At 38.3% G+C, this 144179-nt stretch overlaps 2 protein-coding genes across 3 annotated transcripts; both read right to left on the reverse strand.

Moving 5' to 3' along the window:
* Nucleotides 1–4984: 4984 nt before the first annotated feature.
* Nucleotides 4985–30299, reverse strand: TMEM168 (transmembrane protein 168). 2 transcript variants are annotated; one of them, XM_059847116.1, is made up of 6 exons: nt 30179–30299; nt 25679–26944; nt 24416–24556; nt 17015–17157; nt 13936–14210; nt 4985–9057 (listed from the first exon to the last, which is right to left on the reverse strand). In XM_059847116.1, the coding sequence occupies exons 2-6, from the start codon at nt 26870–26872 to the stop codon at nt 8510–8512; spliced, it is 2301 nt and encodes a 766-aa protein (XP_059703099.1). In that variant the 5' UTR covers nt 26873–26944; nt 30179–30299; the 3' UTR covers nt 4985–8509. The 2 variants fall into 2 exon arrangements, with proteins under 2 accessions (XP_059703099.1, XP_059703100.1); XM_059847117.1 differs by lacking the exon at nt 24416–24556.
* Nucleotides 30300–31961: 1662 nt separating this feature from the next.
* Nucleotides 31962–62669, reverse strand: BMT2 (base methyltransferase of 25S rRNA 2 homolog). Its single transcript, XM_059847119.1, has 5 exons — nt 62499–62669; nt 50139–50280; nt 41983–42156; nt 38464–38578; nt 31962–35188 (listed from the first exon to the last, which is right to left on the reverse strand). The coding sequence occupies exons 1-5, from the start codon at nt 62647–62649 to the stop codon at nt 34559–34561; spliced, it is 1212 nt and encodes a 403-aa protein (XP_059703102.1). The 5' UTR covers nt 62650–62669; the 3' UTR covers nt 31962–34558.
* Between the last annotated feature and the right edge of the window lie 81510 nt (nt 62670–144179).

Consider the following 144179-nt stretch of genomic DNA (forward strand, 5'->3'; position numbering starts at 1 on the left):
TGTCTGAGTGGGGTTTGGGGTAAATCTGTGATAGCTTGAATAGGAGCTGTATCTAAGCCATGCACTCAGACTGGGGGTTTCTGCTGTGGGAAATACTACCACATAAATAAATGAGAAGTGAAAGATGGATGAGCTGGAATGAGCTGTGAACTGACAGCTTTGTGACTAGTTTTGACTTTTTTTTTTTTTTTTGTGGCCTAAAGCTGAGTGCCTCATAAATTCTGAAGACATCAAAACTCTAACTAACCCAACTAAAACCATCCTAGCTTTGCTGGAAACACAAAGAGCAGTAACTAACCAGAAGACAAGAGACAGTGAGAAGGGAATGAGTTCTCTCCTAAAAGTGCTGGTTTTGGGTATTTATTTCAGTTTTGACATTGCAGATCAAAGCAGCACACAGAAAAATTTTGGGTATTTAGGGTCACACAGTGACTGTCCTACAATCTCACATGGGCCTAGAGATGAAAATATTTTACTGATGGATCCTAAAGATCCTGGGATCCCTAAACAGAGATTTGCTAGTGCACCTCAGCTGTGAGGTGACACATCGCAGGCGCCATTTGGCAACCACTAAGCAGTGTGCTGCTCTTGGGGGCTGTTTCATACTTTGCTCACTGTGGAGATGGGAGGGCAGCAGGCTTTCTGATGATGTAAAGTGAGAGCAGCTGCGTTGGAACTGGTCAGAGCCCCATCCAGCCCGGCACCATGTTCTCAGAGTGACCAAAATGGGATGAGCTTTAGGAATGGTTCAAATGGACCTGATCTTACGTTACTAGCTTTGTGTCTCAGAGCCCAGGGTACAGCTTTTCCCCATGAATCTGTCCCACATCTCTCAAATCAATACAAGCATCTGCACCATTCTCTGTCAGGACTCATAGTTTAACTCTATTAAGGTTATTTAGTGAACAGCTTGGTAAAAAAGTTGAAAAATGAACAATGGTAACAATACTCCAGCTGCAACTTGATATCCAGCATCATGCAATGACCAACAAAACTTCTCCCCAGGGTGTGCATAAGTGAGAGCTGTTTACTTTTCCCTGGCAACAGTTCATTGTACAATTGTGAGTAGCAACATCCCAGCTACCATCAATTTCTTTTGTTTCCTCAAAAGAGCCATAGGGCACCTGATGCACAGCAATGAATTGCAGAAAAGTACTAGTGTTTCTGATGGTTGGGTTCTGGTATTTTTTGCCCCCTTCAGAGAAATTGTCTCTAAATAACAATTTTGTAATATCCAAGTGACATTTTGGAGCAGATGTTCAGGAGCTCCACATTTACTAAGCTCAAGTCTAGCATCCTCAAATTGCTTGCCCCAAAGTGAAGATGCCTGAAAGACTCTCCACCTATTACAAGTCTCCAGCAGCTAATCCTGATGTTTATGTACACATTTTTGTGCATCAAGAGCAGGCTGGTCCAAAAACTTTCTTCCTCTTGTCTTTGGGTGGTACCAGTCTGTTCTGGCTTGTTCAGATAAGGGCAAGCTCCTGAGTAGCCCTGGCCCACTGTGCCCTTTAATATTTGTAGCTGTAGGTCCAAAATCTGAATCCTTCCTGGTACTCAGTTTTATACAGCATTATTCTTTTCACACACCTATGACAAACAAGCAGGAATAACAAAATACTTAACTTCCTAATCCAAGCAGTCTTGTGGTATGTCTGGATGCAAGACAAGCAGGATGCTGCTCCTTTACATGGCTCTCTTCCCAGCCCTGCCTTCTGTCCTTCTCCAGTTCACATACCTTGTCCATGTATGCCAGTATTGTATTCTGTCTCATTCATCAAATCTATTACCACAACATGCTCAGTCTTTAAACAATTTAGTTTAGTGAGCAATTTTTCTTATTAGAAACCTGGTTCTAACTCAGGCTGGAAGGTACCACGTTTCCTCATCCAGAGACGCACCTTGAGACCCACCTGAGAGTAAATATGAAACAGAGGCAGAGACCTGGCTAAAGTGGTTTGAGCTACCTTCCTCACAAGCCATGGCAGAAGATGGAACCTTCTTCAGTGCTGCAGCAGATCTTTCATGCACAAACATCTCTGGGGGAATGTGCCCAAGAGTAGGTAACATCCACTACATTGCCTTGGACTATAAAAGCCCCACTGCTCAGCCAGCTGCAGCTGTGCAGCCTAACCTGTTTGCAGGCACAGATAATAATTTTTAGAAGCCATCTTCAGAATGTTAAATGGTGCCAGGACATGAACCTAGAATGGAAATTTGCCTGCCCATCCTGTCAGTTTGTTAGGATGGGCCACAGCCTACTTCTGGTGTGAGGTTACACACGTTGCCTCACAGGAAACTACACTGACCAGTCCTGAAGCCTTTGTCTAGTTCTAGGTCCATAATTCCCATTCTTCTGGCCACACACTGAACATGACCCATCTGATAATACTACTTTTTCTCTTGGCTTTTTGTTTTCTTCATTCTCAACTTCCTTTTCTTTGGCCCCTTCCTTTCTTCCTAAGAAAATAAATAAGCTTTGTCTAAGAATAAAATTCTTTCTACTCTTTTGCAAGGCAGAAGAAATCTTTAGGGCTTTCAGCTATAAAAACCTAATTTGTCAGTTCCCCCCCCGCCCCCATCTTTCTTAATGGATCTCTTATGCATTTATAATGTAGTCAGTACCACAGTATCTAGGGACCTTATAAAGAATTTATAGAGCAAACATTTTTTTTTGCAAAGAGTTTGTGCTTCTCTTCTGGCTATTGCCAATCTCTGAATCTGTTCTCTTTGATTTGCATAGGAAGCCAAGTTGCCTGTTTTATACTCTTGACACAGACTGTCTAACAGTATCCTGGCTTTGCATTTGGGATAGTGAAACCAGGTTCACTGGGATTTGTTTTAGCAGTAATTAACTACAGAACTGTCTGTAATAAGCAGAGCTGGCTGCTTTTGTCCATCAAAATGGACACGTCTTTAGCTCTGTGCATAGTGGTATCTGAGGTAAGAGCCCAGAATGTTTCACTACACTTGAAGTGACTATATAATTACTTCATAGAGAAAATAATTCAGTGCTGGCAAGGAGTGAAATTTTAAATTTCCATGTCACCAGCTGAAGCTAGTAAGGAGCTGGATGCTGCAGGCACCTCTAGGGAATATCTTCCTCCTCAGTAAACTAAAGATTTCGACTGCTCCTTGTAGGATGACCAACCCTTCACAAACACCTACGCTGTGTGCCTGTGATTGTGTAAGGAAGTTAAACTCCTTCAATGCCTGAGTCTGTAAAGGTGAGCTCTGTAATACTGAGGGCCTTTACTGATCCAGCTTTCTGGTCTCCATTATAATCCAGCAGTTTGATTTTGACTTTGCAAAGCCAACAGACACCAGCTGAGGGCAGTGCTGGTGCAGCAGGTAAAGATGATCAACACCCTGGCGCCTTTCTTGCTCCAAATCAAAGGGTTGAAATTTTTGCTACACTTGTTGTCCAACAATAATGTATCTTTGTAACAACACCTAAAGAGAAACATTCTTCCAACACTTGCAGAGCTATCTGCTTTTATTGCCTAGGTAACAAAAAACAATTAGCAAAACTCCCAAACTCAGTGCCATGGATGGAGACATATCTTGGGTTGTCTGATTCCATTCAAAGAGCCTTAGAATTATCTGCAGGCAGCACTGAGGGTGAGCTGTGCTGTTCTCTAGAGCTACCCTCTGGATTTGTGACTGAACAGAAAGGATCTACACAAGTTTAGTAAGAAAAGAACACTGATTAGTAAATTGCAAAATTAATGAATTAAATCACAAAGTACAACAGCCAAAATTAAACTCCTCCTGTTAAAAAAAACTTCAACCAACCAAAAGGTACCACTAAATCATCCTTGTACTCAGCCAGTCAACGTGCCAGAAGAACTGGCCGTGCCTTCTCGGCAGCTCTGGACACTGGATTAGCACTGAGATACCCATCACCCCTTATCACAGTATCACTCTGCTTCTCCATTGCCCAACAAAGTCTTCACTTAACAAGTACAGGCTTCTTAAGAGCAATGCTGGGACTGTTGCCTGAGGACCAAGTGTAGGAACCTCCCCAGCAATTTCTGTGAGAAGCAGATGTGTGGATTTGTCCTCCTCACCATTCTGCAGCAACAGTTTCCTTCTACTTCCTCTGCCAGGCTTGATCTCACACAGGAACCCTCCATCAACTTGATCTTACTGGAGATAAGACATTTGACTAATTACAAGCACTCATGTAAAGGAAGTCTTCAATTATATCTCTGTAAAATTATGTCTTGAACTATAAACAGCATTTTTACTAGCTTGCTGAATAAGTGATAAAAAAGACAAGGTGAAAGGCATTAATAATTTAAGCTAGTATTTCTCATTTCTATTAAATTATTAAACTAAAAATATTCCTTAGAGTATTTTCAAAATACTCTATTTTCCATAAACTCTGTTGCAATTTCTAGTTATAAAAAACCTCCTGTGAAGCAAGCTGTATAGCAAACTCTCATGTAATTCAAGAGGGAGCACAGAAATCTGGAAAGCGATCAAGACACAAACAAGAAGATGAAATGGAAATGAGCATCCAAACCAGCAAAATATATTTAAGTAGTATCACAAATACACTCAAAAATCTATTTACATATCTAAAAACCGTATATTCAGTAAAAATCCTCCCACAAAAGGTATTTATAAACAAGAAAATTAATCTGATTTTGTTGTCTACTGCTGAGGTGCTTTACTGCTAGCAAAGCATTAACTATGCTTTTACAAAATATACAAAATTATTTTGGGAAAAACTTGAACTGAAGACTGGACAACAACTACAAGGCATACAAAGCATAAGGAACTGCAAATACATCACTCTAGTAGTGCAAAAATGAAGAATAATGGCTTTTTCCCCCCACCAATACTTGTTTGGAGAAAAATACTACAGTGAATATGCAATTTGAACCTTTTTAAAAGACTTACATTTGTAGGACTCAGTGCATTTGCATGTTTCAGCAAGGCTGGTACTACACAGGAGGTAAATGAAAAGAAGTCAATATAAAATCATGCTGTGACACAAGTTTATAACAAATTTTATAGCAAAATGTCTGAATATACAGTACAGAGACAAACCTTGCAAAAATGTTTCTCTCCATCCAGAAATCTGTACACATTACCACTAAAGAACGTGTACGTAACTGAGAGCATATGGAACATTCTTTGGAATTAGATTTAAATTTCCTTCAGGCCCTGTCTTTCATACAGGAATAGCAGAAGGATAACTCCTCACTTAGATCACAGGAGCTTCCAGTGTTTGTCCCTCAGGCACATGCCCGAGGCTGGGCAGAGACCTGTGGAGAGGCATAAGCACCGGGGGCTGGAGAAAAATTCCACCTGGGAATGTGGGTCTCTGCAGGATGACTTGATAGAAGTCAGTGCAGAAGTGAAGAACTGATGAAGTTGAATTCCTCATCATCCATAGCCCTGGTTTGATAGTGTTTTGAAACACATGACAGTCTCTTTGTCCAAAAAGGCCTCATAATTGGAACAGCTGTAAACATTTCTTTTAAAGTTAGCATTTTCACCATGCCTTTGCACTAACAAAATCAGAATTAGGAACACCTTAGCTCATGTTACAACTACTTCGAATTCAGAAAACCAGAGGTCTATAATTGAGAAAATAGAAACAAATCTGCAAACACATGATTAATTTTGCAAATAGTATTTTTGCTCTCTTTTTCAGCTCTTTATGCTCCCTTCAGCAAACAGCTAAATGACACCCAGTCTATCCTAGGAGAAAATCTAACTTTGGTAAGTAAGCTGGAAACCATTTAATATCCAGAGGCAAAACAGCAGGACAAACTGTTGCATTTATTCTGCCCAGAGCTAAGTCCGTCACTGCACTACATAGCAGATTCCTGTTCACAGATTCAGGAGAGGTCAGGAATCCCACACTTTTCTTGCTCCCTTTCATGTACAAAAAGAAAGATACAGATGATGTCCATAAAAATATAACAGTAGCAGTAGAAATTTACCCATTAAGATCTGTCAATTATAATTAGTGGCAAGTGTTAAGGTTGATATTTAAAGCTTTTCCAGAATAGAAAGGACTAACTTCTTGACTTCAAATGTTCAAAATGTTCACAGGGTTACTATGAGGTATTTATCAGGACTTTACTAAAAATTTCTAAGGCTCAAGCTCTAACAGTTTATGATGCAATCAGGTGAACTTCTACTGAAAGAGAAGTCAAAACCATGGTGATTTTACAAACCAAATGTAAAGGAGTCTTTATGCATCTATACTCAAGAGCTGATGACCAGGAATGGAAGACAGTGACTTCTGCAGAAGGCAGCATTGCTTTTCTGCAACCTGACGGATCCTTGTTCAACCCAACTTGAAGTATCCACTCACTTCATGTGCTTGAACAAGGAGCTTAGGTACCCATCTCAGGCTCCAGAGGATAGCTTAGAGGTGCTCTAAGGTTATTCAAGAGACAGAAGAGATTTGTCTACTTGACCTTTGGCACAGGAAAGCAAAACAAAACAAAAAAAATGTAACACCCTCAAAAGTCATTCTAGAATAGAGACCAAACCGGTTTTCCTCTGGAAATATTTACATCTCCTCGCTAATGAGCAGTGGAGCACTAGCATGGATTCAGGAATCTGGTTTTTGAACATCTGAATTTAAATGAGATGACTCTTACCTCTGTTTCCCACATTAGGACCTTAAGTTGAATACCTGAAGTCATGTGGTGTGAGAACCCTCTGTCCTTAGTGACAACTGCCACCTCTTGATTCCCTGACAGAGCTGCAATCACAGCATTTACTCATAGAAGACCCAAAGGCATTTAGTCTTCATAGGATATAATTTATCTCTTATTTCTTTATCCCCTTCTCACACTATGGAAGGGGAGAGAGCAAGGGAAAGCGATGTGGGAGGTGGTGCCTTGCTAAACAACACCGTGTAATACATACCAATGAAAAAACTTAGTAGCTGCCACTTGAAGATCTGAGAAAATCACCATTTTGAAGTTGGTGGGTAAAATTTGCTTTGGCTGTTGTAGCTCTCATTATTTATTTTGGGAGCTATTGATGGGTATCAGTGTTAGCAGATTCTCTAACTCGGATGGCTAAAAAGCTCAAATGGTATTAGAAAAAGCTATGATGGCGAAGACTTATAGAGCTACATACCATTTGCATGTATTTAAATTTAAAGAAAAATCAATAAGTTATATTTTAGACAAATATCAGCTACTCTCTAACACTTTCATTAAAATACTGATGGAAACAGAAAAAAGTAAACTGTATGTCTGCTGAATTGCACACACATATGCAAATAAACCACCACAAATTGTATTGTCTTAGCCACTTACTTGTTTCACCCCTAATTTTCTGTACTTGAGAAAATGACATAAAAAAGCGATGTAGCTTTTATGACTGAAGGATTTCTAGAGTCCCATCCAGCTCTGGAAGCATTAAAATCAGGATCTTGTAAGTGGGAGAAAAGACTTAAGGAACACCGAGGATTCCCTTTTCTCCTAAAAGAATAAGCCATTCAAACAAACTTTGCTTGTGGTTTTAATAGATAATGAACTCACTGGTCCAACTCTATATTCACAAATTCCCAGAATCAAGATCTTAGGCACACCAAGGACTTCAGATAAATGTGGAAGCAAGGCAACACTTGTATTCCCATTTTTTATCTAAGGATTATTTTCTCTGTTAAATTCCCTGGGTTTTGTTTTGCTTTGTTTTCTTCAGAGTAGCTTTTCAAAATACAAACTAGTAAGAGCCTGGAAAATTCAGAATCACCTAAAAGGTGAGGGAAAAATGTTCACTGCAGTTTTTATTCCATATATAAATTAATTTCTGGGAATGTATGCTCAAAGATCACCAGCAAGATATTTAATGTTGAAAGTAACACTGAATATTTTTAAAACTTACTTCAAAACACACTGTCTGAGAAGTATCAGAGCATTAGAGGGTTGTCTGATTTCCTTGTTTTCCATGGCAAATTTCCACTGATGGGAGTAGAGAACTAAGGCAGGGCACAAGATGTAAAAGCAAATAAAACTAAAGCTTTTTGGTAGCTACTTATATAGAGCAGCTATATATTCTGGGTTTTTTTTTGGCTCAGTGATTCCACCACATAATTTCAAGCACACATATATTGACTGCAGTATTAGCTTAGTTCCTTCCCTGTATTTGAACTGTATAGTGAACATAAATGACAGATCAGCATCGTGTAACATTCACAGGAGCTCCTGTCCATCATACTGGTGTCTCTAAACAAAGGCTGCCTTAATAAGACATATGAACAGGGGGCTTGTCTCCAAAATGCATGGTCATATTAAATAAGTCTCTTACATATGTACATGTAACAAAATTGAAAATATCATAGTTCTACCCTCTTCTGTTTAAGATTGCAATTTCTAACTGTTGCATATACTGTAGCTGCTCAAAAAGCTGAATAAAGTGAGTAGAGCAGACTTTTTCAGAGAAAAATAGTCATAGAAAAAGTTTTAAGTATGGTACAGTGAGAAAGTTCACAAAGCTCTCATTTCATTTTCTCTTTGGTTGCTGATCAGGATTTGACGAGTTTGAAGCCCTGTCCTGTATCCAGCACTGTGGGAAGAAACCAACTCATTTTCAATCTTTTTAAGCACCTAAAGCACGCTTTACAGACCCAGAACAGATTGAGACCACAAAACCAGTTTGCCAAATGTACTAATGGATAGGTGATGCGTGGGAAGTACATCATCCAGTGTTTGGCAACATCACTTCCCGTTGGCAAATGCAAAGTGTAGTCACTCCAGTGCTTTGACACACCATACACTGCTTTCACAGTGCGGCCCTTTTCAGACCAGCTGATGTTGCTGTCAGGGTTACAGTTGTACTCCACCCATTGCCTGGTGAAGTCACCAAGCTGAGGAGGGTCTGCTTCCTCGATGTCTACAACTTTGGCCATTTCTGCTCCTTGCACAGCAACATACTGGTCATTTACTTTTCTTACTTCTTTAACCCAAGGCTGAGAGTTCTCACAGTCTAAAACAATGATGAGTCGAGAACAAAAAGTGCCGTTCTTTTCTCTCCACCACTCCAACAGCGTGTCAAGTCGTAAAGCATCACCCCCTGCCACAAGGACAAAAAGATTTAGTACCAGGATGAAGAAACAGAAACTTCTGCAGAACTTTAAATGTTTTGACTGGTTCTAAGAATCCCTTACTTGAACAATTTGGACAGATACAACAGATGTTTTCAATTCATCCTTTCCATCTGTAAATGCTGCATGTCTCCACAGAGGTATTAACTGACTTGCTGTGGCAGACGAAGCCATGAACTTACCCTTGATTACAGCAATAACAAAACAGAGTGAAAGAAATTATTGTCAATTGATGAAATTTGGAAAATACAGATAAAGAGGGAAAAAATCTGAAATAAAGTTTATTTTGTATTAAATCTTAATAATTTTAGGAACAGGAATAGGACTCTCTTTTAGTATGCTTTTATGAATATTAAAAAAAGGCTTGTCTAGGAGATGAATTTAGAAGAAAATACACTTTCAAATGGTGGGAATCAAAGCAAGCACAAAAATTCACATGACCAGGAATGAAGAGATTCTCTCTATAGAGACAGCTGTTTTAAAACTTCAAGAAAACTGGTATTGATTTACATCTCAATGAAACAAAAACGTCATTGGAATTTTTCCACAATATTTTTTTCCTGTCAGGTCAAAAGACCATTGCAACTAGTCTTCGACTTCTCATGTCCTGTCCCAACTCCTGTTCCAACAGCACATTGAAAGAGGAGATTTTAATTAAACCTGAAATGTTACCTATAAGGAGAAGTCAGAAGTCTTTCTGCCTCTGTGTACTGGATGCTGCAGGATCTATGTAGCTTTGAAAGGCAGACTACTTACTCAGGTACCTAAGGACAACATCTTGCAAACAACTCTCCACTGTCTCCCCAGTGATACTAAAGTAAACAACTGGTATGCCTCAGTTCTGGCTAGTTGAAGCTATGATACAGGTTTACAACAAAATCACTGAAGTTTCAAACTATCAACTTTAAAAAATGAAGAAAAAGAAGAAAGGTATTTTATATAACTCAATTTTAATTCCAGAGTGATTTTTTCACAAGTGAATATAATTAAGTGGTGTTTAAAATGTTGTTAGCTGCATATTTCAGCATTTACAGTTATACCTGTAAGGGGTGACAAAAAAATGCTTCAAATTAATATCTCAGAATTAAAGTGTTGTGCATGCTATTGTAGTTAAAGCAAAATTACAGGGCTGCATGCTTCTCCAAGAAAATGAAAAACTTAAAAAAATTTAGTAATTTTAGTAAGAAAGAAAATCTCTAGGATACAAACCTAAAGTAATGACTTGTCTTCGTACATGAGCCTCAAATTGCTGTAGTTATTTACAGCAGAGACTTATATAGATAGAAATAGTTTTCCTTTTCTAGGTATATATTCCATGTGAATTATCTATAAAAATTTCTTTATTTGTTCACATTTAAAAGGCTTATAAATAAACTTTATTGAAGTGTAGCTATGTAGGAGTGCAGGTGATTTCAAAAGAGCATTGGATAGAATCACCCAAAGAAAACCATCTCATCCTCCACAAATACAAGCAAACACATGCTTGGCTTACAACCCTATGGACCTCAAACTCATGGGCTTATTACCCAGCACAAGGTTTAGGCACCAAGCTGTGTAAGAAATGCAGGTGTCTGGCCACCTCTGGCTCTCTGGCAGGTTTAGCTGGACTACAGGTACGCCAACAGTTTCAGAAACAGAGACAAAGCTTTATTAGCCCAGCTCATGCCTTTGCCTTCACTCAGACAACATGACCCCCCCAGGTCATTTGACTGCTCATACTTCATGCATGACTAGTTAACAGTTTCTTTTATATACCACTGTGCTTTATCTCAGCTTCCAACAACAGAGAAACATCATTACTGAACTAATGAATTCAGTAAGCCTCTTTTGCAATATGTCATTACAAAGCAAAGACTACACTGCTACTACTGTGACTGTACCAGGTCATAAGCCAGCACTGAGAAACTACTTTTTTAATCAGATGAAAGGGTTTTTTTCATTGTTGTTATCTCTTTTCATCCTCTTTACAGGTCAGAGGACAGTACACATTACTGGAACTGATGGCCAAGGTTCCATCTGTCACAAAATGCCAGTGTCCAATATATGGGGCACAATTACAGCCTTAATATTTTCAGTTTATACTTTCAAGTTACATGCGGGAGCAGTGATATCTGGAATGAGAATCACATTACATTCCACCATTTAACTAAAATTAATCACAAAAAAAGCATGCAAGACCTGTGACAGCTGCCTGTTCTCCTTTATGTGACTATACACGTATGCATGTAGAAGCTGAAGATGTGTTTGGACAGAAAACTGAAAAGCAGCTTTGTCAGGAAGTTGAACACCACTGTATTTACACACTGTATCTTTCAGCACTCAAAGTTTTAACAGTTTCCTTGGCCTTTCTCTTAAAGGCTAGATATTAATTTAGGTTTACAGCTACCTACAGGCTACAGAGAGACCTGAGGCCCCAGTCACACTCCAGGGAGGCTAGATGTAGTAAGCCAGGACTGGGGTGAAAGCTGTCCAGTTTTTGCAGCAACATTTGGCTCTACACTTGCAAGAAAGCTGCTGGCTGGAACACAGGTGGGAGGTGGAGTTTTTCTGATAGTTCGCTCCACGCAAGGTGTGGACACACTCAGCAATTGCACAGGGTGGCAGCTGCTCTTATGGACAAACCACCCCTTCTCAGAGAAGTAATTTGGCCACCCTACATACACTGTAGCTCCCCACTTGCACTAAGGTCACAGTAAAAGCTGTGGCTTTTAAAAATCTCTGATACATATAAACTCCTTGAGAGAAAATACACACTGCTCTTCAGCAGGTCTAAAGGTTCAAGGATGGAGCTGCACCAAAACAGGTCTCCAGATGGAAACTGATCTGTGCCTGAACATCTACCTCAGCCTGAGCACCCAATGAAGGGCATGCCCTACTGAAGGGCACATGCACCTGGAGAGACACTGCTGATAAAGAGCCTGGAGCTCACAGGCAAAGTGCTACCCAAGAGAATTAATTCTATTCTAGGAAGAAAAAAGTTACAAATTTTCAATGTATTTACTAAGAGATTCCTGTTCTGCACACAGTGGCCTCAGTTCCCTACAGCAGCAGAGCAAGGCCAAACCTTGCAATGATTTGACAACTTCATTAAGTTTACCAAACAAACAGGCCAAGAAAGGGGGAAACAGTGAAGTCTATGCCAAGCATATGACAAGGCATTAAACTGGCCCTTTTAATAGAGGTTTACAATCTTGAGGCTAAACTATGCCCACAATCACTCCCCAAGTCCAGTGTCAGCAAATCATACCTGTTTTTATGACACAAGGTCTGTTATATGTTTGAAGAACTGTTTTTGTAGTGTGAATTGTGTATTTGCCTCCTGTTTCTTTTACTGAGTCTTTTACAAAAAAAAAGCAAAACACATCTTAAAGACATAAATGCAGCCCTTTGTGACAGTTTAACTGTCACAGTGTCACAGAACACTGTAATTTCCTGTCATGTCCAAGGAATGAGAAAAGATTATGCTTGTTCATTACAGTGAACAAATATTCCTCAAACTACAGGGAAAAACCTGTCTTTAGAGTAGGAGTGTGTAATTTCCACTTTTAATTCCATGCAGGGAAAAAAAGCAATCTTTAAAGTTAACTTGTTGAATATAAAAAATCATGTGCGAGGAAAATCAGGCGAATGTAGGAATTCAGCACATCACTCCGGATATCCAGAGTTACTGAGAGAACTCCTGGCGGGCTCGGAGGACCCGGAATGTTGCCAAAAGCGCCTGGTGGCTTGACTTTGACCCTTCTAGGGATGTTCCACCTGTGTATGAGGACACAAGAGTCACTCGGGTTTGAATGGTGCAGGAATGATATATTTACAGTGAAATATAGGTTTTAGGATTTTGGTACAGAGGGGTTATGGAGACAAGATGGAGGGATCAGGGCGTGTCTCAAGGTTCTTCTTTCTTCTTCTTGTCATCCATCTTCTGTGTGATGTTGGCACTTGTGGATTGGTCTATGGTGAAGGTGCACTTGCTAACATGGGTGAAAGGTATTGGGAATGAAAGGTAAATATGTTATACATAGTTTTTACTACAAAAAGACATGGCCGCCCCATGGGCGGTCAGAGTGCCTTTGGCTGCCTTGCTGGTCAGATCCCAGCTGGGCAGAGAGAAAACTTTGCAGATAAGAAATAATAAACAATTTGTAGATTGAAAAGCTAAAGAGTCCAGACTCATCCTTTGAAGCTTGGCCTGCAACAGAACCATCCTACGCATGTCGGGGCAGAGACAGGCAGCCGACCTCACACTTGGCGTTCCCTGGCTGGGCTGCAAGAGCTGGGCTGCAGAAGACCCCACAGGGGAATATGAAACTGTGTTTAAACTTGAAAGAATACATTTGGAGTCAACACTATTAGACAATTTTGAGAATAAGTGGAAGAAGATTAGTTGGCTGTAAAAGGACTTTTATCAAAGTCAGTAAATACTAAAATGACATAAAGTTCATGAAGTAACATACCTGACTGCCATACAATGCAAGGGAAGGAAAGAGCTACCTCTTAACATTCCAAAGGGGCTTCTGCATTTCTCCATCCTCTCCACTAGCAGAGGCAGTCAGCCTGCAACCTGGCTTGTTTTCTCAATTTCGTGTAGCCTCTGAATCTCTTAACAGTCATGCTCTGCAATACTACTACCTCTTCCTTTCTTCCCTCCCTGCCAGGAAGTTGTATAAAACTGTTCTCCAAAGACTGATGGCTCTTTGCCATTCTGAACAATCCGGTAGTAAGAACATTCAAAACTTCAAAGTTTTGCAACACAGTATGATTTTCTACAGAATCAATGAATTGACGCGGAAAGGTTATCAATAACCAAAACAATTAACAAAAAAAAAAAAAATCCCCAGATCACTTACCTGCCAGGGCCCATTCACCAGTGCCATGTGAGTGACCACTGTAATACAGAATGTAGGTATCATGTCTGGGTCCATCTGCAGTCCGAAGTTCAAGAAACGACTTGATCTTGGAGTGAAGGGTATCAAAGGTCAGCCCGCTTGTAGAGTAGTCACAACCATACGTCTCAATCATGTGATAAGCAAAAAATCTTTGGATGGCATTAAGCATGCCAGTAGACCTCAGATTTAACTCTTGGACATGGTCAGGTGGAAGAAGAGTCGGTTGGCCATCAGGACTAAAGAGAAGCAGAACAGCTAATGATTATGGCTGATAATTTTTTCATGCTTAGTGGACTTCTAGTAGCTGCTGATTTTTTGCCCTGTTCATATTTTATCTGCTATGAGGTAGCACTGTTCTAAATTCAAATTTACTTTAAATTTACAGTTTATAAACAACTCAAATTACTGCATTTGAGTGAGGGACCACAATCTTCCTTCAGTCACACTTCAGTTCCAAGCATAGTCCTTACTCAGCCCTATGCTATTCCTGCAACTGAGAGACAGAGGGAGAGAAGGAAGCTGCAATAGGAAGAAGGGAGGCTCCAACAATTTAATGAAGTCCCACTGAGGAGCACTGCCTTCACACAGGCACTTTTTCATGAACAGCTGGAAAGAAGCACAGAGAAAATGAGTGCTAATCTACACAAATCATAATGCAAACTACTTTCCATGGACGAAAGAGAAATACACGCACACACTTTGCTCAGATACTCTGAAATATGGAACTCACACAAATACAGATACAAATACAAATAAGATTAGCATAATTCTTCCTTGTTTGTGCTGTTCAGATGCTGTTCTTTCAGCATAAGAAATGTGTTTCAGATAACAGTATTCATAGCTCAGAAAATCAAAGTTTTAAGAAAGTTACAAACAAGACCTGGAACAAACCATATTTGTGTATTTATGTCTACACATAGGTAAGAATATGCACATATGAGAAAAATAAAAGATTCCCTGGGTTTCAAAACGAATTTTATTTGTACTGTTATGTGGCATTGTTCGCAGGGGTCCCAGGATGAGGAAAGAGACGAGAAACTTGACTCCATGTATCAGAAGGCTTGATTTATTATTTTATGATATATAGTATATTAAAACTACACTAAAAGAACAGAAGAAAGGATTTCATCAGAAGGCTAAGCTAAGAATAGAAAAGGAATAAATAACAAAGGCTTGTCTCTGACCGAGACAGTCTGGACAGGTGAACTGTGACTGGCCATTAATTGGAAACAACCAGATGAGACCAACCACAGATTCCCCCTGTTGCATTCCACAGCAGCAGATAAGAATTGTTTACAGTTTGTTCCTGAGGCCTCTCAGCTTCTCAGGAGGAAAAAATCCTAAGGAAAGGATTTTTCATAAAACATGTTGGTGACATCTTTATATAAAATATAGATAAATATATAATAAATAAAACCAAATATATACAGTATCTAAAATATCTAATAAAAATACACTTTTTATTTTAGGTCTACACAGCTATTCATTATTCATAATAATAGGAAATTTGGTCTTGCAAGACACCCAGTTAGGGGAGTGCTCTTCAGATTATATTTTCAGAAAGAGAAAAGCATTCATCACTCTTCAGCTGATATAATAAGGGTAATGATAAGGAACATGACTGACAGCTGGGCCAAACTGGCCTCATTTATGCTCAGTTACAGACATGGAGAGGTTTTTTGAGTGAAAATATGGAGATAAGTCTTACTCTACTAATACAAAACATCACATTATGGTTTTTTTCCCTATATAGGTATATATGTGTGTATTCTTCACATACTTTGTTTGCAAGCCACTGTGTAAAGCTACTTAGTCTCCTTATTGGTCTAGCTAATTAAATTTTGGACCTCCTCACCTGTCTAGGGCTTTTATGAAAATTATAATTCCACTGGTATAGCTGCATTGAATAACTCATCATTACTGTTCGTCTCAGCAAGTGAAGACTGGGTCCATCACTAAAACAGTCAAGCTTTGTTGATAAGAAGTTTAGTTCTATCAGGTCCTAAACAGTTGCTCAAGAGTATCTCATTTGCTCAAAATTAGAGGGAACTGCCTGCGCCAGAATAATATAATACAATGAAAGAATTAAACTGTTACCATGGAAACAAAACTAATTTATTTTTATTGTAATGTAAATTTTGAAAATCTGTTTTTCAAATCTGTAACAGTACTTGACAAGGATTTTTTTCAGGGTGCACAGCTGAAAGACTGTAAATCAGCAGCTCAGAAAATGTGGTGTTTTACAATATTTAAGATACAGTTATTTAAGATTAGCATACTTTGGTTTCTTTGATGTTAAGTTCTTCCTTATCCACTAAATCCATTACACATGCTGAAGCTGTGAAGTTTTCATAAATTGGGCAGTTCTATTTTGAAATCTCTCGTATCAACTTACTACTCCATTTCTCTTGTGACTTGAAGAGATAATTTATATAGCTCTTGTTTATCACTTACAAAAAAATGTGCACACACTGATTTTGATTTTATGGCAAAAGCAGCATTTGCAAGTTTAAAGCTTCTAAGAAAACACACAGATGGGCAAATAATAATAGTACAATCCCTTTACAATAATTCATTTCTCATATGGTAACATTTATTTTGGAAAAAAAACCAGCTTCAAATTCTCAACACCAATACATGACACGCAGTCTATTTGCAAATCTAATTTTAATGAAATTTAAATGTAGATACTACTTCATTTAATTGAATTCAAAATTATTTTGAACTGGTCTTTTTGGTTTATTAAATCTCCTCATGTAAGATACCTGGTCTCAGTCAAATGCCCCAGTCCTCCTTTGTGTGAGGTATGGGCTGTGAAATCTGCCTATGCACAGCTGGTCTGTATTCATCAGCTTTCTAAAAGAAAATTACCTGGATAGAAAGGTGGAGTTTCTCATTCCAGCGCGAGAAAGAGGAGAAATAGAAAACCTGCCCATTATTTGTATTTAATTGTTGAAAATCCAAGCAACAGCACTGCACTGCCGCCATGAGCAAACAATACTTTCACACACTGTGAAGCTGAAATGGACAGCAACCATACCTGCAAAAGTTGGTGGGAATCACAACAGCATACCCGACACATGTTCCTCCCAAGCAGTTTCCCAGTTCATGGAAAAGCCCATGAGCCATGGACTCCAAAGGTAGGACGATCAGAAATGCACTCATGAAGATCCCATTGGTTGGCTAAAAAGAAAATGAAGAGATTTAGGCATTGTATGAAAATCCCTTTCTTTGATCCCACATAGTTGGGCCCTTAAACATGCAAAGCATTACTTGTAATGTGTATTTATTTTTCCATGTATTACATGGTGAATTACTGTAAAGACAAATGAAAAACTTGAGGAGAAGGTGACTGGTAAGCAAAGATCACTCTTTTGAAAGGAATGCATTTGAAAACACACAGCACAGTATTAGCTGTAAAAACTGTGATCATGTCTTAGTTCACCAACTGAGGCAAGAAAATCAAACGCCACAAAACTAATTGTGTGCACAAAATAAGAAGATCTGTAAGCATCTGCAGGGACAGGCCTTAATCAGTGAGGAACAGCACAGATATTATGTATCTAGCATCAGATGACAGCACAGTATCCCATCCATCTCTGGAGGTACTTAAAAGACCTGTACGTGTGACACTTTGGGAGGTGGTTTAGTGGTGGACTTAACAGTGCTGGGTTAATGGTGAGATGTGATGATCACAGAGGACTTTTCCAACCTAAATCATTCCATGACCATTAAAAATATACATTTAACTTATGGGATACTACATATCATACAAGTGATGAATTCTGAGGTCATTTGTGAACATTATTTCAATTAAAAAGACAATTCTTTGTCAGTTACATTAATACCACATGAGTAAAGGAACATCCTCTACAGGACTACATAGCATTCACCAAGCTAATACCCCATATTAAACTTTCCTGCTTCAAAGGAAAAAAGCAGTTTTGGAAAATATTACACTTACTAATACATAGCTGATTTCTGTAAAAAAAAACCCAAGAAGTTTCAACAGTTACATCTCAATCAATAGTACTAGTAAAATAAAAATGGACTTCTGAAATGCCAGATATTTCTGAGAGGCAGAACAGATAAGGATTCATTTCAGTTAATTAAGCATGATGTGAATGGGTTTAATCAGGTATTAAATTTTTTAGGAAAGACAGAAACAGTATATGTATTATAATACAAAATTAAACAAGAACTTTAATACCCATGGTGCATTTGTTAATTATTGATGTTTGCTATGTAGCAAAGGAGGTAAATTCATAGCTAGAGATTTCTGTCTTGAGAAGAATTCTGTGGTCTCTGACCCCCTCTATGTTTTATTTGTGCTCTTTGTACTAATCTACAATATTAGTGTTGGTTTTTTCTTTAAATCTGGATATTACCTTACTGTGTAAGACTCTGTGACTTGATGGGCACTGGTAGTTCAACTTAACACCAAGTCAACACTATTAATAATTTGGAAAGTATATTATACTGAAAAAAATGACACCTAAACCAACACAGATCTTGTTGACACATGGCACAAGCTCAACTACATTCAGTTTTTAAACACAATTACCTAGCCTGAAAGAAGAGCTTCACCCATCTAATGCACTAAGAAAGAATTGTCTGCTACCTGTCCTGGTTTTAAAAAGTGTCCTATTACACTTCTGATGGAAGGATCTCACCTATGTGTCCTTGAAATGTGACAGCAATACTTCTAATCACAAATAAACACCAGAATCTGATATTAAATAATAACTAACTGACAGCATTATTAACTGATAGCATAAAAAATCTGAAATCACCAGAAGACAGGAAAGCTTAAAACACTGTAACTATTATGGTACCACCTCAATTTGTTTTGTTGTTAATACAGAAAAAATCCTTTAACTAAGGAAATATAATTTCTGTTTCAAATGTATCAGCAGCAAGTGTTCCTTTTAGTTGCTCTGTTTCCCCAGCACACTCCGAAGAGTAGCAGCAACAAAAACTTACAAAGCTCTGGTAAGATTTTTTCTGTAGAAACCTTATGAAGTATAAGACTTTGTTGAAAGAGTGGAGTTTTCTAGCTAAATTAATTTCAAGTCTTGGAGACTTAGTTTTGCAACTGTAAATTCCAGAAGGGTAATGCAAAAAAAAAAAAGGGAAGTATTTTTCTGACAAGTTCAGCTTTTATACCACATACAAATATATTTTCTTGGACTTTGCTAAAGCAAACTAGTCCTATATTGCATTAGTGTTCTGATAACAGTGAACATATTACAAAATAAAAAGTACATTTGCCCGTAAAAACAAGAGCAATCATAGTATCCTAAATAATTATTAAACTATTATTTAATAATTATTATACTGTTATTAACTATATTAATAATAACAACTATTAAATAATTAATAAGCTATTATACTATTACTTCACACGAATTTTATTGTAGTCCTATTACAACAATGCCCTCTCGTTCAAAATACTCCCTGCACTTCTCCACTCCCCTAAACACATGCAACCCACAGCATTCTGCAACAACACAAATTGAAATTATCACAAAGACCCACTCTGACTGAGTTTAACTCCTAAAAAATATTTACATTTAATTATTGAAAATGCTCCTACTAATATGAAGATACTGGCAAAGAAAATTCCCAAGTACTTGTGAAATAAGGGTCTCACACAGAAACACTAAGGATCATCTCGGTGATCCATCTTGCCTTGTATCCTGCTTTGAGTTTGTACCAAATATTACAAAAGGAATGGGAAATAAGCCCTATAGTGTTATGAATCAACTCAGCTCCATCTGAGGTTTCAACTGTGTTGTCTTTTAGTGGCCATCTTATGCTGTGGAATAGGAAAATGTTGGATATTTTACATTTGTTGACATCCATGTAAGGTGAAGATGCTGGCACTTGCTGTCAGCACTTTTTCAACAGTTTTGATTTAGAAGAAATATGTCACAAATGTAAAAATGCCTAATGATGATTAGAACAAATCTATAGTAGGATAGATCTTAATCCAGCATTGCAAAAAATGACTGGTAGCATTTTAAAATACCTAAACAATAAGAACTTCAAATATCAAAAAATATCTGATTTAGTTATTGCAGTAAAACTGAAGACAGGTTCCTTCCTTAAGATAAACAGCTAAAATTCCAGATGGAAACTGTCAGGATTCACGTTTGTGCTTTATGGAAGCTGTCAGGATTCACATTTGTGCTTTATTAAATACCAAAGATTTGATGACTGGTCCTTAATGGAGCAGATGGCCGTGGATACACAGGCAAAGCCAGAAAGGGATTTTTTTCTTTCATGTGTTCAGCCCATTTTCATTGTTTTCGATTGCACTAGCAATGTGAACCTGCAGAATGTCCCTGAACTCCAAGTGCCCATTGATTCCAGACAGACTGCTCAAAAAGCAAACAGAAGACAGGGACCATCTAGGCAATCCTACTGAAAAAACCCATGAGAAATCATTTTATCTCTTAATCTTCAGAGGAGTTTTTTGCCTTTGCCTATCTTGTTCTAAAGGAATTAACAATTAAGTCCCATTTCAAATAACAAAGAAAAGGTAAAAGAAAAAAAAAATCTTCTTCTTGCCTCTGATGACTGAAATGACAGACAATTAGAGTGGCAAGATTTCACTAGTAGTAGTATCTTTCTCTTTTTCTGAGCAATTTTTCTTGTTAAGTGTAACTGTTAGAACACCAGAAGAATTTAGAGGTATTTTACAGCCAAAATGTCATTTTATACTCATGGATAAGACAACTTCCATCCCAAAGAATAACCACTGCTTGAAGCAGAATAACTCTGGAACTGTATTTAATTATGAATGTGTGACTGAAGAAATAAGCCCAAAATGCATAAATGTTAGTTTAAATTGGTAGCCAATTACAAAGGCCTATAGAAGAGCCCTTCTGTTTAAGACAGAAATGAAACACTAAACATATGTCAACTAAGATGGTCACAGGATCAGTGAATGGTTGGGGTTAGAAGGAGACTCAGGAAATTGTCTGGTCCAACCCACTGCTCACACAGCAGGGTGCCTGGGATTATATCTAACAGACCAATAACTGAGAAAGCTTATTACATCCCAAAGATTTTTTTGTGCATTTCCAAGCAAAAATATTGTCCTGCTTTCCACTACCCAAGCTGAATATTTACCTGTTTTTATACACAGACACACCGTGATACACAAAACCCCCCAAACAAAAGAAGTATAATAGAAGAACACCCTCTATGACAGAGAAGGCTCAGGAGAAAAAGGGTAACATGCTACCATTCAATGAATAGCTTATTTCAGAGGACAAGATCTATATTACAGGTAGAAAATAATCCATATTACAGGTAGAAAAAAGCTTAAAGACAAAATTTGTAAAGCTACAAAGTACATCAGCTACCAGAGGAAACAGTCTTATAACAAGTTACCCAACAGACAATCTATGGTGATCAATAAATAATCCTTTACTTCTGACTATGAGAACAGCAGTGGGAAAATCTAGGAAAGAGTTTGCAGAAAACAGTTGTCACAATCACTGGCAGATAGATTTAATGTGCTGTGTTTCCCATCCCTGACTCCTGCTCTAGCCATGGGAAAGTCTGTGCTTTTATCTACATGCATTTGCTCCAGCAAAACCACAAGCAGTTATCAGTTTAAAAGCAAGCTAAAAACTCTGAAGTTTTTAAATACAAAAACGTGAATCCTGAAACTAATGATATTTCGACAGCAAGCTAAATACATAATAGAGTCTTCAGACTAATAATAAATTCTCTTGTCACCAGAGAGCCCCTTCAGGACTGAGGAGCACTGGAAGTGGCGGTGACAGCAGCAAGGTGTGCTGCCACTGTGGATTTCAGCAGGCAACCTGAGGTAGCCCTTGGGATGGGACTGGAGAGGGAGAGAGCCAAGGAAGGCTGAGCATACACCGAAGAGAGGGAAGAGAGGAAGACAGGCAGCAAAAGTACACACGATAGAGGGTGAGTTTGAGAAGAAACGGTGAGCAGCGAGCAATGGGGACTTAGTATGCAGCTTAAGAGCTGAGGGAACAGTAGAAAAAGAGGGAATAAAGGTATTAGAAAAGAAACTCAACAGAAAAGTATAATATCAGCAAAGCATAGGTATTGAAGGCAAATCAGCAAGAAGAGGAAAAACTGTCAGTGATGAAAGGAAAGGAGGGAACTAAACATGACCATACAGATAGATGAAAAAAGGCAGGCGTGGCACGCACATTTGACAAAATATGGAAAGAGGCCAGAGGATGCAGCAAGGACTCTGAGGGAAAAAAAAGAAACAACAAACAATAGCTCCAAACAAGCAAAGCCTGAGGAGGATTGGATTAAAAATCCAAGCCAGGAAGAAAAGCAGGGGTAAAGAGAAGGAGAAAGACTGGATTTGATTTGCACCCAAGTTATTTAACCTGTGATGCTAATAAAAGTATGTCTAAGTAAATATAGATGTTCCTATATATACGGGCAACCACACCAGAATAAAAACTACAAAATCATTAGCTCTCCCCCAAACAGTAAAGTACTCATACATACAGTAAACTTATTTTGTCTCCTATAAATGATTCAAGTTAAATGGTATTGTCCATTTAAGTATGAGTACTCAAGCATGTAACGAATACTATTATTTTACTAACCCATAAAATTCACGAAAACCAAGAATAATGTACTGAATAATGTACTTCATTCCATTACTTTACTGGCTCTAACATAGTTTATTTTCCTCTTGGTAATGCTAAATAAGCCTTCCAGGGATAATAATTCTCTTTGGCCAGTAAGTCAGAAAACCTGTAGTTACCTTGGCATAGAGCACTTAGCAAAATTTGATTTTAAGTTTTTGACAAAAAGAGTGCCCCAAACCTTTCTAAGATTTTCGTCTGAAAATTACAAGCTCTTCTCTGCAAATTTTTCATCTTTTTCTTGGATTCTTGAAGAGGTAATATCTGAGTCATCTGCATAGCTTCTTCTGGATCTTGACCAATCCAAGGGCCTAATTATGACCAGGCACATGATTAATTGCTGAAATAAGCTGGTGCTAAAGAGCCTATTGATCTGACTGAAATTACTCACACAAACATAAGGCAGGTGCTGACCATTTCCTGCAGATTCTGCAAAGAAAAAGCCCATACATTTTTACCAACAAGACATCTTTCCTCTGCAGCTATAACAAGGATTATTCTCAGAAGCAGACCATGTCCCAGCTGAAACATGCCCTACTGAAAGAAGAGCTGTTATTCCATTTTTTAATGCACCCAACTTTGACACATTACTTTTACAATTCTGCCCAAGCACATACCCAAGTACCATGAACAAAGACTTTAAACCCTTGTCTTATTACAAAGGCTATGTTTCCCTTAGAGAAAGGTCCTTGAGTGACCGGACTTTTAGCCTCAACAGCTCTGCGTCAATAAGAAAACCACTGTCCCTACTACAACAAGTTAATTCATCTCACTTTAAAAACCCTTCCACAAAAGAAGATTTGATATTTTTCTGGCAATTTTAATAAAATAGGATACTTCTAGACATCAATTAACAGACTACTGGTGCTTTAGGTCATGACTTTTCATACACATGAGATTCATTTGAAGCACAGATATTACAGTTACTAGAAATGTTAAGAGGGCATATATAATGTGCCTGCAAAACATTTTCCAAGAAAAGGAACCCCCCTGCTTCCCACCACTCAATTTCTGGCTATAACTGAGATTTTTTAATAAGCTATTGCTAATTATTTATAGCTGACTGTTAGGAAGCTCCTTTCCAAGGCTCAGATTTACAGCAATTCTATTCATAGGAGGTCAAATGGCAGACCACAAAGTGATTTTAAACCACCTCTCTTATCAAATGCACTATCATTAAACAAGCTTTCAGTAGTGAGGAAAGGTATAAACAAAAAATGCTTCACATTCCAGGTCACTTTCATCAGATTTCAAATATAATTTACACATACTGAAATAACTACAGAAATCCCAAGCTAATGTTGCAAAGACTGAAAATTCTTACATCTTACATATGCAAAAAATGTTATAAATAATCTTTAGAAGAACAAAGACATTTTCAGGAACTGGAGACCAAGGAATACTTGGCATTCCTGAGAAACTCTAAGGAAAAATATGTTAAAAATGTAAATGTAAAGTGTAAAAAAATTTCCTTAATATAAGAATGTATGAATGGTTATATTAATCCACACCAAAGGCCCATCCAGAAGAATGTCTGGCTTCAAAGAGGCCAAATGCATGCCTAGGAAAGATGTAAGGACAGAAAAAACATGTTTCTCGAGTACTTTAACCCCTAGTGGCTTAAGAACTCCCCGAACCAGATGTGTTTTCCAGATAGTACACAGACCCCAGTGAATTTTGTCCAGCTTCCTCCTGAGCCTCTTCAATCATGGGGCACCACACATGGCATGCCATGATACTCAACCCCAGAGCTCAGCACAGTATGAGGAATTATTCCTACTTACCTGGCTCCAACTTGCTTCTTGACAACTTGATTCCCCACAACTTTTGCACTGAACAGATTGCTTATTATCTCTACTTTTTTGGTTCTGTTTCCTTCTGTCCTTTCTGCAAGTCCAAACACCACAGCTATGATTGCTGATAACCTTCCAAAAAAAAGGCAAAACTACCCAGTGTTCCTTGGAGGCTTGTCTGTTAACCTCTCATGCTCTTCATACAAAAAAAAAAACAAAAAACAAAAACCAGAAACAAAAAAACAAACAAACAAAAAAAACCAAGCCCAACATAGTTACAAAGTAACTGTAAATTTAATCTTCCACTAATTTCTTTAATACCATTCATCCACAAGGTTACTTAATCTGAGAAAATCTGCAGGATTAGAATTCCTAAGGAGTGGGCAGGAAATTATTCTGTAAACAGTACAAAGACATAAAACCTGATCGACTGTAAAAGGATATTTTATATACATTAATATATGTTTGTAATTTATATAAGAGGAGAATGGACACAAAATTAATTGTTATTGTGGTTTATATCAACTTGAAAAAGAAAAGAGACTCTGAATCCCCTGCTGCAACTACGACAACACACCACGTATCTTAACTTGGGTGCTGAATAAACTTTTTGAAAGAAATGTATGCTTTCTGCTAAAGAAAAGACAACAGCCTAACTCATAAATGGAAAGAAAAGTCAAAGGACACTGTGGGATTTAAATGACTGGTCTTTCAGATACCATATCCTGGGGTGTACAATCAGATCTGAAAGGGAGACACTTGAAGCTCAAGGATTTATCAGTTTATCAGCTGAACTCTGATTCCATGTAACTGATCAAAAGCAAAGCTAAATTACTGAAAATGACATTATTTAATACATTTCAATCTAATTAAAACAGTCCACAACAAAATCCCTAGATTTAGTGAGCATTACACAGTGATTTATTCAGAAAACAATTTTTATGGCACAATAAATTCAATAGCAAAACAATTTCCCACTTAGGTAAATGCAAAATACTTTCCTCACCTCTTTTGCCCTGGAAGCACTTACCTTTTCCCATGCTGCCACATAAGGAAGCTGGTAAGTTGCACTTGCTTTAACAGGTCACCAGGCAGCTCAAAGTGTTAAGTGTAAAGCTCACGACAGTGAAACCACGCATTCCAACTTCGACTTGCTAACCCACAGCACACCATCCAATTTTAGGAATTTTAGCGATCCAGCAATTCTCAGGATTATTGTCAAGAGGAGATCAAGATAAAGAGATTATTATTTACCTGCCAAGAGACTGCTCCCAAAACAGCAGTCGCAACAAGGCTGAAAAATACCAGCTGCTCTGAGATCAAACAGAAGTGACGCATTCCTTTAGATGCCATGACCCTGTCCAGGCTGTTGTTTTCTGCTCGGTGAGTATAGTACACCCTGTGGCAGTCATTGAGTTTTGTGTGAAAGCCCCAAAGAGTTATAAAAAAAATCACATGACAGATCATCCAGAAAATTCCAAAAATAGAAAAACCAGGTATCACAAAATACCAGAGTTCCAAATCACGTAGTTTAAAGGCGGCAAGAATGAAAAAGATTAGTTCAATGACTCCAACTGAGATGACAGAAAGCCGCCTGCAAATTTTACCACGGTACAGGTATGGCTTCCATCGCTCAGTAACCGAAAGTCCACTGAAGTAAACGTCGAGAAGGGGATCTGAAATGAGGCAGCTGAAGAAACACGCCAAGGCAAAAGGGTTTGTGGGGATTTGCAGTGATGGAAAAAAGAGTAGGGATGCAATAGCTCCAAAAATTGCCAAATTTGGAATTGCCAAAAAAGACTTCATACGTAAGTCAATAATCAACATGGCCAAAGCCAAGACCAACAGAATAATACTTACAGATTTTTCTACCAGCATAGTTGTGCTGGCAATTGCAAATCCAACTAGCTCCAAAAACTCAACTGTTGTCAGCAGAGTTGGTCGATGATGGACACAACCACAAATCCTTTCAACTAAAGCACATAATATCCTTAAAACAATGGCAGAGAGAAGCAAATATTTTGTAGCTTCTTCTTTCACATCCATTTTAAAGGCAGAATTATTGAGAAAACAGAGAAGGCCAAGCAAAAAACCAAACCAAAGATTGGAGAGACTCAAACTTGCTGATTCCATTGAAAAATAGTAGTACAGTATGCTGGCAATTCCAAGAACAAAGAGCCCCAGAATAAATATTACCAAAATCAGTGCATCTGCAGTTTTTTCCCACCTGACATAAAGGCCCATGCAAATGGCAACCAGTAGATTGATTCGGGCAAGATAGCCAAGGTATCTGACTGATGAGTGCATGTTCACTTCTCTGTTTGCTTCTTCTAGCCTTGTCATTGCTGCATAGAGACAGTGACTAACACAGTACCGCAGTGACCTACACATGTAAACTGCAGGTAGGGGTTTCACCCACTTCACTGACAGTAAATATCTGGGTTTCATCCAACAAACACAATGCAATTGCTGCCTTCTGTAATATCATTTCAGTAACAGTGGTCCAGAATCCTTGAAGTCCTGGAAGAGAATTAAGAAAACTTTTAGTGGCAAATAATTCCTTATAAACATACAGAACATAAATATGACCCATCCCATCTCACAAAGAGGCTTAATATCTAAAGTAAGAAAACACATTAAAAAGACCAATTAAGTGTGAAAACCAATATAAAATGGGTTCTGCATAAACCTTATTTCATAACTTGAATGAGAGGAAAACAATCCTCTCATTGTTCTGGGCAGTTTTCCATAAAACTCATTGATTAGGTATCTATATTAGATATTTATGGATATCCAAAAGCCTTCTATGTTAGCCACTTGCTTCTAGAACATTTCATAATTTCATAATTATTTTAAAACACTATTTTATTTCACCATTACATTTGATAAGTTCTCACTTTCTATTAAATCTTTTCAGCATGCTTTGCAAGACTTCCTTTTAGCAGTCAAGTAAGTATATGAATTACAAAAAGAACTTCCCACTCAGTTAACGAGCTTAACCCAGAGTAAAAGAGATATTATTATCTCCATTTCACAAAAGGAGAGTGGACACACCGCTATAACAACTGATTTGGTCTGATTTTCAGAGATTTCTCCTAATGTAAAATTAAAGCCTTCATTTCATCCCTTCAAGCCAGTTTCACCCCTCCTCCAAAAACAAGAAAACAAACAAGCTGATTAGGATAAATAATACATTTAGAACACAAGCACCTCCTACTCAGATCCATTTAACTGATGTGATTTTCCTTTTAATATAGTTACAAACAGTCAGAAGTATTTTTAAGGGGCATTTTGTAATGTTATGGGCAGAGTTTCCAACACATAAAAAGACTTATAAATAGCCTCTATAATTTTTTAAGTAATTAACTAATCGCCCATCTTACAGATATTTCTGAAGAGTTACTGGTCTGATAGAGAGACCAGTGTGCCAAAACCAGTAACTTATATCTTACTGCTTTTATTTATATTGGTGGGGGAAGTGTTAAAAGACACCTTGACTCAAATGCAAAATTTAGACTTTATTCTCTCTTGATTTTTAAATTCTCATTTTTTAAACCAGTGAACAACAAATGATAAAGTGAATTGACTGATTTGCCCCTAAGTTTTGGCAGATTCGAAGACTGACACAGAGTAAAACCAGCTTCAGTAATTGCTGCAGAGAAAAACTAGGCTTAAGAAATCCTATTGTTTAAATTACTTATTTGGTAACACATATTTTCAAATTATGCTATACACCCAACAACAATGCAGATATTACTTGGAAGAACTATGCATTAAAAATCTGTTTGCCTGAAGCAGAATAGACACCATATATTTAAAGCAAATTGCTATTACATGAAGTTATTATAAGTTAAAAGTTCTTTGGATTTCAACTGTGCATTTTCACAGTATTCATTATTAGTAGTGTTTTACAGATATTGACTTAATTCTGAGTTGCCTGGATGCTTAACATCTCACACTATCTCTTCCCTTACTTTCTGCTCCTCTCACCCTTTCGTTCCTCCTAACACAAATGTGAGTTAACTTTCATACTTCAGGGTTAGGTTTCATAACTGACTCCATCTCACTACTTCTTGTACTACAATCAACATTCATTTTATGGAAAACTTGAACCATTTATTTCAGCTGCTACACATGGCCTCCCCGTGCCTCCTGCTCTCTCTAGTTCAAACCATGAATACAGAGAAACTATTTCCCATCTCCTTTCAACCCACAGCACAGTCGCGACACGCGACTACTGCTACTCTGAAGAACATATGCCATCCCATCCTTTTAACGTGGATTCCTTTCTGGAACCCCTCCAAGTCGAGGCGCTAACCCTATAAACGTTCAGTGGGACAGCAGCCCCAGAAGCCGGCAGGAATGACCCCTTGGCATATGAGCAAACAGCAAAGCTCTCGCCTCACACCCGGCTTAAAATTTTGCTGCAATCGCGGAATTTTTTTCTGTGGGATCATTAACAGCAGCTATTTCCCCTCTAGGCCAGCAACTCTGACAGAACACAACTCTCACAGCGTCAGCTCGTGTGAAGCGGAGCTGTGCTGCCAGCACAGCGCGAGAAACACGAAAGAGGAACTCCTCTGCCCTCCCCCTGCCAGGTGCTGGGGTGGGGGAACAAATGGGGCAACATGTCTGTTCTACTGCAGACACAAAATCTACTTGGGCACAAGTCGTGAAAAACGATTTGCAAAATGACAGCTCAGGCTGTGAATGCAATCTCTTCTTCCTGACCCCACCTTCTAGCCAATTAGCAAAAATGGGCACTCCTAAACCACACTATTAAACATTAATATTTTTTAACCAAAATACAAGGTCAACTTTTTGTGAAGAGGACAAGGTGTATTTTCATGATTAATGTATCCCATCACACAGCTATTACCAAATAAAAAGAAAACAGCAATTCAGTTTTAAAGAGAAATATCCATAACCGATTTGTTCTCTAAAACACAGCTACGTGCTAGTAATTTCTGTCAATACTTCGTTTACACAAGGACTGTTCAAAATCCTGGGAGGGACTAGTGCTCCTGTGTTTGTTTTAAGCTTTTAGGCTTTAAGGTTTCAGGTTGGACACCACTTACAGAACTCAGCAAATCACATTTAGCTTCAAAACATGCGGACACTCACTTTTAAGTGTTTGTCAACTTTTGCAAATATAATTTCAAGGAAAACCTGGAGCCTCATAAACATTTAGAGACGAAACTATCTAATGGCTTTCCTATATGTAAAGAAACACTGCTCTCAATGTAGTTTTAACCCTAACTCGTCTAAGAAAGTTGCAAAAACAACCAAACCCCAAAGCTGGTTCAGTAGTTAAGCCCAGGTGAGATCTATCTAAAATAGTGAATCCACTTTTCTTCCCCTTTATTCTTCCAGTTTAGCACTTCTCTTCTTTTTAAAGCAATTCTGTAAGAGTTCTTTTTTTTAAGAAAAAGTCCTATTTAGTTAATAACTAAACACATCAGACTTAGCCCCCCGGAGAAGAGCAGCGTTATTTTTCAGATGTTAACATCGCGCCCACAGCGGGGATGGCCGCTCTGGGCAAAAGGCGCGTTCCCGGCTGCAGCTCCAGCTGCGGGGCCGGCCCGGCCAGGGAAGGTCAGTGCCGGCACCGGGCGCGGCGGCGCGAGGGGTCCCTCAGCAGCCTCCCCGCGACGCCGATCGGTGCTGGCGGCCCCCACGTCCCGCGGCGGAGCCCGCCCGGCCGCGCTCGGTGAGGAGCCCGCGGCGCCCCCGCCCCGCCCGGCCCGCTCTCACCTCAACAGGCGGCCCGGAGCCTGCCCGCCCCCCGCGCCGGCCGCCGCCATGTCAAAGCCGAGCGCGGCGCTACCCGCTACGGGCCGCGCCGAGGCTCAAACACCGCCGCGCAATCACGGCGCGGCCAGATAGAATAATGAATAAGCCCAACCAACCAACCGAGAGCCCCAACCATAGACACTGGTGCTTAGGCATGGAAGCGGAAAAACTGTGCTTAAATCAGGACTGCAAGGCAGAGTGAGTCCTCCCCATGCTGTGGTCCGGCATGCCTTGTGCTCTTCCTCGGGCCCGGAGTGCGTTCCTCCGCACACGTTTTGAACTGGCCCTCGCAGGCAGGTGAGCAGATAGCGGGAGGGCTTTGGATCATAGTAACCCCACGCCCTGGCCGAGAGAGGCAAAACAAGAGGAGTTTGGATGACAGTGCTGCTCAGGCACTCTTTGAACTGCAGGTGGGCTGGACTGCTGCAGAGAAAGCCTCTGTTCCTGTAATCCTCCATCACAACCTTCTGCCCTCGGTCAAGAAGCACCAGAGTAGCCTAAACATCTAAGCTTGCCCGTCCGTCATTCCTGACTTAATTATTCAGATTCACAAGAACCTCAGACACCCCCCCAAATTATAACACCTCTTGAAATACTAGATAAAACTGGCCCAAAGGCCTAAAAGTTACACGGGTTAAAAACAACAACAAACAAAACCAATGAACCCCCAAAGAAACAAACAAAAGCTCAACAAAACAAAAAAAAATTCCACAAGCTAAGAGGTTTTCCTTTAATAGGTAAATCTTTCTAGATCTGAAATCTCAGTTGCCTAGTGAGGGTCACATGCTTCAGACGCTTTACCAGCATTATGGACAACACTTAACTGGTACTGTATTGATCCAACCATGACCTTGTTATACTCCTCCAGCAACTATGGAAACTTCTTGAATGTTTTACTTGGAGGGTAAAATAACCCCACAAAGTTTCTGTGCAAGTTTGGAAAATGAACCCTTTCTAAAAAGACAACTTGTTCATCTACAGGTTGAAAACAATTGAGGGAAACAGAAAGAGGAAGAAAAATGAGCAGAAAACCTGCTGCTGACGCATGGAGATATGATGAAAAAGCCTTAGAATGATCACACTTGTAAAGCCAGTCAAGCAGTCTTCCTGAAACAGAGTGAGGCAGAAAGGATGTGCAGGAAACAACACTGAGCACAGCTGTGAAATGGTATTTAGTCATCTTCCCTCTCACTTATGAGATCAGAATGTACCAGGTAGGCTTAGCAGTGCTAGGGACACACTTCAGTTCTGCTGAAATGCAGTTTTCCTAGAACTTTGTACTGAGGAGGAGCCTTGAATTTTCATTCTTTGGATTTCTTTTCCTACTGCCATCCTTTTCCCAACACCTCTAGTACTCAGAATTACAATGTAGAAAAACACCATAATGATATTAAAGGGGCAACATACAATGGGAGCTGTAAAGGTATTTCAGTGAGATAGAAAAGAAATTAGGAACGTGGACAGATACATCACATCTCAGTGGGCAGGCAAAGCAACATGGTAACAGAATCAACGAGAAACTTAAAAAACCCTTCCAAAAAGCAAAGACCACAACTGAGGTGTAGAAGCTGAAACTGAAGTAGCAAATTTAACATCCTTATGGGTTATAAATTAAACCCAAGACAACTATCTCCTTGAAAATAAAGAAAATGATTTTGCATTGATTTCACTGGATTTCAGCATAAACAGATAGTACAGAAAGAAAAAAAGACAATAGCTCCATTCCAAAGAATTTTAAAAAATGTTTTTTGTTTTTCAGATTTTTTTTAATAAATGTGCTTTGTTCACAAAAGTAGTGACATAAAAGACAACAGAGATGCCAACACGTTTTCTTCCTTTTCTTCTCCAGCACCTTGCACAGTCATAATTTTCAAATATGTCAAAACCTAGAAATAATATTCTTGCACCAAAGCCAAATATACAACAGCTTCTGACATCACCACTTTATTATTAAGGGAGATGTAAGTATTTATGTAAATCACACTTTCCTCCTTCACCACAATCTACAGTCCCTTGTGAAAAAAACAATACAAACCAAACCAAAAAAGAAAAAACCCCACAAAACCAAATAACCAATAAACCCACTTTGGGCATTCAGAATGATCAGCAAGAAAACCAAGCTGTTATGAATCTCAGGTCCCTAAACCACAGTGTTGTCCCCAACCTCGCAAAAAGGATTAAACTTTAAATCTTAGTATTTAAGCTATTTTGGGGGACAAATCTTGATCTGAATTGCATTTCTTTGTGTATGATTTATAGTATTCAATGCCAACACATGTTTGATGTTGTACTAGTTTCTAAATCGAGTATCAGTTAAAATATTATGCATACTTTGAAGAATGCACTTATTAACCTCCCATAAACAGCTGAATTTCCAGTAGCAATATTTTAACATGAACACTGCTGGAACCAGTGGTTAATTGGGAAAAAAGCTTTTCAATGACAAACATTTTAATGAAAACACTGACTAAAAGCCAATTTTGAAGCCATTGTGACTTTCACTAGAGAAGTATTCTCTGTAACAAAAATTAGCAAGTGAACCATGACTCTTGTATGCCTAACCTTAATTCTTTTTTTCTTTTTACACACCACAATATAATTGTTTGGTTTGTATAACTATCATTCAGATTGAATAAAAAATTTGAATTAAGAATTTGGGAATGCTTTAAAGTTAAGAAGAGACACAAAAAGCTTATGTTAAAGAATACAGCACCACAGTCCAGATCACATCTGAGTGTAAGCTGGACCAATGCAATTACTCTATGTAGGAAATACTATAAAAGAAAAACAGGTAGGACAAACTGTGACACATTCAGTGCAAAACTTCAATGGAAAGAGTAAGTTTCATTTCTGTAGCAAGCACTGTAAAATCCACACTACAACTTCAATTTATCTAGCAACTTTCATATTATAAATACAATGTGGCAATTTAATGTAAGATATTTCATCACAATAGCATGTGAAACTGTATTAGTATTTTTTTACCAATTTTCAGAAGTTTGAAATAAATCCTAATCTGGCACCTAGATCCAATAATTTACTACTAGGCACTTACATATAGATTTAAGAGCCTAATATCCAAATCTGAAAATTCTGGCCATTATTTATAAATGGAGGAAAATCTAAGGTAAACTAATAATGAATCCTCTTTTTTTAACCACTGAACAGAATTGTTTTTTCCTGCAAAAACTCAGATTCATTACACAAATTAAAAACAGATGTAAAAATAGATGCTTAATCTCTTTACAGTGCAGACCAATTTTCAGTCAGCTATGGAGTTTTTATTTAACTGAAGTCAGTTGGGTCCTAATAAGTAAACAAAAAGCATGTGTTAAATTCACATGTGTGGTCTGAATTACACAGCTTTATGCAAATATGTGTATCCTTGAAAAACCTGTACAGTTATGTTCCTTCTTACAAAATCAGTTTGTAGTCACTGGCTAAATTAGGTGTACAAATAAGGAGGAGTCATGAAAAAGTTGTTTCTTTTTAAAATGCATAAATAATTTACTTTAAAACATGACCAAACCCACTCTGTCCCCCAAAAAACACAGTTGGAAAAGAATACAGAACAGCAAAGTTGGGAAAATACATTAGTGCTTGTATACTCATAAAACTGCAAAACATTCCAGCTTTGAGGTGAAACATAATTGTCTAGACGTACCATACTCCTCTAGGGGAAAAACCTCTTCAGAAATTGCTATTTATGCAATGAAATTACACAGTATGTAGAACTATGGATGAATATATTCCAGTGTTTTGGTGTCTCGTCACAAGGGCTGCAATAAACATAAAATCAAATGTGCAAGCATTATTGTTTCTCCAGCCCAGGCTTAACCAGAGTGAAACAAATTTTGGAAGAAAAAAAGTTTTGTTCCATAATTAAGAAAGGACATTTGTAACCAAGTGTCTAAACCTATCTGCACATTTAATTAAAGTGCAAATTATTTCTTCCTACATATACTTCTCAGAAGCCCACCAACTCCAGTGCCTTAAGCTCAACCACACTGAGTTAAAATACTGAAACAACATTTAACAAATTAAATAGAATTCACACTTCACAGCACTAAAGAAGGGTACCTTTCTGGAAAAAAAATAGTGATACAAATCTAAAGAAAGTAACAGCAATTTATGCTATGACATGAGTCATTTGCATAAAACTTGTATTTCTTCACTTTCATACAAGAATAAATTTTAAAATTCAAAAGTAGAAAAAAATAGCAAACTCTGTAAACCTTTGCATTTTCTTTATGCAAACCATTTTTCTGTGTTGAGCCCACGTTAGTATAGCAAAATTAGTTAAGCAAGAGGTTTGACTGAAAGGGCATTTCAATGACTACATTAACTTAGAAGCAATATAGGATCTTCTAGCTCATAGAAAGGAATAGAACTAGACTGGCTTTCTCCAGAGTCTGAGTCATAGGGAGCATCAGGGAGCTCCATAAAACCGTAAGCTAGCTGTTCATCTTCTGTGTCTGACCGCACATAGCAGGCAGTGCTGGAATACTCCTCATCCTCTATACTGTTGAAATCCTGTGGGATATACAACATCCCTGGGTAGTTCCTGCTAACCAAGTCACTTGTTGTTTGCAGGGAAGTTTTCCTAAATGCCATCAGGTGCATATGAGAAAACTTGGAATACTTGAAGCGTTTAAAACCCAAGGACTCTATGGCAATTTTCCAGCTTTTCATCATCATAGCCCGGCGATTCTGATGAGATGAATCAGGAGTTATTACCAGCAATAAGCCATTTAACACGAGAAGTTCATGGGCCTTCTTGCAGCATATCCATCGTTGATAGGGTGATGGAAAGTAAGAAAGAAGGAGCGAGAAAACAACAACATGGAACAGTTCTCCAGGTAGAGAATCAATGGGATTTTTCAGTTGCTTAAGAAAGGCATCTATAGCATCTTGTGCCAGTTGAAGAGGTTGCTGAATTTGAAGATTTAGGAAGTCACATTTGTATACGCTCTGGTGGAGTAACAAAACAGAAAACCAAACATCAAGGTTAGTTTAAAGAGCAAATACAACCAAAATCCACAGAAAAATAAATTATTCCCTTAAAATTGATCAGAGTGACATGCTAACTTTACTTAAGAGTAAACTTTACTAACTTTACTTCAAGAGTTAAAAAGTTAATGGTCACATATACAGTTGAAAAAAAGCAATTAAGGCTGCAAGTATTTCTGAGTAGAGGAGAAACACAAATTAGTAATGCAGATATAATGTTAAAGACAATTTTAGGATTAAGGTATATTTCAAGTGTAACTGTAATCAGCTTTAGGACAAAAATGTTGCTAAACTGGAATCTGCTACTGAACTTTTTATATAAGTCTTTTAATGTTTAAGTCCTCACGGACACTAAAACAGCAGTTATCAGTGCATGCACTGACATTTAAGAACACAAACCTAATTATGTGGATAATTTGCACAGATATTTCACACAATATTCTGAGTAGGAAGGGACACTCAAGTATTGATATATATATTCTCATTTTTCACTCCAGGACCCTTCCACCTCTTTTTTTTTTTTTTTTTTTTTTGGTCTCAGACTATATTTACTCCAAGACAGCATCTGCTGCCAACCCCAGTCTCAGTTTTCATACTCCTAGCTTCTAATAATGCAAGTTTCCCCTCAGTGTACTCTACCCCAGGACTCCAGGAAGTGAGTGCATGCTGCTTAACTAAAGAAAATATTCATCTTTTCTGGGTAAGCAGTTTCCCTCTCTCTCAAAACCAAAAACCTATCAATGGAAATAGATTTCCATATTCAAAAGTTTGCATTCTCTGTATGTGAAACAGAGATTCTAAAAATGTTGAAGACATTTATCCTTTAGTTACATAACTAACATTTCTGTTCCTTTCCTTGTATTTCCACAATTACATCCTTCTTAATCCTCCATATTAACTGAATTATTACTCAACTACTTGGTCTATATCCAAAGCATTTCTGTATTAAGGTGGATGATATTTTTTTATTAAGGAAAGAACTGTTTAACCCTCTGATCAACATTATTTAAGAAACTGGCTTTGTAAGAAGCCTCTGTGCTTCAATTTGTTTTAAAAGGTATTTTAGGGTCTTACCTAAGAAATCTGCTAAATCAGAAGTTTTTACCAGCTTATTTTCTTTTCAGCTTTTACCACAACCTCTCAAAATAATTTTTTCAAGTCAGGAGATAACATTAATTACCATAATAACCCTCTGGTTGTTATTCCGAAAATCTTAAATCAGTCCAGGCAACTTCTGGCCTTAAAAGATAAATTTATTCAGAAGGTTATGGTGCTGATGCAGCTCAAAGAAGAGTCATCTTCAGTAGATCAGGGCTCATTAATTCTGTTTTGGAGGTAGGACAAAGCTTATTCCAGCAGACGCATTTGACTGCTCAAACTGTACTCCCTGTCCCTCCAAGAACACTTGTTAGCCAGGCTTCAAGGTGCCCCAAAGAAGAAAAAGCATCCAAGACAATCAGAGATGTTGGTGAGCTTGAGACAGGCCCCAGAGTGAGCAGGTGTGTCACCACTTGTACATTAGCACTCTGGGAGCGCCTACCATGAAGCTATGGTATTAACCATGTCAGATGACCAGAAATCAATTATCTTATTGTTCCCTTCTACTGGGAGAGAATCTAAAGAACTGGTTAGTACACAGAAATTGTATATATTCCTCCATTAAATCAACAGAAGTTACTTTTTCAGTACTTTCCCAATAAAGGTTTTGGTCACTGTACATTTAAATTGATTTTCATGAGAAGAAATACAGCTTTCTTAGAAAAGCAGAAAAACAGATTAGCAGACAGAAAAATATTACCTAGGCATACTCAAAAATTAATGTTTACGTTCAACTCATATAATGTTAGGTGCCTAGGCTGCCATTATAGTCACTGGAGAGTTAGTCAATACACAACCCAATTCATGTCACCATCGAAGACCAGCAGATATTTAGGTTTAACTATTTTTAATAGATCTTCACGGACTGTAATAAGAACTTAGAACCTGAGATGTAGACACTGAGGATATATGTATCATAGCTAGAAATTCACTTGCCATGTATTACCATTTTAAATGCCACAGGCTGTAATTTCAGTGACCTGTGTCGTTTTTACCTCCTGTGTCATGCCCAACAGCCCTACACAGTCCTACAGCCTCTGAAGTCATAGAAAGTAATCACGATGCTCATGTTTCAAATTAGGCAAGACAAAATCTACTCAAAGTTTGTGTTTTAGACAGAACTAACATTGAATTGCTTTTGAAAGCAAGTTATCAGGCCCAAATTTTTAAAGAATATCTTTCAGTATCTCTCATTATATATGCAAAAATATAAATAAGGTAGACATGGTAACAACAACAAACTACCACACATTTAGCATGTAAATCACACTGCCACAAATAAGAGAATATTACTTTCCAGTTAACTGTATTATTTCACCTGTTCTTTTTGCCTCTCCACTTCTAAAGAGGGTTACCTTAGGCCACAGATTTTAATAGAGCCTGATTTTTAACTGTAAGTAGTCAAGGTATGTATAGTCAAATGCTTTTCTGTTTTTTCTCAGAAATGTATTTCTGTGTCTTTTTTAAACATTTTTATTCCACTTTATCCTTTTGTGTGGTTGATACATGCAATTAGTGCTGACAGAAGTTGGGTCAAAAGCAAAGGACAGTAAGAAGATATGATTACAGCAAAATTAAGGTATTTGAGAACCTTACTGCCTAGAGAAAATGAAGCAATTTACCCCAAATATGCTGATAAATTTGCCCTCTGGATTTTGGAAGCTCAAAAATATTTTTACCAATAAATAGAAATGTTCCCTTATAGTGTACTTCTGATTACTAAATCTCCTCAGAAAAACTCACCAAATACAGTCACTGATCGTTTCCTTCTGTCAGTGAATGCAGCTTATGAGAGGCTCTTGCCTAAGCAGAAGCCTACTTAATCATTATTTATACCTTTTAGGATGCAAGGACTCGCCTAAAATACTGTTAAAAGACGGCTACTAAAATGTTCAAGATTTTCAAGATCAATAATGCCATTATAAAGGCATGGCTCTGGGGAAAAAAATTGCATTTTTAAAAGAAAACACAACTAGGACTTCAGATCCTGTCCATGGAAAAGTACGTAGTGTTTAGTTCCTACTAAAACAGCTATTTTAAAAGCATGTAAGTATTAAACATGTTCTTTTAAAGTTATTTTGAGGCATTCCACAAATCTGAGGATCAAGTTTATATTAAATACAGCAAACATTACCTACCTCAACAGCTGGAACAATATCTATGCCAACTGTCAGAAATTCTTCAAACTTCAGAAATGGATTAAAGCAGCTACCAACATCAAGTAATCTGATCTTTCCCAAGGAGTGAAGGAACCTAAGAAGTAGCAAGAATTAAGTTTTATCAAATGAAACTTTTAAAGCTGTATTCTGAGTCACAATTTCAGGTAACATGCAGAAGATTCTCACAAAACACCACAGTAGTGACTAACAGAGGTAAATGCCTTACTTCAATTGTTGAGTTACCTAAAGAACCAAGCTCCATCAATAAAAGCAGATGGTCCTCAAGCAGAAGTTTTGTTCAGAGCAGCTGTAATACTATAAACTTGTACACTTGTAGTAAGTAAATAAAATGGCAAACTGTGTGTGCATCTACTAGACAGGCTTTCTCATATTGTTTTGTGTTACTCACTTAACTTTTTGTAGTATTTACTGATTTTGAAGTCACACTAGACGCCAGAGTTAAAATTTCATGAGCTAGCTGAAATGGGAAACAGAGAACAACTACATAAATTGCATCATTTACATGGCTGCAATCTAAAAAAATTCCATGATTTGTAACGTCTTAGAATATTCAAAATGGATTAAGAGAGGCAAACAAAGTCACAGCTGTCACAGGGACTTTACGGAGAGGAGAATGCTAATAACATTCCATAAAGAAAATATTTTTTGCTTCATGTTTCTGTAGCCAAAACCAATTGGCATCTCCAAAATATAACTTATCATGTTTCTGAGAAAGGCTCAGCCCTGGAAAGACAGATAATTGCAAAAAACTTTCAGAAACAGAGGTGCAGAGCCAATGGAATAAAACCAAGCCGTGGCTGTACTCACAGCAAAAACGAAACAGAAAGAAAAGCAAAGCCTCAAAACAGCAGTAAGAGATCTGGGCTCTCTGGGCTCCTTCTAGACTCCCAGAAACCTACCAGAGAGAGGATGTTGGAAAAGCAAGAGAAAATGTCTTGTTGCATTTGGCAAAACAATGGTAAATTTGAACATTTTGCTTCTACATAGAACAGAAGATATCCAGGGCACACTTCTCTCAAAATACCACTATGACCAAGGCAAACAGTGCAACAATTTTTTTAAAGTTAAAGCTGCAAACATTACCAAGCTACCTTATAAGTCAATCAGTACTGAGTGAGTTTTCAGAATGAAGATGAAAGCAACAATTTTTCCTGACTTGGAACAGGAATTTGGATACTGTGTAGGCAGATCCTAGTAGCCATAAATCAGAAACATAGATGGAAGTCAAATCAGAGATCTTTTCCCATATAAGGATAGTGGTTTCTCAGATCAGTTTATCTCCTTGTCTAGCAAATGGAGACACTAACGGCAGATCCTTCCTCACTCAAACACAAAAATGTATGCCCGTATGAATGCTTACATTCTATATGAGAGTCTAATACGGTAACAACAAATCAATGGACACATGGGACCACATGAAGCATAACAAGAAGAAACGGGATAAAAAAGTGCAGAGAGGACTTCCCATAAAAAAGAGAGAGCCTCTAGATGTCTAAGCATGTTCCCTTTAAAGTGCTCAATGAAATACTTGTACAGATTAAAATTAAGCAGCAAATCCCAGAAGCCTCTAATTTCCAGGACATCCACTTCAGCTATGGTACACAGAAAAAAAATCACTATGATGTATTCTGTCTTCCTATTTACAAAAGCTACCTTATTAATATATATTTATATATTACTTGAGAGAGGATTATGTGTGGGATGAACAGAATTATTGTCTTCACACCTACCAGAGTAAAACAAAGAGTCACTGGCTTAGTCATACCGATAGACAAACCCACACTCTTGTAGTGTTACATGACCAGAATGGAGTGACAGTCTTTAAACACTGCGCGTAGGTTCCCCATAACCCTTGTACCATCTTTGAGACTTCACTACTAGAGCAGTGTAGACATGATAAAGCATTTCAGGAAAGATCTCTGCTGTGTGTAATACACAATCCATTTTCTTTCTGATAAACTCTGTAATTTCTTCTGTAAGGCATCAAGGAAAAAAAAAAAAGGAATTTTGATTTCTCTGGGCAGTAACTTAGACCAGTTATGCCTTTTTGTTCAAGGTCTAAATGGCTACTAAGAACTTACTATCGTTTGTAGCTTACTAAGGTAAATACTATAAAACTTGCCTTTGCCAGGTATATCTTATGAGGTGTGTGTATTTTTAAACTTTTGAGAATGAAAAAAAAAATCATCAGCACTCACTATACTAACAAATACTTAAAAAAATAATTTATAAAACTTCTCTATTAACTCCTTTCTGTACACATTAGAACAAAAGGGAAGGCTACAAACAACTGGTAGCAAGAAAGCAGGTGAAGTTAGCTCTGCAACAGACAGTATTAACTGCAGAAAGTATGAAGACAGAGATCAAAGAGAGACTAAAAAGATGCAAAGAGAGAACCAATGCTTTACCCTGACAATGCCTCCCAATGGTAGAAAGCTTTAAAGTAAATATGACCATCAAACCTATTGATTTAAACAAACATGAGAGACACAAAAGACACCAGCTCCTAAGGACAGACATACCTACTAAAAACATTAGTAACACATCATTCTTTCCCTAACTCATCCTACACCTAGCTTCAAGTAAGTGCTGATCACAGCAGACATGCTACAATAAAGGAAAAAAACCTCTTTACACAATAGAAAAAATACTATTGCAGGAAGTACTAAGAACTAATCTATAAAGAGTATGAAACAAGTCATAAGTATAACTTTATAGATTCTATGCTTATGCATTCATCATCTCAGTGCACTTGCAAAATATGATTTTTTTTCCATCACACATGGAATAGTCACAAACATGGCGCATTATTTAGGAAAAAATTGGAGGGTGGGACTTCAGAAATAATAAAGTTAGTCTTGAATGCCAAAAATAAAATTCTTGCTTGAGTGAAGGTCACAAACAAAATTAAAACTGTTGTTTGGAAAATACCTCAAGGATACTACAAGTTCTGCAGAGCCAGTCATTAGAAAGCTAGCACATTAAAAGTTAAGGGCTGTAATTCCAAATTGCTTTTGAAGTATGTAATTGGAATCAAGAGTTTCTCTGCAATTATTTATGAAGAGAAAGTTTTAAGTACTCTGATATTTACATTTGGCACTTAGTACTTACATAAGCAATTGACTTTTCAACAGTGCTGAACAGCCATTAGATTCTAACTTAATTAACATCTTCCTTATTTCACCTCAAGGTTTAATATAAATTGCATTGCACACCAATGACATACTAAAGTGAAATTGCTTTAGCACTACAATGAAGATGACTAAGTTGTCATTCTCGAGCAATTTTTTATGGCATTCACCAAAATATACTACAACATAAACAGCTCTTGAAATGTGTATATTCACATGAAAATTGCCTTTCTTAACGATTAAAAATACATCAGACTGATCTAACATATTCTGGGGGAAAAAAACATCAGGGTAAGTTTTAACACTTAAAAAAGAGGAAAAAAAAGTCAAAACAAGTAAAACTTACTCTTCTGTCACAGCTTCATGATTTGTCAAGCCAAAGTTTGGCAAAGGATCTTCAATCTTGGGAGTCTGAGGAACATTTAAAGCTGGAGTGGTTTTAGAAGCAAGAAGTGCTCTTTTTTCATCTTTCTCAAGTGCTTTTCTTTTTCCACCATTCTGAAAATATTCTCGGCATACACTGAAAAGACAAAAAGAAAAATTCCCCAGGAAAACTGAATGTTCTTGTTAGTCACTACTAGAGCTACGATACATACCAGAGGGTTAAGTGATACAAGTGCTGTCAGCTTTTAAACCAATCTGGGGTTTATTTCAACTTTGGTAAATCAGCTTTAAAAAAGATGTGATACATCCAACAGCATGAGTGGTAGGTTGGTGGGTCCTGTCCCGCCCCCCCGCAATTATGCCATAAGTCACAGCTAAGTAAATACATTTAAATTTTTTTTACTGTCTAACTAATTTTTTTTCTGCTGTCTTACATTTGGAGTAAGACAGCAGAAGTCTCGTCAGAACATCACCAGAAGGTAAACTTCAGCTCAGTTCTCCACTATAGTGCAGAGTTATCAACTAGCTCCCTGTCAACACAAGGTTTTGAAATGTGTGTCTTGCTGGCACATAAACTAGGGGAAAAGAAACCTAATCCAGATTTATGCACAAACTTACATTTTCATTTTAATTGAGTTTGACTGGGCATTTTCTGTTTTAAGTAACAGACAGTAGCTGTATTACTGTCAAAAACTTATTTTAGCTTTCAATTTTCCCCCATACTTACTTGTTTTTCTCATACGTACTAGAACAAAATACTTAATCATACTTGAACAGAAATATAAGTCAGTTTAAAGAAATTAATGTCACAAAAGAAGTTAAATAGCACTTGTGTTCTTCAATCAGTAGTCAGCATTAGTGTATGAGAAGCAAGCATTGTGTTTGAGAATAACTGAATTTCATCCACAAAATATAACTAGAACTGGAAAAAAATTGTTGCTGTGAAATTAAAATGCCAGATTTACTCTGCACAGTTCAGTTTAATTAAATTTACCATCCAAGTATTTGCAGAGAAATTTCAAGAGAAATAATACTTGTCTGAATAATGTTTTCTGAACAACTCATTTTTATGATGCTTTCTTGAAATTCACTCCATTTTCTTCTAACAAAACTGCAGAGGTTTGAAGGAACATTCCACAAAAAATAAATTCAAGTGTAGCTTAATAATATCTTATACAAAGCAGGAACAAGATAATGACACTTCACATCACAGATTTAAGGATGGACACACTGGTATAATGGTGGATTTAAATCACAAATTTAGTGACAAAGACTTGGAATACACAGGGCTAATCTAAGGTTTGGTGATATTTTACACATCAAATATACCCAGTCTCTTCATCACATAAGATGTGATGGACAACAAAAAGATGTGATGGATGTGAAGGACAACAAAAAAAATGTCATTGAACTGGCACTGAGTTTCTTAGATGGAAACATACACAAACAGGTACAGATAGAAGTAACTTTACCCCAAGATAGGTAGGAAAGAAGCTCCTTGAGTCAGAAATATGCGTAATCACAGAATGGGTCAGGTCAGAAGGGACCCCAGAGGGTCATCTGATCCAAGCTCCCTGCTCAAGTAGCGTCATCCCAGAGCACAAGGCACAGGATTGCACCCAGAGAATTCTGGAATATTTTCAGTGAGGAAGACTCCACTTCTCTGGACAATCTGTTCCAGTGCTCAGACACCTGCACAGTAAAGAACTTCTTCATCTGTTTCATTTAGAACTTCCTGTGTATCAGTTTCTGCCTGTTGCCTTTTGTCTCACTGGCTGGCATGACCAAGCAGAGCCTGGATCCATCCTCCTGACATCCTCCCTTCAGATACTGATAGACATTGATGAGGTCCCCTCTCAGTTGTCTCTTCTTGAGATTGAACGGGCCAAAATCCCTCAGCCTTTCCTCATAAGACAGATGCTCCAGTCTAGGCTGCAATACCACCAGACATACCAGACTGCAAAATTATAGCAACTCCACCCATTAGAGACTGCATGTATGGAAAGATAACAATCCTAAAACTAAGTATAACAAGCCAGTCACTTAATTTAGGAAGAAAAAGATTTTAAGAAGATCAACAAACAATGAGAACCCCAGAAAAAAACACTTGCATTATTGCTGGTATACTAATTAAAGTGTATTTTACACGTTGTATTATTTATTTATAGGCATATGATCAATTTAGAACTATTTAGTTCTGTGTATCAATTAGTCAAAGAAATGAAACTTGGAAAGAAAAATCTTTTTTGCCCATTTATCAGCTACTGCACCATTTTGTTAGCATCCTGAAGTCTCTATTTTCATTCTGAGTCTTTTTTTTCTCATTATGTATTTTAAAACATCCAGAATCAAGAGCAGTTTAAGTAGTGCTGCACTGACATGTAAGACATGAGAGAATTCTCTGCCTTGGAAGAATGTTTTCTTTTTCTTCTCAACTATTCATGTTATCAACCTTTTAATTCCCTAGAAGCTGGTATGCTACCCAGCTTAACACTTAACGAGCACAGGAGAACCAGCTACTTGTAAAGTGGGAATTCCTCTTGTCACTGAGAAGCCACTTCTTCCTCATTCTTGGTACTGATGCAAATGAATGTTTCTTCCATCTTTCTACCCCTAACCATGTCAACTGAGTTCTCATAATTCTATATTCTTCATACCAGACCTTCTTCATTTGCACATAAGACACTACCAAGTCAACCACCAAGGGAAGTATCTCCGACTTCTTCATTTTCCCTGGTGGACAACTGGCCAATGCCACAGGAAGGCCCAAGAATGGACACAGTTCTTCACATTCAGATCCCAGGCAGCTCTGCATACTGGTGCAGTACCACAGGGTACCAAAAAACCCCAGTCAAACCCACCCAGTCCAAACAAAAAAACCTCAGATTACCCTGCACTTCATAGCCACTGAGGGTTATCTTCACTTTACGCTCTTCTGGCATGATTATTACACGATGCCCTTTTGGCTCCCGAGCTCTCAGAGGAGTTGCCTATGTACTCCCCCTGCAGAAGTGACCTTCACACTTCCTGTGGGGTAACAGCAAGCACATGAGCACTCACTGCACTGGTAGCTGGCAAAAATAATGCACTCTGTAGTTTACCCCAAGGTAACATGCTGATGTAGCCAGATGTTTAACTTCAAAGCCATTAAAGCCATCATTGATCACCCTGGTTTTGAGTCTGCATTTAACTTAAGACTCTACATTTAACAACTGTCTCAAGTAAGAAAAAGAGCATCTCAATTATCTACAAAGCAAAAATTAAGGGATCTATTTTATAATTCTAAAAACTGACATGGCTTCATTTTTAACTGACAAGCATTCTGTCTCTGATGATACAATATTAGCTATACAATTAACATACCTGCTTGTGAAGAATTGTGCAATGTAAATGCTATCTGAGCTGATACTTGCTACAGTTCACAGAAACTGGGAAAAAAACATTTCAGGTCTAAACTGTTTCAGTTTCCTAGATGAGAGACAGGTTAGGTTTCTGGATGAAGTGTGAAGTTAATGTCTTTGCTTTAAAAAAGAAATAAAAAAATCTTTGTATTTCCTCAGTGAAACTTATTTTCCATATTCCAAATCTTAGATGATAAATAACCTATTCCAGTTGACTCCCCTGCTCTGTCTGCCAAATCTGGCACTTGTCTTTGTTAAAATTCATATGTTGGTGATTGCCCAGCCCTCTAATTTCTTGAGGTTTCTCTGGAGAGCTTATCCCTTCAAGGGAGTTAACAGCTTCTCACAATTTAGTATCATCAGCAAACAATGTGTTTAACAGCAAAAAGTTAAGACTGGCATATCAATGTGGACACTGAACATTGTCCTTCCCCATTTCAAATGGTTCCCCTCCTGCTGTTTCTGCCACCTTCCTCAGTTCCAGTCTCCTTGCAGTCAATTGCTTGACTAATTGCAATCATCAAAAAAACCTGCAAAACAGTGTGGAAGGGACTTGCAAACACTCGTTCATTTAATCTTCCAATTAAACAGGATCAGCTTTCCAGTTCTAGCAGAGATCTGTTATTCTCAAATATCCTCTAACAGATTACTTAGCCTTCTCATTTTTTTACTAGACAGCTCAAGTTTCTAGAAAAGAACACCAAGGCTTTTGTGGAAAAAATAGAAGGTTTTTGATAATTTCTTTATCTTTTTTGGAGTTGAGCTGCTGTTTGTTATCTTCTAAATGCAGCTGCTGTTTGTTATCTTCTTGGCCAAGAAAAATGCTAAATTGAGTCAGAGTAGTACTTTACATTTCTTGTGGACAATCTCATTAACACACTTAAGTATGATATTTGCCTCTACTGCAAAAGCATCCCATGACCACTTCATATTCAGTTTATGGCCTACTTCAGAATCCAAATAGTTTTTTGAAAGACTGACACAATCAATTATTCCCTGGCATTTATTTGTAGAGCAGATATTTAATATAGTAGATAATGTCTAGAATAGTTTATAACTGCAGTAATTTTAATTCTGCTCTCAGAGTGACTGTTCCTCTCTCTCTGGTCTCATTTCCAAATTTAATAAATACACTTTACTCTAGCAGACTGCTAATAAAAGAACTAATTAGTTATGGATACAGAGACAAACTCTGACAGAATTCTTCTCAGTAAATCACATTTTTAAGATAAGCTTCTCACATCTATTCTTTGCAAATGTTTCCAAACAGTTCTGTACTTGCCTGTCATTAATTTCATCAGAACTGTATTTCTTTACTCATTAAACAGTCAAAAGACTTTTTAAAAAAATGCAGGCCTAGATAGTGTTTTGTCATGATAATTAGAAGAGAAGATTTTATTTTTTGCTCTTTAAAAAAACAGTCAAGTCAACACAAGTCTTAACACTGAGGCAAAAGCAACAGAAAGAAGCAAACCTGCTGGTCTGGCTTATTCTAACTAGAACCAGAATAGGCTGGCATTCATTGTGTGTACAAAGGTTCACCAGCCTATCTATGCCAGCAAAAATTAAAGAGTTACAACAATTATTCTGGGTAAATGCTATCTTAACCTGTTTTAAGTTTTGAGTTGTAGTATAAATGAAAGAGAAGTATTAATTTGCAAATACCACTTGTGACTCGCTTTCAATTTTCTAAATGTATATATAAAGGAAGGAAGGAAGAAACAGTTGAGTGTTGTCCAGGCTTTTTACACTACCACTCAGGGGATTATAAACCTGGATCTGAAAGTGGATAAAGTTTTAATCCCTCTTCCCCCATCCCTCACCCCACTTAACAGTTCTGTAATGTGTTCCTGAAACAATAAACAAAATTGGCTCTACATAACTCAGCATATGGCCACCAGCACAGTCTATCAGGTACTACTTTCCATTTTTTACAGTTTCTGGAGTCTGCATACATGTTCTTTAAATCAACACTAATGAAGAAGTAAAACAGTAAGTTTTATGTCATCTGGTTTAAGAGTTAATATCAAATTTTTTCCAGTGTTTTCAACAAAAAGGCTTTTGAAAGAAAAACTAAATTGTTATTCTTGATCCTGAGAAGTATGCATAGCTTCTCAAGTGGTTATTCTATGCTATCTGATTTACTTTATCAGCTCCTAGGAGAATACAAGGAAAATGAAGGAAAGAACAAAAACCACAAAGTCTTTTGTACTTTTCCCCCCCTTTTTACTAATGGAAAAAACACTTCTCAGTTTCAGATCGCTGAAAAGATCGTCCTTCAAATTAAAACAAAACTCAGTCTCTTCTTTCTTCAGGAGGCATACATTGGTGGTTCCAATCTATTTTCAGCACTCCACTCACAAATTAAAATTCATCTAATATGAAACAGCTACCTTCCTGCTGTCATGGTAACACAGTAATAAGCATTGAGCAAAAGCCTTCACCTAAGTCTTATGCCAAGTTCTCTTGCATGCAATTCTGCAGCCAGGCACAAGGCGGAGTAACAACAATGGGACCTGCCACCTGTCTGGCATACCTCTTGGCCCCAGGAGAAGGAACAAAAAATTGCAGAACACAAAGTCAATCTGATATGTTCTCGTATTTAGCAATCCAGGCCTCGCGATAATCAGAGAAGTTAAAAGTACTCTCTCTTTTCCTGCTAGTGTAAAAACTCCTGATCCCTTGACTTTGCAAACTGAAAAGATATGTGCTTTACCTGCAGCTTTACGCCAAGACAAAGCACTTTAGCGTCTCTTAGTGGGTGGATTCTCTTCCTAACATGAACTCAGGCTGCAAAACTCAAACTGGACATTTACTTCAATGTTTACTTAGTAAGTGATCTATAACAGAAACCAAGTGGGAGCCCCCAAACATTCTATATACAAGTCATCACTGTCCACAAGAAACATTATCCTGTCCTACAGGATAACAGGTAAACTTGCCACAAGCTATGGGCTTACTGCTTAGCTGAAATAAAAGTAAGAAAACACAACTCTATTTAAAATGTTTCACATATTAGTCGACAATCAAATTGTAAGGAAATACCAAGCAATGTTCCATATAATCTGCCCTGGGTCCAGTACAACTATTTGTTTCACAGATAACCCGAACTGTGGAATAGTCAGTTTCAGTTCCTCATAAGTGATCTGAGAGTGATGCCAAACCAGGGCAGGGTGGGAAGAAGATGCTGCAAGAAATTGCAGTATTAGAATTCGATATGATTCAAGGGGAGTGTAATGTAGTAAAGAGAAATATAAGTACCAGCATTTCCACAGAAGTAATGAATAGCACAAATACAAGTAAACTACTAGCAACTCAGGAAGCCTGTAACACAGAAATAGGCAGCAGGGGATCACAAAGGACCCAAAGTCAGTGCTGTGCCAATTACCAAAAAACAATTTAAGCACACGAACAAAAGAACAAACCAACAAAAAAAGCTAAACAAGACCTAAAACCAACAAAATATCAAACCTCCACCAAACAAAGTCAATAGCATAAATGAGAGTCTACCACAACCTAAATAAAATCTATTTGATTTATCCCTGACAAAGCCATTGAAACACTCAGTCCATTTTTGGGCTTAGTTCTTTACAACTGAGACACCTCTCATGTCATTGGGATATAGATACACAAAGCATGTCCAGAAAGGTGTCTATAAAGAAACACTTAACTATGACTTTTTTTTCTAAGCTAAAGAATAAAACATTGGTAGGCAAAGGAATGGTTTTCAAATACTAAATAGTCTATGACACGAAAAAAACCTCAGCTTATTATTACTTGCTCTATTTCCAGAAGGCACAGAAGAGCTCAAGCTGCCACCAAGATCAACTGTTTCACAGTCAATTCCCTCTTCTCTTGTTTTTTAATGGGCTCAAGAGAATTTAAATTTAGCAATACCACATCTACTGCTCTTTGCTCAGCACTCTGCAACACTCACCTGCAAGACCTTCAGACTGGCACACAAGATTACTTTCTGGTTTTCTGAAGTCATTCCCTTCCCAATGGCAAGACCATTGACACATTCTCTTCCCATTTAAATCTCAACAGCATTTTGTTTTATTCTGCTGTACAGATACTGCGGTATGCCTTGGATGCCAACTGTATGCAGGAATTCTGAATGACCAACATCTCTCCTCTTTTTACTATTTATTTTCCTCAGGGACTGAAATAGTTTAGTGCCTCATTTCATGACTTTACAGTTCAGATAGCTCAACAAAAACTAGATGCTTATGACTAATAGGGATTTTAGAGTTTCAAACACATTTAAAACAAGTTTCACAGAGGTAAAGTCTGTCACAGGAGATTAAGAACAGAAAATTAAGCACCAGAGATCTGCATGTATAGATTAAACACTATTATATGTACAAATCAAACCAAACCCTTGAAAATTAAACTTCAGTTACACTCACCGCATTTATTCAGCTTAGGTTCAGAAGCATGGAAAATTACTTTATATTTGCAAACAGTATTTGAGAAAAAAAAACCTGTTTGTTGAAAATACTTCAATAAAGGATCATCTAATAACAAAACATTTCATAAGCTATTTCCTTAGTAAGCTGGAATGCTAAGAAGGTATTTCTTTAAGAAAGCAATAAATTATTAATATGCTATAGGACAAATGTTAAATACTGGCAAAAAGTAAAAAACAATTAAGCTTTGTAATATAAATAATTGCAAGTAAAAGTGTGAAATTGTGTGTTTCAAATACATTATTTACCTGCAACACCATTCAATTCGGCCTTCCCCTTCACAAGTTTTTGCCCAGTGATTATCTGCAAGGTTTTTCATTGCCACAGCATATTCACACAGAGTTTCCTCATCCTCACAGTGCTCACGCCAGATCTTATCAAAGTCTCCCACTAAACAAAACAAAACAAAAAAATTGCACATCAGATACAAAGTCTCTCATTATCTCCACGGCAAAATCCCCATCCAGTTTAAGAGTTACAAAATGCACCAAAAGCTTACTTTACCTCCACTTAACAAAAACAAATTCTACTTTCTGTAGTCATAAACACAGTACTCCAAGTTTTGGGGCAGGAAGGGGCTGTCAGGTACTTGAGAAACTAGAAATATCAGTACACGGATTATGTTCCATTTGTTCTGTGAAATTAAAGTCCCTGGGAAGTTTTGCGTTTTAGGTTTCTGTGCATGAGCATTTAACACAACAAACATTTTAGAAATGAAAGATTTAAAGGTTTCTATTAGCATTCACATCCATGGCAAGTACTGTAGATGACATTACATGAAAAAGCCATGAAAGTTAATCCCACACTATAGATTTCTTTGGGTATACTGAAAAAGAAATTCAAACCCTCATTGACCGCTGTCTAATCTAGCCAGGCCCAATAAATTAGCTTCTAGAGATAGTACTGAAGAATCAAATCAACTATGATCAGAAAATCTCAGACAAACTCCTTTCCTAATCTTTAGGGACAGATATACTTCCACGCTCCTCACCTCGCTGAAAAGAAGTCTTGCAGGTTAAGTTCTGGCTCTTCAAAGTAATTAAACATGATTTTCCTTCTTTGCTATTAAGAATCCACTTCTCCTAGCCTGCTTTACATAATGCACTGCTAAACGAAAACACGAAACGCTAGTCATGGCTAGCCCCATTTCCTATACAGCATGCAAACCCTTGGTGTACCTTACTGAAAGGATGTTTCTGCCCTAAGAAAGACGCTTTCCTGGCATGATGTCCACTAATTGTTTTTGTGTTTCTTAACCATAAATGTGTGCACATATCTACAATATATGCCAATTTGCAGAATAAAAAATATGTACTGATTTTGAACTGACAAGCTAATACAGCTTAAAATAACTTTTCAAGAACACAGCTATATTTTAAGCTTTAACTCAGACAAACAACACACTTTTCATAATATGGCTCTATCTTGTAGCATTTTTATATGAGAAGGAAATACTTTGAAAGTATATCAGCCATAAGATAATAATAAATGTCTGTAAAGCCTGAAAGTAGCTTACAGTATGACCTGTCCTCACTCCAGTAAGAGATTGCTGTTTCTAACACACTTATGGCAATTTCTTTGATGCACTTTGTTTCAATTAGCAGTAAATCAAGGATTTTTTCCAGTGACAACCTTTTTATTTTTTTCCTCCTGTGCAAAGCAACAACAATCCTCACCTCATTTGTCCTGCACTTACAGAAAGACTGGCCCTGATGGACAAGTATAGATGTATACTTAAAAGATTTAAATCAACCATCCAGGTTACTCCCTACTTAGGTTTGGTTTAGGGAAGTCATAGCAATTTTCAGAAATAAGCATCTAGTACACTTGTACAATCATCAAAGTGAGTCATGTTTAAAATGAGGTGTTTATACTCCCTAGTCTGAGATGGCATTTGAGATGGAAGGGAGTGGCTCAAATTTAATGTTACCAAAATGGGGAAGCTGTGCAAGAAATTATGCATTCTACTTGCTATTCAACAAGCATATATGAGAAAGTTATTACACTGGACAGAAAAAACCAAAAAAACCACCAAACCAAAACTGAATGACATCCCTCAGAATTTTCCAAATGATCTAAGTTCAGAGAGGTATGCTTTATAAGAAATGGTATTAGCAAGGTCACCAGCTGACCACCAGGGCACAGCAAACACCCAAGCTACAGACAAATCCCCGCAGGGGGTTCTGCTAAAACCTGTGGGGCACTTTCCCAGAGCTTTCAGGAGAGCCTTCTGTAGAAACAAACAAGCAGAACAGGACATACCCTACTGACAAAAGAGAGCAGAAAATGGTAACAACAGTGACCTACCAGCGCAAAGGGGGCAAAACAAACACACTTCCTAACAATCGAAGCACTAGCAAAGACTGAAGTGATTCTCAACAGCAAATTCATTCTGGTGCAGCTTAGACAAAGGGTTATAATTTCTCCACCACAATACTCTGAGTCCTACTGCATGCTCCAGACAGCTGTGAAATGCTTCAATGACTCGCAGTTGCTAGAGACTTGTTTGAATACGTAGCCAATTGGAAAGGTAAAAAGTAAATGAATGAACACCTACTGAAGGAAAATATCACAAATAAAAAAAATGAAGTTTATTACTACTCTTTTATTTCAATACTTAACTGGTCTATTCCTGAAGCAATTATTCTATTTTCAAATACCCCTTTTCCTTAAAGCTTAAGAAATAAGAGAGATGGGAAAGAAGAAATATACAAAGACCAGATGTTCTTAACTAGCCTACCTTTAGTAACAACAAAGTAGTGATGCCTTCTAAGAGCAAATCCTGCTCTCACAGCAGCTGCTCTGATTTCCTTCTGAACAAATCAAAGATTTGCACCAGTCCCTGGAAGTCAGATGAGGGATAAGAGCATCCACAGATAAGGAGTCTTAAATTGAGGCATACAGCAACAGACCCAGAGCTGACTACCGGCACACTGGGACATGAACTTTGGGTTACAACAGAGCTGCCTATAAGAGTAACAGCTTCTTGGCTCTGAGCTGACACGAAAATAAAATTGAATTATACAGACCATGAGGAGAGAGATGCAGAACAAAAGTGAAAAATTTATCACAAAGCAATTCTGTCACACATCCTATATTAAGTCAATTCTGTCAGCACTTCTGGTTTATTTTCATTTACCAATACAGCGATACAGAAATTGTGTACATGGGACAGATGCAGCCCTGCTTTTGTATGAGGAGCACTGAAACAGAAGGAGGAAGAAGGCAGATATAACAAGGAGAGGACAAACTTCCACAAGATCACAACTGACAGCGAAGGTAAATATGGAACAACTTCCAGCTGTTCCAACAATCTGAGACAGAAAGATCTGATTAAAAGAGAAAAAAAGAAGTTATTTCCTCACAAAATGTATAACTAAGCTTAAAGTCCATGAAGTTCATGCAGCTGGGCAAACTACAGGAAGAAAATCCATGACAAACTCTATATTCAAAGATGAGATTTCTAACTCAGGAGCTCCTAGACCACAAAATCACTAAAAGACTGAATGGTAAGCAAGCACAGTGATACTCCAGCAGCATTTTTCACTTATTCTTGTCTAAACATCTGCTGTTGACCCACTGTCAATACTGATTTTGATACGATGCCCATTTCTCTGCTTTTTCATGGACACAAGCTCCAAACAACTGCAGATAATGGGTCATCTTAAGGCACTGGCACCGTTGTGCAGGGCCTTTCAAAGGGTCTGGCATCTAATTTCGTATGAGCAAGTAGCATGGCAGTGCATTGTTCTGCTGTGGTTCTTCCTCCCCCATACTTTAACATAGTGAGCTTTGAGAAGACACAAACAAGCACATCAGATATAGGAACTTTAAATCCAGAATCATGCTCCGATACTGAGTTGAAAATGCAAATAATCCTTCCTATCGGTTGAGATTTTGAGACAGTGACTACAAGTCTTGAAGCATTCAATTTCAAACTGATATCCAGAACACAGAAAAGTTACACATTAATTTTTTTCAAGCAGTATATTATAATCCACTGTGCCCTAATTTTTCAAGCAATACATTATAATCCAGGTACAAATATGGCATTAACTCTAGAGTATAGAGTTAAACATTTATTTATGAATCAATAAATTTTTGCTTATGTAACCAAACAGGCAGTAAAATATGCAGGAACGTTTCATGACAAAACTAGCAGTTACTAGAGAAAAAAGATAAATTCTTCTATTAAGCAATCAGCAGCTGTAAATTAAATAGTAGTTTGTGGTAGGCAAATCTACTAGACTAAAAAGAAAAGTCTTGAATCTTTGACCACATCCTAAAGTTAATATCTGATTTTGTGTATTAAACTTTTCATACTCATGACTGTACAATAACATAAAGCTGAAGGCACTAAACACTTTTACTTTACACTTACAGATTACCTTTTATGCAATTTAAAACCTCTTTTGAGTGCTGAACCTTCAGAGATCTTCATAGGCCTAAGATCTCCATCAAGGAGCCAGTATGCCACTGTCCAGCTGAAAAGTTTGACTGGTAAAACTAGCTCATAATAGGAATTTTACACGCCTCAAAGCACTATACCCATGCTACTTCAAAATTAATTAAAGCTTGTTCTATTTTATTCAGAATTACCTAGAAAATAAATAAATAACCTACTCTTCCTCTTAAAGGTTAACTATTCCTTTAAAGCCAAAAATGTCAAAGCCCACTGCTTCCTAGAATTCTGTCACTGAACAAACGACTGATCCACTTGCTCTTTGTGACACAGACTTTACAGTAACAAAAATCCAATACTGCTTACCTAGGACAGATGAATCCTTCTAAGTAATTTCTACCCAAATTAATATTGCCCACAGAATAGCCAAGTCATAACCCTGAACTCAACCACAGACGTATCAGCAGCTGCTGAATACTGTCACACAGAGAACAGGTCAGGCATGTATTAGTTATTTTTAAATTATCCTAATTACAAGATAATTTTAATTGTGGGTAACAGTAATAGAGCCCAAATGTTAGCTGTAGCTTTCAACAACCAAAAATATTTTTAAAAGAGAAGAATCATACTAAATTAGTAAGAACTCCCCTAGCTCCACATTTATTTACAAGTCCTTATCAGAGGTTCTAAGAACAGCATGAGAAGATCAGGTTTGCCATTCTTGGTGAGACAAACCTACATCATAATTCTCTCCAGGTAGTCTGTTACTAAGAAAAAAAAAAATTCTGCTTTCTTCCATCCCATTAAAAAAAAATTCTTTTAAAAAGTCATTTATTTGTAGAGTGTTAAATTGAACTGTAATTTAAGATATGCGTATGAAATAAACAAAAAAAAATAATTAGGCAGTTTTTCTTCAACTTCTGATAGAACAAATCATGTCAACTGGTATTTTAAGAAAACATAACCTTTTGTAATATAAAAGAAATAGAGCTCAGTTCTGCTAAAGGCAGTATTTTTCATTTTGGAATGGGATGAATCCAAAACAAACTGATTTAAATAATTCAGTTTTATCAAGCTACACAAGAGTTATCACATAAGAGTTATAAAAGTACTACCTGCACCTACAAGAAGAGATTTGTAATTACTTACTTATTTTCCATAAGTCCACTGGTGCTCTTTGGAAAAACAGTGCAGTCATCTCTGACAATCTCAAAACTAACTATAGAATATTTCATCCATCACCAAACAAGACCTAGCATATCAAAAGTTAACTGGTACTGATACTGTGCATTTAAGTCTTCATGTAATGTAATGCAGGTTACATGTAATGCAGGTTAGATCTTAAGTAACAACTTCCTCCCAAAAAAGAAATTTAAAAATAGTAATAATAATCTAAAAAAAACCCCTAAAAAACCCAGAAACAAACAAACAACAAAACCAAACAAACAACCCACCCATCAAAAAACAAAACAAAAAACCCCTTGAGGAGAAGGGTAATTATTTCCTTCTGGGAAAATAAAATTTTCTCAATTCAAGGTAGCTTTAATTGGAAAAACCACAACAAAAACAAAAACAAGCAAGCAAAAACAACAACAAAAAAAAACCCTCCAAAAACCCCCAACAATGCCTCAACACACCAAAATCCACCCCCAAGTGTTTCAGGGTTTAAAGTCTTCTACATACTGGTAGATAACGGAGCAGTGTAGAAAATCAGATTCAATCCACTCCCTTTTCAAAACCTTCATTTAACAATACACTGCCTTTCTATTTTCTCCTCTACCACAACTTTGGCTGTGGTAGAATAGAAAATAACCTCAATATTCATAACAACAACAAAAGGCAAAACTAAACCAGACATGTTAATATTTGCACAATATTAACACTACCTTAATAAAAATTACTAAATTTTCTTCATGGTAAAAAGGAAACCTATTCCCACAACTAACAAGTGCCCATGACAATGTAACGTTACATGACCAGCTGCTTGCCTAGCAAGGTTTTTGAGGTTTTTTTTTTTTTTTTTGTTTGCTGATGGCAGTGCACTGCAGAATGAAAAGAACTGATCTCATTCTCATCCTCTTAAGATCACCTCTCACTTGCTGGAAACAGTAAACTAGCTTCTATAACATGCTAAACAGTAAATGAGGAAAGCAGTCCTACACTGTTCACTAGTCTAAAATTGAAATCAAATTCCTATTAATATCTGACAAAAATTCCTCATTAACACTGTCAATTGAGATTTAGCTGTACTACTAATGTATGGATGCTGTGGCAATGATAAGAAAAAATAATTACATGAGGAGTATCAGCAAATATTAGGACATTCATAATTTTCATTGTATACCAAATAAACTTACTGAACATCTTACTAAACGTCTTACTAAATGCATATTCAGCACTCCTTGCAAACGACATTAGGTATTTTTGGCTTCTCTGTTTTCCAGTTTTACATGTCTACATACAGAACATGAACTTCAACTTGGACAAAGTTCAAGAAATCAGAGTTAATATTTTCCTTCTCATGTCTGACTAGTATATGCTTCACATTTCTTAGGAGTTACCTCAACTATTTCAGAATAAAATATTTTTAAAAAAAAACAAGTGCAAAAAATCTAACTAGCTTTCTCTATCTTAGTATCCTCCAACCTACATGGCAAGGATTCATTTGACCAAATGAGGATTTCTACATGTGGCCTCTCAGGTAAACTTCCTATCCATCTGTTTACAGGAAACAGACTCTGAGGGCCCAACTGACATTTCAGCATCTACTGGAGGTCAGCTTAGATCACTCTGAAGAATAATTTGTGTCTCTACTATAAATCTCTGATGGCCATCACAGAAACAGCATGCATGTCATAGTTTAAGCAATTACTGCCCCCAGGTGTTGGATCTACTCTTCTGGAAACTTCATTCCTCTCCTCTTTCCCAAACCTGACTTTCTGGGATGGACTATGTGCTGCACCTTAACACAACACAGACATGAACATGTTAACAGAAGCTACCGGTTTTGGTAATTTTTGCAAATGCAGGAGGAGCTAAACTTAAGCTGATGCATAGGTACAGATTTCATTATGCTGACCCTGTAACAGGAACACCATCTTCCCTGCCAGGGCAGCAAAGGAGCAGGGAAGTTGTCACAGACCTGTTTGTTCAGTGAGTGCAAGCCCATGCTGTAGCCAGTACATTTTCAAATGTACAGGCTAACTAAATGATAGCAGTAATTAAATCCCCCAAAATGTAGATCTTATGTGATTTCTAATGAAAGCCTTGTTGCAAAACTGTGGTCTGCAAACTGTAAGGGCAAACACACCTTCTTAACGCTCATGTCATAAACTAGAATCAGTTTTCATTTTAATGAAATAAAATTTAGTTTCTACTGCTGGAAAATTCAACAGTTAGTATTACAAAGTGTCTTCCTCTTCCAAGAAATTATTGCAAGTGGTAAAACAAAATTAGTACCTTGAAAACTTCAGTTTATTTCTACTGTAAATCAGTTATATTTAACAAAAAGGAGCAACAACTGTTAACTTATCGTGTAGAGTTCAATGACAAAGTTTTTCCTGTCCTGTGAAAAATGACACCATTTCAAAATGTTTCCTGTTTCACATTAGGAAGAACTTAAGCTCTCTCATGGTTTTTCATGAAAAACATGAGACGAAGAGACCATGAAACAACTGAGTTTAGAACAACCCTTCTACCTAAATGTCTAAACCACATACCGACTTGGATTACTTATTATCATCAGGCAGGGTCCTGTAAATTTTCCCTGATTTTCTGAAAAAACCTTAAAAAAAAGTTCCTTTTCTTTGATGTTTCAACAAATATTTCTTTTAAGGAATCAAACTGCCACCTAGAAATGGTTTTGTTAGCTTCTGTGATGTGGTAACTAGTAACAGGACAAACAACATTGCTGTGTGATTCTCTAAGCCTCAGCAGCCTTAGCAGGCATATGTTAGGAGAAATGAACTGTTTTAGTGAACATACAGGAAAACATTTCATAAAATACCTTTACAGATACCTCAGCAATTTTTTTTACTTGTACATATTACAGAATTTTAAGGGAAAAGTAGTCTTGTAAATCATCTTTCAGACTATACATAGAACCATCTATTAACTGAGGGTCGTGCTACAGAGAAAACATTTACTTGATAAATACAGCTCTGCAGGACTACAAAGGTAATAAACAACAGAGTAAAACAGGATGCTTCTGTATCAGGGAAAGGGATTTTTATCCCAGTAAAAATTAAACCTATTTACTTACTACAAGTAATTGGAAGCAAACAAACATACATCACATAGCAGATGTTCAGCAGATCTTGCATAGTTCCTTAGGAACCGCTAAATCAGCTCTTACAGGTCTGTCAGTCAGGCTCAACACGCATCAGCCTACATGCAGCATCTGAAACATTCATGCACATGTGCAACCCGTACAACACGCTCCAGCCCATGGCTGCAGGTGCCCAAAGGATGCATAGAGGAAAGCTCTGTAAAACTTGGGGTCACCTGTGGTACCAAGCAACAGAACCAAAAGGAAGTGACTAAATCAAACATTGTTTTTGCCCCATCTCCATGTAGCAACAGAAATTCAAACACTATGGAAAATCATAATTTCTATACTTTCTAAATGCTTGTGTCAAGCATCCAGAACCACTGTGAAATTTCTGATAAGTGAATAACTCACTACTTGAGAGCAGTTTCAGCTTTTGGATTTTACTGTGATGTGTAAAATAATTAAGATTAAATGACTCTGTTTCAATAGGAAGCAGGAATAAAACTAAAAAATCCCATGAGCTTTATACTAATGAGAGAGACTCCTAAGTGAACATGTTACATCTCAGAGCTATTCTCACTTACTATTTTCTTTATTCTGAGAAAGTTTATAGGCTAACCTCAGGAATGATGTTTATTTTTAGGAACTACTATATACGTACTGTTTCTCTATCACAACCTAAAAGTAGCCTGAAACAACTTCTTAATGGTTTGCTGATTTAGTTGACACATTCACTCAGTGTGGACAAGAACCAATCACTTTACTTTAAAACACTCATCTGCTAAACTTCGTTAAATAATTTCAAAATATCACACAGAATACTACTGCAGAACCCACAGTAGAAAAAAAAAGCAGCCCAGCCTATAATTTCAAAATACCAAATCTGCCATGGCATTTATAATGACATGCTACCCTTTATTTTCTTATTAACAACAGAGAGGGGAAGAGAAGGGGAAGAAAAGGAAAAAAAGAAGAATAAAAAGAAGAAAAAAATTGAAATATTCTCATTGTAAGTCATACTGGTAATATCTAAACAATAGAAAAGTACTAGTCACACAGCAAAAAACCTAAAATTGTTGAAGAAAACAAAAAAAAAGTACTTCAGTGCAAACTTAAAAGCGTTTCAGCTGCATAATTTAAAAGATGGTAAGTGCTTGTCATGAATGGCAAGGGGCTGTGATATGAAACGAGGCACAGTACAGAACTACATATAAAATCCATACACCATACTTACAGGTATAAGTGATTCAGTAAGTGCAGAAATTAAAAAAATAGCCAAGGTTCAGCTTTGATTAATCTCCACTTTTTCACCAGGGAAAAAAATTAAAATCAAACACTCTACATGTCTGGGTGACTAAACTTTATTCTAGTAATTCCCTAGTAACTGCAAAAAAATTGCTGCAATGCTTCCCTAGTTAAGAAATATTGCTCTTGCACGTCTAATAAGTATGCAACTTCTTCAAAAACATGTTGGCTTGCAATTTTGGAGCATATTGTCACTTTTTTACTGGCTTATCTTCAAAAAAGAAGGGAACCATTGCAGAAGATGAAACGAAATTTTAACAATGGTGCAGTTATAAGCAACTCAATTCTGGCTTGCCTGTTACAACTGCCCATTAAAACACAAACCTGGATAACATCAGCAAGGCAAATGAATTAGCAAAGAAATCAGCTTATTAAAATCAAGTCCAAATAAAATCTATCAACACACATCTCAGTGTATCAAGGATGCATCTATTTCCTTTCAACACTTCTAACAGAAGACAGTAACTTAGGATCACATTACAATACAAAGGGCTTTCTTAGACTTATCTACCCTGTACAAAATAATCATATAGCTTTCAGAATAATGAACATGATTTTTCATCTACCAGCAAAATTAAAATGGGTTTCTACTTTGGCTTCTACAGACAAAGCACTGAAGTCCAAGCAACAGCAATTCTAGTAGTTTGCTTATTTAGACAAAATGGAAACTAGCTTCGTAGAACTCTAGTAAAACACAAGAGGAGACAAAGTAGAAAAAGAGAAAAAAAGACGATAAAAGATTGCAGAATAATGCAGAATTATGTTTCTGTTTCATATGCAGGTAAGAACACTGAATTGTGGAGTCAAGAGGCTTTTCCTGTGTAAAAAGCTGTAAACACATAAGCAAGGAAGAAGGGATTTTGCTCTTTGCTTTTCTATACTCAAGCCATAATTCAAAATGTATAGCAAAATTACAGATGATTTACTGATTTTTTATTTCTATTTAACAAACTGTCAACTTTAATGTTGTCAGGATAACATACTTGCCAGTCAGCATCATCAAGTATTAGAAAAAAAAATAATTCAAGAAAAGACCTTTCAGAGATCAAGCATGTCCTGGTGTAACAATTTCAGAATGACATTAAAGGCATTTAAGAAGGAGATTCTCAAAGCTGCCTTTAGAAGCAAAGGCAGATGAAGGTAGAAAACACTCCAAAACTAAAATTCTTAAGCTGAAAGAACCTAACATAGGAAGTAGTACTGGCTACTAAGCACTAGTAACTTGTAAGGACCACCTGCTATTGGATGAGAAGTTAATGGGTAGAGTGTTTCTTGTGGCATAGATGTGATGAATTGTTTGGTTCTAACTCAATGAAATGGTTTTAACTCTCAATGAAATGACCTATCATGTTGCACTTTGGAGTGACTAGAAAAATCATTGTAAAGTTTCCACTAACGCATGATTTATGAGCCATAGGAAGTAAATGAAAATGCTGTTGGCTCTTTCACTTAACCAGCTACACACAACTTACCCTTGAGCACAAACTAGTTTTTTGCTAAGAAATAGACTTACAAAAACTTCCTCCTTATTTAGGTTCTCATCTAAACAAAAAATAAATTAAATCAGTTGCTACAGAGATTGCTCATTTAAAAAAAAAAAAGTTAACAAAGCCAATCCTTGTCCGTCTTAATCTACAGGTGCTCCGAAATAACACAGAAACATGAACTGCTAAAAGCTGGACTACTTTGCCAGGACTGGAATGTTTAAATATACTATATTCATTCTCCCAACATTTGAGTGAAGGGAGATCCTCCCTTAAGTTCTGCCTCACCAGGGGCAAAATAAACAGAGACTTTTGATCAGTATCTAGATAGGTCGGTATTTATGCCCAAATCCCATGAACTGGCTCCAGGGGAGATTTTGGGAGTCCAGAAGGCAGTATGACCTTGTTTCTTTAACAGAAGTGTCATATGCAAACACAGAGGAGAGACAAGAACTTGTGTCTACAAGAGGAAGAGCTCCCATTTCATGTGTGCTCTTCTGGAGGTGAGCTGCAGGCTCACTAAAAGAATGGATGGATGAATTTTCTGTGACCTGTGCTAGCATTTCAGGGAGGTTTTAAAGCATTCCAATACCACCCATAAAAACCTTGCATAAGGGCATTAATACTGACGACAAAGGAGATTTTTCAAAGACTATGAATAATTACAATAGCTTTACCCCAACCTCTTCAGTTAGTGCTCCTGCCTGAACTACTGCGCTACGACTGAAAGACAGGAGGCACAGATAATTCACAAAGACCTGTGCCTTTCCAGATCACCATTCAATCTCTTTTGGCATTCATCATCTACTGTTCTCACGCTTGCAGATCCTCAGTTTGGAAAACACTGCTATACGGCAGGGAAGCTCCCTTCTCGGCCAGGAAGGGGGCTCCGCTGCCAACAGCTCCAGGAAAGCGGCACAACCCCGGCAGACCAGACCGGCTGCCTTCGGTGGAGCTGTGGGCAGCCGACGGCAGCGGCGACTCCGCTCTCCCGGGAGGAGCAGGAAGCGAGCGCGGAGCTGCTCCCGGCCGCCCTCCCCCGACACCCGGCCGGCCCGCCGCCCCCCGCCCGCGGGGGACACCCCGATCCCCTGCCGGCGAGGGCAGCGGGGCGGCCCGGCCGGGGCGGCCCCCTCCCCCGTGTTACCTTCCCGGTACTTCTTGCGCAGCCGCCGGTGGACGCTCTTCACCACCCCCGACAGCTTCTCCTGCTCCAGCTTCCGCTCCTGTTCCGGGGGTGGCGGCGGGGCGGCGGCGGCCCCGCCGGGCCGGGGCCGGGGCTGCGGAGAGGCCTCCATGGTGTTCCCGCTGCTCTCCGCGCACCGCCCGGCCCAGGGGGAGGCGCGCGCCGTGCCGGGGCTGCGCCGGGCGGGCATGCGCGCGCCGCCCCCGCCGCGCGGGCAGCCGGGACATGGAGTCCGCGCGCGCGCCCCCCGCTCCGTGGCCGCGCCCCACGCCCCACGTCCGGGCGCTCCCGCTGTTAGCGGCCCGAGGTGTGGGGTGGGTTATTGTCGACTGAACTTGCCATTCGCATGTCTGGAGCGGGTCACTCCGCCGTGCTTAGCAAAGCAGTGAGGAGGAAAACACAGCGAGTGTCCGGGGCAGTGGGAATTCCCCTGTAGGCTGTGTGTCTTACCCGAGAGACCCCCGTGAGGGAGCGGCCGGGAGCTCGTCTGGCGCGGGGTGGCAAAACCAGTTCCCCACCTACAAACGACCTTGCGGAAAAAACCTGAATTCAGAATGTACTCGAGCAAACCTGGGCGGCTAGGTGGCCCTGGTGCGGGTGCGGGCGCCTGAAGAACACCAGTTTTGTTCCGTTTTTTTAATGTGTTCGTGGAGCTGCTGGGCCCTTTCTCTGCGCAGCGCAGTTTCTGGCATGCCTTTGGGTGGAAAGACGCTGCTGGAGCCGGAGCAGCAGCTGCAGCCAGCAGAACTGCCCCTCACAGCGGGCACTTCTGTCTGCTGCTCTCTGTGCCCGGCCGCGGCCTTTCCCCAAATCCCGAGTACGTCGCTTCTCTCTCTTGGTAATTGTTGGAAATGGGATAGACAAAACCATTCCTTACGAGATCATGGCAGGGAAATATGCCACGAAGCTGCTTGTTTGACGTGGCCAGAAGCCGCTAATTTCCTCTTTGAAGATGTTAAAAAACATTAAGGGGATAGTTGCGGCTACAGTTAAATCTGTGACAAATCTGGCAGTAGGTAGGGTTGAGATTTCATCCTGATGAGAAGTCTGTGGCACACGACTTTGTGCAGTGGGATGCATAACGGGTTCTTATCAGCACCATGATGGTCCTGCCACAAAAAAAATTACAGCTAATCACAGAGCACAGTGGTTTTCTGCTTTTCTGATAAAATTCTTTTGAAGGTGCAATTATCAAGGCAAAACTCTAATGTCCAAAGAGAAGGGTTTCATTGTTACTGACTGCAAATTCTTCCCTTGTTCACTCACTCTGAGTGAGGTATGTAAATACTGATCTCACCCATCACCTTGAAGTGCCCCTGTAATGCCCAAAGGTCCAGCTTTTTCTGTGCTGATATTTTTTAGAGAGTGTTTAAACAACTTCATTGTATTTTGGATCTTTCATCACTATGTATTATGTGTTTTATTGTGAGAGTATTTCCATTTTGTTTTGTTGGGTGGGGTATTTTTTCTTCAAAATACAGGAGAATAATGGAAGGAGAATTTAAATTTTTGCTACTAACATCAGCAATAAGAAAGAAAAAAAATCCATGTAGTGACTGAGTTTTTCCTTTAGTTACATTTTCCTTCCTAAGTTCTGAAACTGAAATAAGGGATTGTGTGTTAATGAAAAAAACATACCGCTGTAGATTAATTTTACTTTGACTTTGAAAACCTCCAAGAGTCATTTGCTAGTGTGGATTATTGTATTCCATACCAAACTAGTTCAGGAAGTTAAATCTGAATCAGAAATAAAACTTTATACTGGGGTTAATTATATCTTTCCGAAATATTTTTATTTCTAGTTTTATATGTAAGTCTACCTAAGAAGGATTAAGATGGTGTAAAAAGAGATTACAGTGATAATTACTGGAACAGGGAGCCTACATGGTGGTTAATGTTCTTTTCATTTTTCCATTGTGTAGGATTTGGGGAAGCACTGGTTGAGGAGGAAAAGCATGAGCCAGTGTTCTGTGTGTGTGACATCATACCAGGAGAGCACTGAGGGAGGAATCTCAGAAGAGTAGGAGTATCAGAGTGACAGAAGAGAGATGGAGGCGTTTGGAGGATGCCTTAAAAATACTGCTGGGGCATCAACACTCCCAGTCATGAGCCTCCAGACTTGGAATGTAGATTACACAGTCAAAATATGAGTGTGTCTGTGGTTTGGAGAATTGGAAATCTAATTGTAGAATTGGAAAACTGGGGTCAAATTATACTTATGTGAAATAGACTCTCTCAGAATAATAAGTTATTATTTGAATTACGTTATCACTGTTGTTTTTCAGCTCTCAGGGTTTCTTTCTAAAACTAGTAAAGTGGGTTTAAAACTACAAGGTAGTTTTGGTTATGAATTAACACAAAAGTTTAGTTTCAATAAGCAAGTAGGGAGCATTTATTACATGTCAAGTCTTTCCAGCCATGACGATTAAAGAATATTTGATGAAGAGGCATTACAGCCACAAGACACCCAGATATTTTCCAGAATATGTGATGGGATTTGGGTCCCAATGACAGGTTTCAAATGCAAAATGATTGAAGGAGGTGCTTCCCAGAGTGCTGCATGGAGATATTGGTGGGCAAAGGAGTGGACAATTAAAGCAGGACTGGTTCTCTAAGGCCTGATGGAACTGATGTCCCAGTGCTCTGTCAGGGTTGAGAAAAAAACATATGTGACCTATACATTTATTGAACCCATTACAGGAAGACCCAAGGAACAAATTAAGATGAACATAAATGTATTTATCCCTGAGGCATAAGAATAGAATGAGCAATAAGGATGCATGCACTTACTCCAAGGGTATAAAAGCAATAAACTACTCGTGTCCTGATAGGGGTGCTGCAGTTTCACTCTCTGGGAAAGAATGGTTTTGAGCAGCTGGACTTACTACCTTGACTGTTGAACGATCCTCTATGTATTAGTTACTTTCTAAATAAATTAATTAATTTAAAAAGCCAGTTTAGGGAAAGCTAGTTTCTTTTGACATTTCTGAAATATTTTAATGCCCATCACTTTTCATGAATAGCATTGGAATCAAAAGTCTTGGTTCACAGACTAGGAGGAGGAATAATGACAGCACTTTCCAGTACTTGTGTGGCTGGAACATTCACAGAGGATGTGGGAAAACCAGTTCACATCTCTACTCTGCCCACAGGGATCTGAACCCACATCTTCACCATGAGATTATATGAAGTGGAAGCGCTCTTCCTGGGGGAAGGGTGAAAGTAGCCTATATTTTCAGTCTTTCTCCCAGTGAAATTATGGAGGAAAAGTAGCATAAAAACTTTGTGAGCTGCAAATCAGCAATGTTTTGCTTCCATCTTTTTCTGTGGCAGTTTTGACAATTAAGTCTTCTCAGCCTCTTCTGTCCAGTGTGATGACATCATCAAAAGAGTCTCTAATGGAATGTAATCTGCAAAAATATTACCAAAAGCATATAATTGTTTTAATGGAACACTGAAACACGGTGGTGATTTTAAAGGAATAAAATGTTCTTTGTTAGATGTATCTGAATGGCAGGCAAACAAGCAGCAGTAGTATGTTTGGGTTGAAATGAAGATTTTCTTCTTCATTAACTGTGGAGTCTTATAAGCCATGAAAATAACATAATTTAGTTTAAAAAGTGGGATTCACATTCCTGAATTTGCACTGATGTGGTTATTTAGAGTTGGTCCATTGCATTCTCCAGACTACACACTGCAGTAATTTAGTAATTAAAGTTACATAGTAATTAAAACTGCTACCCCATAACAATAATTTTATAACTACAGATCTTGGATTCCCTTTCTGGAGACTGACAACTTTAAGTACACACCAGTAGTCCCTTTACTTAGTATCCTGTGTATTTTAGTCAAAAAAAAATAGGCGTGATATTGATTTTGGTTTGCATCTGAAGTCCCAATATTTACATAAATAAACATTTTGCTTTGGAAAGCGGAGGATTTTTCTACTGCAGGACAAATTAAAGTTGGTCCTCAAGTGGGTAGAGACACCCAGCTTGTAGAAGGGTTAAAATACTTCCCAAATAGGGGCTCATTGTGGAATTTAATTAAGTATCTTTAAGATCATGAGAATTAGATACTGATAAAAGATTTTATTGATTGAAGTTCTGTCTTTTACTTACTAGCTTGTGTTGCAAAATGAGGAATAGTTTTAACAACAGCCAGCATGTCTGATAAACAGTGCATTCTCTACCTCCATTCTGGCCAGTAGGTACTGTCTGTGTCTGTCCATGGAAAGGAGCTGTTTCTTTTGACACAGGAGGGAAAAGTTAAGAATTTGTAAGTCCCTTCAGACTATCACTCTTGTAATAGTAAAGTGGGAGTTAAGTTAGTTTCATGGAACTACTGAAATATTTACTGAAAAGCAGCAAAGCACTTTATACCTAAATTATCCTGGACGTTATGTGCGTGAGTAGAAAGTAAAACAAGCCTTTAATGCTGAGAACAGACAATGCACTTTCTAATAATTGCTGTATTCATTGCAACTTCTTTGCAACATGAGCATCACAAACATACTTAATACCCTAGTAACAAAGATCATAAAATGTAAACATAATTTTTTGAAAATCAATCCTAAATTCCCTTAAAAATCTGTTCGTTTTTAAAAATAGATTTTAGTCTGAGCATATTCCCCTGTTATTTGGAATGTATGAATTATTCAATAACCAGAGTCAATATCATGATAGCTTTAGCAAAGACTACTAGCCACTCTTTCTAGATCGAGTTTCTTAGCTGATTTCTTGCTGCCATGTAGGATTAACTCATAAAATCACTTTGATTTAGCAAGAGATGTCAAAACATCCAGCAGGTCTAACTGGTTTTCTTCCAATGTCATTCAAAATAGTATGTGGTTTTAGCACTGGTTCATGTTTCTGTCAGCTGCTATCTATAAACTTGCAGTATAATCAGTTCAGACACAGTAACTTTAAGAAAGTTTGGTACTAGTACAAAAACTTTTATGTTTGAAGTTTTGTGCATCTGCAGCACCTAAAAGTCTTACAGACTAAGACTAGATAGTCTAAAGTCAATTTTTGGGAGTAAAGTTCCAGCCTTTCTGTATAGGACAGGTGTGTATAATTTTAGTACCTCTCAACATCAATATAGATGTACAGTAGGTAATTTTCAACTTGGGAAATCTTGTACTGCAGGTATGATAGCCTGACTTATAAACTAAGATGACCTCAAAGTTTGATTGGAGTAGTGTATGCTAAAAAATTACCCAGAGAAAGGCTAAGGTGCATGTGAATTTTTGAGTTAGGAAAATAAATAAATTTGTGAGGAATAATCTATTTCTGTGATGCTGTGTATAGATCAGGGTATGCTGTGACATTTCACTTTTCTCCTTATTCCCCTCCTAAGTCCTGGGATGGCGTGGGAGAAGATATTTCAGGTATCTTTAGATATGACCTATAAAAGAAGTACATCTCTAGAATGAATAAAGTGTTCTTGTCTGTGCCAATGATTGCCCAACTCCTTTTAATCTCTCCTGCCTCTTGAATGCTGTCATGTGGCTTATCTGGGACTCTACTGAAGTTCAAGTCAATTTTCTGCTAAGCAGATGAGAGAACAACAACAAAGTCTATTCATACAGCATCAAACAGAGCTTTATCTTCAGGACAACATATTGCAGGCAGTATGATACACTTCAGGAAGAGCGAGGAATGCCAAAGCTCTAGCTCGTCCTTCACACATGGTATTTGGTTTGTGCACAGATCATGTGTTTGGTTTGGTTAAGTCTGGCCTCAGTGACAGTAGTATCTAAGATGTTATCAATAAAATTGAAAGGGCTACTATTCTCTTCATCATTTTGAAGGAGTCTAAAGAATGGTGGTAGGAAAAATGAAGTCATTAATATTAACACTGCTTCAGAAATTTTGACTGGAAGTACACATAGGTTTGCAGTAATTTTCCCATATGAGCACCACAGATAAATATTATCTGTTTGAAGAATGGTTTCTTTTTACTTCTCCAGAACATTTAATAAAACAACTGTGACACAAATACCATGAAGTGAGCATCCTCCACACTAGATTTTGTCAAAATTTTATCTCCATTACTATGGCTTAAGAATGATCTGATAGCAGCTGCCCTGAGGTATGAATTATAGTACAAACTGTAGAAGAAGAAGGCGGTTCTGAAATGCTTATGTAAAGCTAGGTAGAGTTGTGATAGCATTAAATAACCATTTCAATTTATTGAGGATACACTGATAGACTGTTACATTTAAAAAGATAGGAAATAGAACAGAAAGGTACTGTAACAATTACTGATGACATACATTTCTTACTGATGTTCAGATTTTCGTTAACACTTTAAGTCTTTCAGATTTCTGGCTGATAAAATTGTCTGTATCCTCTCTCTATGTGCAAAGGTGCTCCTGGATGTTATCCATCTTATTAATGCCTAGAAAAATTTTAGATCAGAAAATACCTCTCATTTAATCGAAACAAACTATTAACCCAGCACTTCCAAGTCCACCATCTAATGATGTCACTAAGCACCACATCTACGTATTTTTTTCAGCTCTTCCAGGGGCAGTACCTCTTGATTTCTTCAGAGTTGTGGTTATCTAGTGAATCCTTTGTCTTTACAGAAAATATGTTCTGTTTTTCAAAAGAGGCTAAATTTTGCTGGGGATCCAGTATTGAAGTCCTCACATTTGCTGTTTCACATGTTGATTGAAACATACTGCATGTGATACTCTTTCTCAGGAAAGTTTCCAAACCTCTGCAAATGCTCCTTACAAATGTTGATGACTTCATTACAGGGAGATGTTATAAAGAATGCTTGAAAAGTAGAAATGTCTGTTTTGGCTACTCACTTCTCTGCACTGGTTGCCAAGGAGAAGACTTCATTTTGGAAGGCATTATGACAACATACTACAAAACCGATACAATTATAACATGGGAGGTAATGTTAGAAGGTTGTAAGAACCAGAGACAGCCCTCCTGCTTGCTGAAACATGATAGGTGGAGTTTTGCTGAATGACTCCTTTAATTCCTGGAGAAATGGATGTGAGCTAGCAGGATGTATTCTCAGCAGGAACATAATTTCATATTATAAAGTATTTGCCTCTTTTGGAGCCTAACATGATCAGCAAAATGCAGCCTGTGGCTTATCACACAGCCTGACAGGTACTTCAAGTATTGATGTCCTTCCATTTTAGAAGGTAGAATGGTCTCCTGCAGGCTTTTCTACATAAATAGAAACAGTATTTTCTTAGGAGACATAGAAATCATTCTTTTTTTGAAGCAGCAAAAAAAAGTAATTGTGGCCAATTTTCTGAAATAACTTGTGAGCTTTCAATTTCTGTTTCTACTCATGAAGGTGAGTTTTACCAATCATTACCTAAAAGGTCCCTGAACCAGAACTAGAAGCAAAACCAAAAATCTATTTTAAAAATAATATTGAAGCCAGTCTTTTTATTAAATTCTTTTTCTTTTTCTTTTTCTTTTTCTTTTTCTTTTTCTTTTTCTTTTTTTTTTTCTTTTCACTCCTGTGTCAACAGGTGGGAAGAAATTTTTGGTTTAAAAATATTACAGATTGTACATTCCTTTGGTAAAAGTCTACATCCACTTTTTTACCATTCAGACTGAAGTCTAAAGACTAACAGATATATCAGAAGATCTGTCTGACCTTACGTTTATTGGAGGGATGTCCATGTGACTAATTGTTTTTACACAACTAGCTATTTCAAAAGAAGTTTCCTGTGTGGGTCAAATAGAATTCTGTTGGTCTGTGAAGGCTGATTTATGAAAGCATCTCAAATGAGGTGGAATGTGAAAGACATTGGATTTAGTATGGACACCAGTCATATTTAGATCATGTATGGCAAGTACTCATGGGGTCACTTGTATTTTCACCTTGTTCTCGGATCCAGCATGAGGCGTCCTATGAATCCTTGTTGACAGTTTTTATTTCAGGCTACGTACAAGTGTAATTTATTCTATGCTGTTGACATTCCTTAGGATGCCTAGGATTACCTAGGACAAAAATGCATTCTTAGTTATGATTTCTGCTTGAAATTTTTCTGCCTGAAGTTTTTCCTTAATTTTACTATATAATTTGTGGTGGCCCAGCCGTTACTTCACGAATAATGGAGGAGAAACCTCTGAATGAGAGACAGCTGTGAACAGCAGCTTCTATAGCCACCCCAGTGTAACCTGCAGGAGACAGGGTGGTGAGAGAAACAAGACAAATGGTTATTGTACTTCAAATTCATACCTGACTTGTTAGTTTTGCAATAGCTGTTTCATGCAGATGGTCATGAATGGGACCTTAGCCAATTTTCTTTTGCTGGAAGAAACGTTTGCTTCTGGGGATTGAATGGGTCTGCCAACATTAGCAGTTAAGAGCACTACATAAATGTTTCCATGATGTGAATTGCCTGTGAATATCCTACACTAGATGTTCTTTAAGGTACATTACTTAAAGCCTTTGGAGGACATGAATTAGACTTCTTTCTGAAGAAGCTTAGCTGGAAATTACAAAGTAGGGATTTTTCAAACACACCCTAAAGGTAATAGGAACATGTAATCTTTGGGCTGTTGGGAAGGAATGATCCTCAATAGAGGTTGATCCTATTATTATTTCGAATTGTACTCCTACAATTTCCTCTTTTATCCTAAGAGAAATATCAACACAAGGGTAAGCTTTTAAAGCTCTCCGTTGCTGAGATTTCATTGCTAGGATTTCCTTTTTGCCATCTGATCTACTTTGTGAGATTTTTGAATCTATGAAGAGAGGTATTCACAAAATACCTGTGTTACTGTTATGGGGTAAGAGCCTTCCGAAAGACTTGGCTAATCTTCACTGAGTCACATTTCTAATAGAATTTTATTTTAAAAAAATTATCTTCTAAATTCTCTCCACTCTGGGATACATGCTCAGTGACTATAAAACTTGTTGTTCTGATATATCGAGTTACCAGATCATCTGTGAATGTTTCTGAAACTCTTCTTTCTGAAGAACCTGGCACCTAAATGAAGGTGACAAACAAATGACTATAGTTTGAGGTCTTCTTTTGCTACTGGAGATTGCTGGATTCACGTGTGCTTGCTGGGTCTTGGAGATGACTGACATTAGCAGCTACCGCTTCTGATAGCATGTGCTTATCAGGTCCAAATTTGAATCTCTTAAACTCAGTGGCAAGACTTGGGTCAATATGCTTAGTAAGTGACTTAGTTGATATGGATGAAGGTCTAGTGAAATACAATTAAACTGTGTGTGTCTAGTAAACGTAATAGCAAGTTTAGCTGATACATGAGTGCATCAGTCCTTGAAAACACAAGTGAAAATTTAAACCCAAATCTTTACAGCAAGACTTTGTCTTCCTATTACTCTGGAAGAGTGTGAATGTGAGCAGCTTTCTCCAGGTATACAAGCACTGTGAAAATACACAACGCTTTCAGGGAAATGTGACATCAGGGCCTCAGTGATTGTGTGCAATTACATTATATAGTAGCTAGACAAAAATGAGGTAATTACAAAATCATACTCAAATCCTGTGTCCTGCTTCCTACAAGCAACCGCTGCCTTTGTTCAATCTTTAGGTTTGGTTTGTAAGTTAGAAGTCTGACAAGGAAAGTTGCAAATTTTGGTGGGGAACTTAGCTGCTAGAGAAGTACGAGAACACACATCATATATTTTTCTGACTTGAAGTAGGTAGGTGTAAAAGGATCCAAAGGCACTCTGAGTTCTGGGAAGAAAAGTCTTGGGAGAGACTCAGCATGCTGCAATACAGAGCAGCTGTGGGAGATGAGAATGCTAGAATTTTCTCAACCTGCTTTCTTGTCACTTGGTTTTTAGCTGCTTTGCAAAGTCTAAGTTTTGGTGATTGCTGTCCTCAGCTGTCCTTGGCATTATGTCTTATTGATGAAACTTCTAGGGAGAAGCCAAGCTCCCTTCTTCTGTCTGCAGTTACATGGCTCAGGTCAGGGCTCAAAGGCGAATTCTCTCAATGCTGACAGGAGCAGTATGCAAAGAGTTCATTACTTGCTGTGAGTCACCCACTCAAGTTGCCAGAGAGAAAAAGATCTTTTGTATTTTCTGCCTTCTCCTGGCTCTTGTTGCTGTTGTGAGACAGGAAAAACAAAGCATCCTTTGACTCCGTTTTTATTTTTAGATGAATTTTCTCCTCTTGCCTTATTCAGTATTTGGCGTCTATAAAGCACTGTGATACAGTTGACTTTCCTACCACTTTGACAGACAGACCAGATTCCCAGGAGTGTTTGGAAAGAACCTGTGGAGGCCATCTACCCCATCTCTTGCTTGAAGCAGAACTTATCCTGGGACTAAATCAGATCAGCCATGGATTTGTCTAGCCAAGTCTGGAAAACTCCCAGGGATGGGGATCCCTTTGCCTTTATCAGCATGTGCAGTATAATATGAGTAGAAACAAGCTGACCATGGTGTTCTCTTTTTCGCAGGTTTGCTGCTTGGTAGGAATGCAATCACCAGAAGAGAGACTGCCTTTCCAATCAGGAAGTTAAATTTGCAGCAGGTTAAGCTTGTTGATAAAAAGTAAATCATGTTGAAAACTGGGGTTTATTTTCTTGATTTTCATGAAGCATCAACTTTTAGAATCATGTCAACTAAGAATGTCATCTTACTTTGCTTTATGTTTAGGTTTGTGATGTTATTGATTGCAGAAATACAATATAAAATATAGTTTCAGCATCCTCCAAATTTACTAGTGCCCTTGCCGAGCAGAAGAAAATGGTCCACTTGCTACCAAACAGGAATTTTCCAGCTGTGTGGGGTTTGGAGGTAAACCAGAGATGGTAACTAAATGTTTCAGGTAGGAGTTGTTAATGAAAAGGTGCTGGAGCAAAGGATAGTAATGCAGTAGTTCTTATTTCTACTCTGAGGTGTTAAGAATGGCAAGATTGTGGCAGGTGCTTGGAGGAGCACTTAACCTATCCCTGATAGGACTGGAGCCAATGGCTCAGGGTTTTTTTACGTTCTTCTTTATTTCCTCTCAACAAAGAGGAAAATAGCAAACTATTTTAATAGCAAAAGTCCACAGCAAAGGTTTTTTGAGAAGTAATTATAACAGGATTACTGTGTGGTGGGAGTAAATGTGCTTATTTGCAGTGTGACTGGAGAAGATGGAGTTGGGAGGGTTGAGTAATATTCTGTTGGATTGTTTGAATTCCCAAAATTCTGGGTAAGTGTTGATTGAGTTGGTTATTTTTACTAAAAGCCAGTTCCCCAGTCATAAATTACCAAAATGCAGAGGAAGACCTGAGGGTGATGGAGAGCAAATGAGACAGGAGTTCACAATGTGATGAAGTTGCAAAAAATTAGTATTGTACCAGATATATAAATAGAACATGACTTTTAAGGACAGAAAAATAATTCTGCTTCATGCAACTTTGCTTACACTTGAGAATACTGTGTCCCGGCTTAAAAATAATTTTAAAATTTGATGGAATCCTGGACAGCTGACAGTAATCCTAAGGTTTTGGGGAATCATTCCTATGGAATTAAAAAGGAATTTAAGTCTAAAAAGAAAAAGCTGAGGTTTCACTCTGGTTCCTTATCCTGGAATAACCTATGATATTTCAGTCGTGAGAGACTGTGCTGATGTAAAACAAAGAGAACGTCCTGAAATTAAAACAACTGTCCCTCTATTTAATTCTAAATGAGCTCTGGTGATTTTGCCCTCTTTCAAAAGTGGTTTTATGTACCATATTAGGCCCATGAAGTATTTCCTTCAGTCTATCACAGAAAATTGTCACAGATGCATCAAAACTAGGATGGTAGTAGGCACTAAACTCCCCCATATCAGCTTGTCTGCCAGCAGATCTTAAAAATACAAGTTATTCTTTTCCATAATTTTACAACATGTGAGTTACTACTACTGAGCATACCTAAATGAAGAATGCATATTTCTTTCCATCTATATGCACGTTTCTTTCCATTTCCATATAGCCATGCCTAGAGATAGCAGTATATCAGTCATGAAATGTGCTTTACCTAAAAACACAGATCTAGAACTAAGTATTAGTAGGTGGGTAGAATACTAAAAATATGTTTGCTAGATGGAGGTATTAGTAATTTGCTTAGGGTAGTAAGATGTTAACATCATGGATTAAAAACAGGCAAACAGCTGATGATGTAATTAGGAGCTACCAGACTGAATGCATCTACTAACTCCAAACAATTTCAAAGTTTTCACAGGTTTTCATGAGTTTTCACTGTTTACAGTGGTTTTAGTGTGTAATGAATAAAAATACTGGATCTGCCTAGAACAAGAGACCAAAAAAAACCCCCAAAAACCTAAGCTATATATTTGTCCTATTGCTTTACAAGTAATTTGGGAAAAGCAGACCCTTACCTAGTCTGATTTTACATCTCTAATATATCTTCTGGAAGTAAAAACATCATGGATGCCAAATACCAACATGATGCCAGGCACATTTTGATGCTGCTTTAGTGAAAAGTACAGGTATGTGTCTAATGCCAAGAAAAATATACAGTCTTTAAATTGCATGCTCTTGTAACAGAGTTTTGCTCCAAATTCCAAGAGAAGGAGCCAAAAGAAGAATTGATAACTGGAAGTAAAAATCTTTGCTTCTAGGCCTAAGTAGTTAGTAAATAATAATCTCCTATTAAATATCCACTGAGAATTAAAAACTCTGTTTTTGTGAGAAGTCTCTACAAAGAAAAGAACAAGGTTGAAAAGCTTAACAAAGTTTCAATTACTAACTTCTCCTTTTGAGGAGGATATTTTTCCGTAGAAAACAAATATTTTGATTTTTTTCAATTATGATTGAACAGAACCAATCATATGAAACAATGAACAATGGCTTCATAGTAATTCCTTGTCCTTTGGCATAAATGGTTTGCCAATATCTGGAAGCTCTTCTGGCTTCCTTCAATAATTAGCAGATTTTGATAATCCTTGGTAATTATTTTTTGCAGCTCTGTCAGCTTAATTCCCCTAACACAGTATACAAATAGACTTCTACAAGCAACTCTTTTAACTTACGGTAGCCAAGCATGGCTTTCCAACTGGTTCTGTACAACACTAAGCCCTGCATTTGCTTGAATGAGTAAATGAAAAAATTATGAAAAAAATTTGTGCTGTGTACTGGGTTGCTTTTAGTGTTTTGGTTTTCCTCAGCCTCTAATAATGCTGAGCTAAAAACATCTATGCCTCTGCCCATTGCCTGGCAATCAACTGAGAAATCAGAGAAGCCTTTTGACTCAACTGGCTTAACTGCTTACAATACTGACTTTAACCTTAGGCAGGAGTTTCTGCTTCAGGTGTCATCATTCATGGGAATATTTAATTACTCCTTCCTCCATCTGAATGAAAGGTACTTACCAGACTTGTGTGAGTAATGGATATTGTTGTGGGGCAAGCATAAAAAACAAATTTAAAATTGTTTGGATTTACTCCACATTAAATGTATCATTCTGACTGGGAATGAAACTGTAATTTTGGAATGACAATTGTTTTAATTAAAAAACCATTAAAACTATTCACTTAATTCAAACCAATTGCAATTCTTTCAAGATTTGCTTTTTTGCTTGTAATTTCTGATCCCTAAAAATGTCTTCAATTTCTACTGTTTAGTATATCCATTTACTTTAAAGGTATTGGTAAATTAGTGGCAGTCCTTCTTATGAATGCTAAAATTAGACTTTTGGGGATCATAGTGTGTAAGTGTCTTTTTCTACCTGACAGTGATTTTCAAATCCATTTTTTTGAGGGGGATTTATTTTCAGATCCCTTCTTTCAATGGTTGCTCTCCCTAAACACAGAAAAAGCAGTTAAATTCTCTTTTCCCAGCACATCATCTAAATGCGAATGGCCTCATGTTTTCTTTTACTTGAATTTGTCTACTTATATTGATGTCTCATCTTCTCTTAACACATGCTTGGATTTCCTGACTCTGTTCAATATCAAATGACTGTAGTAATTTCTCAGCCATTGTTAATTTCTGCCCCAATCCTCAACCTATTACTCTTTCACATATGTATGTGGTAAAGCTCTTCATAATCCTCTTTCCCCTTTGCCCAGCTTTACTAACATGGATTCCGTTTTTTGATGTTCTTGCTCTTCCTGCACTCCTTGAAATTTACTTCTTGGAATATAGCTGTTTGCTTCTGAAAATAGATCTTTTCATGTTATGCCAAGAAAACAGTGATAATTTCGATTAATTCTTCAGAAAGGTGGATTCTCCCTTGCTTGAAATCTTTGATTCCAGGATCATAAAATTGTAGCCTGTGTAACCTTGAAGGTTTATGCTGGCTTTGACTCGTGATCAGAAAAAAAAAATGCATTTGGAGAATCCACATCTGCTGCTAACTTTCAGAGATTTTCAGGGAAAGATGTGAGGTTTAGATGTTGCATTAGGCTAGACTGGATAGTCACTCTTACACCTAAGGCCTGTGATGATACTATTAGGTTTGCTGTTTTCAGTTGATGGTCTGTCAGTGGGGTCTTGGAGCTTTTCTGATATGCAGGTGAACTCCTTGTGTTTTGCTTTTTGAAGCTTTCCATTGTTTCTATCTGTGTAAATGGTATAGTGATATTCTCTGAAGATATGACCTGGTACCTTTATTATGCAGTAAGCAAGACTGTGTGACTTTGCATGCTAAATTCTGTATAATCTTAATGTACTCTATAAAAAACCTCATAATCTAAAAAGAATTGAGATGTATAATGTTGATGTATAATTCATGAACTCATTTATGGAGAGTGCAATATGTACATGCTAGCACTTTCCTCTGGGGCCTGCAAACTGAATGGAAAATTGTTTTGACTTATGTTCAATGTAGTGTATAGTTTAGTAATTTTCCAAGATAAATCTTAATTGTTGGAGGAAGAGGTGAGTTACTATCTGAAGTAGAAAGTAGGACAAAAAAATCTATGTTGTGTCAAAGTCAATAGTCCTATCGGAATACGAACAAAGAGGAGGGACCTTGGAAGTGCTAATCTTGTCAATCATAAAGGAGAACAACCTCAAAATTGAGATTAATCACACAGTGATTATTTAAATGTTATGAGTGTCTTCTTGTATCAAGTGTTTTCAACTCATACGAGTGGTGTCTGACAAAATAGATCAGGAATTCTAATACATGATTGATTTGGAATAAGAGAATAAAATCATTATATGTTGAAATCATATTAATTTACTCTTCATATTTGTGAGACTAATGGAAAAAGCAGATACCAGTCCTATTCTAGAATTTATACAGCATTTTTCCTGGGATTTTAGCAAGGGAGAATGTCTATATTATCCATATTTGATTAACCAGATCTTGTGATTTTAAAAGTACATTGGGAATGAACACAAAGGAAGAACCAAGAGTATTGTGGGAAAACCACTTGTAAATGTTTGGGGAGCTTTTTATTTCTGTTCTTTTTATTTGTGCTGGTTTTGTTGATGTTGTTTGGTTTTAGTTTTCTTTTTTTTTAATTGGCGTGAGTTGACTTTCCTGAACATTTTGGGTTTTTTAAAATTCGTAATTTTCCTTCTGGAAAGGTTTTCCTATTCTTGGCTTTTTTCCTTTGTTAGTTAAATTTTCATACTTTTTTTTCCTTATCCACTTCCTCTCTTTCCCATCCTCTCTAGCTACATTACCTTGAGAAGTCCTTGTCTCTGTAGCTTCATCTCTTTGAGGTCAGGCATGACCTTCCTTACCTTTCTTTCTATTGCTCAGTGTTTGTAACAATTTAGAAATGCTTATTTCCACTATGATTCACATGTTATTCATCTAATGTTCAAGTCAGTTATTAGAGTATGACAAGGGTATACACTGTTACATTGTTCTGTAAGTATTACATCATCCCAGTGTGGGCAGATATCTCCTCCTGCAGCTGAGGACTCTGGAACAGGAACTTCATTCCTTCAGTCAGCAGCAGAGTCCAGTTGGAGCTGGTCTTGCCACGTATCTCTCCTTCACTGAACTATTTCTGTTTATTCCTTTAGACTGAGCCATGTACTGGTCGGAACAGAGGTCACATATACTTGCAAATGGCTCCTACATCCTTAGCAGGGAGCATGTGGTAGCACTAACAGCCCTAGAAATTTCAAAAATGTTTTCAAACAGCTGCCTTCAAGTAACAGAGGAGTTTTAGCTCTAAACTGCCTGGCTACATGGAAGAAAACTGAAATGAATTTTTCAGAGAACTCATTGTCTGTTAAGTACTGAATGTTATGAGAAGATCTGTGAACACACCTGAAGTGAATTTTAACATTTCTAGCAACTCCAAAGCAGGAAAGTAACTGGACCTCAAAGGTCATCTCTGAAATGAGCAGTCTGGCTTGGGAAGGCTTAGGGACACCAGGTTCCTCTTGTGTGAGCGTGGGTGAGCTGGTGCTGATGTGAGGTACATCAGCCAGGTTTCTTACACTGCAACAGAGTGCAAAAGAATATATCTCAGTGCTTTGGAGACATATCTCTGGGGAGGTTTTGCCCCACTTTTGCTTCTCTTGTCATTATGGGGCATGTGAGTTTAACCACTTCAAAGAGCGAAGTCATGAAGTTTAAGAAATAAGATCCCCTCTGTACACATTTCTATGGGGCTTCTTTTGACCACAGGCTTTTTTCCTTCTGCTCATGACAGCATTGGCAGCATAAGACTACTGGTATTACATAAATACATTAGTATGGTGCATTAATTTTAATGAGTTTTGATAATCAGTTCAGGGCAGCATATGACTACCACAACTTGGATGAATTCAGAGATCTGAACGTCTTTGTTGGAGTCCTGTCTGGGGTAGTTACTGTGCCCGTGGTAGACAAGAAAGTTGTGAGTTAATAAAGCCAGAGTTGTGTTGGCTTCTGTCCAGCTGTGTCATCTCTTCCAGAACTGCATCCTATGAGCTTCTGCCACTGGGGTAAGCATGAGGGGAGTGAATGCAAATCTCCCTGCCTGTCAAAGCAGGCACAGCCCAAGTGAGTTCTCAGTTGGACTAATTGTCCATTACAAACATACTTTGACACTGGTCCACAACCCTGTTTTCCTCTGTAGGGGGCCATCTGAACCTCTGAGTACACTCCTTTTGCATAATGAAACAGTGGATGGTAAAAACCAGTTATTTCATAGCTGGAGATACCTTAAAACTATATGATTCTGTGAACATGAATTAAGCCCCTGTCCCATGAAGTAAAGAGTTTGTGTGTAAGCTAAAGCACAGCACAGAAATAAAATAAAAAATAAAATAAAAATAAATAAATTTTTTAAATAGTAGCAGGGAGCACAACCTGGCAGTGGTCATAATGGACAATGGTGTAACTGCTAGCCAAACTTGCTGCCTGCCCAAGTTCTGTGGGCATTGCTGTGAAGAAGAAGTTTTAGGAGGTTTTAGAAGACTTTGCAAACTTTAACATTGATGTGCACTTGCTGAAATGTTCAGATTTTTGGAAGACTTGGCAGACTTTTGTACATGAGGGAAGCATGGGGAAAAAAAAGCAAGCTATGAAAACCCTAGGCATAGCTGCACAAAAACTGCTTATGAAGTTAAGAAAGGGGGGGAAGTAAACCCCAGGCACAGTGGTAGAGCAGAGAGTTAATGAGTTTAGCATAAAAAGAATGCTGAAAAGGAGAAGATCAGGTATTTAATCATCATTTGTTGTCTGTGGCCATCACAAATCCTACTGGTATCCTGGACACAGTTTTTTTCCCTATGGCACAGTGGTGGTGGAGTGGGCAGGTGGTGAAGGGCTGCATTTCTTCCCTTTCCTCTTCCCTTTCCTTCTCCTCCACCTTCTCCTCCTCTTCCTCCTTTTCCTTCTCCTCCTCCTCCTCTATGCTCTCCACAGCCAGAGCTCAATTGCCTCTAGGCTCTGCTTCTACCATGACTTTGCTTTTTTCACCACACAGAGCCAGTATGACAGCCCCACCAACTGGAGTGGCTTTGGCAATGTATTTTCCCACTGTTTGCAGCTCCACCTCCAACAGCAGCTGTCAGACACTCTCTTGCCCCTTTTATGATCCTTCACACACCCCTGCAGAGTGCTATGGAATACTGTCAAGCAGAATAGTACTTTATACCCACTTTACCCAGACATAGTGACTGTGCAGAAGTCGCTGAAGTCCACAGAAGCAGAGAACAAGTACACAGTGTTCTGAAAAGTAATTAGTCACTGTATGTGAAATACCAGTGAAGCCTTAAAGGGAGAAACTGCTAAATGAATCAGTCTTGGAAAAGTACATCCATTTAATCAAGTGAATTTAAAAATCAATCTGGTTCATCTGGCACAAATCTGTAATGTAGGTTTCTATCAATTCTTTTAACCCTTGTGTATATCAATTTTGTTCGTGTCACTAAGTTACTGATGGTGTGCAGATATAATAAAGGGCTTAATACCCTTGAATTAGGTGCTCCAGTGCCCGAATTCTAAGTGCTTGGAGTAAATTGCAATCATATATTCAAGCATCCAAGCTCCTCGTACAGGCAACAGGAAGAATTAAGTGCCTGAGACAGGGTTTGAACCAGCCCTTGAGCAATAGGAATCTCCTCTGAGTTAGTGATGGGGGATGTTGAGTACAGAGTTATGTCTGAACTTTTTGGAGTTTTAATGCCTAGCCTCAAAAAAGAGGTTGTGAGCCTGTATCAAGGACTCCAACCCGTTTTTGGATGTCTGCAAACACACATAATTTTAGAAGCCTTGCCTTCTGTCTGGTTGTGCTTCCCGCTTTCTGCCTAACAGCTGAGCAGATGGAGCAGTTGCCCAGAGATTGGGAGCAAGGCCAGGGCATCAGCTTTCTCAGCCTGGAAAACTGCACTGGTTACTGCCTGTTTCACCAGGGGAGGCACCTTCCACCCCTTCTGCAGCTGTGGGATCCCAGGGAGAAAGGAGCACAGCCATGAGGTGTTTGGAGAGCAGATAGCTGCAAGTCTAGGGTGATAACACAGAGGTGGGAAGGTTCCCCAAGACAAGAAAATTCTTGTTCCATAGAAAGTCACAGGGGTTTAGCTAGTGAATGTAAACCAACATGCAACACATCACATTTTCAGGGGGCAGGATGGCTGGTTGGAGGCACCTCCCTCTCCCAATGCACGGTGCTCATGATTCTGTGCCTTATCCTGAGCTCCCTTTGGAGGCAAGAGACTGAGGATTAATTTTAAAATGCCCAAAGTTTGCTTAGACTGAGGTCTGAGGCCTTGCCTATGCAGATGTTTGGAGCTGCCCTTTTTTTACACCTCCTACATGTTCATGTTGAGTTTTCGTATGTAAGGCAAAGCCCTGTTTCAAGTGGCAAGGGGGGGAGGGTGTGCAGAAGAGGAAAGGCAAGGCAGATTGCTGAAATAAGGCTCAGGATTGCCTCTACTTGGCCCTTGTGCTTCAAGTATGTGTCTGAAGCAGTTTTTTCTGGGGAAGAACCAGGACTGAAGGGGAAAATGCACAAGGTCAGCCTCATAGTGCAGATCTGCACAATTTCTGTGTGAGAATGGGTGAGAGATTCAAGTGCCAAGTGGAGAGGTTTATAGACTAAACAACGAGGCATCATTTTGCCTTCAGTGATTATTGAAAGCATATGCTATTTGACCTCAACAAAGCAATCCTTATGCTGTTTTCATCAGCCTCATGGAGAATTTTGCTTAGAGACCTCCTGGAGAGTGCTGGGTTAGGCTAATGTCTAATTGAGTTACCTGAGTCTAATTCTGTTGTTGTAATTGCCTGGGGGAAGTAGAAGGGGCTGGTTATCAATTAAGATTTTAATGTCATTAATTTAAGAGAGTTTGAAGGGCATAAGTAGTCTAAGGAATCTATTTAATTGATAGGAAAACAAAATAAATATCCTCCTGCCTCAAATTCTAGCTGTAATCTCTCTCCAAGGAATTCAGTTTTCTATTTTTACTTTTGAAAGGTCAGGTCTGTGCAGCCTGCAGGGGGCTGGCATAGGCATGTCACGAGAAGCTGAAATCCAATCTGCAGCTCTGACTTTCCACAATGAGGGGCTGGGTGATGAATGGGGAGACACCCTCTTCTGCAGAACAGCTGTAATTCATGTAACAGCTTGGTGTGACATCAGTGTTTAGATGTCTCAAAATCTAATTGCTGTCTTCCAGTACAGAGAGTAACAGAAGAAGAAAACATCTTAGCAGAAGGAAACAATAAGGACTGAAAGATTTCTTTTAGCTTCATAGTGTTTTGTTTAGAAGAGATTAACCCTCTTCTAGAAATCATAAGGGAAATGTTATGTAGAATTTTTGCTAGGTGACCCCATCCAGTTCATTTTTGTGAACTTCAGCTCACAACTGACCTGAAGTAGAGAGTACTAAACTACTATGTAGTTACAAGGAGGACTACTAAAATGTGGCAACCCCCCATTTGCAGATGAAGATTACTAAGTCTTCATGACTGAATGGTTGCTCCTGATATTTGTGAGAATGCAAAAAAACAAAAAAAAATCCAGCAAAGCCACAGCTTAATTAAAAATTAAGCAAAATCCTAATTTTTTTCTCCTATTTTTTTAAATAAGAGAGAGGATGGAAACTGTTACCTGTGAAGCCATTTAAACTTTAGGCAAAACATAATCCTGTGGTACATTTTAGATTTGTGTTTGGCAGCCCTATAAACAGCTCCTGTAAGCAGTGCATTCACTGAGCCTAGTAAGTCTTATTCTACTGAAGTGGCTTTTGGGATGCTGAGACTTGTTTTAGTAAGGTAGCAGTGACTTTATAAGGAGCAAAATTGCAATTTATAATGGAAGCTGCAGAGTTCAATTTCCCAGAGTCTGACCTAGGGCAGGTCTGCCTGTGTGATCCAGAGGGACTCTGCCTGTATGACCTGAAGGGCAGAGCATTGTCTGCTGTCTTCAAGAATGAGGCACTGGTATCAAAGCACAGCTCTCTGTGGGCTCTTAATGGGCTCTTTGAAGCTGCAGCAGCATAGAAGGTGAAGAGCTGCAGCTCCCTCCCTCCTTCTGAAGAAAATCCAGCACAGCACAGCTCTCTAGAAGTTACATGAATAAAAGTAAAGAAACTAAATAGGATTTTATGGAATACCCTCTTGGAGAGCTCCTGTTTCTGTTGAGTTACCTTATTTGTCACTGAAACTTTAACTGTAAAGCCCCACTCTGCTTTTGATAACTCTGCTCTGGTCTGCAAGTGGAGAAACCTGGCGTTGCCTTCTCTACCACTGCAGTCACTTCAACAAGCAGAAAGTGATACCTCCATGATGTTCGTGTTAATGAATACACAATATGAAAAAAAACCCAAAAATTAATTTAACTGTACAATGACTGTCTCACGCTTTAGTTACCCCATTTGTTAAGAAACTTGTGTAGACTATTTTCATAGTGGTTTGGTGGGTTTTCTGCAGGGATAGCAATTAAGTTAGCTGGTAGGAGTAATTGCCAAAATGGAGAATAACTGAATATTGAAAAATATTGGTGAAACCTAGTGCTGAATTCCTGTCTTCACATGGGTAGATTTATTGTCTGATTTATATCAGCACAATCAAGGTATTAAAAAAAAGCCCAACAAAGCAACATGACAAATCTATTGAAATAGTTCATTTTTAATACTGACTACTGGCAGCAAACTACTTACTAATGAGGTTCAGGATGTCAATTACTGTTGAAATGAATCCTTGAATAGTTTTGTGTAATGTGTTGAAGAAAATCACAATCTGTTTGCAACATATTTCAAAGCAGAAAGAGACTAAATTAATTTCACATATTATATTTCTTTCCAAAAAGCTCCTGGCCCTAATAAGCATTTCTTACTGGACCTTTTTTTATTTTTTTTTTCTTTTTTCTGGTAAAGGAAAACCTACTTAAAATAGAAATTAAATAAGCAACTGCAGTGAATGTTCTACTAAGTACTTCAATAATAATATGGCTTCTTTCCCATGAGAAATAGGTACCAAAATGTTAACATTAAGGACTTCTGTTCTTTGGTGTAACTTTACTCTAAAGTATATTCAAAGATAAATCAGCCACTGATAATCCTGTTACAAATTATCATTTTCTATGTCTTTTCAGTTTGAGCCTTACTCACTTATGGTAATTTATTACCTAGTAGTTAAATTATTAGAACTTATTTTCAGAACTGTGAAGGAAAAAAACCTATTCTATTTTCTCTCCGGTCATGCTTCAGCCTTGCAAGTTTAAAAGAACCCTCTGGGTTATATCTATGCCTGCAGACTTTATGCTGAATGAGAAAATGTTTGCTTGTGTTATGTTGGTGCAATCTTTATAAAGGTCTGAAGAATAACTCCTGTCTTGACTTGTCACCAAACTTGTGAAGTTATCCTTTCAGTTAACAGCCAAGGCACCAAAGTGCCTTTGGGAATTCCAGTAAATGCCCACTGAGCACTCAGAGTTTACTTAGACTGTTGTGAAATGTATATGCCAAAATAGAAATGATATTAATATACTTTCATAGCTTTGTACATAGCTGGTGAATTGGGGCACTGTATTTCAGACTGGCGCTGCTATACAATATTAATAGTGATGGAGCAAAGACAGACATTAATGAAACACTTATGGGCTCTGATGGTGGCAAGTAAGACTTGAAATCAGCGTCTTTGTAGAAGTCACCTTCATTTTAGTGTCTGTGTTTCTTGAACATGCAGGAGTTGCCTTGGAGATAATAACAAGAGCCAGGGCACACAAGTGTGGGTGTGCCTAAATCTTCCAGTTAAAAAGTTAAATTACAAATTTTTCATTTATCTTTGATTTGAGGGAACTCATATCAGTTATTTCTCTCATGGCAAGAGTTCCTGTGTCTCCAAGCAAAGTGGCAGAGGGAAAAGGAAGCTTGAGGCGTGAGCCTGCCTCAGTCACAGCTTTGAGTTACTGGTTGTCTTCATCTGCCCTTGCTCAAACTGTAGGTGCCACCTGTGCCACCTGACAGGGCCGTTTGGTTTGTCCTAGCTTTCCTCTGTGTAATGAAAAACCAGCTGGGTTAATGCAGAAACCTATTTAAATTGCTGATATCTTTTCTATCCTTCACTGTTGAAGACTGAATGTGAAGTTACCCCACTCTAATTATTTGGTAATGTTTTGTTTGTTTTCTTTCAGCACTTCCAGTTGTGCACTGATAGCAAAACCTACATATAATTTTCTCTAGCTTTTTTAATTTGTCATTTGCTCTTATAGATTATTCAGTAAACTCAAATTGCTTTTTGTTTTAATTGGGTCTTATCTGCATTCTGCTCTGGTCAATTTTCAGCCTATCACCTAAATTGCTTTGTGCCCTAATAAGAATGACTGGTTCATAAAGGCTAGTATAACATTTATTTTATACCTCAGATTCTACTCAGCTTGTGTAGAAAATTAATTCGAGAATTAACATATTTTACATCTGATTCTAGCAGACACCAGTTTGTCAGAATATCTTGCTAGCTAAAAGTAACTGGGAGAAGACTGTTCAGCCAGGCTCTCCCTTCAAACATTTAAATTTTTTTGCCATCACCCATCTAACAGTAAAATTTTCTGAAATCAGTTTTTGGAACTTTTAATACTTTTCTCAAGCATGAACTGAACTTTCCTGGTTTACAGTTTGGGTTGGTTTCATTGGCACAGAAATCTGAGCTTGCTGGAGTTTAATGGCTCTGTTTTCTCACTAATTAATAAACAACTGTTGCCATACCTCTTCAGCTCAGGCCTCTCCCACTCTTGGATCTGTGTTGTTGGTTTTTAATGTACTTAAGTAACCCCATATATTTTATTGAAACTAAATTTTATACCATGGGTAATAGGCACTCCAAATACTCCAATGCAGTCATAATAAATCTGCTGATCCTTGTTTTAAAAAGGACATATCCTTGTTTCTAACTTCTTCCAGCTCATAAGAAAAAGTACAGTGAAACTCAAAAGGGATGCATCAAAGGGATACATTTTGGTATATTAATATAGCTGATTCTATTTAAGTTATATAAAAATTATCCAGAGATAATTTGTGTGTGACACATAAGAGAGAAGGTAAAAAACCAGTAAAATTATAGTTTATTTATTTTCAGATAATCATCCCAGAAATTTTGGGAAAGAGTTTGAAGTTTAACAGGTTTTTTGTTTTTTTTTTTTTTTTTGTTTTTTTTTTTTTTTTTTGTTTTTTTTTTTTTTTTTTTTGCAAATGAAGTAAATCTACAAGTTTACCTCACCAAAGAAATTTAAAAATTATGTATTTATGGGAACAGAGGGATTGTGAGGTGAGTTATAACTTGTTGTCTCTGGAGAGGTGGCTTAGCTGTGCTGTTTGGCTGCCTCCAGCTGCACTGGGCTATCTCCACATGGGCTCTGTGTGTCAGGGGCCTGGTTTGGATGGGCACTGGGCTCCAGCCCTCTGGTACCCAGCAGCTGAAGCATGGAGTGGATTCAGCCATGCTGGCACCTCCCTGGCAAGGAGAAACAGCTGCTTCCCAGAGCCACTCCTGTTCTGTGTGTGAGGAGTGCCCTGCAGCAGTGTCCTTCTGCCCTCCAGGTCCAGCTGTGCTGCAGCTGTGGAACAGCAGCTGGCTCTGCACTCAGCGTGCTCAGAATGCAAAGGGGTTTGAGGGACCAGACTGAGATTTTCTGTCCTTTCCTGCTGAGCAGCAATTCTGCTCTAACAGGCAGCACAGTCAGTGTTGCATGTGGTTTCTTCCTCCCTACAGATCCCATTAGCTGGGCTGAAATGGGCCTTCACTGAGTCTTCCAGTCAACAGAAATTGGGATGTGAACTCTGTCTCCTTTTTGCCAGCCATGATTACATGGCAATCATCAGCTGTCTTTCCTTACATTATCTTCCCTTGATTACTTGTGTGTGACATACTCTCTTTTCTCACTTGTGTTTCAGCTGATAAATTGTCAGAAAAGGCTAGTGTTTCATAGTGGTGAAGCTGCATTCAGGGTTTTAGGTTTGGTTTTTTATTGTATTTTTTTTCCTTACCTGTTAAAAATTGTAACTTTTTTTCCTATTTCCATCACAGTTTGAAAATTAATAGGTAGCAGTATGGCTGCATTCTTCCTCAACCTGGTTAGGAAACATGAAAAAAAATTAATTTTCCAGTAGTTTCTTTCTAAACTAATCTTTAGTAGAAGAGTAAGAAATATACACATAGCTTACTTATCAGTATTATCAGCATTGTATATTCTTAACTAAGGCTATATGCATCTTCAAATTGATGAAAACAATATATTCAAGAAAAGTTTTTTCCTGTTTATATATTCCTATAATAACAAAACAAAAAATCAGAAAGTAAAAGTAAAAATCTTGTGTAGCCCAGAAATAGGATTTTTAAAAAAACCCAATTTTATAGCGTCGCCACAAAACAAACACACATCCATTTTTCTTTGGCAGCACACTATCTCTATGTGGATTTGTTATAAAGTTTTTAAAACAACACTATGTTATCAAACAACCCTAAAACTGAGGCTATATAGGCTTTGTTATTATTACCAACCACTTTATTAGGATATAAATGTCATATATAATGTCATCACCATACACAAAGCAAACCCTCCTATAAACCATTGTAACACATCAGGGTGTTACATCTGTACATTTTATAGGAATTTTCATATGCAAGCTTAAATTAAAATAACTTGTCTTTCTATAATTAGTATGTCAAAATGGGTGAGAAACTGAAATGAAGCTCTAAGAGCAGAATTTCAGATGTTATTTTAAATTTCTGTCACTTTTCTGAGAAAAAGTACTTCATGTAAATGTTCCCTTCCAACTTCCCCCCAACTGTTTTTCCATATTTCATTTTAGGCTTGGGAGAAAAATATAGTTCTAAGATTTATTTTTTTCATTATTGTAGATTTTGTGCAAGTATGGGCTCTTTTTCCATAATATAGGAAATTTGCTCTAGTGTAGTATGGAGAAGAATATAAGCTTTTTTCTGCTGATGTCTTCTTTATATTTTGATGCAAGTATGAAGCAGATACATTGTCATTTTAATGCCCTCAACTGGCAGAAGCATTGGTTAGATGATGAGGAGCAATAGGCCATATTTCTCCTCCCAGTTCAAACTAGTTATAAAACTTCTTGTTATACTGTCCTGGAAACGTGGTCCTCCCTTTGAGGCAGGAGAGTTTAGATCTGGTGCTGCATTGGCTGATCCGTGACCTCAATGTTATGAGAAGTTTGGGACCCAAAAAGGTGGTTTTACCCCAGTCTGTGTTGGAGCAGTGGAGAGGATGTTTCCTAGCCTGTACCTCTAAATTCCCTTTTCAGATAGTTGTACTAAGTTGTACTAAGTTGTACTAAATACTTAGTTGTACTGTGCTTAGTACAACTAAGTACTTTTTTGTACTAAGCATAAATTCATTATGCAGAATCTTCTTGTTGAGAATAAGGTTTATCATGGCAATGCATTAGCAGATGAAGCCAGTGGAATAGTTTGGGTTTCAGCTAGTTCTCACCATTCAGAGTTTGCAAAGAAGCCAGTTGCTTTGACCAAACCTGTGTTTCTGCTCAACATATTGGAAAAGTCCTCCCTAACCTGGGGCTTTTCCCGTTTCTACGTTCCAGCTTTAGCTGTTACAGCACCTTGACAAGAAATTCCTCTGACAAGAAATGGGGTGGCATGTACCTATCTGGTATTTTAGTCCCAGCCTCAACCATGCTGAGCTTAGAGGAGCGGTCCAGATCAGGAAGGGACTCAAGTCTGGTGCCTGCTGTGCTCTGCCCCTGCTGTCCCAGCACCAAGCTCCTGCCTGCACCTGGCTTGGGTTTTGAGGGCTCCTGTGGGTTTGCAGCTTTGGCAGAGTGCTTGTGTCTCTTTTGCTACTTTGCTTGTCCAGATTCCCTCCGCTACTGTTGACCCTGTGGTCTTTAAGGAAGGCTGCTTCTGGGCTATTTACTTAATTGATGATCATTAATAGTAAGATAATTTCCTTCTGATTGGGGATATAAACTGGTGAGTTTGACTAATTATTACATCTTACTCAACGTTGTCTACTTTTCAAGTGTGCAGCTAGATTTGTGTATTATTCTATTGATGAAATCAGGTTGTTTCTTTTTTAAAAAATCCAAAAGTCATTAATGTGAGTAAAGTTAGAGCTTTAGTCATTTACTGGGGTATTTTTCATTTCAAATAAGTAGAACACTTTCGCCCATGCCACCTTTTAGCAAATTTCAGCTGTCACCCATCTTTCTTGAGCATATAATGCTTGCTTCATACAAAATCTGTTTTTACTATTGAAGCAATGAAAAAATATCTTCCCTATTTAACAGCTGTCCTGTGGATGTTAATCTTTTTTGTGTATTGAATGAAGCACTCCCTCACTGCTTTTCACATCATTCTCTGTTCCTGATTTAATTGCTTCTGTCTACTGAACCTCACTGAGACTGAAAAAAAATTTAAATATCAATTGCATCTTAAGTATATATGAAATACTTGAATAAAAGCAAAAAAAAAAGTGCATGGAAATAAATACAAGATTTATGAAAGGAAATTTTTTCAAATTATCTATTTTTCTTTTGAAGATTACAGTGCAGTTTTAGCTAGTTTTACTCAGACTTTTTACTCAGACTTTTTTTAGTACAGCAACTCTGGTTGTGTGCAATTCTTCCCTTATTCCTGTGAATCCCAAGCCTACAGACTGTATTTGGCTTTCATCCATTTTTGGCACTCTGGAACTTCTTTGGTGCAAGTTCTCATATAAAAGGTTCTGCTTCAGCCCCTGGGGACTGCACCACAATATTGGATGTGGAGGCAGTGGAGATCTGACATGGCCTTTCTTTGATCTGCTGGAATTTCTATTGGCTTCTCATCCTTCTCCTGCCTGACAAACTACTGGGGATAGAGAGGAGACGCTGAAACAGAGATAAGAAAGCAGGGATTTATAGTGTTCCAAACTTAAACGTGCAGAAGTATGGACATATACCCTTTATTAAAGGCAGTGGTTGTACTAAATAAAGCTAACAAACAAACCAGCCCAAACTTTCAGGAAAATAAAAGGAAAGGCTAAATAATTGACCAAGAAGGAAACCAATAAACTGACTGTGTGCTCATCCTACATTGCTGCAAACAACAGATATCTTTAAAAAGAGCTCCAGCATTGCTTGCTTGTCTTGCTAGAAGCCTTGTGTTCATACACATTGTTGTAGCAGGTGAACTCCAATAAAATTGTTGTGTTCAACTGATTTTTTTTTCCTTGTTATGTCTTGCTTTGCAAATAAATTAAACAGGAAATAGCTGGGATTTTAAGAAGTGCACATCTTTCTGCAAGCAGCTAGACCAGAAAATCTTTGTAGTAATTGACCTACTGACACTAATTCCAATACCCAGTGGTTCTTATGTCTTCTGCCATACTTCACCAAAAACCTGAACACAACAATCTTCAAGAGCAGCTACAGGAGTGACTCATTTTCCCAGGACATTGTTTTTGGGTAAGCTAGGGGTGCAGTGACGGGGGAGGCAGGAAAGGTGCCTGTATTGGGACTGCAGGGCCAGATTTCAGTAGCTGGGGTCTACAGGGGTGGCTTCTATGAGAAGCTGCCAGAACCTTCCCATATGTTGGATAGAGCCAATGCCAGCTGGCTCCAAGAAAGACCTGTCATTAGCCAAGGCTGGCCGCATCAGTGATGGTGGTAGTGCCTCTGGGATAGTGTATTTAAGGGGGCAAAAAGCCTTCCCAAACAGCAGCTGCACCAGAGCAGTGACCCCCTTGCACCCCGTGGGGAAAACCCTGTTGAGTCAGGCTGACTCCCTGCAGCCCATGGAGGTCCAGGACGGCAGAGAGAACCACCTGCATCCTGTAGGGCACCCCACACTGGAGCAGATGGATGCCCAAAGGAGGCTGGGAGTCCATGGAAATCCCATGATGGAGCAGGCTCCTGGCAGGATTTGTGATTTGTGGGGGACCCAAGCTGAAGCAGTCTGTTCCTGAAGGACTGCACCCCATTTTGTGAGGAACTGCAGCCCATGGGAAAGACTCACAATGGAGAAGTATGTGGAGAACTGTCTCTCATGGGAGGGATCCCATCCTGGAGGAGGGAAAGAGTGTGAGGAGTCCTCCAGCTGAGGAGGAAGGAGCAGCAGAGACAATGTGTGATGAACTGACCACAACACTCATGCTCTGTCACACTGTGCTGCTGTGGAGGAGGATGGAGAAAAAATTGTGAGTGAAATTAAAGCTAGGAAGAGCGTAGGGATGTGGGGGAGGTGTTAAAGATTTGGTTTTATTTCTCATTATCCTCCTCTGATTTGATTGTCAATAAATTAAGCTGATTTCCCCAAGTCAAGTGATTTTGCCCATGAAAGTACAGGATGAGTGATCTCCTTCTGCTTATCACAATCTATGAGTCTTTCATTCTGTTTTCTCTCCCCTGTCCAGCTGAGGGGGAGGGAAATGGAGAGGCTTTGCTGGACTCTTGGTGTCTAGCCAGGGTCAACCCACTACCACAGTCATGTACTTGAGTAGAGTTCCATCTCAAAAACACTTTCAAGTTTGTTTTCTTTATGGGGTTTTGGGGACATGTGTTTTGTATTTAAGAGGTGTTGGTACATTTATTTTGCCTTTCTAAGGAGAAAAACCATTCTGGAGCACTTTAGGATGGCATGTGTGAAAGACTGAAATGTTATGGCAGTGGCTGTACATTGCTTGTGTACCTGCTTTTATGGCTTTTTGCAAACCCTGAAAAAAATGTTCTTTAAACAATTTCTTCAGGCTTAAACCCAGCTCTATTTTCCTCCATGGCCAGCTTTTCTTCCTGGGAAAATTCAATTGAAACATATTCACTGTCATCTTCACTGCCATGGTTGATGGTGGAAGTGTCCACTGCTATTCATTTCCCAGAGCATGCCACCTCCAAAAGCACATATGAAGCACAGGAAAGTGTGCTTCTCTAGCTCTTGTCAGGGCCTTGCTACCTTGGGTTTGGTGAGCATTGGACCTCTCCCTGGGCACAAATCCCTGTCCTGCTGCTGCTGCTGCCAAACCAAGGGTACCCCTGTGGAGAGGTGTGTGCTGTGATTCACTGTGTCTCAGACCTTCTTGACGAGACCATGGCTGCAAGGTCTAGGCTCTGGGCACTGGTTTGGAAGGACCTGCAAGGCAGCACAGCTGCTGCTAGGATTGCCATATGTCAGAGAAAAGATTTCCTCTACTACAGGTTTTAATCCCATGCACTGCATGAAAAGCATATGGGACATAGCTTTCCTTGTGCTTTTGCATATAAAGCATCTGAAAAAGGAGTTTTTATACATCTGGAGCTGGGTGGCCCTATGCTGCCCATAAAAATATATTTTTTTTTGTGCCCATGATTGAGCTGTGTGCTGGCAGTAATGGCTCTTCCAGCTTTTTGTGGTAAAGCACACAACCAACAGGGACTTCCCCAGATGGGATATTAATATCAATGTTGCAAGACAGCAGCTATTTATTTGCTATAAATTCACTGCTCCAAGAGATTGGAGAAAGGCAGCCATTGGTTTCCCAGCTTAAAGTCATTCACCACAAGCTTTCTGTGGTTTTGAGGATCTCAAAATCCAATTGGTATCCAGGGCAAGTCTGGATATTTTGGAGGCACCTGGTCTTGACAAAAGACAAAAAAATTCTCGGTGGAATTTTCCAAATTCCTCTTACTTGATGTCAGACATGACACAAAGTGAGTATTTTAATCAGGCAGAGGGACCATTGAAGTGATTGGAAGAAGGGACAGAGCTGATGTGGAAGAGCCAGCAGATTTTGCAGTGACTCAACTGTATTTGTAATTAATTTGTCATTACTATATGTATCTTATTATCTTCTTTCTGCATTTTTATCCCAGTTTCATATTTGTGATTACTTCAGCTCCTCACAACCAGCCTTTGACCTGTTCAACTGGCATTAGCCACATCTGGGAATGCCATCAGTTTAATGATGCTTAAGGAGTTCCTATAAGGGACCAGCACACAACATGTTTTCCTCACAAAGCCTTCTCCTCCCTGGGATGAGCAGAGCAGTTCTCTTTGGCTCACATGGACATGCAGGGCAGAAGATCCTCAGTGTGTTGGTACCCATTCCCACCCCCAGCTCCGCACACCACGTCATAGTGTGACAAGTGAGAGATTTGGAAGTACCAGAAAGAAGGTGAGACTGCTGTAATTCAATTGTGAGACATAATTAATATATATATATATATATATATCTCAAAGAGAGCTATTAATTCTGGTGCTCATAAATGGTTTCTTTTCATTTTCCCATATAAAACATAACTTGCTTCATTTTTCATTGTCTTTTCCAGCTGTGAAATCCACAGCTAACAATTGTTCCTCATTCCCTTCTGTCAAACAGGGGGCATACTGAACAATTAAAGTTTCTGTTTATAGTAAGCTACAATATCTAAAAGAAGAGAAAAAGGCTTCATATTAAAATAATCTGGAAAATAAGAGGACAGTCTGCTGTCTCACAGAAACCAGGCCTTACTTTGTAATAAGGTAAAAGCCTTCTCTCTTTTAGGACAATGAAATAAATTTTACCACTCACCACTTTTGATTTTCAGCATTTGCAATTGCTAGGGGAGGTAATTTACTTTCTATTGTCCCAACCTGAGATGATCAATGGTATACCATTACCTGAGAGGGTTTTCTTGGCTATTAGAAATCCTGTCCTCAGAGAATACAACCCTCTCTCAGTGAACCAGTCTCAGCAGTGCCCCAGTTCAGACTGCCTGCACTGTGTGCCACTCCAAAACCAATTTCAAAGCTGTTACCAGGAGACAGAGCGTGAAAAACCCCTGCACATGTACTGGTGATTCTCTGCACCTCAGTTCACTTTCTAGGGCTGGCTGCTTCAAAACCAGCCCACACATAATCTGAAAAAGCAATTTTACTTATTGTTGGCCTAAAGTCTCAAACAGCTGAACACAGCAGTAACAATTTCAATGAAATTATAATGTATGATATATAGGAAATAATATTGTTGATTAGTGATCACATTAGTCCAAAATATGTTTTTTCAACTCATTCATGAACATTTGGAGACATGTCTTCCTCTCAATTTGAGCATGAAAAGGGGAAAAATTACTAAACTTGAAGTAACCTTGTATGAATGGCAGATGAGATGCAAGTGAAACATGTTGCAATAAATAAATATACAATTTGGGTTCTATAATTTTCCATTGCATTAATTTGTCTGAATATATTTAGAGCACTAATTTAGACTGGAAATTAAGGCTGTTTATGGTAACTGCTGCATGTTGATGGAAATATCGTTTCATGTGCTATATTTTAAAACCATGTCATTGACTTTTTAAAACTGCTTCAAAGTTAAATGCACAAAATTACTTCAGCAAAATGTTTTGCCATACAATTAAAACATAAAAGATGAGAAGTTAAAGGTCTTACATATTTATGCAAAAGTTTTAATTTTTCCAAGAGCAATTCAACTGACCTGAAGTTACTTTTATAGAAAGATGCTGTCAGATGTAGTAAAAGAATCTTAGCTAAATCTTGCTTTTTCACTATTTTCGGTTTGAAATTCTAAGTTTATTAATATATGCACAAATTTATTTTTGGCATTTTAATTTTACAAACCCAAATTAAACCCTCCTACGATTACAGAATAACAGCAGATTCTCAGGAAACTCTGAGAGTGCTCTGATTTAATGCTTAATTCCTGGGAGAACATACTGAAATTGCCTATTTTCCTTCATAGTGCCCATGGACTGAGTGAGAGAATTCTTTGCCTATGCACCTCTGTGTGGGTGGACTTTGTTCTACCATTTCATTTCCCATTTCATCATGAGTAATGCCAAGACCTTTGTAAAGTCATTACCTCTTGGAGGGGACAGTTTTAATTCCAGTCTTATCCACATCAAGGACGGCTAGAACAGAAGTGTTCACGTGAGTGAGTCAAATTTTGCCATGTCCTGGGTGTCCAGAGAAATTAGTGGAAACAAATGATCCCTTCCTACCAGGATACCTACCTCAAGAACTGTTGCTCAGCCTCAGGAGAAGACAGATGTTTTGCCTGCTCCTAGAGATAAGTAGGAGTGAGGAGGGAGAGGGGAGGCAGATAGCAGATACTTGTTCCTGCAGTTCTTGGTGCTGGAAACCAACAGACTCCAAACATTACCCACAGGGGCAAGGGGAGGCTGGGATTGTCTTCAAAGAGAAAAGCAAGAAGGTGGGTATTTGAGGAGAGAGAAGGAAACAGCACAAGCAGTGGGGGAAGAAAGCAAATAATGGTAATAATGAAACTCTCAAAATGAAATGTCAATAGTTGTAAAATTGAATGCTGTTCCTAAAGTAACAAGTAAGGCTTTGGCACAGTTAAAATTTTCATTTCACTGGCAGAGAAGAGTGGAATGAAAGAAGTAAATTTCATTAAATACAGAGAGAAGCTTTAGCCTGTGTTTTCAATTGTTGACTCTGAAGGGGTGCTCAGAAGAAAATGAAAACCTGAATAACTCTGTAGAAGGTTCTTGAATACACATCTCCTCTTTCTAATTGAAAATCACAATGGCAAAAGCCTCTGGCTGACAGGCGACTCTTGGAAAAGTAGACACTGAATCTGAGTGTCCCTGTTCCTGGTTGCCTGTTCTGATATGCTTTACAATGTGCAATAAAAATAAATACATAACTGGGCAGGACTGATGACTAACAATTACTGGCATGCAGATCCACAAGCTGTAATTGCATGACTGTTTGTAAAGACAATGTTTGAAATTGTTATCCATTATATTCAGGTACTACAGCACCTTAAAAGAGAGAAATGCAGAGACTGCTGTAAGCAATTAACAAATATGCAGTTCAGCAGAGATATTATTCTTCATCCTAAAGATCTGCTCAATAGTTTTTTTAGTGGTAAGTTATCTTCTATTTCCCCTCTCTTTTTACGCTGAAAGGCACTTACAATTACTTGAACCTGTTTAAAAAATGGTTTGAATATGGCAAGAAGGAGAACTCAGACAAGTGCTTTGAAAATGCTCAGAAATGAATCATCACTTTCCATCAGATTAAACTCTCATATTTTGCCTCGTACACTTATACAAATAAAAAAAAAATTATACAATTCCTTCCACAAACTGCATTTTAAAAACATTTGGAGTTCTCATGAGCCATGATATTCCAGTTGAAAGGTTGGTGCAAAAGTTCAGTTTTGTTTAGATATTCTTTCTAATCCTTAGATCTATGTTTAGATCTTCGTTCTAATTTCTAGGATGTAAGTAATTAATATTTGTTTTCGTGTCTGTTTGTTTTGTGACTGGGTAGTTCTGTTCCCTTCCTGCAGTTAAAAAGTGAGTCACATCCTTTCTAATCCTTTTTTTAATAACCAACCCTTTTTTTTTCTGGTATGATAACCTGTGCTTTCCTAGTCATTCAAGCAGTTTCCTCTGCATCTACCTGGCTTAAAAGTGGTGGTTCTGAGGACCCAGTGCCCACACACTTAGGAGGTTTCCATTTTAATCTTCACTTCGTCCCTCTCTGTGAGCTAAATGCCTGTCAGCAGTCAGGGCATTCAATGTGCCTTTTCAGTCTGTCTTCCAGTTTAGTTTCTGCTCCATGAATCAGCTCCATGTGCTCTTTGACCATTCTGTGATGTGAACCAAGGCACAGTCAGCAATGATCCACTTAAAAACCACTCACCTTGTCCAGGCCAAAATGTTGTTGTAGACAATCCCTGATAGCCCCACTGGACTTCCTTGAGGAACTGGGATTTAGTACTGTGTCTTTTCCAAAACTCTTCAGTCTGGGTCACAAGTCATAATTGTTTGTTGCCCTCCACGGCTATCCATTATAATGAATAATTGGTTTTTTTTAATGGCAAAGAGAATGCAGAGGTTGCCATAGGTGATTTTAAAGTATGCCACTTCTTACTAGCCCAAATGTCTTGATATTCCATTTTTCTCATAGAATAAATCAATTAATAGAAAATTAATTTTTAATAGGAAACAATTTTAAAATGCAAGTATTGAAAGGAGTTATCATTTAGACACTTCAAATAAACGTGCTTCTCAGTTTTTGTTTTAACAGTTTCTTTGTTGGTGTTTTGTTTTGTTTTGTTTGGCTGTTCCAGAATGGCATGATTTTACTTGGATCTAAATGTGTTGAAAAGCACATTAACCAAGAGGGGGTAAAAAAAAGGAGCTATATATAGTTTTACTGTCCCTTTAGGGAGTCATTGCTTGAGCTTCATTAATATGCATTTTAGCACAATCTAATTTACTCATATGGCTGGCCCCAGGTGTTTGGAAAGGCAACCAGAGGAAAATCAGATCATACTAAAATTAGAGGCAAGAAATATTGAATGCCTTCCCTTTTAGGTCCTTGAAAGGCACATATTAATTATAACTGGATGAATTTATGAAAACTAATACTATGAACAGCTCCAATAGCAATTATTTTTGAAAAATTATCTTTACCAGTAAGTGTAGTGTGGCCAAAGTGCAGAGAGAATGTTCTATTAAAGAACATGTTCTTTAATATACATCCCCCTCCAAACATTAAATTTTTGGTGCAGTGTCCATGTGACATCCTTCTGATACATATTTAATCACCAAAAATCACAATGAAAACCCTTATTTTGTGTATGCTGTTTTTTGAATGATTTCAAATGGGACATTAGAATTTGATGGATTTGACAATTTTTTCTAAGAATACATCTTTACTGGATTACAAAATGCCAAGACCTGAAACACTGGTGAGGGAAAAGTGAGGAGGTGTGGGGAAAAGAGGTTAAAAAATTCTCTCTGTGTGGTCTGATTAAAAGCTTCATGCTTTCATGATGCCAATGGGAAGCGTTGGCAAGCAAGTGTTCCCAGCTGGTCTCTGAGCTGCTAACGGGATGTAGCAGGTCAGTAAAGGGACTTTATATATGAATTTCCTAAGTGTCATCTTGATTTGCAGCAGAAAGTGTAAGCAAAACAATGTCAAACACATCAGCCCTGGAGGTGCCTTTGCAGCAGCACTCCTCGTTCTGCCCTTGCCCGGGTGCTCTGAGCTCTTCAGCTGGGGAGGTGCTTGCCTGGGGAAGAGACTATTTCAGAATCAGTCTTTAGGGGTTGAACAGCATGAATTGCAGTGCTAGCAGGCTACTGAGCAATGCATATGTTATGAAAACACTTAGTCATCTCTAGTGAGATTGTGATCTGAAATATCTGACCTTCCTATGATTCAAAAATAGCGAGACTCCAGCACAAAGGACAGTCACCACACATGTAGCAGCACGGGGCCTCCATGACCTGTGCTTGGAGAAGCAGTGCTGACTAACAGAGCCGCTCCACCCTGCCATTTCCACCCAGGAGACAGCCTACAAGGCTTCAGAGGAGCTCACTTCTCTCCAGGCTTCATGTATCTATCTCACCAGAGGGCACTCTGAGGAGTTTTATTCCTCTAGACAGGAATTTGGTAAGAGATCCTGTTATTTCAGCTTGGACAGAAATTTGCTAGTTTGGAAAGGAGTGCAGTTAGTTCTTTTTCAAGTAGGGTGTGATTTCAGGAGATACCCCACTGCAATGTACTCACATGCCCATCTTTGGATGTCTGTCAGACATGCTGTTCCTTACACCTCAGTGGAGCACTACGGACAAACGCTACTTTGATGTGATAAGCAGGGTGACATTAAAGGTGAATACTAGAGTTCACTGTTAAGAAGGAACTTAAAACGTACTTACAGAAAGGAATAGAGTCTCCACAGAGGGTGTCATTTAAGAATAGTCCATCTAAAGAGCATTCCCCTAAAGCAAAACATCAAAGAGAGGATAGGAAATATGTTTTAGGCTACAATTCTGGAAAGAAATCAAAGTCAAATGAATATCATTAAATCACCAAGGAGTTTCAGAAGTAGATTCAAAATGCACATGAAAAATATTGCAGTAAGTGAAAAATAAAGTATCCAGTGACCAGAGAAAAATAGAGAAGAGAAGGTGATGAAAAAATGATTATTCAGAAGTAACTTAGGGAAAGAAGTTACCCTGGTAGATAGGAAAACATACCTATGGGAAGCAGGTTTTGGTCCTATCTGACCACAAACTCAAACAAAGCCTATTCCCAGAACCAACCTATATATAAATATGATCCTTCAACCTTGGCAAACTAATAGGACCTTATAAAAAAAAAGAAATTATTGAATCAATTTCCTGTCTTGATGCATCGTTTCTCCTAGACTAAGGCAATGAGCTCATTTACAGGAATGAGAACATTGCCTTTAATAGTTTAACTACCTGTTAGCAAAAGTACATGCTTTTGCAATATGACAACACACCACCCTTCTCCATGTGTCTCAGTAACATTGCTGCATTAGCAGGAATGACCACAAATCTTAATGAGATGGAGATTTGGTCAGCCCTGGCACTCCAGCATCCACCCACACACAGCTGCAACCCCTGGTTGTGTGTGCAGGATAAACTGTGACATGTGGAGTTAAAAACCCAGCCATGAAGAGGGCACACAGAGGGAAACATAGCAACCTGGTGCCAGAACGTGCCATGGTCAGGGACCAGGCTCTTGTCAAAAGGAACTGAGTGAAGCCAGAGCCTTGCTAAGTACCCTTCCACAATGCCAGCAGACCTACAGCGAGGCCCTTCCCCTTGGCTGGCTGCTGTCCCATCTCAATGGCTGGGCTGCAGCTTCTGGCTGGGGAAATAGCAGGGCTGGGGAAGGAGATGGAATGTGGGGGTAAGGAGAGAGTGGATTGGGGCTAGGGTGTAATGTGACAATTAGTGCTTTAATTTCTGGAAGAAATAAAATACTTGAGCAATGCTAATTATGTCTATTCCACAAGACTTTTTTGTATAAATAAAGTCACGGAAGAACAACGGTATTCTTCAAATGATATTCTGTGTGTTCTCATTCCATATGGTGCCACTGATAGATGCATTTTTGTACAAAAAATTACATCCACCAACAAGATCCACTTTTACCGAGAGTGTGTTGACAGGTAATGGCTCAGGGAGTTGCAGAGAAAAATACCTGGATGTATCAGACCATGAATCTATAGTCACACTAGCCTTTGAGAAATGGTTAAGTGTATGTAATCCTGAATACTGTAATTTGACCTAAAGAGGCACCCTCAATGTTGTACTTAGAAACAGGTGTATTCAAGGAGATCCTGATATGTAGAGTAGGCAATTATGGTTTCTGTTCACACAGACAGTTGAACTCATGAAGAATCTAAAAGAGGAACCACCCCTGGAGCACTTGAGATAAATGCTGGATTGGTTAATGAAGAAGAAGAGCAAGAAGAAAAAGTGGAACAGATAGACTGTGGATACTTAGTCTTACTTAGGTATGGAAAGGAGTTTGTGCCTGAATTATACCATATTTAAGCCTGAGTTGTACACATTTACCACTTGGGTAAGAAATTATCCATCTAGAATTAACTGTGTGGTTTTGTGTATATAATTGCATGATTTTGTTGCAGACTTGGGAGAAGAAAATTTTTTGGGTTCTTGGCTTTACTGGCCCTGAGGAACCCATGCAAATTTACATCCATAGCTAAACTATGCAATTGTTATTATTAGCTAGTCGTGCTTCACTGAAGTCTAAAATTCTCTGCTTGCCACATGCCAATACACTGTGAATGAATATTACTGTGCTCAGCTCAGTTTATGTTGTGTCTAAATCATCTTTGCAAAAAAGCATCTTTGCCCTTGCCTTATCCTGGCTGAAAGTTCCTCAGGCACCTAATACAGGCATCTACTTTACTTGGACATGTGCAAAATACATTCCCTGAAGAACATCTATTACAATCCAGAGTTAAGGTGACTTTTCACCTCAGTTCACCCCTCAGATGTGCTCTGAAAATCCTAGCACCTACAAAAATAGCATTAGAAATGGGAGCTGAGGGTCATCAAATCCTCTGCTAGCACCAGGCTGGATGAGTTTGTATCTGTATCCAAACTGTAGCTCAAGAATTATGGTGATGGAGAATTTACTGTTTCCTCTGGTGAGCTGTTCTAGTGCATAATTACCTTGCTGCAAGAAAATGTGCCTTTTTATCCAGCCCAACTATCTGATTAAAGGCTACTGTTCCTTGTCTTACCACCACAGATATTGATAACAGATCCTACCCACTTAGCAGCAGTCAGTTTTTGAGATACCCATATTTCTAATCATGAGCTCCACCAACAATCCCAGCTCTTCCACAACCTTCCTTCTAAATTCTGGATTTTAGCCATAGCATTGTTCTCACTGTTACAGTGTTTTTCAGTTTGGTTCTTCTCATTCCCAGACTGAGATGCCAACAACTCCACACTGAACAGAGCAGTTCAGTTTTGGGCTCCCCAGCACTGAATGCTTGAGACAAAATCCAGAGATTTTGCAGAAAATATTGTTGTTTAATTCATCACCAACATGGTCAAAACTTACAGCTGACATTTGGAAGCACTTACCCAGGGACAGGAAATTCTGATTTCTATCCATTCCTGCGTTGGTAGCTGTTTGGAGCCACACTGTCCTTCTACCAGGAGAGTGCTCTCTTTTTCAGCTGGTTTAGCTAGCTCTGCCTTCAGCTGTAGTTGAATCACTCTGCAGCTAGAAAAACATCCACTTGGACAAAGGAAAAAAGTTTCAGGAAGAAAAAATGCAGCTAAATGATTATTACATTGGTATGGGACTGGGGTCTGGAAATAGTCTCTGGTGCCCATCTTTATTTTATTGTTGGCAGTCCTCAATTTACTCTAAGAAGCTCTAATACAGGGCAAACTGAAGAGGAAAAAACATGTTGCAATGGTTTGCTCTATTTTGTCAGACAGGGACAGGACTGATGCATTCATGTTCCATTTGAACCATTATTCTCACTCCGCACCACTGGAGGAGGCATGCTTCTGCTTCATGGGAGTTGCAATAGGTATGATTCATTTATAATAAATAAAATTCAAGCATAAAAAGCCTATGCATAGATATTTACAGAATAAAGACCAGAGTTTTAGTTATAATAAATTCACTAGGATCATGTAACTGGAACTACCTTTCTTCAGAATAACAACCGCCTTGGAATTAGAAATCACTGAATAAAATTTTCCACTTCAGGCAATGGAAAATTATGTCACACATATTATGGGCATACATATTGGCAGGGATGCATGTGTATCTGGAAGAGAGACCTGAATTATAACCTGAATTAAAATGTTTAAAATAGTAGGAGTCTGTTTAGCAGAGGTAACATGGAGAGACCTCCTTATCCTCCCAGTAATGCACACCGTGGTTTAACAGCAGCCTGCTCTGTTTTGAGCACCAGTACATCATCACCCTGGATTCCAGGGCTTCGTATCTCATTCTCCATTTCTCAGACATACCACTTACCATCCTGCCTCTTGGGTCAGTCATGCTGCTTTTGCACATCATCCTTTTGTTCTCAGCCAAGATGATTTATTCATGATGAGAAGAGGAAATAAATGTTTGGTGTGGGTATGGAGTGTGACTTACCAACACAGTGCCCTTGCAAAACCACCTCTTAATGATCTCTGTAATGTAACCAATAAACACATTTGATTTGACAGCAGGATAAACAGAAGTGTTTTCATCTTCTTTTCAGCTGCACGTTTGAGGGTGATCACTTTTTCTTTAAAATATGTGATTTCTCGTAATATTTTAGCCATTGGCATTGCTTGATGAGGTCAGATGGGCACAAGCAAGAGCTAGCCACAAGTGAAAATAAGTTGTAATTCAATGTTAACAAGTTATTTTAGCCGTCATTAAAGTGACTTAATTATGTAAGATGATTTGGTACCAAATCAGTTTGATTGGCCAGCCAGGCTATGGCAGGTCTTCTGTCATCAGATCCCTACCATGTTTCTGGGATTTCTTATACACAGAGGCTGCCAGGCTCCACTGCCACATTGCTGTGCAGCAGGTAGGAAGGATGGTCTGCGACGGCTGCAGCAGGTGGGCAGTGCTGTCTCCAGAGGAGGAGAAGGGAAAACCTTTAACGTAGAAGTGAGTTAAGAGGCATTGAGGTTCTTCTATATAACTGAGTGCTGTAAATTTCCCCACTTAGGAAGCAAATACAGGTTTGATTTTCCCAGCATGACAGTAACTGGGAATGGCAAGTCCTGTCTTTGCATTTGTGATGAGGCTCTTTGCCCTTAGCAGCCTGGCCTGAGAAAAACCAGGACTATTTCTGAGGTGTATATATAGTGGTGGGCTATGCGACAGGGAAGTATGTAAACCAGAAATATTATTTGCATTTTCAAATTATTTATTCAAATTAGCATTATTATACAGTCTTTTCAATATTATGCATATTTAATGGTGGTTTCTTTATTAGGTTGAAGAGGTAGTTCTTACAGGAATTAAAAAAAATATATAGTTCTTAAAACTCAAGCAGAAAACTTTAATGGGATTTCCACTGCCTGAATGAGTTGGGAAGCCACCAGCATGTGTCTCAATCCACGTGAAACATGAGAGAAAAAAGCCGAAGGAAGCTGCTGTCCTGCAGCTTGGATGAGAGGCTTGCCAGCAGAGGGAGTCGTGGGAACACTGTAGAAGGGGCTGCTTTGGCACAGGAGAGGTCAGCAGACAATTCAGACATAAGCCTGAATGATCAAAATTTTCTCTTTGGCCACAGCTAATTTTTTATTAATTCATCATGCAGTAAAAATCAGCCTAAAATTTTGGCTTTTGGCTACACGTGCAAAGTTTTCTTGCTAAAAATGCAGCCTTGATGTTTTGTATTCAACCTTCATAATTTGTGCGAAATATGCACTTGCTCAATAAAACCAAACTGCTAATTAAGCCACACAGATTTCATGCCTGAAAATACAGCTCCAGAACTGAAAATGAAGACATGCTTTCAAATATCATGTACAAGTTCACCGACTTAGTACAAGAATTGTGGTAATCTGAAATTTTTCAGATTACCTTTCCTAGTAATACCTTTCCTAGTGATAAAGCAGATCACATCTGATTGCTGTAATGGTTCTAGATTGCTGATAGCTCAGAATGAACTACAGAGCATCATGCAACAAATAGTCTGGCTCTGGAGATGAGTAGAGGGTGGAAGAAATGCAGCATTATTATTGAAGAATTATTCTTTTGACTACATTCAAAGCTTAAAGAGGTACAGAATCTATTCAAAATAATACTGGAGCTTTATTCTGCCATATGGTTTGAAAGTGTTTTCAAGAGGCAAGAAGAGAAGCTGATATAATCTGATGCTTAGCAAAAGAAAAAGAAGTCTTCAGAGAAGTTTATCCATTTAGTTCCCTCCTTGGTCTAATGTGCTGTGCTTCAGCTCCTGGTGCTTCCATAAGTGCTTTTGTGTGGAAATGCATGTACACCCCTCCCTGAAGGGACTAACCTAACACAATTCTAGGGACCCATTCACTGCTCACCTAAACTCAGGTTCCCATTGCAGCACATGGTTAAGAGCTGTGTATCAGAAATTGAAGAAACAGCAGGCTGGAAATGAACTCAATAAAAGAGAAGCAGCAGTTTCAAGCCCTGAGGGTGCCCACAGATCCCCCACAGTGCTTTGTGGCAGGTACTGGGTGGAATTAGGTTATCTTAGATATATGTAATAAATAATATGTATAAATGCCTCTGCTTTTCCCTGCTTGCTGCCTGTTCTCCCTTTTACTAACCCACTCAGTGCTCCTCCTCTAGCCCTTTTCTGCAGCTCTGCCAAACATAAGTTCATTTTAAGGCTGGAGCATGTCACAGGAGAGGTGCTGATGAGTCTTTAAAGTATTCATCTCTTTCACTGAGGATGAATTCTTTATAAGCTTGATATTTCCTGTCCTTTGGGAATTGTGACATTTTCATTCAGACAGACCAAACATCCTTATGATCTTTGCAATTTTCATCATCCTTTTCCCTTCAGCTTACAAGAAATTCAATGTCTGGGACTTGTAAAGACTGAAATAAGCCACAAAGGTTTTGCTTTCTGTCTTGCCTTTCATACCTATCAGAATGGAGCTGTTCTGGTAGGAACCAAGTGACTCTTGAAATTATGGCATATATAGAATACCACCTGTTCATAAACACAAATATAATAATTAAGGAAAAAAAAATTGTAAAATTTTTTCTTTTTTACAATTTTCATACTTGAGAGAAAATGAACAAATAATTAAAGATATATTAGTTAAAACTAAAAAAATATTAAAATGGAATTTATAATTTGTCTCAACTACATTATTGTTATTATTTGAGACTATTGATACAATTAATTTTTCTGGGGAAGAAACATGGAATTTTTTTGTTAGGACCCATGGAGGGAATTTCATCACAGTTTGCAGGAGTAGTAGGGAACTTAGTTTGCTGTTTATTTTAGACCTCAAGCAAACTTTGTAGGTGTTGCTCTTCTTGTACTTTGTGCTGGAGAATAGCAGAATCTGCAAAGATCCAAGATCCTCCTGTACATTCTTCACTATCCTGCTTTCTGTTCTTTGCTCCAACAGATTGTCATGGGATGCATCTGTACATCACAGCTCCTGTGCTTGGTGCTTTTGAGGGCTTTTGTAGGACATATGTAATGAAGCTTGTGCCTTCCAGAGCTCTAGATATACTTGTGGAGAGAAGGAAAATAATTTGAGTTGTTGGAAAAAAATCAGTTAAAATTAGTTCAACACATAAACACTCAGGAGTGCTTATTGTCCTCCATAAGCAATGTTAAATACAGTTATTGTCCTAACCTGCAGCTTTGGAAATTAAGAGGTATGTTCACACTATTTCAAATTATACAGAAGCAAAATTCTGCCCTATTCAGTTTTACAGCTTCAAAATATATGACAAAACTTGCACCTGTGCAGGTATTCCAAGGATTAGTTTACTTTAAAATGGATCATAATTATTTTCGGTTAAACATCTTCTGACTATAGTTTTATTAATTTTTAAGTGTTAGTAAAACATGTTTCACCATCTTAAACAGAAAATTTATTTAAATTTATTAAGTTTAATTAAATCTAAGTGAAGAAAAATGGCTCATCTTTATGAGACAAAATTCTCAGTTCAACTATAATTTTGAATTGCCATAGATTTGAATGCTAAAGTGTCCATTTTATGTAATATTTTTCATATCAGTATTTTCTAATGCTCTTATATAAAACAGTAGGTGTTCCAATATTAAGGAATCATATTACTTCTGCATGTATATAATTCTGATTTTACATTTTTATCCCTGTTTGGAGTAAAACACTGTGAAATTTAGTATTTTCCACTGATCTACACGTTCTGTTTTCTTACAGGTTTTATTTCACTGTTTGAAAAATTCCACTAAAACCAGTTTAAACCTGATAATGTTCCACATCATGAGCAGGAAGTTCATAATGACATGCTTGGTGCCTCTAAGCTTGAAGATAGTGAGTCAGATTCTGTACAATGCTTAGATTTGTAAGTACTTTTTAAAAACATGACTAGAGCAAATCCTTTATCTTTAGTAATATTTTAGTCAATGGAAGAATCTCAACAATTAAAATGTTACTTCCAAAGCTCATTATTTCCCCATGTCAAATGGGAAATCTACAGATTAGAGGGGGTTTTGTGTGTGTTTCCTTCTAATTTAGTAAGAAAAACAATGTAGAAGAAGGGCCATTTTCAGAGCTGATTAGAGAAACCTCAGATGTCAGGGAATACACAGTTCTTTTAAGAAAAGAAGAATATTAAGTAGCCTTTGAGCAGCACTTCCATGTGACATTTTTAAAAAGAACTCATTTGGAAAAAAGTAAAGAGCAGATACTCAGAAGAGACTCAGAAATAAGTGCAGCTATTATGCATTCCTATCATCTGGAAAAGGTGATGACTTCTTATTCTTACCCCCTAGAAAGTATTCCTCAGCAGAACCAAATCCCAGCAAAACAGATATTGTTTTTGGGGCCTGTCTTCTTAATTCTCCCCTCTTATTTTCGGTAGCATTTGTCATTTGTCATTCTTAAGGTCTTGCTTCTAATCTTGGAAAATTAATCAAGGTGTTAACAGCTGAGAAGAAATACAAATGCTCATGGGAGGAGATAGGCACAGTTACAGATCCACTCATGAACAGCTCTTGGGTACTAAAGAGCAGTTCCCGCAGGCACTGAGGTGAATATGTTGGACATTTTTTTTGCAAGAAAAGCCTCTGCAGTATTTCAGAAGTATTTCTACCCAAAAGACTGCCTGGAAAAAATCTCCATAAAGATGCTTTTAAGGCAGTTGCTTTTGGTGTTTCCTATGGGAGCTGGATTTTGTGCAGCTGCAAACATGCACAGGAGCCACTCTCAGTTCTGGCAGACATCCATGGAGAGCTGATGACTTCCTCAGGACCCTAGGCTGCTGCATTGGAGTGCTGCTTTGGATCCCCCTCCTAAGAGCAGGAGCTGAGAGAAGGACAGGATGGAGCTGCAGAGGCACCTGTGTAATCCCCGGCCTGGTGGGGGAGCAGGAGAAGGGCTTGTGTACCTGGTGCAATTGATACCTCTCACAAGCACCACCTGTTGTAAATAACCTACCCTTATTCTAACTGAAGGCATGGGGACATATAATACATATATAGCAGCTGCATAGCAAGCTCCAAAATAGTGTGCCTGTTTTCACCACTCCTGAGGGGCAGACCAGCCTGCTTGGATGCATTGCTGCTGTATGAAACCATGTGCTTGATTCTCATTCAGGGTGCTCTAAAGAGAAATCATACCAGAATTCATGTGAAAACTGGGCAAATGTGAGAACAATTGAGTTCATTTTGTGCAGTTATTTCCTGAATGTAGAAAAATGCAGATCACCTCCCGCTGGTTTTGGATTATCTTATTCAGCTGATGTATAATGTCTTTGTGAGTCTGCTGAAGTGACTCTAGGCAGCCTCAGCTTTTTAAACTTGTCTTGCATGTGTACTTGCAAAGATTACAAGACAAAGTTTTACAAACCTGCACCTATTCTTGATGGCTTAAGGAAGAAAAAAGCCCGTATGTCTATTTACCAAATTGAAGTGGCAACATCTTCTCTGCACCACTTCAGGGCTTTATATGAGGGAAATTACAATCCTTACTTGGAATGATAACCTTTCTCTGGTTAGGTACCACTAGATTTACTAAGGGCCACATTTCTTCTCTTTGTTTGCTTTGTTTATTTCTCCTGCTGCTCTGGAGAAAGGGAGCATGGAAACAGATAATATGAGCTGGTATATGAATGAAAAAAGGAGAAAATCATTCTCTTTTCCTCCTGCAGAGCTCCCCATTGCCCAAGCCACATTCCTCAACTGGATGCAGAGAATATTTTAGCCTGATGAAGACATTCTGCTGGTAGAATTTAGAGGTTAAGACCGATATAGTTTTCTAATACAAATACTTAGTCTTTTTAATTTTCTAAGAAAATGTTACTTTTCAGATTGTGTGTGTCTCAGAGCAAGCCAAACAAGTTTGCTCTTTGATCTACAAAGACAGAGGCTAAGCTATGAAAAAGCTTCTCATATCCTCTCAGATATCGACCAAATGCTGTGCCCTTTGAGGATCACCAAGCAAAGACACAGTAGATTTGGCAATCTGATGTAGATTCTACCTCCCAAACATGATGCTCCTGCATTGCTATTGCTTGGAGAGTAGATGGGTGTTTGGGAATACCTTCCCCCTCCAGAAGAATTTTTCCAGGAATGAAGCAACCTGGTGCATGACAGAATTTTGTCTTGGCATAAGGCGAGTTGGAAGCCCACTCTTTGTACACGCTTTGTGAATGAAGAGGAACACAAGGCTGTGTTTGCAAAGTCAGATGGCAAAAACTAGGACTCCTGAGTGGAAATTCTACAAATTACCTATTTTTCATAATCATCAGGAACCTCCACCTCTGATTGCCTCTAGTTTATAATTTTGTTAACAATCCATGGGAAAAACCCTTGACCAATGTCTTCATTGGACCGCTGGTATTTTGGTGAATTTTAACAGGAGTTCAGTGCGAGTGATTCTTTTGCAAAGTTCTAAGCTTGAGAAGGTGCCATTTAGACCAGAGCATTCCATGAGCTCTAAGATTGTCTAATATCTCAAAAAGTTTTGCCTTTCTTTTGCTGGAGGCTGCCTTGGGTAGAGTGCGTTGGAGGGTGAGGTGTTAGCATGGTTAGCACAGACCCAGGAGAACCAAGTTCAAAATTCAGCTCCACTATAATCTCCCCTATGACAGTTCATTGTTTCTGCTTCACTTCATCATTTTTATTACTTTTGAAACAGAGATGAATAACATTCTAGTTTTCTTTTCAGACCATAAGTTGTTCTGCTCAGTCTGAGAGTCACTAAATGGAACAGAATGGCCTGGCCTGAAAATATGGGAAGTTAGAGTGAGGAGATTTTATATCCATGGGAAAGAGGGATGACATTACTCCCTTAGAGCTGTAAGGTCTACTGAGATATCAGTAACTTGGCCCATAAAGTACAATATCTAAAAATAAAGTGTTTGGTTAAAAATCTGATACTACAACAACAAAAACAGCAACAAAGTTTTTAAAATTAAAATCTCTAGTATTTGCCAGGGAAGGTGGCAAGTTTCAATTTTTCCAATGTTTGGAAATCCTGTGTCAATTGCAATTTTACTACTTGATTATGTAAACTCACAAACGAATAGTGAATAATTGAAAGAGAATGTTGGTCCAAATTTAATTGTGTGAAAACTCGCATTTTTAATACACATGTGGACTTAATATGAATTTCCCACCATAACCAGGTAACTAAGAAAACAGCCATTGAAGCTGCAAAAAATCCAAAGATTTTTTGATTTTAGTGAATCAATGACAAATCATCCATTGTCTCAGTACAGCCTGAATTTCACTTACAAAGTGAATGGAAGCATAGCAGACAAGAAAAAAGTTTTGGGTTTTCATTTGCTTGTATCAGTCACCATAAAAAATAGACTTAGAGCCCAAGGTTACAGTTTGTGAGGGCTTTTTTTGGAAGGGTATAAAACATTTCAAAGCTTTTAACACATAAACATTCCCAGGGTTACTAGGTCAGGTGAAGCTGACAATCCATTTCAAACTTTATTTTTCTCTTACCTGAGCTAAGTGATGCCAGAGTTTAAAAAAAATAAAATTAAAATTTATGTCTAAAATATGATTTCTCAAAAAAAGGACCTCATTTACAAAGGCCCGAGAAAGGACAGCAAAATTGAGTTTATTATGATGCAATTCAAAATAAATTGATTTCTTTGGAATAGAATGAAGAATGGGTGATTGGAGATCCCTGTCTAACATTGTTCATGGAAGAATGCTTAACATGAAGATGCTTGTCTCTCATCAGTTGAAGAGAAATGTACTCTTTAGTTTTGAGATGAATGAAAACACATAGTATTTCCCTAGGGCAACCTGTAAGAGCTGCCTCTGCTGTGTTAGCAGCAGTGCAGCAGATGGAGGTGCTCAAGTCAGCTTGCTTCCCTCTCCTCTTCCCTTGGCCACTGCAGTTGTTCAAACTGCTGTCAGAAGAGTTTTCAGTCATGCAAAATGGGTGGTGCCTCTCTCTCCATGTAATTGATAAGGAATGACTTGGCAGAGCACCAGAAAGGATTAGACCTATTCAAGGATGAGCCCTCAGCTTTATAGCTGATGTCAGATATTCTTTGAGATGAAATTTTTGAAAAAAAATCCATCCATTCATCCGTCCATCTGTCCGTCTGTCTCCTACTTTAACAGTAAAGCTGAGATTTCATGCAGAAAAACTGTGGACCACAAATGAATCCTAAATATGACATCTTTGCAGAGTGAAATGGAGGCCTAAAGGCATTGTGAGACATAGTCTTTGATTGTTCACAACATTTTAATGACTTGACATCAATCTATGAATTTGCACATGAGTTTAATACAAACAGAAGTTCTGTCACAAGTTTTAACTGTTTAGTGTTTGGGAATCAATTAATTTGTGAATAAATGTGCAGTTTTGACCTCTCCAATTACACAGACCTCTCCAATTATTACATTCGTAATAATAAATTGTAACAGAAACCAAATTCTGGGGCTACTTTTGACTTTTCAATAATTTGAACATGACTGAAGTTTGCTGTCTTACCTTACATCAAAACAACAACATAACTCTCCCAGGAACCGTTGCAGAGGAAAATTAAATTAAAATCCTTCCTTAACACCTCTTTCACCTTATGGAAGATGGAATGAAAACCTATTCCAGTCTCTTTTTTGGGACTTTAATTATTTCTGAGAAGATGTTGCACTCCATATTCATCTGCACAGATAAACTTCTGAGCTATCTCTCACAAGCTGATTTCCCACTGAGGAGCAGAAATTAGTATTTTGAACTCATGTTCCAGTATTTCTGGTTGTGGCCTAGGAACCAATCAACAGTGATCTGAAATTATTAGGAATACCAAACCAAACAGAGCATGCAACAAGGTTTGGTTACACAAATTTGACTTGAACATGAGATACTTACCTGAAGCTGAAGAAAATTGCTAGAAAAAGAGAAAGTTCATAGGTGTAACTCTGTCCAGAAAATAGATTAACAGTTATATAGCAACATGTGGTGAAGGTACACAAATTGCTGAGTTAAAAGAACAGGGTTACCTTGCTTTTGGCAATATTCTATAGAAGTTCAGAGACAGCAGTTAAAATATTTCACAGGTACAACATGATCCACACATAATGATAAAAGTTCTACAGAATTTAATTTGGAGCATTCATCCAGACTTTGTTCTAACCCAGTGTATGGAATTTTGAATGATTTATCACAGTCCATTACATTCCAAACTTTTTAGAATCATTTCAGTTGGTGGTATTGATTATCAGTGGTCTCTAATTATAATGCTACAGGACTTGACAGCCCTTCTCAGAGACAAAACCCAGCTCCACTGTGATAATGGGACAGTCTTCTTGAAAAACCCTGTTTTCATTATTGTTTGCTCCAGAACAGTATCCACATGCTGTCCTCAGTCATGACTGAATTGCATTTAGAGTGAAAGGATGAAACTTAATATGGTGCAAAGACAAACAGTAAAATTCATCTTATTTGACAAACTTGTAATTCTACTTACAAATTTCATCACAATATACTTACAATTGAGCTTGAATTTACCAGCTTCTCTCCAGGTTTTGCAGAGTCCTACCAAGCACAGGTATTATGACCCTACACAGTTATTTCTTCATCAGGTAGCAAGGTATAAGACAAAATAACGCCATAGATGTAATTTTTCCTTTAAAGTTATATAAAAAGGTGCACACATCCATCTGTTTCTAGGTAAAAACTCATACACATGTTTTAATCTGAACTTGTGTTTTCATCATTTTGAATTCAATAGAATTTATCACATTGATGCTTTTCTGGGCTGGAGTTGTACAGAAATGTGTGAGGGAAGATGTAAGCCAATATATGGGAATATACTGCTATCAGAATTTCAGTTGAATTTTCATGATAAAACATTAACAAGCAAATAAAATAAGTAGACATATGTAATATCTATTGCCTACCCTTCATAACCAATATTATGCACAGTTTCTTCTTTTTCTGTTTAAATACAAATAATTTAATATTTTTAATAGTACCTGTAATGTATGCACACAGAACTTGTTCAAAAGAGCCTTCGGAACGTGAATTAAAGAATTATGACCTTTTTTAATATCATGAAACACAGTCTTTAACTTTTTTTTGAAAATATAACTTCATACTGTCATGTCTTTTGAAGTTGGGTAATTTTCTGGCATTAACATCCTGACAAAATATTTTTATGCAGAAACTTACCTTGAAAATGAAAAAAATGAGAACAGGATTTTCCTGAGATTTTACCAGCTATATCCTAACCTGTGATACAAGTTTTTCATTTGAAAATTTTATTGAACCGTAAGAAAATTAATAATATGCTTATTCACCTCGTGACTGTAGTTGCAATTTCTGGAGATCATGCTACTATTTTTTTTCTATGGTCTGTAACACAGCTTGCCTTTCAGGAACCCGGGCAATTTCATAGGTCTCAGGTATCACTTCATAGGAGTACTACTGAGTAAAATAAAAGTTCCAACATTTAAGAGAAATGAATGGTTAAAATCAACAAATTTCAAAATGGTTATTTACTTTTGGCATTGGGCAGATACCAAGCAGGGAGAGAAATAGATGAGGTCTGGTGTCTGGGACCTCCAAGTATATGAGGTCATGCTTTCCATTTTATACGTGACAGAAAACACATGGATGAAGGGTTGGGAATGTGGAGGGACAGTCAAGGAGCAAAGCAGCATCCATGTGTCCACACTGGGCAACCAGAACATCACACACTCAGAATCAGAGTGTCTTTGTGAAAATGTTGATTCATTTTCAAAAGTGTATGTTTTCCTTGTCTATACAGAGCATACTGTAAAATGATTCTATTTCTAGACAAACAGATGCCAGTAACTTAATATATTCTTCTTAGGTTTCACATCTTATGCTGTGTTTGTGAAAGTTGTGCCCAGCTCCCTATGATGTTTTTGCTACTGGTGTAGATACCCTAAAAATAACATATGTGAGGGTGATATTCATTTTGCATTACCTTGTCATTGGTTGAAATCACATTAATCATGTCTCTGGGTGCTCAAATAAATGTATGTACCTCCTTAGGAGCAGTGTTATAATTTAATATCAACACCCTTTAATAAAGGCCTCAGTTGTAATGAAAGAAATGTGGGAGTCTGAGGTGGATTTTTGGAAAAGACTAGCTTCTATTATTTTTCTCAGATAAGGATGACACAATAAAGAATAATACTAAACTAAATTGGTCTAGAGAAAGACAGAAAAGTCTACTGTGAACAAAAGCACTGATGAGCTCCAAATCTTGGCCCCTGAGAGAGTTGTCTGCATTTCCTGCCTTTACTGGGAACTGTCCATTCAAGGAGGAACAGGGGCTGAGATGCTCTGTGCTCTTGGCTCCTACTCAACCTGGATAAAATACAGCTGTTGCCCCACAGTGACAGTCCACAGAGGGCAGTGACAGAGCCACTGCCTGACTTTGCTGGGAGAATTAATCCCCCACCAAGGAGACTGGCTGGCATGGGGATGTGACTTTCATATAAGCACTGATCCTATGGGTAAATTGCTGTTATGTTAAATAAACCTTAACAAAAATCTCCCTTGAGTCATTCTCGTACATGGCACAATGTGTATGAACAAAATCTGTTCAACCAAGGTGTCTCTCTGTAGCCCATCTCTTTGCTGTGTTGCTATAAGCTTCTAATTAAATTGGGGATTCCTAAGTTAACAGGATTTTCTCATTTAAGGAAAAGGTGGTCATTTCCTGTCTTGAAAATATCTGACACTAAATTTCTTTCCCTTCAGTTAAGAGACACTTTTTGACATCTTTAATTCACTGATCTAATAATGTCTGACAGCATCAGTGTGCTTTAGCCATGGCATGCTCGAATGCAACTATTTCTAAAAAAGTAAGGGAAAATGGTCATCATTTTTTATAGTTGGAAAAAACAGGAATACATATTTATTTCAAAGGCATTTTAAAAGAGTTGAGAAACTGCTGGCTGTCCTGCAGCAACTTCTGTTGTGAGAAAGTCAGGTATCATTTCACAGAATCATAGAACTGTAGAATTGTTTAGGTTGGAAAAGACCTTTAAGATCATAGAGTTTAACTGCTAACCCAGCACTGCCAAGTCCACCTCTAAACCCTGTTCCTGAGTGCCACATTTACATGTCTTTTAAATACCTCTAGGCACCTTGACTCAACCACTTCCCTGGGCAGCTTATTCCAGGGCTTGAACACCCTTTCAGGGCAGAAATTGTTCTTAATACGCAATCTAAACCTCTCCTGGCCCATCTTGGGTCTGTTTCCTCCTGTCCTGTTATGGTACAACAAGGTAAGCCCAGCGAGGGGAGAAATGACACATCTGACTCTATGATATCAGAAGGCTAATTAATTACTTTATTATACTATATTATTCTATACTATGCAACATCTAAACTGAACTTGCACAAGCACTCAACTTTACTCAACTGTACAGAACCTTGTGACTGTCTGCTGACAGTCCTGACACACACAAGTGGATTCACTTGGTCAGTGAATTAAAACACTCACACCAGAATCTAATTACTAATTCCCTTTAGGTAAACAATCTTCTACAATGCATCCTACTTGTTCTAAAACACAGGAGTAGTAAATGAGATAAGAATGGTTTTTTCTTTCTCTGAGGTTCAGAGAATGTGAATCCCAGAAAATATCCTTGGGAAGTCGTGCCTTGCTTTTCTCTGTGAAGAGAAATGTGGCCACATCCTGTCACTTGTTACTTGGAAGAAGAGGCCAAGCCCCACCTAGCACAACTTCCTTTCAGGTAGTTGTAGGTAGTGATAAGGCTGCCCCTGAGCCTCCTCCTCTCCAGGCTCTTTCCTCACAGGACTTGTGCTCCAAACCCTTCACCCTTCCAGACCCTTCACCCTCCCCTGTCCTTTCTTGCAGTGAGGGGCCCAGAACTGGACACAGCCCTGGCGGTACAGCCTCACCCGTGGTGAGCACAGGGGGACAGTCACAGCCCTGGTCCTGCTGGTGACACTATTGTTGTTCCAGGCCAGGACTGGGCACGTGCTGGCTCATGCTCAGCTGGCTGTCAGCCAGCAGCCCCAGGTCCTTCTCCACTGAGAAAATTCCAGCCACTCTGCTGTCAGCCTGAAGCACTGTCTGGAGTTGTTGTGACCTGAGGGCAGGACCCAGCATTCTCCTTGTGGAACCTCATACAGTTGGCCTTGGCCCATCAATCCAGCCTGTCCTGATCCCTCTGTAGAGCCTTCCTACCCTCCAGCAGATCGATCCTCCTGCCCAGCTTGGACTTCCCCAGTTACCTAGGGCTGCTGCTAAAGTGGTTTGGTGAGCTATTCTGCCAGTTCCCTCATCTCCCTTAGGTGGATCCCATCCAGCTCCATAGATCTGTTTGTTTCTAAGCGATGCAGCAGGTCACTGACCATTTCCCCTTGGATCATGGGGGCTTCATGATGCTCTGTCCCTGTCTTCCAGCTCAGAGGGGTGGATACTTTGATGGTCTTACCATTAAAGACTGAAGCAAGAAGAGCATTAAGTAGCTCATCCTTTGTCACTATGTTTCCCCCAAATCCAGTAAGGGCTGGAGATTCTCCTTGGGCCTCCTTTTGTTGCTGATGTATTTAAGGAAATATTTCTGTCCCTTAATGATACAGACCTGTGCTTTGTGGCAATCTTGAACCTCAGAAAGGTTAGGCTGAAAACACTCATGTCCTTTTTGGAATTTGGGGAGCCCAACGGTCTCAAAATTATGGCAAATTCTGCTATTTAAAAATACCGTAGCAAAGAGCTTTCAGGCTGCTCTCTTTCTTTTATTTAATGCAATATTAAGCTATCCTTAAAAATGCTTTTCAAATTTTTGCACAGGGGCAAGGGCTTTTTTTTTCTATTGTCAATATCTTGTCTCTTTAGTAGCTCTCCAGCCAGACATTTTTTGTTGTTCTAGGCAGAATATTTTTTCACTATTTGGGACTCTTTTAATTAACTCACGGTTTTATTGAGCAAAGATATCTAGTAAGCAAGCATGGTTAATGAAACCTAGTCTGACAGCATTCCTATCAAAGAAACAAAAATTTGTGCATCAGAGAAAACTCAGGAGTTCATTAGGAACTGGTAATCTTCATGGTTCCTTGCTCATAAGAGCTCTATGTATTTATGACCTACCAATATGAAATCAGAAATCCAATCTTTCCTTGCTTTGTATCACAGTGCACAACCCCTTGTATAAATGCTGAGTAAACATCAAATTTACACTTCTGTTTACTTGCTGCTTCCCCCGAGACACCAGAAAAAGTTTCAGTTGAGTACAGGGTTCCTATAAAATACATTTCAGAGGATCACCTTCCTCTTTGGAAACCACTGCATTTTGGTGCAGTGATATAATTTTTTTCCATATTATTCATCTCGTCCAACACACTCCCCCATCCTACTCTCTGTAAAATATCTTTAAAATCAAATCACAGCTCCCAGAAATGTATTTGCAAAGTCTCCTAAAATATTTCTTCCAGAAATGAAAACTGTATCTTACCAAATTTCATAGGCATAGCACTGCTTGTAATTGTAGAAGTCTAAATAATTAAATTAGCTCTTGAAAGAAAATTGTAGCCTATTTATTGTGGCAATATGAAATTTTGAGTGTAAAAGGTACCTCTTACTACAGACTGATCACAAAAATTATTGGAAATTAAACTGCTTTACTGATGAGCTCTATGACAGTGTTGAAGGGGAAATTGTGACATTAATGCCTGTGATGACATTACAGCACTCTCCATGGTGCAGTTCATTAGTAGGGCCTGCAGGCTATCTGAAGCAAAGCACTGCAATTTAGCAGCATGCAAGGGGTTTTTATGAACACACAGGAGAAGACCTGTGCCCAGACCCTTTCTCTCTGTAGCAGCCTCTGAACAGAGCTGCTGTCATTCCCTCTCTCCAACAGTGATCATGTTTCTGATCCTCCTAATCTCCACTTAGTATTTTGTGAAGGTTAGTCAAGGATGTGGATTAGAAGCATTGGTTATTTTCTAAGCCTTTTAAAATGAAACCTACCTTTTTTTTTTAATTATTGCTATTATTATTTTTTACAGCTTTCCAAACCCCAGATATTTCTTTTGCATAGTTCCAGGAAACCTAGAATCCATCACTGTGCCTTTCCAGCTGAAAGTGCCTTGAACTTTCAAAATCCAGCTCTTTCTCACAGGTTCAGTAGTCCAGAACCACAGTAAAACTACTAAACATATAAATATAAACAATTTCTCCTTTATCTTCTCTTGTGTCTCTAAACAAAATAATTCCAATAGATTTAAGACATGTGACCTTGTTTATTTGTGTTTTGTTAGTTTTTGTTTTAAAATATAAAGTTCTGTTGTCACAACCATAGTTGGGTTATTTTTGTTTTGGTTTTAATTATTTCTTGCATTTATAATGACCTTGAATTGGATTAAGTCTTCTTGATCAGTAAGTTTGGGTTCACCCTTTGAGTGTTTTCTTAAAAGAGCAGTAAAACACTTTTTTTATTTAAACCTCCAATAAAGATTTTGGCAACAGACAATATACACTGCTTGCATCTCCTTTTAAATGTTCATCACAATTTTCATTAATAAAATCAGACCTCAACATCATTTAATTTGTATGAGTTTTGGAGCTGTAGAAACTGAAGCGTGGGATGGTGAAATGACTCTCTCAAAACCAGCTAGGAGACCAGTGTGAGGGCTAAGAACTCTGATTTCCATGTCCCAGTGCATGGGTAAGATCATCTTTCTATCTCAACTTCCTGTTGAGTGGCACTGCAAACTCATTCTGTACTATGGGATTAGTTTCCCTTTGTTTTATCAATTTGTTCTAGTGCTGCCTTGAATACATGACTTCAATGCAGTCTTTCAGAACAACAAGGTGCTGCTATATTCCCCCTGACAAGCGGCAATGTAGAACAGTGGGTCTTCTCAGCAGCACCTGCAGGCTTCTCAAATTGTTTCTTTAAAACTCTGATAATTTAGCCCAAAGTATGACCCATCAAATGGGTACAGTCTGCCTAACAGTTTTCATAGCCCACAGCCTGTTCCTGCTGCCTCTTTTCCAAGAACCTGCAAGGCATGAGCGAGGAGTGGGATGGTGATTGAAATCACGGCTTCGCCAGCCTCTGATGTGTTCCTGCTTACTTCGTTCCTTCCCTCCTCAGCCCCTTCATCAACACATGACTGATGTGCTTCTATCATGTGGCAAAAATGACAGCATCTCCCATGAAATTAGGGGTTTGTTTCTGGTCCTGGGAATGAACTGGCCGATGTGTTTGAATGCTGCTTGTGTGCTATGGGGTCTGAAATTTTTTCTACGCTGATTGACTCTTTAATGTCCTTCTTTGATATTGGTTCCTATTGATGTCATCTGGTAGAGTGTCTCTTTTACCTCTTAGATCTAGGACAGACTATTTCATGCTCCATTGTTGGCAAAGTGCCTCACATGAGAAATGTGTCTTACTGGATTTGCAAGGTACATCCAACATGAAAATGTTTGCTTGGCTGACTTAAAAGAGAACAAGAAATAAAAGTATTAAGTCAGATATCTCCTTTAGATTAATATTTCTGTCCAGTTCAGAGCAGATTCTTGTCTTTGTGCTCTTCCAGCTAAGCCCTATTTCCTGCAAAAGCAATTCCCTGCCTGCATCATGCTTTGATTCTGCTGGTCTGTTTACTCAGTGCCTCACCTAAGCACACTCCTAAAGTTTAAAACTTACCCAAATGATTTTCTTTCAATGTGTTTATTTCAGTAGAAAGCAGGAAAATGCATATTTTTATTGGATGTTCTACTTTAAAAGATGTTTTATTTTAAAAGAAGCTGTGATGCATTTTTCAGATAGTGCTTATTTCCTTCCTCAGTCTTCCTGTTTCTTGGAAAGATTTTCTTTCCCTTAGTTCCATTTACCTCTTCACTTGCAAGCTTCTGGAACAGAGGGAATTGTGTACTGAACCAGGAAACATCAAAACCTCATTTTTGCAAATAAATTCTGTAAAAAAGAATGGGTTCAGATGTGCACTGAAGTGCTTTCCTGAATTTCCTTTCACTGAGACTTTGGTTTCAAGAAACTGTAATAACTTTCCCTTATATACAAAATTTTGTTCTAATATACGATAGCTGTTCCAATTCCATCAATAAAAGTCAAACGATCATTTTACGGTTAAAAAAGAATTGAAATTCAGTATATCTAGATATTTTTTCTAATAAGTTCTTTTTCTCTGGGACTTTGCTATAAATCACTTGTCAAATATGTTTGTATCCAGCACCACAGGCAACTATTTGACATGAACAAGAAATACTTTAGGAAACAGCAGGCTTTTTTCTTATGTCCTCATTTTACCTACATCAATATTCCAGTTTTTCTGGAATACTGATGTGTTTAATTTGCAACTCTCTGGGGAGGACATTTGGAACCTCCAGAAAATATAATAGAAATCAAATAAAAATGTAGAATTATTATTTTTCAGAATAATCATCCTTGTTTATAAAGTTGTGTCAAATTTAGAAGATTTGAAGTGACAAATATTCCACACAAATTGCGTTCAAGAAAACACATTTTTAGAACTTAGAAGAACATCAAGACATAGTATTGATAACATCAGTGTTTTCAAAGAAAAAATATAGTTGACTTACTGGAATGTCTGAGAAAGCCTAAGAAAATCTTAACTTTTTCTTAAACTCTTTATCACTTTTCTTGTGAGAAAGATGGAACTATGTTGAGATTTTTGAGCCTGTAAGGCCTTTGGAGAATAATTCTGATGAAGATTTCTCATAGAAAAATACACAGATGGAAAGGTTTGTTAAGATCACAGCTGGATGAAAACCATCCTTGGGATTTGTAAATGGCAGTTCACAGAAAATATGCAATTTCTTGTGAGTTATTAATAATTCTAGAGACTTCTTCCTTGCTGTTTATTTATGTGGATTTTTTAAAGTCATAAAATTACAAAAGAACCTTGCTATAGGGACTGATATTACTGTCATCTTGAATGAAGATGGGACTTTTTCATGTCACTGTAGTAACTGAAAAAGGAAATGGAAGTAGAAATATTCCTTGATGGAAATAAATACTACATTAATGCTGTGGATATGGAACAATGTCAAAGATCTTTTAATGGAGAGTTATCCCCTTAGCACTTGAAATCTATAAAAAACTTGCAAGCTGCATTGAAATCTGACTTACTGACTGATTTTTACCAACTGTGAAAACAACCATATTTTTTTCTCTCCTTCTATAACATAATAAAAAGTATGTAATACCTGATAAGAAGAGATCCTGAGTCTGAAAGCAGACTGAAAATCTGTGATGATAGAACTTACATCTATGGAAGGGAACATTTAGGATCAGATGTTTAAGATGTGATTATCTGTTAAATAAATGTGAGGAAAACAAGAAAAACATTTATAACAATTGATATCAGTTGAGAAACACAAATGATGGCATGGAAAGCTAATGAATTTGTGTCTATTATCCTCATATGTTTATTACAGTTCTATAAATAAATAACTTTCAAGTAAAAATCTTTGCTTGGCCTTTTGTCTGAGGTCTGTAATGAGATCTGGACAGGGTAGGCTTTATCAGGAGGCTGATCACCAAAGTCTGAGTTTCCCACTTCTTCTGGGACTGCCTGAGTACAGCCAATAAGAAGTGCAACTTTGTCAGCATCATCATCAAAATGGGCAAAAGTGTTAGTCTTTGCAGAAGACATGACAACTGTTCTCTTGACACTTTTTGACCATAACAATAGAGTTCTGGTTCACAGATTCACAGAACCACAGAAGGGCTGATGTTCAAAGCGACCTCTGGAGTTCACCTTGTCCAACTTCCCTCCTCAAGCAGGGCCGCCCAGAGCATGTTGCACAATACTGTGTCCAGGTGGTCTTTGAATAGGAAAATCCCTCAGTCTCCTTGCACAACCTCTGCTGAGCTTCAGTCACCTTCACATAAGGTGATGGTCAGCCTGCAGCTCCTGTGTTTCAGTTTGTGCCCATTGAGTCTGTCACTGGATGCTACTAAAAAGAGTCTGGCTCTGTTTTTGCATCCTTCTTTCATCTATTTATATACATTGATGACATCTCCTGGAGCCATCTCTTCTCTAGGATTAACATTTTCAGCACTCCCAGCCTTTTCTCATGGGAGAGATACTGTAGTTTCTTAATCATACTCATAGCCCTTCACTGGACTCTTTCCAGCATGTCCATGGCTCCCCTATACTGAAGAGACCAGAACTGGACTCAATACCTCAGTGGTGGCCTTTCCAGTGCTGAGTGTGTCCCTCAACCTGCTGGCAGTACTCCTAATGCAGCACAGGATATATGATTAGTCTTTGCCACAATGACTATTGTTGACCCATGGTTGATGTGGTTGGTCTCCACCAGGACACCCAAATACTTGTCTGTTTTCCACCCTGTCAGTCCCCAGCAAGTCCTGGTGCTGGGCTTGTTCTGCTCCAGGTACAAGACTTTGTACTTCCCCTTGCAAAGGATCAGGATGTCCCTGTTATCCCATTTCTCCAGTTGAGACCCCTCTGGTGTATCAGCCCCTCCCATCAGTTTTGTGTAGCCAGCAAACTCGCTGAGATCACTCTCTGCCCCACCATCCTGACCACATTGAGCAGAACTGTACACAGAATCACCCCTTGGATGCACTGCTAGCTGCTGGCCTCCACAATGGCTTTGTAACACAGAAATCCATCTGACTGTCTCTCCATCCAGCCTGTGGGAGACAGCTTTATTGAAGTCCAGGTGAAAAAAAACCACCTGCTCTCCCCTTATCTACCAAGCCAGTCTGTTTCATAGAAGGACATCATGTTTTTCAAGCTTTACCTCCTGTTTGTGAATCCATGTTTGGCTTTGCCTATATGCTCTCTTTTGAAGTTCTTTGTGCACTGTTATGACAGGGAATTTTAATAATCCCTTTATTCTAAAAATGCCTATGGCCAGTAGCTCGGGCACTTTCCTAAGAAGAGAGTTGTTGTAGCCTGAAGAAAATTAAAGAATTAGTAAACAAATTTGATAGTCACTATTAACATTGCTGTATTAGCCAGATTTTAAGGTATTAATAAACAATTAGAAAAGCATTATGCTGCCATCCATATATATAAATACAATATATCATGTTTAATTCAATAAGATCTTTTTACATAATTTTTTTTACTAATTCTATATGTCAAATTTCCAGGAGCTCTGAGAAGGTACTTGGTACTCTTGGTACTCTGAATGAAGAATTTGTACAAAGCTATCTTGAGCCACAAGCAGGTCATTTAAAGTATTTTCTCAACTTTTCATTTAATAATATGCATTGAGCACCATCTGAAAACCCCTGTTTCTAAATAAAACTGATGTTTGAAGTACTTGCAGTGAATTTGTCTGCTTAATCTATTCCATCTCTGAGCCAAACCCTTCATTGGAATTTTTGAAACGAGTTAATGTGATGGTTTACATTAGTTTCAGAAAGGACAGCATGATATTTTTAGGACTGTGAATTAAGCTTAAGGGGTGCCAGTCTTTTGGATTTCATTTGGACAGAGTGTGCTTTCTTCCATAAAACCCAAGTCCTACAAGCTAAAATTCTTTTGTCATACAATCTGCTGTCATTTCCCCAGCTACAAAATCTCATTATGAATGACTGTATGATGTGTAGTATAATATATTACCAGAATTAACATATTAGTGTTAAGTACTGTGAGATATAATGAATATGCACAAGTTTGTCCAGGTCAGTGTCAGACCAACAGTGATCCCTGCTTCAGGTAACTCTCACCCATAAACTCTGCTAGGTTAAATCCAGGGTGTACAGTTGTTTTGCATAAAACAATGATAACTTGAGGGTGGATACAAAATGAAAAGTGGATATTGTGTTATTTTCCAGTTCCAGTGGCATAGCCTATATTATGTTGAACGAATCAATAATTTCTGATGTTTTGCTGGAGAAAAATGTGAGCTCTATATAGGCCAAACAGGATTATCTTCTTAATGGCAGCAGTTTGCATTATTTTAATAGGGTGGCTTGTAGTGGAGAATGAAAGAAACATCCTGGCTCGTTCAAGGTGTTCCCTGAATGAGTTCATAGGATTATATATGTGGTACTGGCATTGCATAGGCACTGCTGTGAAACAAGGCTGAATTCAATGGCAGAAGCTAGAAGAATCATGGAAGAATTGTTTCAGTCCATTTGAACACAAGCAAACATTTTGTTTGTACAAAGAAATCCTTGTACAATTTTTTGCTTTAAACAAGGCAAGGAGAAACAAAGGCTAGAAAATGTGTTCTCTTGTGAGGAGCAGAATTCAGCATCTACAGGGTGCAGAGAGGGCTGGTTCTGCCCCAAAGGCAGAGTCTGGCTGACAGCCTCCTACTGCTGCTGTTGCCTTCTCCACAGAGACAGAAAATAGGGCTGGGGAACACAAGTTAAGACACAAAAATTTTACTGCAACTGATTAAATTAATGATCTCATAGACTTGCCCTCTGGGTACCAAATAAGGTTGCAATATTTCAGAACTTTCTGGTTAGAAGAGTCTAGTGGAAGTGCACATTATCAGGAGAAATCTTGACTCCAGAGTGATGCCCAACTGCCTGGCTGCCCAGAAGCTGCTCTGTCAACCCATACAGTGAAGGTGAGGCTGTGATGCAAAGTTCCACTATTAATATAAAAAGCAATACAATAAAGAAAATATGCAACTTAATGATAACAGTGTTACAGATGTCATTTCATGCTTGCTGCATAGGCACACATAGGCTGAGTCTTTGCATAACTCAGTCCAAAATCTTTAAATTGTGTAAAAAACCACATGCTACTTAGGAGCTTTGTGCTGGGGATTAGTAGCCTGCATAGTAAAACAGCTAACCAGATAGCCTTAACTATAAAACCTTGCTAATTTGTGGACTATCATGCTCTTTTACACTTTTTAAATGTTTTATATGTTTTATGTTTAATGCAATTTTAAAAGACAAACATTGAGACCAACATTTAACACCGTATCATATGGTGTAATGTTATTACTCACTAAAATAAATTGAAATTATGTCATTGCAGAAACTATACTAGAGAACTAAAGCTGAAGGCATTCTGGTATAAGCTCCTCCAGCTGTCTTTATAATCTGATCACAAAATATTGCAAATACTGAGCTGTGTTAATTTGAACAGAAATATGACCTGCATTACACTTACTTTTCAGCATTTGAATAACTGACAACTATTTGTTTCGAATGGATATATCTAATTGAAAGAAACATCAGTATGCAATACAAGCCAAAACTAACTCTATGTCTTAAATTACTATACGACATGACTGGCAGCTGGCTGACTCTGAAATCCCCAGAGGAAGTTTTCCTTCTGAAGCAATCTTAACTACTGTATCACTGAAGTGTAGCAATAATCAAGAATTATATTTTCATAGATTATCTCCTGTTTTTTGATAACCAGGCAAAGTGTTCATGCCTTGATTGAGACCTACTGAAGAACTACAGGACAATTAAATATTCAAAGATGTCACATAAATGTTCTGTACTCCCTGACCACCATACAGTTTTATTCACTGTAAAGAAAAGAAGCTTCAGGGCACACTCTTGAGTTACTTTCACAAAAGCAAAGACAAAATACTATGAAAGGGTAAGCCACTGAATGGAGCTCACCTGTCAGGTGTTTTGGAGATGGCCCAGAGTATCATAGACTACGATGGTGCCAAAGAAAAAAAATTTTTCAAAATCGCAGAAAAGAATGCTGTTGACACTTCCTTTAATTATTGAATGATAAGGAAAAATACAACTTGTAGACTGCAAGAGGGAAAATGATTGCTTGGATAAGTGAAAATGCCCCTTTCTAGCTTAAAGCAGAAATTCTGTTGATAAAAGAGCACATTAGGATTGTCTGAATTTATCAAGAGAGGACAGGGCAAAATTATGAATGAAAATAGGAACATTTTTGTAGGAATGTGGATGGCTTGTCTGGTTGAATTCTGAATTCAGTGCAGCTCTTCAAATAAGCTGAAAAACTCCACCTTCCCATCAGTTCCAGCTTTAATCTAAAAAAATATTACTTTTTCCGCCATGTACTATTTACCTCAATAATAACTTGTTTTAGGGCTCTTTAAAGGAGTCCATATTGGAGTTAAAACTGCTCTGAATTACTAAAAAGTATATTTTGTACTTCTGTTTGGCTAAAAAGAAAGCAGCCACATCAGCCAAATGACACCAACCAAATTAGGCTGCTGAAGAGGGTGATATTCACGACACCAAGAAATGAAGTTCCTGTACAGTAGATAATATAGTAAAGGAGCCTGAGAGGACTAAACCCATGAATCACACATTCTTCATGTTGAAGAGCATGAACCACTTCTTTTAATGAATAAGACTCTATGAGTTGGCCTGAAAGCTAAAAATATTACCTGTATCTCAACCTTTAGCTAGAGGTCATTTTGGGCTCATCTTTTGAGGAATAAATTTCTTGTAGCTCTCCTAATGTACTCAGAATAGCATAGACAATCCTGTAATTCCACTGGCATAGAGGTTTACCTGACATGAAGTAAGGACCTGCATCACAAAACATAATTGCATATTAGTAGCAAAATCCTTTGTGTGGAGTCAACAGAGACCACTATGAAAATCTGAGTTCGCAACAGAATTGTGACAAGACTGGGCTAGCTGTTACCTCTTGAAAATATCAATGTCAGGCTCTCAGTCTTTAGTTTGCTTGTTTCCTGTTTCCTTCAAGAACTATTTGAGGTAATGCAATTTTCTGCTGTTTGCTTTAGCTAAAACAGAGATCCCAAGAATTATGAGAAAACTCAGATATGGAAATGATCAGCCAAATTACCTAAATGGTGGGGTTGGGGTCTGCTGCTCCTCTGGGTGCCAATTATACTTGCATGATTTCCCCATTACTGCTGCTGCACATGTGCCCACATCACACTTACATCAGGAATCCTCTCTAATCACACATTTTACCTTTGTGGACAGGTGAGTAAATTATATTTTGCCATGACAGGACTTCATCCTTGAGATTGTGGTCCAGATCATATTTGTTACTCAGTGAAATTGCTTTCCCTGGTTAAACTGCAGGCAGCCACGTAAGACTGTAGTACCAGAGCCACTGACAGTAACACAAAACATGCTCAGTGCATCCTCTGTGGGCTGGGTTGCTTTTTTCAAGGCTGAACAGGGCACTTACACACTCTGTCCTTGGGCAGGATGAGGCAGCTGTGTAAATCAAGTATCATTAAGTAGCAGCAGTGATGTCTTAGAACAAGAGGCTCAATCATGAAACGTGGGAGCTAGTTTGGTTTTAGCTGCAGATGCAAGCAGGGACTGCACATAGCACAAAAAGAATCCATGAGAAAGGTATGATACAGTCTAGTGCCATTTAGTGTGACAGTGGCATAAAAAATGTAGGACAGAAGACATCTGTGATGTCTCTTTGTGCCTATACTACTAAGGATACCTTTCAAAAGCTTGCCAGTAAACAGATATTCACATTTTTTTTCAGAGTTGTAAGGATGCCTGTAAAAACATTATCTGTTTCATCATATCTGTGAGAATGGTTCATTTTTAATGGTAATATTTTAAATAATGAATCCCTTTCAAAGCAGGGAATAAGCGAAGGCATTTTCCATTTGGTTATTCATCCTCTTTATTTGGAGCTGCCATGTAGGAATTCAAATTAAATTAATCTAAAGTGACTGCTTTTTAATATAGAACAATATAAAGTACACATATAAAATTATTCTCCTTACGGCTTAAGAACACATAATCCATATGAGAATGATGCTAATTCTATATTTCTGCAGCTATCTTACATATTTCCCTTCAGTTGTTAGCCTGAGAAAACATTAATTTGTTTTCCCAGTATGATTTCAAATTAAATATTAAGTAGTTGATTTATCAGAGAACCTAATGTGTTGTTTCCAAACAATCTTCTTTTGCTTGAAACAAATTTAATGCAGGAACAGAAAAATGTATATTAGTCATCAAAAGCTTTTTATAGATGAGTTTAAAGTGCTATCAACTAAAGGATTCTTATGAGGCAGACAAAATTTCAGACCAATAGTGCAGAACAGAATTAGTGGAGGATGTATTAAATAGCCAGAGGTAACTGAAAATGAGGAAAGGTAAAAATTTGCATTTGGTTTATGATGGAAATCCAGTATAAACATTTATCTTTACTAACCTGGGGTGATCCAAAGCCAGCTTTTGATATTGAGGCCAAAGATTTAAAAATGACTGCTTAGTTTAGGTAAGTGAGATTCTGAATATGTCAGGTTTTTAAACTTGGAAATAATCCTGACTTCAAATGTTACTATATCAGTGCAGTCTCCGAGTGTGAAGAGGGAAAGCTGATTTTGTTGTGGGTTGTTTTTTGGTGTTTTTTGGTGGGTGAGACATGAAAACTGTGTCTGGGCTGAATGTGGATATCCTTTGCACTGAAACTCAAGGCCTCTCTCCCTTAATCCTTCGCCTCAAGGGATCTCACAGGCTGCTCAGTAGTTTCCTTATAGCCTCTGAATGCAGATCGGTGCCTTTGGCACAAGACAGACAAGAACTTTCTGAGGCTTAACCAGAATATTAGCCAGAAAGTTCCTTCCTATTGATGGCTTAGCCACCAACATCCTTCTATCAGTGGAGCTAAAACCTCATGGTTTCCTTTCCACCAAGCACTTCTGTAAAACCAGTCTAACAGCTACCATGCCTGCTCAGGGAGAAGGAGCCTCAAGTTTTAGGCTCTCCTTAGCCTCAGTGATACTAGTCCCCACACAGACCAAAGGCAGACATGGAGAAAATTCCTCATTCCCATGGCTCTTTATCAGTTTCATATTCAAGCAGGACTGGATGGAAAGCAACACATTCTCTCCCCCTCAGCCATCTGTGACAGATACTGCCAAGGCCAGGAATCTGAATTAGGATTTCTCCTGCTGCAGTTGTGTTTAGTACTGAAATAAGCTGTTGCCACTCTGCATTAAGCTTGGTCTAAACCTGCATAATGGAGAAGGCCTGGGAATGTCATGGACAGCTTCTCTGTGAGTCTTAACTGGGAACGGGTGTGAGACATACCTGTTTTTTCAGTCTGAGCAGCATAATTGTAGTTTGAATTTTGTGTTTGCAAAATATTAGCATTGCTGTTTTGGTTTTTTTATCATCATCAGAAACATGAAAATGAAGGTGTTGATAGATCTTCTATTGCCTAAGGACCCAGGCATAGTTTTGAGGGCTGCACCATTAGGAGGAAGTGCTTCAGTTCCACTGACATCCAACCTCATGTGTCCATCTGCTTTGTGGGTCTCCACTAGCTCCTCCATGAATGCCATCAGACACCTGGGCAAGTTTTATGGTCATGGGTTCATCAGCAACTTGAACCTAGCTCTACATCCTAGACTAATCAGCAAAATTCAGATCCCTCTGCTTAAATTCTGAGTCAGCAGTGGCTTGTTAAAACATCAGGATTTCCAGACTTTGTCTACTCTGTTTTGTACTGAGCAAAAAGCTACACTACCTGCACAGTGCTGCTGTAAATTTATAGCTTGCAGAGCTCTTTAAAATCTTTTGGGATAAAAAATCCTCTATAAATGTGGGTATTCTATCAGTATGCAAGAGAGAAAATATATTTAAGTACAAAGTAAATACCTTCAGGGTGCTAAGCAAAGGTTAACTATCACTGCCAGTCAAGCTGGGACAGTGGCAAATGACCTGAAAGGGGGACATTTTCTGAGGACAGGAGAAGATGCTCCTGTTGCATGAAGTATTGAAAACAGACCCTTGAGCCCTTTTGTTTTATAGGTTTTATAGAGTCTTCCTTATGTGTGGCAGTGATACCACCAAGAGGGTGATATGCTCCCTCAGAACCCTCATGGCCAAAGAGCATCAAACCCCATTAAAGATCTCATAGGACTATGGGGAGTGTTTGCCAGTAAAGATAAAGTTGAGAACTCAGAGAGTTTTGCAGGCTGTGAATTATAAATGGTCCTCTGTGTGTTTCCCATCTAACATCTCTATTCAAAAATGTATTGACTGTAAGCAAATTAGATAGGCATCCAGCATCTAGTGTAGTGACGCTTTCTTGTGGAGGACAAATCTCTCTCATCAACTAAAGGCCTTGCCAGAATTGCTATTATATTTAATGAACCAGAAAATAATATACAGCCAGGTTAATATTCTTCCAAAAAATTCTATTATAGGCCACAGCGAGGGGAAAGGACACAGTATCAGTGACATGTGGTGGGAGGTCAATTGCTGTGCAAAATCATTTCACCAGCTTATATTTAATGCTCAAAACTTCATCTGGCCTGCACTAATTGGAAGGCAGCCTGCATGTGAAATGCCCTCAGAAATGCAGGGATGCTTGCAGTGGGTTACTGCATTGCAAATGTTATCTTTTGCATTTTTGCCATTTCCAAACTAACCAACGCTGGCGGCTTTGCCCTTTTAGTTATAATAATGTGCTACAAAACCCCAACAATGCCCTCACTAGGGACTAAGTGATTTTAATGGAGAAATTTAATGAGGATTACCCCTTATTCCTTATTTTTGCAAGCTGGTGCACTTCTGACTTCATGCTGAGATATAATGGAAAAACACACTTTCCCCAAAAAGGAAAACTTGACTAGACATGTGAAATATTAAATGCTTTAGGACATTTTGTCCTAATAAGATTAGAAAATAATTCTGCTGATACAAATTATTAAAGTAGGGTATGATAAAGATAAGTACCAAGAACAGATGATTATCTAATCTGACCTTCTCTGTTTCTTTTGTTCACCTGGCCCTGCACAGCAGTGATAGCAATGAGGGGCCAAGTCATAGGATCCTTTCTTTAATTTAGACTGTTTTTACAATCTTTTGTTATGGAACCACTCAGTCCCAAAAGGACTCCAGTACTAAACCACAACGTTTCTAACCCTCCCTGTGAACACATGAACCCAGTAAGGGACTTTGTTAGAGCTGCTGTTTGATCAGCCCTTCTGCTGACCTATACCAGGCTGATCTTTCAGCTAAACAAATTCTTTTTTTCCTAGATGGGATTAAGCAATAGCTTTGAATAAAAAATTTCTCCAGTCTTTCAAGCTTAATAGCTTTTGCACAAATTTGTTTTAAGTGCTTCTCTCTGCTTTTCTAAATCTTGATCAATTTTTCACACTTCCTCAGCCAGAAATTGGTCACAGTATTCTGGTAGCACTCACATCAATACCAAACGTGAAAGTGAGATGGTCTCTTTACTCCTCTTCCACATGGCTTTGTTTAAATACTGAAGGATTTCAAGTCCCTTCAGCCCCAATTGTGCTCTGAGAGCTGGTGTCTGCTGGTTACCTGGAGAGTAAGTCATCACCAGAGTGATTATTCACTACAGTACTCAGCTCCTGATCTTTGAGTGTGAGCCAATAAACTGAACAAAAATGCATATTGTTTGCTTGTGCATGTTCAAAACCACAATCCAAGTGATCTGTCAGCCTCATTGTTTACTGTTCCCTCATGGTTTACTGCTCCCTCTATTCCTGCACACTTTCTCCGTCATGATTTGTATCCATGTCACTGATAAAAATCAAAATCATCTGAGGACAAGAATAAACCCTTGAAGGGTGTGGTAATTTTTTCTATCTGATAAAATTTCAGAGTCTACAGTGTCACACTGTCAGTGCAGTTTCAATAGCTTTAATCAGTTATTTTTGTAACCTATTTCTTAAGCAGAAGGTTGTACAAGTCTAGGTCAAGTGATGTACCTAAGTGCAAGTATGTCACACCTGCGATATTTCTTTTAACTATTAGATTTGTAATTGAGTAAGAAGTATTGGGTCAATTAATTTTTTTTAATTGGAATTAGTCATTCATTAATCCTGAACCCCATCATTGAGACTAATTGTTGTCTGGGTTTTTCTATATGTTCCTTATATACTCTGATATTGATACCAGGCTAATCAGTTGCAACTTAAGAAAACACTTTGAATTATTATTATTATTATTATTATTATTATTATTATTATTATTATACTTTTTTGCAGACTATGGACCAAGATTATTGGCAATTATTTTAGAGATTGTCAGGTAGGCTACAATCCAGTGCAGACATCTCTTAGCAAAGAGTTACAATCTCTAAGATATTACCCCAAATTCTTTCATGCTTGGTCTCTCTTTGGTTTTCAGCCTTCCCCAGGAGAGGATTTTGTGCTCTGGATCTTGATAGAGCAGGGCAGAAGGTCAGCAGAGTGTTTCTGGGCCCACTTATCAGTGAGCTCTCACTTTGCTCAGTTCATAGGTGCTCCTGGCTGCCCTCTGTGTGGGCCCTTTAATTTGATACACTCCCTAATGATACGTTGACACCCCTGTGAATCAATAAGTATGAAATATTTGCCTCACCTTGAGCCATTCCAATGCCTAAATTATGGTCATTTTGATGGTCATTTTGGTTAAGTCAAAGGTAAAGAGTCATTCACTTTGCTGGCAGTGTGCACAGATGATACTTCACATCCTCAGCTGTATATTGATTTCACTAATATCACAGAATCATAGAATATGGTGAGTTGAAAGGTACTCATCAGGGTCATTCAGTCTAACTCCTAATATCAGAGGACCTATGGCAAATAAACGCTTAACCTATAATGGGTAAACATCCAAATAATTATTTTTCTTCTTTCTCTTTTTAAAAAGTAATGCCATTCTATTTCTAAAGAAAAGCTGTAAATTGTTCTAAAATTAATAGATTTATTACTAATCTTTCACCTCATGCATCCCTAAAGTGTTAGATGCCCATATTTGCTAGCAAAATGGAAGTTTAATTCAATAACTATACTTAAAATTGCACTTAATTTTGGTGTGTTGAGGATCTCAAGATTAAATTCAGTGAGTCCAATTCAATTAGATATACTGCAGACCTCAGTGGAGATGCCAGCTTCTGGAGAACATAGTTATTAATCACTATGAGCCACATCATGTCCTCTGAGTTAGCTAAATACAAACATAGAGCTGGACCTAAACTGATGTTCTTGAGGACAAGACCTTCCCCTCCTTTAGTGATTAAACAATGATAAGAATGCTATAGGTGAGAAATTAGTTCAGACAAATTTGACGGTCCAAACCTGGAAAGAAACATTGTAAAGACTTTGTGCCTGCAGGTATTCAGCTAGAAAAGAATCCTAAAGATCTCAGGTCATAATGCTAGCATCCACCAAAATGTGGCTGAATGATAGAGATAATTGCATAAACATTGGGACGAAAGAAAGTAACTCCTGCAGTGATTTCTCATCAATGGTTCCTTCTTTGGCAATCCTATCTGAAAGGACTCTCAGAAATAAGCTTAGATGTTCCTCAGTGTATTTGTACACAGTGAATATGCAATGCACAATGAGAATAAAAGTGAAGAAATCTTCACCTTGCAAAGAGAAGAGCCCCCATTTGGAGTTTTAAGGAAAGAGTAAAATAAGTAAACTTTGGAATGCTGTATAGAAAATTTAGATTATCTAACAAAACACTGAAATGAAAACAAGCAACTCAGGTCTCTGATCTATTTTTACTTTAAGACACAGATGAAGGGCCATATCTTCTTCATAAGTTATCTTTCAAAAGCAGCCCCAATCCATGGTCCTAAAATTAGATCCTATCACTTATTTAACCAGGACATGTGCTGGAAACGTTGTGTTACAATTTTATTCCAGTTTGTATTCTGTGAAGAAAAGTTAATTGAATTACAGCAGCTGTCTTATAATTTTACAAAATAAAATATTGGGGAAATTCGGTTTGTTAAGGGAAAAGCAGTTTTTAAGAATGATCTTGATACACATATATGCAGATCAGCCAAGCTGACCCATGCTATCCATTTGGATCTGAACTGAAATTAAAACATGCTATTAAACTTGGCCATCTGCACTAAGGATGCTAAGGGAACCTGCTAATTATTATTAGCTCTTTCATATTCGGCAGTGTTGGCATCAGCATTTCATAACTAGCCTCAGAAAGTAAAATGTATAATAATTTCCTTTACCTCCTACTTGCACAGCAGTCAACTGCCTAGGACACTTATAGGAATTTGAATCTTGTAGTGCCAAGCTAATTTTTTTCCCTGATCAATGAAGAGAACACAGCAGGTTTTCTGTGCTATTATTTCCTTTGGATCTTCTTTCCCATATATGGATCAGTCCTGCAAACATTTATGCAGATAAACAATTTTTATGTTTTCCATAACCTAAATTCAATTCATGAAATATTTTAAAAATTTCCCATTATTTCTAGATGTTTGCATTGCTGCTGCTTATTATTACCAAGATAGAAAAAAATATGTTATGGAAAATTTTCCCTTTCTTCATAGTACATTTTGGCTTCATTTAGTGCCCCCAAAACCACAGAGAAGCTCTCAGAGGCTTCAATATATACTGGCTCAAGCCCTGAGGGAATAATTCAGGAGTTCTGCTTCTATGATCAGACATTCACTCACAGGAGGATCACTGCTTCCCTTTTGCTGCCATTTTTGCTTGTTTTGATCCATTCCCCTAGTAGTCTGCTGGTATTCAAATAACCTTTCTTTCAACTACAGCAATACAAGTTATTTATTCCCAAGTCATCATTTCAGTTCTTTTCAAAATTGGCAGCAACTATCCTGATAACATTGAATTGCACTATGAATTCTTCTTAGGAGGAAGAGCCCCAGCACTGGCACTGGCTGGAAAGCTGCTTTGCAGAAAAGGCCCTTGGGATCCTTGTGGGCCCCAAACTGAACACAGGCTCCTGCAGAAAACAGCATCCAGAGCGGCTCTAGGAGAATCCCTGTCAGCAGGATAAAGGAAATGATCCTTCCTGTCTGCCCAGTACTGGAGAGACACATCTGGCATGCTGGGTCCAGCACTGCACTCCTCATTACAAGAGACACAGATGTACTGCAGACAGCTCAACAAAGAGCCACAAAGGCAGTTCCAGTGGTTTGGAACACCTGACATGTAGGGAGAGGCTGGGAGAGATGGAACTGCTTAAGGGGGGATCTTATCAGTGTGCAAAAATGCCTCGGGCATGGGGGAGTGAAGAAGTCAGAGTCAGACTCTTCACTGTGTCAAGGTGAAGATCAATAGGCATAAATTGAAAATCAGGAAATACAACTTAAAAATAGGCAGAAATTGTCTTATCATAAGGGTTGTCAAAGCAAGGAACAATTTGCCCAGAAAGGTTGTGGAACCTCCATCCTTGGAAGCACTCAAAACCTGACTGAATGTGGTTCTGAGCAACCTTCTGTAGCTGACCCTTCATGGAACAGATGTTTGCACTAGATATTCTCCAGAGGTTCCTTCTAACTTCATATTTTCCATCATTTACTTTAATAGAACCATACTTTGTGGAGAAGGTATCGGAATGATTCTTAAATCCTTGAATCCAATTCCATGCATGTATATTTCTGAGAATAATATCTGCCATCAGAAATAGCAATGATGGGTTGTTAACTGTATTTGCAAGACTCAGCCTTTCATAAACTCAAGACATTCACTTCTAACAAGTCCATGCTTTCAATTAAGTGTTGAGGGTTGTTCTTTAACAGAGCTTAGTACAACACAACATTCTATATACACTTCACTGCTTAGACAGGTTTGATGGAAGGTGGGAATCAATAATTTAAGTTCTTTTAAAAATATGCATAAGTACAGCACAGAGAATATAAAAACTTCAAAAAAAGGTGATATTATTATTTAATGCCTTGTTGATGAGGTTTATTTTGGTAAGCTTTTGACAGCACAAGGTAACATATCATCCTTGCGTTGACACAAACACTATCAAAATATGAAAGGATGTACAGCAGAAAAAGAACTGCATCTAAAATAGATTTTTGAGAGAGCAAATGATTTTTTTTCCTTCACAATAGTTAGATTTTTTGTTGTTGTTCTTGTTAGAATGCTGCCAAATGACTTTAAGCAAAATTAAAAAGAATTTTTGTTGCAGTAGTTCACTCTTCCCAGGTCTGTTTAAAATTCTCCATTTCTTTCTTTTCTTTCTTTTCTTTTCTTTATTTTTCCAGCTGCTTTTGTTACTCACTATTCTGTGTAGACTGTGCTATTCATTTTTACACTGGAGAGCAAGGCCTTTTCCTATTTTTCCCCTTTATTTTTCCTTTGTTTGGTTTGCAATGAGCAAACTCTCTCTCTGAGAGCTCCAGAGGGCAGTGTTGTGCTGAAAGCATCGGTTCTCTTGGCTCTGCCTGGATATTTTTTGGGAACCAGGAGGCTGAATGTTATTTACTGAATGTTATTTACAGACTTGCTTGAATGGCTTAAGTCTTGATTCACGATTGCCTTGGATATACACACTTTATGGCTGGGGTCCTTGCAACTAACAAATTAGCTGAGTTTGTGAACATACTATGGTCTTTAAGGTATTCCAAATGCTGTTAGATGAAATAAATTTTAAAAATAGAGGTAAAAATATCAGTCATCTTAAATAATGCCATGCCAGATTCACCAAGAGGGTTCAATGGGCTGGAATATTAATTTCCCTCCTTGTATCACACTGCAAGGAAAGGAGGAAAGAAGTCATCCCCACAAGGGTGCAAGGCAATGCTCCTCCCCTTCTCCCTCAGGAGTTCTGCAAAGGAGCAGTTTTCAGTTCCAGTTAAGGCCTCTCAGGAGCACACTGCAGTGAGAAAGCCTGCAGAAAAAGCAGTAAACTACACAGCTCCTTCAAGTACCGTCTCTCACACCTTCTCTCTTACTTCTCCTGCCTCAATGAGGTGTGCACCAGAATTACTACAGACCTGGCACAAATAGGATCACCAGGTACAATTGCCACTGCCCTCAAGACTCCTTGAAAATTTTCAGACTGCATTTTTTCTCATTTTTCAGGCCTGTTTCACATGGACACTTAGTTTGTGTCTGAACTGACTATGTGATGCACAGAATGGCTACTAACAAAGGGTTACATTCCAGCAGCCTTTCAAACCACCACACTCTCCCACTCGGATCCACATGTCTACCTCTCCATGCATTTCTCCTGCTCCTTGTCCCTATATCCCCGTGTCTCCTGTCATCTGTCCACCTCACCTCTCCTTTCTGACCACCCACACTGCTCCCAGGTACTCTGCCTTCTGGCACTCTAATTCCTGTCATCTGTATGTCCTCCTCTATTAGAATAAAGTCCAATGCCCACCACCTTTCTCCTGCTGCACTTCTTCCCTTTGCCCTCCTTGCAGTGACCATGGTTTATTCTTTCTTTGGTCCTCAGAGACAACTCTTGCTGCTCAGTGTGCTACTTGGGTTAGAGGCCTGAGCAATAACAACAAAGCTAGGAGTATTCTAATTCATCAACCAGTTGGTTAAGGACATCCTATGCCACCACAGCTCTCAAGTACAGAAGCATTTGTTTACTCCCTCAGACTGCAGAAATCCCCTTGTGAGCTGTGTGTGGCTTACAGCCATAGCTGGAACAGTTCGGATGCAAGCCTGCATTCAGGAGGACACTTTCAAGAGCTGGCACACCACCTTTTCTAAGCATGCCCTTCTAGCAGCAGAAATTGGACAGGCCTAACCCCCATAGCACAGCTTGAACCCACTAGACATCCCATAATGCCAGTCTGTTTGGATCCTTTGCAGACAATATGCATAGGAAGGTACTATGGGATGGTCATTGGGAGCTGAAATGAGAACCTGTGACGAAGGGCATAGAGCATTTTGCACTTTAGGTCGCTCTTGAGCCTCTGTACTACTGAACATTGAAGACAGACTAAAGAGTGAGTGCTGCAAATCTTTACAGATTTAAGTGGTCCTGGCAGGGTAAATCACTGGGAGTAAATCACATGACACGTGGGGCATGAACTCTGTCTTCCTACAGTGAGACACTCGGCAGCAAACATGGGGGCGTCATGCAGAGAGAGCTCAGGACGTCATTTAGATTTTTGTTGAATTTTTGTTGAATAGGGACAAATATGATTCAGTTCTTCAGTTGCTGTCCTCCAGAACACATTGTCTTAAGGCTGTATTAAATGGAAAAGAAGGAAGGGTAAAATAAAGAGTTGGGCAATACTTGGGCAGATCAAGTGGTAATAGGACAGTGGCCATAGAAATACTTCAACCCTGTATCTCCAGTAGCAAAATGTTACAAGTCTGCTTTTCTATTCTTTGTGTTGGATGCTGGCTGCTCTGCCCTATGATACTACTAAATTCTATTTGGATTTTAAGGATCTACTAGGAGGTGTCCCTTGCACCACACAGGTGACATGGGTGCCCCATGGGTATCTACAACAGCCTCATTGACATGAACAGCAATTGACAAGGTGCTTGGAACTGCTCACAAGTGAAGCAGGTTTTCACCATCCTCATGAGACTGAGAAATATATCACTCTTTAAAACTGCTCATACAGCACAAGGAGGCTTTTCTATTAGCTCTGTCGATAAACATATCTCGGGATTTGTGACTTGAAGACAGTGATGCTCCATGCCGAGAAAAGGGAGTGGAAAAGAAAATGTTGCCATCTGTTTGTGTAAAAGTTAAAATTCATGCACCAGATCTCCTGCACTGTGAAGGATGAGTCTTCTCTTTTTCTTACAGTCTTGAGAGTTGAGGCAGTGCTCATATAGCAAGACCTGAAAATAGACTGAAGGGTGTTCACCATCAAGCCTCAGCCTCTGATTCAGATGCCTACATTGACAGCCCCCAGAAATCACAGAACCTCTCTCCAAAAATATCAATCAAACCATCATCCTGTTTGCTGAAGCTGCACCGACACTCAAGGGAAGCTGTGTTGCTCATGTGAACCCTCAAGGGCCACACCAAATCTCCACAGAGCTGTTCTTGCTACAGGGTCATTATGGGTCACCAGGTTTAAGAGGTTTGGGTTCAAACATTGTATTGGTATGATACCATTTCAAATATAAAGGTTTTCAAATTACATTGCTAAAATTCACCTGAATGATGACAACATTGCTGCCTGACAGAGGTAAATTAAAAAAACCTCAGGTATCAATACTTGTTTTTATTTATATTAGTTTGTGGTAACCCAGATATAGAATTGCCTAGACAACTGTGACTTAATCATGTGCAACTGCCAGCTTGCAGTTTTGCAGGCACATCTACCCTGACAAAGGTTTTTAATATTTAAAATCATGCAGATTATCTATTCAGCCCTCAGAAAACTCATTGTGATTAATTCAGTATCTCAGTTTCAGGCACTTCAACTTCTGACACCTTTCTTCAGGCTACAGAGAGCTTTATTAATTGTACCAAAAATCCTGTGCAAATATTTTTAAAATATTATTTAGTACTCAGTTAAATTTTTTTATATGAGTATGTTACTATCTATCAATGTTGTCACGAGTCTCTAGATCTCTGAAGAGTTGTTTTACTCTGCTTTTAAAACACAATTTTATTCTCTGTTTATGCACATTTATCAGTCATGTCTACTCAGAAATGCTTATATCATATCTGAGGTCAGGAATTCAGCTGCATTTAAATTATATGCCAGATGGATGGGCAATGCATACATTTCAGTTCTTTGACAGCTTAATGAACATATCTTTTGGCAAGATGAGGTTATCTGAACATCCCAAATCATCTGTCACATTTGTCTCCAAACTTTTGGGCTGTAGTCTACAGTCAGCAATGAAAGCTGGCCCCCACACTGTCTCATTGACTTTAACTGAAAAAACCAATTATTTGCTTCCTAGCACAGCTTCTTACCATGGCCTTGTCAAATAAAGGAGGTAAATCCTGATTTATAATGAGTTTCAGAAATCTGGAAACTTTACGTAACTAAATCTCTCACCCTTCAAGTAAGTTATTTTGTTAGTCATCTAACTTAACTGGCAAACTGTGCAGAAAAAAAGTTTTTAGCACACATTTTCAAGCTGATGACTAATCTCGTTACCTCATTTTTGAAAGACTACCTGAAAGTATGATTTGCTCTAATCTTAAAGAGAACTTTAAAGAATATTTTTAGTTTCTCAGGAAGGAAAAGTCTGAGACATGTAAGTTGAAATTTCCTGCAGAAGACCAAAAGTTGGCAAATCAAGTCAAATAGGTCATTTCTGATCAATTTTACCACCTATACACCAACAACAATAAAAGAATCTATACTTAAGGGTGTTGCATTCTCTTGGGAATGGATTCACTAGTGTCTTAAACTGGAAGCCCAAAATGTCCTTGAGTTTCTTAAAATTAGTGGAGAGCTGAAAAGTTTGTTTACAGGAATCACCCAAGGTCACCTATGCACTGATTTTAGTGACAAAGCTACAATGAGAACCTGGAAGTTACTGGCTTTCATTCTAATGGTCACTTCACCAAACCAAGACACCACCTTTATGGGAAATAATGATAATAAAACACAGCAGTGCTCTCAAATTGCACCAAAACTGCACTTTCACTGTTCTGAAAAGCTATCATTCAGTCTGAAAGTTAACAAAATTGCTGGGCCAACATGCTTTAAATGTATAGTGTCACAAAGAACATGGTTTTTCTTAGTAGAGTAATATTGCAAAAGGAGCAAGAGAAAGAATATGGAAAGAAAGCAGAAAATTCTGTTAAAATGGTAAAAAGGAAATAACAGTAAGTAATGGAAACTATTCAGTCATTCTTCAAGTCCCTACTGAACTCAGATGCAATACTAGCTGCAAGACATTGAGAACACTGAGATGAAAGTTCATAGAATCATAGAATAGTTGGGAATTGGAAGGGACCCTTTGAAGGTCATCTAGTCCAACCCTTCAGCTATGCGGGGGGGGGCAGTTGTCCAGACCTCAAAAGGGTTGGAATCCCTTGGTATCCCTTCCCTTCCTTTTGGCATGGGTTATCACAACATCCTTGATAAGCAGAACCTCTCATAGGCAACCTGCTCCTGTCTGGCTACCCTCACTGCTGGCTCTTGTCATCCTCCTGCCAAGACAGCTGCTCAGTGCTCCTTTGTGCCTCCCCATCCCTGACTGATACCATTCCCATTTCTTGTTGTTGTCATCCTCTTCATTTTTCCCAGAGTCCTCCATCTTCTGGAACGCCAATCCACATCTTCCCACATTACTCCAGGGACATTCATCCAAATTTGTTCTTTCTGCCAGCTTCCTGTCAGCTATTCTCACCTCCCATCACCCTTTCCAGTAACTAGTTCTGACTCTCAACACATCCTTTAGGGTTTATCACCTTCTTCTGTTCTCTCTCTGCTCACCCAACCATTCTGACATCATGCAGTCTCTTCCTTAATTTGTGAAAAAAAGAGAGGGTGGTGGTCTGTATCCCCCTTACTTTGGTTAACCATCCTGCCATTTTATTCTACCTCTCCCTTTTAAGCTCACAGACTGCAATCACTTCCTGGAGTCAATGTTCTTGTCTTTCACCAACTGCTTTCATTGAACCCTACTTTCAACATGACCTCTAATTACCTCCTTCTAACTAATGCTGTGAATCAGCAGTCATTTGCAGTTCCTTCCTCAGCTTCAATGTGACTTCATTCTGCTCTTCTTGGCCTATCATCTTTTTCTCTTTATCAAGAGATTCCAATCTGCTCATGTTGACAGACTACCACTGACAATTATCACTGACAATTACATTTTCAGGGAGCAGCCTTTGTACTTTCTCCCAAGCTGCTCTTCTCTTCTGAGAATCCACCCCCTTGTTATTTTTCAATTCTTTTGAAACTTTACTTTTCAATCATCTCTCTTGCTCTCGAAAAAGAAAAAGAAAAAGAAAAAGAAAAAGAAAAAGAAAAAGAAAAAGAAAAAGAAAAAGAAAAAGAAAAAGAAAGCGTGAATATGCTGGGATCACCTTACTCATCATATTTACCAACACTGCCTCAAAGCAAACTAAACAGCACTGCCTCATAATTTCTTCAAATCCCACTTGTCTATATCCTTCTTGTGTTATCTTTTAATTATTTACTTTCAGACAGAGGCTGCTTTTTCACAGAACCTAAGATAAAGGGGTAATTTCCTATAAAGAGGCTATCAAGCACCATGGTTATATAAATACGAATTACAACAGGACTTAAGATTTCAGTGCAGTAAGAGCATAGTATAAAGACCTTGATAAAAAGAAAACAGGACTACAATCTTAAGAATGTGAACTGGGCCTAAAAACTCATTTCTCAGACATGCTGGCCATACATGAGTGGAATATATACATCAATTGTGTGGCACACATCCATTGTCTTTAGAAATGGAGGTTTATACATAGAATCCTGTCTTCACTGTTAGCTATAGACATTTTATTACTAATTTCAGTATGGCCAAGGGTTTTCCATCTCAGTCTCATCATACACATATTTTCAATATTTGCAAAGGAAAAGGCAGGTAGGATATATATAACTATAAAATTTTGTAGTTATAGTCAGTGACTAGAAATTATCTTTACAGCTTGGTTTCTGATTCTGTATTAGGTTTGAATGCTAAGTTTGACAATACCCAGATTCCAAAGCCAATGTTTAAAGGATCACATGCATGACTAAAGAAAACATTGCTTTTTTTTGTGGCAGCTAGTTTTACATGGTCTCTTCTGAAATTTAAGTGAATAAATTATTCATCAGTCAGCACTTGTCCTTAGATGGCATAACTTAGATGTCAAAACCACCCAAAACATCCACATTTGCCAAACCTGTCTTGCATGGAATAGAATGAAGGTGTTTACAGAATGAAAATGCCAAAGCTGAAAATTAACCCTTTCAGGGCTTTAGTATAATCAAATATTGAAATAATTATTATCATATCAAATATTTATTTAACTGATAAAAAAGGATCATAATACTCCCACTGAAAGTGTGTTTACCAGTTAGACTGGTGGTCTTACTGGTTTAGGGAAAACAATTGTTTTTTTTGTGATACTGCCTTTCAGTTAGTATGCCAAGAAGAAAATTCAACACAAAGTTTTAAGACAAAACATACAAATTTGATTTGCTTTCTCTGATACAAAAGGATAGCAAATCTCAGATTTTGTGACAACGTGTCTCTTGAAGAAAGATCATTTCTACAGAAGTGCCTCCACAAACAGTGATGTCTGTCTTTCTGGTGGTCTACAGGGGAAAGGGAGACTGAATGCTGACAGAGGGACACCGTGTGAGACATGTGCACTTGTGTGCATGTATCCTAACTATGCCAAAGAACAGGAGTGTCTGACACATGTGGTAAAACTATGAGGGGCCTCTGCACCTATCTGCACTCTTACAAAAAGTCCTCACTCCAAGGCTGGGCTGAAAAGGACTTGCTCAACATACACAATCCCTTTACACACATTTCTTTCCACCTTTTACAAACAGAAATTACTCACAGAAAACACTGGAAGAAAAGTTTCAAAAATGTGACTGTGGCCAAATGATCCACTGGAGCAGATCTCTAGGCTGATGAGCTTAGTGCCTGTTAGTACCATGCAAGGTGGCTGGAGGAGTCAGGCTATAATGTGCACTGCTTCCAGTCCATCCCTATCTAAAATAGTCAGACATAAGGACTCAGCTGCAGCATTACACCCCACCTACTGCAGATGCCCTTACCACTACTTAGGAACTTAGAAGAAGGCTTCCAAATTAGGCCAAAAGCATTATTTACAACTATTAACATGGGAAGTTATTACTAAATGTCCCCCACCTTCCTTGCATCTGATTTTAAACTCACTTTTCATTCTCAAGTGTGATAACTCGTGCCCTTCCAGGGCTTGAGCTGTCCCTACTTGGTATCAACTACACTACATTATTTTGGAGAGTCTGAGAAATATGTCTGTGTGCATATAGACTCCCTCTGGGAACCCACTGAAAGATTGCTTTTGCATATGCACTATGGCAGAGATTACATTTACAGTCCTGCTGTGTCATGCTCGCACTGAGAACTAGTCTAGTAAAAAACAAAAATATTGATATAAATTACCAAGATCTTGTAGTCTTTATTGAGATGAGTTTCCACAAAAGAGACGGAAAATTTTCCTAGAGTAGGGATTGTAGGAATCAAGCCAAACTTACAAGGATTAGGTTTCGAATGGTAAGATACTTTCTGGTTTTTTTTGCTTTATGCCCATCTTGCTACAGCTATGACTGAATGTGTAAATCAAAATTCTATAGAACTGTACTCATTTGTGTGTGTGTTTACTTTTCATTTACATAATTATCTTACAAAAGGAGCATTTCTCCTTTGTGCTAGATGTCTTATGATGTAATTTAAAGCCACAGTTACCAAAATATCCTATTCTAGTAGTCCCACCACTATCGGTTCTATAGCCCAGTCATTACCATAAATTATTATACAGGACCTAAATATACATTTCCAGTCTCATGATGTCCAAACAGTGCTTCAGTCAAAGAAATTAAATGTTCCCTGTGATGTGTCCTAAGAATCTGCATTTAGTGTTTTGGCACAAACAGGAAAAACATCCAAAACTTAAAATGCCTTCACAGAAAAATCAGGAAACACAGCTGTAGAATGCCTTAATTTAAAAAATAGGATTTGGGTGTTTGAAACACAAGAAAATTCTTATGGAAATGAGCAAGAACAAAC

This window comes from Haemorhous mexicanus, chromosome 5 (assembly GCF_027477595.1).
Source record: "Haemorhous mexicanus isolate bHaeMex1 chromosome 5, bHaeMex1.pri, whole genome shotgun sequence".
Taxonomy (NCBI): Eukaryota; Metazoa; Chordata; class Aves; order Passeriformes; family Fringillidae; genus Haemorhous; species Haemorhous mexicanus.

What these genes read in the sequence shown, in the direction of transcription:
- BMT2 (XM_059847119.1), bottom strand. Translation starts at nt 62,649, where the DNA reads ATGGAGGCCTCTCCGCAGCCCCGGCCCCGGCCCGGCGGGGCCGCCGCC. An exon ending in GCGCAAGAAGTACCGGGAAG is followed by an intron (nt 50,281 to 62,498) that starts GTAACACGGGGG and finishes TGTTTTGTTTAG; the next exon opens with TGGGAGACTTTGATAAGATC. An exon ending in ATATTGTTCCAGCTGTTGAG is followed by an intron (nt 35,189 to 38,463) that starts GTAGGTAATGTT and finishes TTACTCCACCAG; the next exon opens with AGCGTATACAAATGTGACTT.
- TMEM168 (XM_059847116.1), bottom strand. Translation starts at nt 26,872, where the DNA reads ATGAAACCCAGATATTTACTGTCAGTGAAGTGGGTGAAACCCCTACCT. An exon ending in TGGGAGCAGTCTCTTGGCAG is followed by an intron (nt 24,557 to 25,678) that starts GTAAATAATAAT and finishes TTTTTTTGGAAG; the next exon opens with GTTATCAGCAATCATAGCTG. An exon ending in AAGAAGCAAGTTGGAGCCAG is followed by an intron (nt 17,158 to 24,415) that starts GTAAGTAGGAAT and finishes TTTTCTTTTTAG; the next exon opens with CCAACCAATGGGATCTTCAT.